Raw genomic sequence first — 132,645 nt, forward strand, 5'->3', positions numbered from 1 at the left:
ATAAAGTGATGAAGGGACCAAAAAGTGTGACTAATTACGGGTGATTTAAGCCACTATTGTTACTGAAGACTGAACACACCTTTAGAACAGGCTCATATTCCTCAAACACCGGCTTATTTCACCCATTACGGTGAATAAATCACTATTTTCCGGGTGGTTGCCATGGCAGCTCGACTCATCTTCGATCCATTGATAATGGCTTTTTATCGCGCGCGTGCACGTAAGTAACCCAAGGTTTACATACTCAGGGTTGATTAACCCTCTTCATACCAGCTGTAATGGAATCCGATACCCAGAGTTTCTCATCGTGGGGTATGTTGACCTAGAGTTTATGGATAGACTCAGAGTTTGTTAACCCTCCTTTATGGAACACCCCTCTGGACTGATGCTGATTCCACATCTCTATGGAACTATTGGATAATTTAATCTATTTTTAACATAAATTCCATTCATAAACAATGATAGTTTTTGATATTTACTGTATTATATTTACTACTTCAGCACTTCAGTTTAACCTTTTTCATTATTAGAATGAAAAAAAAAAAACCCTGCACTATAATAATAATAATAATAATAATAATAATTATTATTATTATTATTATGGAAGCCTATTTCCGGTAGTAAAAAAACAACAACAAAAACCCTCATGGAAAAATTAAAAAAATAATAAATCTTGAGTCATAATGTTATCTGATAGTATCTAACAATTATGACTTAGTATCTCACATTTTTGGCTTAGTATCTCATAATTATGACTTAGTATCTCATATTTATGAGATAGTATCTCACAATTATGACTTAGTATCTCACATTTGTGACTTAGTATCTCACATTTGTGACTTAGTATCTCACATGTATGACTTAGTATCTCGTATTTACGGGATAGTATCTCACAATTGGGCGACCGTGGCTCAGGTGGTAGTGGGGCGTCTTCTGATCGAGAGGTTGGGGGTTCGATCCCAGTACCTGACTATGTGTCGAAGTGTCCTTGGGCAAGACACTGAACCCTAAGTTGCTCCCAGTGGTCGACTAGCGCCTTGCATGGCAGTCCTGTCCCACTGGTGTGTGAATGTCAGAGTGATTGGGTGAATGAGCTGATATGTAAAGCGCTTTGGGACTGCTTCAGTGTGGGGATAAAGCGCTATATAAATCAAGTCCATTTACCATTTTACAATTGTGACTTAGTATCTCACATTTGTGACTTAGTATCTCACAATTATGACTTAGTATCTCAAAATTATGACTTAGTATCTCAAAATTATGACTTCGTATCTCATAGGGATGTAACGATTAATCGTAAGGCAGCTAAAAATCGATTCATAGGTATCACGGTTGATATCGATTTTCTGAAAATTGAATCGCAGTACTTTTTTAACCAGCAGAGTGTACAAGTGTAGGCGGCGGGTGGAGCCAGCTAATACTTTCTTTCTGGCTCCCTTCTAATCTTAAATATGTTAATAAATGATTCATTACCCCTTAAGCACCAAAATAATATCTGTAATATTACTTGAATATCTGTAAAAGTCACGTTTTTCTATTAGCTCTGTCTGCTAACATAGCTTCTCTTCTTCACTGCAAGATATCTGCATGCCAACCGACCACTGTGTTACCAGCGCCCTCTGCTGGTCCAAACAAATATCTGACATAAATCAGTTCAATGACTGTTTTTAAGTCCAATTGTTAAGGCACAAAATACATATTCAGTTGCACTTTTAAAAGAAAAAGAACTATTATGCAGTTTTGCATTGTTTATTATAGAACCAGAATTTAAATTAATAGGCTTCATTTTCATTTGTATTATTCCTTTATTTATTTCATTCAAGATTTATTTTTAGTTAAATTGCATTGTTTTGAATAGTTTATCAAGGGATTCTTTTGACAATGAAAAATAAAAGGAAAACAGTACAGTATGAATTTGTCTACAGTCCCATTTTGTAAAATAAATTGTGAGAGAATCGTATCGTGAACCCAGTATCGTGAATCGAATCGTATCGGGAGTTGAGTGAATCGTTACATCCCTAGTATCTCATATATATAGTGTCTCACAATTATGACTTAATATTTCATATTTATGGGATAGGATCTCACAATTATGACTTAATATTTCATATTTATGGGACAGTGTCTCACAATTATGACTTAGTATCTCCTATTTATGGGATAGTTTCTCACAATTATGACATAGTATCTCATAATTATGACTTAGTATCTCATATTTTTTTGATAGTGTCTCACAATTATGATTCAGTATTACATACTTGTGGCTCAAAATCTCATAAATATGAATTAGAATCTCATAATTATCAAATTATCACTCAATATTTTTTGTTCAAGAAGAAAAAAAACAAACAACAACAAACAAACAAACAAAAAAAAACTCAAAGTTGCTTTATAAAAGCAAAATAAAACCTGTGTTTTTAGGTCAAACCAAATGATTGTAATGATTGATTTAGAATAAAACTGACCCTGAAAGCCCTGTTTGGAGTGAATGGGTAGAAGATAGAGAGCAGAAAGGAGAGAGAGAGGGAGAGAGAGAGAGAGAGAGAGAGAAAGAGAGAGAGAGAGAGAGGAGGGAAGGCTGAGGGGGAGGAGGTGGAGGGAGGAGAGGGAGCAATGGGAGGAGATCCGGATCCAGTACCTGTTAGAGCGGTGTCTGCTCCTCACATTAGATTAAAGGTGTCAGGGATGGTTTATCAGTGACGGAGGGACACACGCACACTCACACGCACACACCGCTCCATTCAGCGGCAGCAGGGAGCGCTGGGGCGGATTGGAGAGAGAGAGACGCCGGGGAGATTCCCTTTAATTTTTTTATGTTAGTATTTTAGTTGTTGTGGTTCTGGTGACCCATGGAGTGGTGCAGGGTTCGGCTCTGGGCGGTTCTGATCCTCCTGTGGCAGAACCACTGCTGGGCATCGCAGTTTCCAACCCAGCTCATGTAAGTAGGTTTTTACTAATCCTCCTCCTCGGGATTAGGATTAGGCTGCAGGTGGTGACTCTTTGTTTGTCTCTGAGCTTTATTAATGAAGCACTCTCTGTGCGTGTGCGTGTGAGTGTGAGTGGGTGGATGCTCTGTTCATTCATAGAACGATCCCCATGGACCCAGTGCATGCATGGACTCAGCAGATCACCACTGGCTTTAATGAACAGACGGGTCCTAGAAGTTTACAGGAGTTGATGCTGTGATGAGAACCCTAAAGCAACAACCTTCATTCATTTGGCTGATGGGACTGAATATGACTTGTTACTGTAATGTAGAATGAAATGATTGAGCTCAGATGGAGTGAGAGCACCATGTTTGGAATAAAGTGACCAATAATTGCATTTAAATCAGACACTGAATATGTTGAAACATGATTTATTTAAACAGCAAAACATTAGCAAACATTTGAAGAATATAAAACCAATTTCTGATTTTCTAATCATTCTTTCATGCACTGTTATATTGTGAGCTGCCCCTGGTAAGGACATCATAACAGGACTAAAATACCATTTATTAAATGTAATGTGGAAAAACAGCAAATGGAAAAAATGATGCAACTCTTCTTCAAAGGAAGATGACCTTAAATGTAGACCTGGGAGGCACTGGATGTCCATCACTGGTATGGTATGGCATTTAGGAAATTAAATATATGTTTATTAACTCTGGGAATGTATATAATCACACTTTCAGTTTGTAAATCATGCATATTCAGACTTTTGTTACTTTTATACTCAAACTTTCACATACACTACCGGTCAAAATTTTTAGTACACCACACTTTTTCAATTTTTTTACTGAAAATTATTCAGTTTATTGTGTCATTGCACTCTGAAATGAAAGCATAGAATAAATAAGCAATTTGAGCTGAAAAAGAAATCATGGAATCAATTTATAGAACAAAATGTATTCTAAACTCTTGAACCACCTTTGGCAGATATAACATCTGAACACACTCGTGGCATTCTTTTTACAATAGAAGTCAAATATTCTTCAGAAAGTTCTTCCCAAGTCTGTTGCAGAAGTTCCCATAAATGTGTGGCACTTGAAGGTTGCTTGGCTTTCACTCTTCTGTCCAGTTCGTCCCAAACCAGCTCGATGGCAGAGCTGCTGGAAGTCATTTTGAACAGGTGGTGCTGTGAAAAAAATGGTTGTTTTTTTGGACAAAAAAACGTATGAGCCTATAGGCCTATTTAAAATACATTTAAAAAATAAATAAATGGATTGAGATTTACTACTTTATTGTCATATACACTTCAGTGCACACAGCCAGGGTCTGTAACGGACAGACATCATCAGTTAGGTAAACTTAACAATAACTCTATAACAATGATTTGGTCAGCTGACATGAACCTTAGTCACTGCACCATCCACGTTTATGTCATGCGACTCTATAGAGGGTTTTCACCGACATCACGTTCTGGGCAGTAACTCGGGTGTGCGGCCATGTTGGAGACAATCAAAGGTAAACAATACATGTTGGCGACAATCGGAGGTAAACACTGCGATGGATAAACTACAGAAAAGCTCCTTTAAATGCGTTATAGATGCAAAGGCACACAGGGAAGGACTTGGTCTGCAGGAAAGTGCACGATATTTGGAAAACATACGCCTTATTGGTGGTGCAGATCCATACGAGTCGGCTCCCTCGTCTTGGATCAATGACATATTTCCTCCTTGTTTTAAACTGTAAATATACTAGTCTGCTGCTGCCATGGCTGTATGTTGCTGCATGGAGCGAGCAGGAAACCTTTTCTCCACAACCACTAGCCTGCCTGACGTTGACAAGTAACTTCTGTGAACGTGAGCCTGTGTTGATTAGTCCTAAAAATAATCAGAAATCAGAACAGATTTTATTGGTCAGGTTCAGTGTCAAAATCATTTCCCAAAATATTAATAAGGAATTTATAAATTGTGCAAAATATGTTTAATTGGCTACATTTTTTTTTTACTTGTTCTTATTATTTATTTTCATTAAAAAAAAATTCAATTTTAATTTGTATATGTACTGTTTGTATGTATGTATGTATGTATGTATATATATATATATATATATATATATAGTTCCTTTCCCCCACATATTTGACTATTATTAAATGGGACATATCATGCCAATCCACTTTTTAGCCCTTAAATGCATTTTGTTGTATATTTAGAGTGTTTAGAAGTACAGAAAAGTTCAAATTAGTCTCTTCAGGTGCTCCGTTGATATCTTTATATTCTGTTTTGCTCATATTTTTCAATCTGTTTCGATTTTTCCATTCTCTGTTATGATTTTTGAACAATAGCGTCACAGTATTTGCTGCGGAACTGCCAAATTAGGACATTGACTCCAGGTCCAACACTTCGAGCAATCCGCCATTTTTATTTCTCGCTGCGATTTTGTAGTCCAAGCTCAAGGATGCCGAAGTTACGAGAGGATAAGTCAAAATGTTTGGTTGTTGGGTGTAGTAACCCACACGCTTCATTACAACGTCTCCCAGCATCAGAACCTTTTCAAAGTGCCTGGTTGAGTTTTATTTTTCACGGAAATGTATCCACATCTGTGGGTAAGGTCATTTTTGTGTGCGTGAAGCACTTCAAGGATGACTGCTTCATCAACCTCCACCAGTATAAAGAAGGATTTGCCAAAAGACTTTGTCTGATTGAGGGTTCAATTCCTTCTATCTTTGGAGACGATGAACAGAGCACTTCGGTAAGCTGTAAATAACGCTAAAAAGTGTGATGATAAGACGTCGCTGTCATTGTTTTGTTAGCATTAGCAGTTGCACCGTTTTCATATGTTTGCGCTGTGTGCTTGTTTTAGATCCTTGATGATATGGCCTACGTGATTTAATTTAAGTCTAAAGTTTTCATTAGTCATTTCATTTTGCCATTTTTGTCTCTGAAAAGATTGTATTAAAATGCATTTCGTGACGCTAGCTTGGCGCTAGCGTTAGCTCGGTGCTTGTGTTAGCTCACTTGTTAGGGTTCTGCAGGTTCAAGAACCAGACTCTGGCTCGAACATGTAAGGCTGGATGGACAAGTCTTCCGTTGTTGACATTTTGTAAATAACGTGTGAATAAACATTTTCTGCGCTGCTAAATAATCGTATCTCTTTTATCAAACTACAAAAATGGCCGAACAGGGTCGAGTTGAACCGAGTGTCACCTCTGCAACCTGGAGAGGGGGCGGGGTATGAAGTGTCTCATTTGCATTTAAAGAGACCGCACCAAAACGAGTTGCTCTCAGAAGCACATCAGAAAAGGGGTAGAAAAGGGGTCTGTGGAGCTATAATAATGAGGAATTCAGACCCAAGCATTGCAGTTCCGCTTTATATAAACCACAACTGTATGATTTATATGTAAAAAGGAAGGATTTAAAACCATGATATGTCCCCTTTAACTTGTTATTGTCTCCTCCCCTCACCCTCTAATTGCACAATACCATTATTATATTACTCTCACGCACACATGCGCACAAAAGATCATGCGTGGTGAAGCTATGATTTGAAATTTCGATTCATCAGTCTATAATACCATCTTCCAGTTTTCAGTAGTCCAATGGCGGTGTTTCAAGCCTCTTTCTCTTATTCTGATGTCTTAGCAATGGCTTTCTTGCTGCAACTCATCCTGTCAAACCTGCAGCTCGAAGTCTTCTCTTCACAGTTGTAACTGAGACTTGCTTACTACGACCACTATTAAGCTGTGCTTGAAGCTGTTGTCCTATCACGCATGCTGTTAACTCACAGAAACTTGTCGTCTGGATGAGTTGTGGCTTTGGGTCTGCCAGACCGCTTCCTGTTTCCCCCAGTTTCTGAGTGCCTTTTGATGGTGAAGAAAACTGTACTCATTGACACCTTGACTTTATTTGCAATTTTCTCAATAGGAAAGACCTACGTTTTTAAGTGTTAGGATAGTCTGTCTCTCTTTCATTGTTAATTGCCTTTTTCTCGCCATTTTTGTAGCAACACACGACTTGAATTGCAATAAATAACTGGAAAAAGTTCTAAAACTTTTGACTGGTAGTGTATATACAGTATATGTATTCAAACTTTCATATATATATTGAGACATCCATTCCGTATATTCACAGAGTCAATCAATATATGTTTAATTTCCTAAAAGGTTCACCATATGCAGTATATACATATGATACGATATATTTACACAATCTACGACACACCAGATTATTATGATTTGTTTAGATTTTTGTTGATGATGATGTATATATTCCTATTGAGTTGAAACGGTCATACCCAGAGTAGATATATCTACGTATATCTACATGCTTTCCAACTACACATACTGTATATACGCCAAATATTCAGTATGTTTGTTAAAATTGTTATTGTCATTTTACATTTGTTCCGGAAACATGGTCAATACAAATGTTGTGAAACTTTATATCACATTTCAATTTAACTGTCATTCGGAGTTCATAAAACAAACACCAACATTACACAAACAAACAATTCATAACTAAATAAATAAATAGCCTTGACGGTCTAGTTTCTGAGTATCATTCTGTTGGAGAAGTGGTAGGTGCAAACTTACTTCTCAGATCAAGATTAATGAGATTTTTGTGTTGTGCGTGTATGTGTGTGTGTGTGTGTGTGTGTGTGTGTGCAAACTTCTATAGGCTTTAAACATAAAAATGTAAAACCCAAAATTACATTAAGCCAAAATGCAAAAATACATCCTCCTCCTCCCCTGTTTAAATAGAGAGGGATAAACTCTGCTCATTAGGGGAATACTGTAGGAAAGCAATGTGTTTCCAGCTGTTTTTTTTATTCTGCAACTTCAATTAGCGTTCTTGTTTTTCCTCCAGAGCCAAAGCATTTTGTACACTTTCTGTAAAACCTGCTTTGAAAGATACTGAAGTGGAGAAAAACACTGGAAACGAAACATTTATCCAGAGTTGAAGTTTTAAACCTGGCTCATAAGAATCTGTTGTTGACCAGTAAATATTTCAATGTTGTTTTCCAACAAGCTGAATTTATGCTCCAACGTATTATCTGACCAGATGTTTTATAGTGTTGGTTTAACATTAACCCAAATAGTCTCACAGTTCTGATGCATGACGTCACCATGCCACGTTCCACAACTCTATAACATTTTTATCAGTGGAAAGCCATAGGATCACTAGAATACAAAATCAACTGTAAACAGTAACAATCTTGGGGTGCACTATATCAAACGGACCTTTTCCACTTAGGACCAGAGACGAGGGCGTGGCTACATGACACTGAGTTGTCCATCTGATGATATACGAAAGGAGAAGAAACTGACCTTTTTGTTTTCCTACCCTAAAAAAACAAATTTTCGATTGTGAAGTCCGTAAAATTCATGTTTCAAGTTATCAAGTCACACAATACTATATTCGAAAGAGACATTCTTCCACAAGAACTTGCCGATATTGCTCAAGTCTCAGACTTGGAAGATGAGTATTTGGAAGCAGATCAGTCTTGGTGTGGAAGATGATGACTACTCTACATACTCTACATACACAACAATGACAATGACAGTGACGATTAGGTTTCGTGTGGATGTGGACAAGATCGGTTGGTCGGTCAAGGTCATGATTTTCTTCAACTGATGTATCGATACGTTACATTATCCAAGAAAAGTTGGATATTTATTTGCTTAGTTGTTTCTTTGTTTGTTTTGAGATGATTTGAAACAATGAAATGTGATTTCAAGTAGCTCAGAGTGTTTTGTCGGGGAAGGATGAGAGCAGGAGAGACGCAACATTTACATGGCTCGGTCAGCGTTGTAGTTACTGGCACCAAAGCTTAGATTCTATTCTTTCCATTAGATCCTAGGTTCCCAAAGTGGGGAAAGGGTACCCCTAGGGGTACACAAATTGTCAAAGAGGGTACATGAATAAAAAAATGAAATTAGAAATATAAACTAGAATATAAATGGACCAGCAGTCAGTAGCTTCCATGCATTTCCACAAATTACACATTAGCCAATTCAACACTACTCATGGTTATACGTGATTATTATTTTTTGTTGTTATATATTATTCCTTAACAGGATAGGTACAATTTATCAACACATTTTACTATAGGGCTACGTACATTGTATGTGACATTATAATATCACACATTTTTGGCATTTCCAAAGACTTCTAGAATTATCTTTTGATAATGTTTGTTGTTGCCAGGATTAATTTAGTACACAAAGTGACAAGATGCAAGTTTTATTTTATCTAGATTTAAAGTATATATTTAACTATATTTGAGAAAGTGAAAGTATAGAATACAGTTGTTTAAGATTGTTTTGTGTGTGTGGTGTAATAATTTGAATATTAATAATTAAAACATTTTGAAAATAAAATTTTAATCAGTGTTTTTATAAATCTAATTTCAGGGCACCCAATTTGAATTCCAGTCAACCCCACATGGGGAAAATCGGGAACCTCCAAGAAAGGTTTTTGCGTTTGCGTATTGACAAAGTTTAGTTTAAGGGGTATCATCATTTAAACCAGTATAACTCTTCACATAATAAATATTGAAAAATATATCTAAATGTGCTCTTAATTTGGTGTTGAATAATCTTTCTTTTGATGTACCATATGTCAGATTATGTCAAATATTGTGTATTCTATGACTTGATATCTTCGACATGAATTTTTATGGACTTTGCAATCGAAAATTTCGTTTTTTCTCGGGTAGGTCAACTAAAAGATGGGCCTATCTGGCTTGTGGCCTACATTACTAGTAAAAATTCAAAGCTTTACTACAAGTGACACAAAATTGTCTCCTAGGAGATGATTTTGCTAGTACTAATAGTACATTTAAAATATCTAACTCGTACTAGTAAAGGCGGAAGATTCATTAGTAGTACTAATAGATCTAATGCAAATGAAATAGGAGGGATTCAAACCGAATCCAGGACCCTGATTGGTTGGAATATTTTCTAAAGCCTATGGCAAACCTGAATTTACTTCCCCTGCCCCCTTATTAGGATACAATGCTAACTAGTGACACTTTTTCCTTCACCAGTAGTAGCACTAGTAGCAGTTTTTGCTTTACTAGTCTTGTGCACTAGTAAACCTAAATTGAGTACTAGTATCAAATTAAAGCTGCTATCCTAAACAGCTCCACTTCCTCCCCCTGCCTCTGCCACTCTACCAGAAGCCACACCTCTACTTTTCTGCACGCGCATCACGGAACATAACAAGGTCGCATCAGGTCACATTGATATAGGTCTATGGGTCAGGTAAGAGCCAAAATCATATTTACCTGTTTGCTGTTGTGACGTGCGGCCTTGTTTCCGTGCACACTTCCTCATTCACTTTGATTGACAGTCTCAAAAACAGGAAGTCGAAGCCTATTGGCTGGGTGCACTCTGCGATCGTTTCCATTTGTATAGGGGTCTGTAGGACGAAGGAGGGACTTGTATACATTGATGTATATGAATGACCACTGGCAGTAGACCATAGTAAAAGACTAGTTATGTATTTTTATGAATTTCAAAAGAGTCATACATAAACATAGATTTATCACAAACTCCAGATATCAGCTTTAAAGCTCAAATGGCTGTCCATGGTAGTTACACACAGTCACCTATAGGGGCACACACTATGCACTCATTATTCATCCCAGTTTCAAAGTGATTTCACATCTGTTTCCCTTTCCTTTCTATTTTTTCTTTTCTTCTTTCACTCTCTTCTCATTTCCTGTGTCTGTTCCACAGTAGATGACTGGCTCTGACCCATGAGTGTGTTAATTATCTCACAGTGTAACACAGGCTGCCATCATCAAAGCCTAAACCCAGCAGCCTGAGCGGGAAACGACTGCAACCCAAGCTTACACCCAAAAAAAAAAAAAAAACTACTTAGCAACCTCACAGTCTGATTCCAGTCCTTACATTAGAACATACATGTGCAGTTCATTAGTATGTGGAATGATTAAACATTAACACACAAAGGTGTGTGAATGTAATTGTAAAGAAAAGACTTGAAATTGAGTGGGTTAAACCTCATCACGTTAATGAGGAGATGCTATAAGATATGCATTAGTAGAACATTTTTAGATGATAAATGAATATGAATAAATCAGGCATAAATATTCCACATCTGCATATATAGATGTGAGGCCAAATACAGTCTTATTCACAATAATAATAATAATAATAATAATAATAATAATAATAATAATAGTAATAATAATATTAGCAATCTACCTTCAAAACAGAAATCAAACATGATTTGTGTGTGTGTGTGTGTGTGTGTGTGTGTGTGTCTGTGTGTGTGTGTGTGTGTGTGTGTGTGTGTGTGTGTGTGTGTGTGTGTGTGTGTGCGTGTGTGTGTGTGTGTTTGTGTGTGTGTGTGTGTGCGTACGTGTCTGCTGTGTTGAGATTATCTGAGCTCGCACACACTGTTTAAAACTATGTCTGACTTTTTTATTTCCATGTATGAGTCTTTAAATAACAATCTTTTAGTGCACTGTCCATAGCAGATGACATTGTAAAAAATCACCTGAGTGACTTTGATCACAAAAGGTTGAATCACAGAGATGTGTGTGACAGAATGACAATCAGAACATCTGTATTCTCTGCTAACCTGTTGTCACTCTCATGTAATATTAATGTCACTCCCTTATTATGTGCGTGCACTCACACACAGAGAGCACACGGTTCAGAATAGTAGGAATTCATGCATTCATTAAAGCTGAAGTATTTCACCGCTGGAACAGAGTCAGATATGCACAACTTGTGGCCTGATTTTTACATGGCCCCCAAAGTTAACACAAAAAATGACTTCAAAAACACACATTTTCTCCAAAAACACACAACAATAGACAAAGGATTGCATTGATGTCTAAATATTCTCTCTCCTGTCAGCGTCACATCAGATCCACACAGCGACGTGTTCACACATCACCTTTTATTGGACAGCTCGCTTTCTAGGAGAACTGATTGGTCAGGTGGCGGGACTTTAGCACTCGCTCAGATCCTAACCAGAGCGCAACCTGGTCCCGACCAGGCTAGTCGTTCAGCATCAAGTTACCATGGTGATTGAGCTCTGTAAGACGTTAGCGAGCTTCGTAGTCAAGCACACACTGATTAAATCCTGGAAGTTAGCCCGATAAGGTAATCTCGCTTTGTGACATAGACCTGAAAAACAGACAACTAAAATATACAATATATCAAAAGCACACAATACACAAACAAAAATACACTTAAATGACTCCTAAAACACAAGACAACAGAAGCACACAATACGCTAACAAAAATACACATAATTGACTCCTAAAACAGAAAAAGAAATATTAAAAAACAACAAAAAAAACCCTTTGTTGTTTCCTGTGTTGTGTGTGTTAACTGTTGTTATGAAAGTTTGATGATTCCAATAGATTATTTATCCTTGCTGGGTGTATTGGAATGAATTTAGTACAACATAAGGTGTAGAATTGTTTCCTATAATATAATACAGTATATGTTATATTCAGAGTATGTTCTACAGTAAATAAGATTAGAAACTCTTTGATGAACAGAAAAGCCTTGAAGTCTCTCACCTGTCCAATCACATCACTGTCACTGTCCTCTCATTGGCTGACAACGATCAAAGTGCTGGACTGGATGTTTGAACTGAGGAAGTAATGCTATTGGTTGACATGCAGTGACACGTGTATTATTAGATGACATTGTATTTGTTCCTGGTGATTTGGCTTTGATTGGTTGACATTTTGATTGACCCCCCGACAGGCCAATGTTTGCCAGTGTTTGTTTTTGCTGCTGAGTGTCCGGACAGAGTCAGAGAATGATTGACGTGAGGTGGCACGGTCGGCAGTTTAATTACTCTGTGAAATGTTTGTGTAACGTCTTTTCCAAAGTGTTTGCATCTCAGTTACAAGATCGCTCATGTGTGTGTGTGTGTGTGTGTGTGTGTGTGTGTTTTTCCTGAAGGATTAAAGAATGGGTGGATCAGATGCAGAAAGAGCTTGTCACTCTGGCAGACACAGCCACAGCGGGGAAAAGCCTTACTCAGGTAACACCCAACCTTATACATTTAGAATTTAGAATGTACAAGTCCAGAGAAAATCCAGAAAAAAAAGATAAAATAAGTACATGATCAGATTTAGGAAAGCAACTTAAATTCCACATTTTTTTCCCACCAATACAAGCAAACTTCAACCCTTCTATTAGACAGGTGTGGGTTTATCATGTAGCTATGGCGTTAGTTAGTTTTCTTAACTATGCAAGATTTTAAGGAAGCTGCACAGAGCAGAAACTGAAATCGAGGGCATAAAAACAGTACATATAAACAGTAATAAACAGTATTGTGACTTATATAACTGCTCTCCATGTTCTCACTTTCAATCTGAGTGCGCTCGCTTGTGATTTTCAGCGCTCTTACTGTGTTTTCTCAGAGGGTGATACGTCATGGGCCAAGGTTAGACTACGCGATCGCCGAGTGTGTTTCATCAATAGACCGACCAATAGGGTCATTCCATGTCATTGAATTTTCAGGAAATCCCACACACTTCTGTCTCAAAAAAATAAGAAAATTTTACCAACTAGTACAGTGCCCGTCGGAGGTATGTATTCATATTGACATTAACAGGAGTTCCACAGTGTGGATGGGGAAATGAATGAGATATAGTCTATATATTTTGTTTTGGTAGCCAGAACATCACCAAAATTTAATCACCTGTTCCTTGACCCATTATCAACATTTCCTGAAAATTTCATCAAAATCCGTTCATAACTTTTCAAGGTATTGTGTACAAACAGACAGCGTCGCACAGCATTAGCATAAAATAGAACATCCGATGATATCAGTTTGAACATTCTTGGAACACCAATGGCATTACTGTTGATGTCATCGGGGATGTCAGAACATCATTTAGAACATTTGGAATTCTGATCTGTTGATGACATCACCAGTGTTCTAAAACAATGTTTGAAAGGAGTTCCAAAGTGCAGATTGGTCTTTTCAAATTGGTTTTAAATTGGTTTTGGAATGACCAAATTACTCCAAAATTATGGATGCATGCACTCGGGGTATGTGCAAGCCGTTGACAAAGTTTCAGGTTGATCAGACACTGCGTCTGGGAGATAATTGGTCCACAAACACACACGCACACAGACGTTCCTTGCTTTTATAAATAGATAGATTGTACTATGAATATTCAATAGTCACACTGTTAATTTTTAGTTTGATTGGATGAGTACTTTTTGAGATATAACCAATTTAGTGAGATAAGTATGGGTAGATTTTTGCACGACCTTATTTTTCTTCCATTTTCAGCTTAAAATATCTCTTTGGAAACTGAAATTTGGCAAAGTAATACAGCTACACTTACTCTTTAATATACAAAATAATCTGCTATACATCCTATCTGGTGGACATGCCAGATCCTCAGAATTAAAAAAAAGGTTAGTGTGGGTTTGGAATATGTTTGGTCCTTCAGTAAACAACTTAGCATATGCCTCAGCTCCCTGTAATTTGATCAGCTTTGAGATATGTACATAGACTCTTCACGTCCCTAATAATTAGTCACATGTATGCATTGATTCTTTTTTTTAAACTATTTTCATTGGCCCATAACTGCATGTTGGAATGTAAGAAAAAAATCAGATCTCTGTTTTCATTTATAGTATAAAAGTTACTCTTTCTTGGGATATAAAACAATTTTTCTTTATGCGACTTGCGTGGAATGTCCTGAAAATTTGTTGAATTAACATGGAGTGACCCAATAAGAAATATTGTTGGTAAATAAAGGCAAAATTAAAAATTTGGCCTCCAGTTTTAACTTTTTTTTTTTAATATTTTATTTATACATTTTCAATTTTATAGACATACAGTACATTGACCAGAAAAAAACCCCTAAGACAAAGAGGAAATAGAGAAATAACAAACATAGGGCAGGGCAAAAATAAAACAAAACAACAACAAAGACATGCTCTTATAGAATGTCTTACAATACAGTAAGTCACTGTTAAAAGATCACGTTCTGTCTCATTAGCCTAGTACAGTACAAGTACAAGGTTTCTGCAGTATACATAAAAGAAAGGTGGACAACTATATGCACAAAGTTATTTAGGCAAAATAAAACTTTAGGTTGTCTTTGATAAGTAAGACAAGAATGGTTGCCACATTTTGTCAAAGGTTGAAGAGCTGAGAGAGACACTATATCGGACCCTCTCCAACAAGTTGGTCATTTCCTGTAGCCAGGTCCTGAAGGAGGGTACATCTCCAGTCTTCCAGATAGACAGAATGTTCCTCTTCACCACAACCATGCCGTATTGTAATGTTTTTTGTTGTAAATAAGACAAGTTCAATAAGTGTTGAGTTCAACAAAGATGAGCTGTAGAAGGATCTGGTGTAATGACAAAGTCATGCATAACAGAGAAGCAATTAAAAATGTCTGACCAGAACTTGTTTAGTTTGGGACAAGACCAGAATAGGTGACCCAGAGTGTCGTCGGCTGATTTACACTTTGGACAGGTTGGAGAAACAGACGGGAAAATGGTGTGTAATTTGGTGCAGGAGTAATGAAGCCTGTGAAGTATTTTAAATTGAATAAGTTGGTGTCTGGAGTTTATTGAACAACTATAAATGTTTTTACGGTAGGTCTCCCAGGTCTCGTGACCAACTGACATGTAAAGATTTTTTTCCCATGCTTCCTTTAGATGCTGTGTGGAAACAGGGTTATGTTCTATGAAAAGATTTACAAATCTGGAGACCAATCGTTTGTTAGGGGATGACATCGACTGAAAGTTAGAAATATTTGTGCGGATATAGTCTCTAATCTGGAGAAAACGGAAGAAATGTGTATCTGGCAGTGTATATTTTTCTTTCTTTTGTAAAAAGGTGGCAAAAGTGTTATTAATATTCAGGTCTGCGATGGTGGTGATAACTTTATTCCTCCACATTCTGAAAGTGTTACCTGTGAGGGATGGAGGGAAGGCATGGTTGATACCAAATTCGCAAAGAATTTGTGATTATGAAGTTATTGTCTATAAAAGTTGCAGGGGATCTGGTTTGTAAGAAGAGGAGAGCGGGAGGGAGGTTTTCAAAAGATCCTGTTCGATTGCCAGCCATGAAGGGGTTGAGGGGGTGACATTACCTGGATAAGCATCACTCCAATACATCAGAGCTCTACAGTTTGTAGCCCAATAATAGTACCGAAAATCAGGTAGACCAGGTAGAAATATGGTGTAGAAATCTAGGGAGTGCCATCATTTTGAATGCGTTAACTCAACCTAACATAGACAGTGGTAGCAGTCTCCAGGCCTCAATGTTGGATTTGAGACTCTCCACCATGTTCAAATAATTCAGTTTATAAATTAGTTTAGGGTCTTTATGGACAACAACTCCTAAGTACTTGATTTTTTCTGTGACAATGCGAAAGAGCAGGTCTTTAAGAAAGTCTGGGTTCAAGTCTCCTGTAAGTGGCATAAATTCACTCTTATCCCAGTGTATAGTGTAGCCAGATAACGTACCAAAAGTATGAATAATTTCAAGTGGCGGAGGGAGGGATTTTATACTTGCAATGCATTCATTAAGTCTGTTTGCAAGTATTTTAGTGAACACCTTAACATCACAACCGAGGAGAGCGATAGGCTGGATCGGTGTGATCTTTATTCTTTTTCAGTATCAGGGAAATATTAGCAGAATATAAAGATTTAGGAAGTCGACGGGTTGAGATAGAGTGATTAAACATGTTTAACATGATAGGTGCTATCTTCTACGAGTATGCCTTGTAAAACTTTATACCAAACCCATCAGGGCCTGGAGCTTTTCCATTAGGGAAAGAGTGTATTGCGTTAACAATTTCTTCCAGAGTTATTTTTGCATTTAGCACTGATTGTGCTGAGGAGCTAAGTTTGGGTAAGTGAAGGGCGCGCAGAAAATCAAAAATCTGTGCCGTATCAGTTGTGGCTGTAGACGTACAGAGGTTCTCATAAAACTTCCGGAAACATTCATTAATTTCTTTCGGATCTGTAGAACTATGACCTGAACTTGTTCTAATCCTATGAATTGTTCTGTTAGCCTGTATGCTTCTCAGCTGACGGGCCAATCATTTATCTGGCTTGTCAGCAAATTCAAAATGTTTTTGTTTTACCTTTAAAAGCATAACACTCACTCCATTGGAAAGAATTGAGTTGTATTTGAATTTCAGCTTCACTATATCATTCAGTTTAGGGGGTGAGGGATTCGCTCTATATCTGGTTTCAAGCACTGACAGACAAGCAGAAATATCCAATAATTATTTTTGTCTATTCTTTTTTAGCTTAGACTCATAAGCGATGATGTGTCCTCGCATAACAGTCTTGAAGGCTTCCCATAAAGTTGAGTCTGTGACATCTGGGGTGTTATTGTAAATTAAATAATCTGTAATACAGGTAGATAATTGTTGATGAAATTATTTGTCAATAAGTAATAGGGAATTAAACCGCCAGTTAAAAGCAGGTTTTTCTCTTCCAAAATCTATTTTTAATTCAATAGGGCTGTGATCCACAATTAAAATGTTATGATATTTAGTAGAAATTATATTAGAAGTCAGTTTAGCATCAGTTAAAAAATAGTCAATTCTTGTGTATGAGTTGTGTACCTGGAAAAAAAAAAGAATAGTCTATATCAGTCGGATGCTGCAGCCTCCAGATATCGACAAGATTCATCGATTTAATTAAGTCATTTACTGTAGCGGCAGAGTTTGACGGAACGGTGGGGCGTGTGGAGAGCCTATCTGTAAAACAGTCTAATATAGTATTGTAGTCTCCCCCTGCTATTAAGTGAGTGGTTGATAAATCCGAAATAAGGCTAAAAACTCTTCTAAAAAAACCAGGATTGTCAAAATTGGGTGCATATATGTTCAATAACGTTACATGCCGAGACAGAATGCGACCAGTGGATCTGAAATGGTTGAAATGTGTTCAAATGGGATATTTCGATGGATCAATATGGCTACACCTCTGGCTTTAGAGAAAAAGGTTGACTGATATGTCCGTGATATCCACCTGCATTTTAACCTCCATTGTTCTGTGTGTTTAATATGAGTTTCTTGGATAAAAATAATGTCTCCAGATAAAGATTTTAAAGGGGAAAAAACCTTGCCGCTTTTTAAGTTAGTTCCATCGTCTCTAACATTCAAGGTCAATAAGGTCAGACTGCCACTTTGTGGCGAAGCAAATGAATTACTGATTACCATGAAAGCATTGTTTATATTGAGACAGCCGTGTTATATATTCAAAACAGTGACAGTTCTGCTGGCACAGTGTAAAAAGAGCGAACAAAACAAGACAGAGTGAAAAAAAAAACACGATATATAGCAATGCAAACATACAAAGAACCCTCATCCCCCCCATCCACTTCCCCAAACGAAGTGACACATAACTCATAAACACTGAGAAACAACTAAACACTGCAGGAATGTATCTTAATAGACAGTCTACGTGAACCAGTAATAACATGGGATACATTACCGGTGGAGATCCTGAAATGCTCCGTCAGCCCTCATACAATTATGTCCGTAACACTCATTAATAAAGGCGAAGTAGAACAAAACTCGGAAGTTTTTTTTGTTTATTTTGGAACCAGAAAAATGCAGAGGCAAATCCCTTTCCGAGGGAAGCACCGCAGAGAGCCGGGACGGCGGTTCCGACACATCACGGGGGAGCAGCAGGTGTAATAAACCTGTCGATGAACGCCTCAGCATTTGCAGGCTTCTGGAATAGTTTCTGCTCACCGTTGAAAGTGAAGATCTGCCTCTCTCAACTTCTTTTTAACTTCCGTGAAGGCACGGCATTGCTCAGAAATCTCAGGTGAGAAGTCGGGAAATACACTGATCCGGGCTCCATTAAAAGACAATGGAGCTTGAAGACAGGCAAGCTTTAGGATCTTCCTTCACCAGAACGTGATGGATTTTGGACGTGAAGGTGAGGGCTGTGTGCCAATACGGTGTGCCCGGTCCACTTTAAGACCGTTGGGGAAAGAATTTTTGAAGAAACTCCGCGATGAACTGCGTCGGGTTGCCTTTCTCCACCTTTTCTGGTAAACCAGTGATTTTAACATTGAAGTGTCTGGATCTGTTCTCGAGGTCGGTCAACTTGTGCTTCATGGCGTTGTTGTTCTCCATCAACTCCTCACACCGCTTCTCGAGGTCTGCTATGCGGGACTCGTGGTCGGTTGCAGACTCATCCAGGTCAGCAATGCGAGTTGCATGGTCGTTGAGAGACGTTTGGACTAAATGCAGTTTTGAGTCCAAGGTGTTGAATCTGGAATTAATGTCTCCTTCCAACTTTCCAATGGCAGCCAGGACATCAGTCAATGTGGGTTGCGAGGTTGGCATGTCACTGGAGCTAGCATTAAAGTAGCTAGCTATGTCCGCCCTGCTAGCATCGTGGTCCTCCTCGGTGACGAGAGCAGCTTTACCATCATTCTTGGAGGCAGATTTTGGTGACATTTCTTCCAGAGTTGCTCATTTTTGAGAAATATGAATGGAAGTGTGTATTATAAGCAGAATTTTAGCGAGGGTGTGACAAAGCTCCACAGAAAGCGACTAATCCATGCAGTGCTCACTAGCGCCCCCAGTTTTAACTTATTTAATTTGTTATTTACCCTTTTATTCTGAATATTCATGCATTTTAAGCACATTGTTTTCAATCCTTTGCACAATATTTATTGAACGTGAGAGTGCAGAGAGCAGTTTTAAAAGCCACGATACCGTTTATTGCTGTTTATATGTACTGTTTTTATGCCCTCGATTTCAGTTTCTGAGCTGGTTCCTGCTCTTTGCGCTCTGATGTAATTAAGGAAGTTAAGTAACGCCATATGTAGCTTCATTATTTCTGCAGGGGAGGAAATTTAAATGCATTTATTTCATTTTTTTATTTGTTAAAAATGGAGTAAACTATTTTTGGATCACTCTTAGAGACTCCAAATATTCGTTTCAGAATTTCCTGTGTTCTATTTCAGAGTTTACTGATTTCTACATTACGTTCTTTGAAACTTCCTGAAATTGTATTAAACATTCTAAAAAAGATGAATCGAGGTTAATTAAGTCACCTGCTGTTTCCTATTGATTTCCTATTTATAATATGCTGCAGTTGACTTCCTGAAGCTTGGAGGGTTACGTTCAAATAAAAAAAATCTCATGGAAGTATGTGACATGATCTCAAAACATGTAAGAGAGGGTTTAGTCTGTGTCATAGAGATTTCCATTTATTTTTCTGCTAAAATTTATCACAAAAATTCATATTTGAAGATTGGACATGCTACTTTAAACGTCAAATCACAGGTGGCGCTAATGGACTAAAACACAGGATGCCAACCACTGTTAAATAAAGTGGAATAGCTAGAACAGAATGTTTTTTTTTGTCTTTATACAAATGCATTTTACAACAAAATCAAACAAGAAGAAGAATTTTGTTCATTTGAAAGAGATTATGAGCATAACTTGAAATATTTGTTTGATTGCTTCACTTGCTGGACATTCATTTACCTGTTTTCTGGTAGCGTGTAAACGCATGTATTGAACAAAAACATGCATGTGAAGTATTTCCGTGTCATATTTGAGCCCTATTTCAAATAAATTAAAAACAAACTCTTCTTTTTTCAGCAAATTTGGGAAATCTGTGTCCCTAAATTGCTATTACTTTTAAAACCATTGATAGAAAATCTAACCTAAAGAATGATTGAATTCTTGGAATCATAATAATTTCTTCTTTTTGATCTGTTCAGATTTTTCTGAGACATAATCACCTTTACACTGTGGAACCAAACGATGCAGAGGAGCTGGTGGCCAGAGCGTCCAGGAACATAGAACAGCTGCTGAGGAAGAGATCGGCTGCTTTAAAGGCGAGGCTTTAGCAGCTTTGTGCCACTTTTCACCACATCTTTGAATGAGCACAATGCACATTTATGTCAGCATTTAGAATAATCACCTGATAATATTCTGAGCATTAATACAGGTAGCAGTATTTTGTGGTTTTTCTGTCATTCTGTGTGTGTTTATTTATAAGTCATTTGTGCATTCCTCTTGTCCTTTTGTGTATTTTTGTAGTAGTTTCGTGTGATTTGGAGTAATTGTTTGTTTTTCTTGTCTTTTCGGTAATTTTTTTCTTTCAAATCATTTTATGTTTTTGTTTTTAGAGTCATTTCTGTTGTGGTTTTGTAAATATTTTTTTTTAATTTGTGTTTTTGTTGTTGTTTTGGAGTCGCTTTTGTTTATTTTTGTTGCTGTTATGTACGTATATAACAGTGAGTCAATTTCTTTGTTTTTTTGTGATTTTTGTATTAAGAGTAATTTTTGTGTGTTAATGTAGGTTTTTTATGTTTTTCTGTACAATTTTCGTTATTATGTTTTTTGGAGTAGATTTTGTGTATCTTCTACCATATTTAGTCCATACTGTATGTGGCACAAGTTAATTATAAAAACTGCTAAAGCTTATTAAAATATGAACAGTGTGTGTGCAGTAAAGCGTACAGTAAGGTATAGAAGTGAAACTCAGATATTTTTTCTGCAGGAATGAACTGAACGTGTTAATGAGAGCTTTGACCCTGAGGACATCCATACTTTCCCCTCTCCCCACCTTTTTTTTTTTAGCAGAAGTGGGTCAGGCTCATCTATATCAGCAGTTCACTGCACTGATGCTTTTAAAAGCATGTGCATTGCTGCCTATCAGTCATTAAAGAAAAAGTATTTATGAAAGTTCATAAACAGAAGAGTTTGTTTCGCCTGTAAAGTGAGGATCCTGCATGGTGTTTACTTTCCTGATGCCGTCACTCAATTCCACTGCAACGCATCGATCATTTCCCACTTTTTAATGCCTCTGTTTTTTATTCTCTCTTAGTAACCTCCAGGCACACTTATATTAAATCTCTATTCTGAGACGGAGAGACAGAGAGAGAGAGAGAGAGAGAGAAAGAAAGAGAAATTGCTGAATGAATGTTTGCAGGAATCACAAGTGAGCTCTGTGTGTGTGGGTGTGTGTGTGTGCGCGTGTGTTTGTGTGTGTGTGTGTGTGTGTGTGTTTGCGTGCGTGCGTGTATGATGTAGTGAATCCATCACTGAATTGGATAAAGAGGCAAATGTTTATGTGTCTGTAAACATTTGGGTGGGAGTCCTATCCTTAGAGTTTGTTCATTTTTTAACTGTTTAAGCCCCTTAGGAGAGCTCTTCTTCTCTGCTTCATTGTCTAATGGTCTTTCCCTTGAAGTTTTATTCTTTAATCTGATGCATATGACCATATGGGACAAACCTAATTCTGTGGGCATTCTTTTAATTTTTTATTGAAGAAATTCAAGATGGCCTCCATCCAAAAATACGAATGACTATAACTTGGTAAATAATGGACTTAGAAACAAGTTTTTGCTGTCAAAATATATATTTTTGAAGGTAAGAAATCCCATAAAGCCACAAGTACTAGTCTTCAGTACTCAAGTAAAAGTATAGATACAGTACTTGAATAAAAAATGACTCTGGTAAAAGAAAAAGTATTGAAGTCACTCCCGTACTTGAGTAAAAGTATAAATACATGCTACTAAATGTACTTAAATAAAAAAGTAAAACAAATGTACCTTTAATATATATATATATATATATATATATATATATATATATATATATATATATATATATATATATATATATATATATATATATATTTTTTTTTTTTAAGAATGTGTAGAATACTAGTTCAGCACTCATAATAAATAAAATGTGTAAAATAATGTATCAAGGAAAAAATGTAAATGCTTAATTAAATCCAGAGCAGCTTTGAGTTTAACGTTTTTGTTGGTTTGGTCTTTTTTTGTCGTGACGTCATCTTCGAGGGTCTTAAAAGTAACAAGCTCATTTTTTTTTTTAAATGTAAGGAGTATAAAATACAGATATGTGTTTAAAAAAGTAAGGAGTAATAGTAAAAAGTCGCCAAAAAAAATACTAAGTAAAGTACAGATACCACAAAAAACTACTTAAGTACAGTAACAAAAGTATTTGTACATCGTTGTTCGTCACCTCTGCATAAAGGAAACAGAATGATCATTAAACCATTGGAATATGTTTTTTTATGGAAAAACACCTAGATTAGCTATTGGTGTTAATCTATCCCATTTAAGGCCCAATAGTTAATAAAGATACATTTCATGCCACAAATTGAAATGACTTCCTGGTTCAAATTGCTGAAAAAAAGTCCCAACAATCTAACTGAAAACTGTCTCTGTGAACCAAACAATAAGGGCATCATCAACATCATCAAATCAACTATCCATATTAACCAATTTAATATAATTTCTAACTTTCAAAGGCCATCATTTAGAATTTTGCCTGTGAAAAATTTGGCCAAGGTTGTTGCTTGTGCAACAAAGCTGAAATTTCTGTCTGGACACATACTAACTTAAATCAGGAAAATAACTTCAAGGGAAAGCTAATGGTAAACTCTACTATCAACTGCAGTTGGAACTGTTGCCCCCTGCGGTGACAACTTGTTTTATCCTCTTTCTGTAAACAAAATAGGGTTACATCAACATTTTTAACTTTTCCTGATTATTTAGAGCAACTAAAAGCAGCACAAATTGTCATTTTGACTGAAAAAGTTGCTAAATTATCTATAAAGCAGGCTGAATGCTTCACTCCAATAGAAAACAATAGGATGTTTACAGGCAGTGGGGCCGTGTGACATCATCAATCACGTGATTTCAAGATGGAGGAACACAGGCCCTAAAACTGTAAAGTAGTCCCATTTTTAAAAGGCCATTAAATTAATATAAGGGTATAATAATGTGTTGTTCGACATAGATCTTCTAATAATTTGTGCTAATGATGATATGATATCATATGATGTTCACTGTAGAATTAATGAATGATTTATTTTAGGTAGATGTGAAATTACACTGTAAAGAGTAAATAGCTGTTTTGAAGGACTGCATTGGACAGCCTATAAAAGCCTCTCTTGCACATATTTTAAACCCGTCTTTTGGGAAAAATGAATTAATTTGTCTCCTATAAGCCACTATTATTGATTTCCCGTCCACTCAGTGTTTGATATTTCCGATAATTGAATTTCTGCAGCTCGTCCTTGGTGGTGAGTGAGTCTGTGCAACGAGCCGGAGCCAAAGAGGCCAGTAGCTCGACTGGCACTGTCACCCTCTCGCTGTGTTTGCAGTGCACACCATGCACTATATCACGGTCGTCATGGTGAGCAGAGATGTGACAGAAACGATGAAACATGGGAGATACTATGTATTTAAGTATATTAGAAGCAATAAATGCAGTAAGGTTTTATCCGTGAACAACTTTACAAACAGAGTTGGAGGTTCCAACTGATCAAAATTGTGTTAATAAATCAATGTTTTATTCATTATACCACCACTTTCTTATAAAATATGCAGCACAACTTTTGATTGTAGATTTTTTTTGTCAGAATATCAAAAAAAATCAATCACTTCCGCTTATTTGAATGCCTTTTTAAATTGTTTTGTTCTTACTAACTGTGTGATGGATTTTCCATAGGCTAACAGTTTAGCAGGTTAGCATGGCGTAGAGTGTGAAACGTATATCTGTGCCTCCAATTAGGTGTGACAGAGCTTAACATACATATTTAATGTGTTACATGGCTGCATGCTGTTAGGAAGGATTGTTCTATCAAAGCTTATTATTATTATTACACCATATTTCATGTCTTTATCTCAGCAGGGAGAACATGCTCTGTACATGGGACGTAGCTTACACATGTTAGCTGCTAACGGCTGCCATACCTAATCGAACGTTTTAGCTAATGGTCTGTAATGATACAGTAGACAAATAATTAACATTTACCATATTTCTTTACATTTTAAGTTTTAGTTTATCATATTATTATGTTTGAAATCTTAGGGCAGAGGTGGGCAACTAATATGACAGCAGGGCCACAAAAATGTGACTGTGTGACTTGAGGGTCGCGTTATTGACATTAATGTCAGTATTTAGAAGAATGATAAATCTGAGCATTAAGACAGGAAAGAACAAAGGGTTTTGTCAGATTTTCTGATTGTTTTGTAGATTTTTCCTCAGTTTTGTGTGCTCTTGTTTTGTGTTTCTTGGTTCATTTAGTGATTTTTTCCTTCTTATTGTGTTTGTTTTTGTAGTCATTTTCTCGTTGCCCACCTCTGCTAAAATTTAAAATTATTTTAATATCTGTCATAAGGGTAACTCAAACATACAGCAGCTCTACTCAGTGAATGTGTGTGATGTGCTTCAGGCAATCCAATTACTACAGCAATCCCCCCACCCCCATTCACCACCCCTTTAACACTTCCACCTAATGCTCTCTTTGTCTTGTTGTCTGTGTAAGTTGTGATTAAAACTTTAATTATTTATGCTGCAGAAGCGTTGATAAGAAATTGTGAAAAAAAAAAAACCTTGTGCACATAGAATTCGTTTATTGTAGTTTTTTTTGCATAATGATGTAATGCTTTCCATCTATTTGTTCATCAATGTGGGGCGGGGTTATTTTATTCCACCTCCCTGCACTGATCAATAAAAGCGAATAAATCTTCAACCACAGTCATTTGATTAAATAAACTCGCACGCTATTGCTCGTTAAACACAGTTATAAGAACATTATCTGCTCCTAATGTGAATTATGAACCAACATAATAGTAATGGTTGGAACTCCCTTTGCTGATGTTTACCCGCACGTTATTTTGGAGAGTTTCTTTCTAACCTCACTGAGGTTTATCTCACCCTGTTGAATACACTATTACAAACACACACCAAAAAAACACTATCAACATTTCACAGAATGGTCTAAAACAGGTAAAGTAGAAACATTTTATTTTGGAAAAGGCTTTTCTGGTACTAATATTCCGTTAAAATGTAGCTTTTAAATAAATAGTTCAGATTAAATATTTATTTAAAGACATTACAAAGTATCTTAACAAGGCTCCATTTTGTGCAATAATTTCCCATATATTCTATTAAAGAAAAAATATTGGAGTTTCAAAAAACTAATAAAAAAATAATTTAAACACTGATGTTTTTTTGTTTTTTTTTGTTTTTTGTGGATCTTCAATGCAGACATGTTAAGGATCAAATAGAAGACATTTTCATACAATAAAATTCAGCAAAACTCATATCTCGATATTGTTTCTCCAAATGATGATAAACGATATAAATCTTGCTATTTTTAACTTTTTTCTCTTCTTTGCCTTTTTCTTTTTCTTTTCTTTTTCTTTTCTTTTTCTTTTCTTTTGTTCTTTAAAAACCAAAACAAAACTCAATAAAGTCTTTTTTTCTCTATTTTCTTTTCTTTGTTTTCTCTCCTCTTTTTTTTTTTTCTCTCTCATTTGCCACTTTTTTCTTTTTTCTTTCATCCCTCCCTGCTGTCTCTGGTCAGAAAACAGCACTTGCAACTTTCCTGCCTTTGACCCTGTGGCAAGACGTACTGCTTCACGGCAGCCCAATACAAACTAATGCTAGATTATGCACACGGTTATCTACAAATGAACTTTTCTCAAACTTATATCATGTGTGTGATTGCGCAACAGGCACGCACACACACTCGCAACCCAGCACTCCATCAGGCAACACACACACAAATATCTATCTATCTATTTTCAGAACCGCTTTGTCAGCACACAAACAAACACATCACACACATTTCCACACTCCCTTCCATATTAATCCCACATCATTCTTTTATTTTACTTGTCTCTCTTCCTCAAACTGTTCACATGGTCACATGGGACTATATGTCATGTGACTGTTGTATTAAGATTTTTCAGTGACAAGTTGTTACTGTCTTGGGAGAGCAAAGGTGCGCATGTAGCTGTGGGGTGGGGACCTTTAATTCAGTGCTAAGTGCAAGTTACTTAGTTCTGCTTTAATTCCAAGCAAATGAATAAAGTTTTAAGGTCACAACCCAATAATTTAATCTTTCCAACTTCTTTATCATCTCACCTTCATCACAGTCATGGAGCATCGGATCAGGAACTATCCAAAGAGGTTGTCTATTCTGCCCACACACTTGTGTATTCTCTGCATGGATTGGATGCAACACGATCACACAGGGGGAAGCACACTGTTGGCAGTTTGTGGCAACCATAAAAAAAAGAAAGATGGCATTTGTTTAGGAACTAGAGTTAATGCAGCTTTAGGGAAATCATGGAGTTGGGTGAAGTTCATGTGTCTGAGAAAAAGTCTTATTACTAATAGTTTGCTCCCTTTGTGTCTTCATCTGAACGCTTTATGAATAATCCAACACACGTGACTAAATTTGTCATTGTTTCTTCAAAGTAATTTAGCAGCTACTGTGCATGTATGTGTTGGAGGGTTAATTATGCTGTGATAACGCTTCTTCCCCCCTTTAGGTGTAGTTATATTATTCTATATAGAATATGAATAATTCAGTACATTATAAATGTTCTCCAATTATCGTGCTCGCCAGTAAAGGATAAAAGCACAACTTCAGGTGAAGTTTTCATTATAATTTAATCACATCCATCTCATAGTCAGATTAAAAAGTTAAACCTCAAACAAAAGGAAGGAAGTGGCATTAACAATCTATAGGTTGTAAAAAATGAAAATATAAAATATAATTTTACCACTGAAGCAACGAAATGTCTCCAAGCCTTTTTTTCGTCTTTTTTTTTTTTAACTTCAATGTAGTTCCAAATACAGATAGTAACTTTAAAGAGTAACTAAACTCTGAGGTTTTGGCTGGAAATTTAAAAAAAATGCCTTGATTATGGGCGTGGCACCTGGAGCAGTTAGGACATGGGCAGTCTATACTACGGACTCTACAGAGAACAATCTATGCTATGCTAACTAGCTACTCAATACTCACCATCTCTAGTCACAATTCTCTGTTCATTCTACTCACCACAGATTGTAGAGTCCACGGGTGATTTTTGGAGGAGGCGGAGCTAACAGTGCTTGTTTGTGATGGTCCAATGGTGTCACAGAATTTCGTTTTCAGCCTATAGCAAAATTCAATTGTAATAGCCTGATTTCAACCCATAGAGGACAGTCACTGACAACTTTATTTTACAACTAATACGACAAATTGAAATAGTTTGACTATCAATCAACAGCGCTACTTCATACACAACACATTTGTTTTCTGCAGAAAAAAAAGTGGTTTTGCGGTTTAATTACTCTTTACAAGTAAATCATGGAACAAGAAGGGCAGAAAAATTAATAGAAATCCACAGAATACATGCACTAATGCATAGATCTGAAAATCAACATTTGAACACATGGAGTGAACAAGTTTAAAAAACACGAGCAAACGTATGTCATACAATATGAATTTAAACAATCATCATGATCTGGATGTTAAATTCACCAAGTTTTCCTTCTATCAGATTTGCCTTGTTAATTATGTTAAATTTGTATATGTTTCATAATGAGTCTTCTTTTTGTTCTTTAATTGTTGAACATAAATTTGATATAAATGATATCAACCATTATTAAGCTCTACTAGTTCTCAGCTTATGTTTACTAGTGAAACATAAAGTCTCACTACTGTTACTAGTTAACCTTATAGTTAATAAGGGGAGGGGGAAAAGTAAAATCAGGCTTGCCATTGGCTTTCAAAAAAATGTTAACCAATCAGGGAGCTGGATTTGGTTCCTATCACTCCTACTGGATTTAAATTAGATCTACTAGTACTACTAGTGAATCTTTGGCTTTAGTAGTATTATTACTGCACTAAAAACAGTCTACTAGTACTACAAGGAATATATTATGTGTATTAGTAGTACTAGTAGACATTTTACAGCTAAATACAACTAATTGAAATAGTTTGACTAAAATTTTGAGAGTTGCACAAGGATCCATCAACAGCACGAGTTCATATGTGGTTTTGTGGTTTTGTTACTCTTAAAGTAAATCATATTTTCACGTATTGTATTTTATCTACTTTTGAAACTGTAGACAGACAAAATGTTTTTGCTTCAAACATTGTGGAATTGCGTGTGCTAATGTGTGATGCACAGGTCAATTTCTCTGTAAGAGCTTTTTCACGATGACAGTAAAACCTGAAAGTAGTAGTTTGACCACATAAATGCCAAACTATGAACATCTCTACAAACTCAATCCAATTCATGCATTTCTACAAGATAATGAGGATAAAATTGAAACTAAAAGTATCTGTAATCTGAAGCATGTTGACGTGTTAGTTTAGCCTATGCTATGTACTGTATATGTAGTCTCTGTGGTCCAGGTGTTGGCCTATAATTATTGTATAATTAGTGTGTGTGTGTGTGTGTGTGTGTGTGTGTGTGTGTGGGGGGGGTAATGAACTGCGACGATGATAGCAGAAATATTCCAGAGCAGATGTTTCTCAACCTCTTACTGATGTTAATCAGTAGATGAGACTTCTGAGGGTGTCACTGTTCATGACTTTACATTCATATCATATCTGTCTGAGTGGACACTGGGTCTGAGTGGACGCAATTTATAACTGGACTTATTGGCCATGGTTACGTGACGTTTTTATTTATTCAGAATGAATTATTCCGAATTAAATTATTCAGAATGAAAGTGTTCTGCTTCGTGTTAATTCCTGAACTGAGGTTTACATGGAAATCCGGTTTATTTGGCCTTATTTAACTCCGCTTTAGGTCCGGGGGTTGGGAAGGCTGTGATTGGACAGGGGGCGAACATGACGTATCACGTCTATTGGGAAAAACACACAACAAACCTTTTATTGTCAACTGTAACACAGAACACCACACATGAGAACAGTTTTCACCTTTATTTTGATTGTAGTTTTGAAGCAGCATCTCAACAATAACACACTTTGGTCCACGGAGCGGAAGAGAGATATGAACTAATCACCAGTAAAAACCCAGAAAACAATAACCAGGAATAAATATTTGCTCCCTGGTAAAGATAGTAGCTCTAACAACCGTTAGAATGATAAACTTGGTGATATTACAGCCTGTGCAGCACTATGGGGATGCATTTCCTCTGTCTCCGGGTGAACATTCTTCACCCGTCTGATGAAGCCTGTTCCGTTTGCTGATCTCCATGTGTGTGATAAGTGTCCGTGTTAATGTCCGCATGTTTATGCCTCCGTCCATTCCATTTTTTCAATATTTCCATGTCTTTTAAGACTCTCATTAAATAGTGTCATCTCTATTCCGAGCCGCCATGTTGGATTATGTCGTCACCCAGCGCGTCATCGCCACAAGTCGCACATGCACAAAACGACTGGAATAAACTTAAAGTTGAATTAAGTGTTATTAACTGTTTACAAGAAAGAGGAATTATTTAATTCAGAATTAAAAATGGAATAAAAAAATTCAGAATTAAGTTTAATTTGGAATTAAATTAACATTCGGAATTAAGTGTTTACAAGGTCAGGTTAAAGAGGAAATAAAACTCCCATGTAAACGTGGTCATTGTAAAACAGGGACAAGTGTCTAATCAATTCACAGAGAATAAACCCATATTAGTAACTAACAAAAATAATAATTATCATTAATAATTGGCTCCATGAAGTGTTTTGACATATGTGTAAGTGATTTTAGTTGAGGAGTGATTGGTTCATCAGCACTGATATATATATATATATATATATAACTATTATTGGGTACCGAAAGTGAAAACTCGATCACTGTTTCATAGCCGACATATTTTGAACATTTAACTCACTTTTCACACATTTTGCTAATTTTTCTTTCATTTAAGACAAATTCATGCAAAACAACATGTTCTATATCATGACCTTACATTCAGATCTCGATTTAACATTTAAATTTAGATTTAACATTTATGTTTTACTTTGACATTTAGATTTAACATTTAAATTTAGATTTAACATTTAAATTTAGATTTATTTTTAATGTTTACATATTTTTAACAGTGATATAGAACATGCTGATCAGGATAAAAATGCAGGATAATTAGTAAAATGCTATGTTGTTATGTGGAGTAAAGTATTTCTCTTTGTTGACAAAAAAAAAAAAAAATTATAAATAAATAAAAAATCACTCATTTTCTATAGCAGAAAACTTCAAACATTTATAGTCAGACTTGTGTTTACTGTTGAAGCTCTACAGCTGACAGAGGAAACGCTACAGCACAAAATTGGATGAGGGACAGCTGGTAGAAATTAGGGGGAGGGCTCGGTCACACAGCAGGGGGAGAGATAGAAATACTGGAACAAGAAGAGCAGAAAAACTCGTACAAAACCACAGAATGCATGCACATTGCACATAGATCTGAAAATCAACATTCAAACACATGGAGTGAACATGTTTAAAAAACGCTTCACAGCAAACACGTAAAGATCAAGAGAACTAACAAACATATGTCATACAATACGACTGTAAACAAAGGTTTCATCACATTCTGAATGTGAAATTTACTGACATTTCCTTTTCACAGATTTGCCTTGTTAATTATGTTAAATTTATGTGTGTTTCATAATGACTCTTCTTCTTCTTCTTTAATTGTTGAGCATACATTTGATACATCAACCATTATTAAGCTCTACTAGTTCTCGACTTATGTTTACTAGTGAAGCATAAAGTCTCACTACTGATACTAGTTAACCTTATAGTAAATAAGGGGAGGGGGAAAAGTAAAATTAGGGTTGCCATCAGCTTTCAAAGAAATGACAATCAATCAGGGAGCTGGATTTGGTTCCAATCCCTCCTACTTAGTTTAAATTAGGTCTACTAGTACTACTAGTGAATCTTTGGCTTTAGTAGTATTATTACTGGACTGAAAACAGTCTACTAGTACTACTAGTGAAATATTATGTGTATTAGTAGTACTAGTAAACCAAAAAATGTTTTACCAGCGAAGGTTACAAAGTTTCAAGAACACGCAATGACATTTTACCCTTCTGCTCTCGTAGCATCTTACACGCTACAGTTTTTCAAGATGGAGGACTACTGTAAGTTGTTTGTATGTAATGATGCACCAAAAAAACAACCCTGTTGAAACAACGGTTAGCACGCACTTGTCTGTAAACAGACCAATGTGTCTAATGGCACGTTCACACCAAACGCGTGCAAAGCGTCAACAGCATCAGGTTTACATAGACAATATACGGTGGATGCTCTTCTAGGGAGCGTCGAGAGGTTCCGCTGCGCGTCCCGCGCCTCCTGTGCTGTGTTTTGAAGCTTTTTACGTGGCAGATGCTGAAGTTGGTATTTTTGAACTTTTGGGGCATATTGCGGTGCGTCGACCAACCTTGAGCGTTCCCCAACCGTGATTAATTCAGAATACTGAGAAGAAAAAAGAACACTAACCAAAGACAGATGGACAGGCGCTCTTCCGATGCGGGTCAGCAGGTTGTCACCTGTGCAAGGGAGAGATGGAAGTAGCACTGAAAGTGACTCTCGTCCGAGCGCTGCTCTGGTGAATACAGAAACGGCGCCGAGGCACAAATAGAGCCAATCCACTCTCTGGATAATGTAGAGCCGATGAACTGGGGTCGGAGGCGGCATGTGCAGCAAGGAACTCCAAACTTTATTCTCCATTCACCTCACTTCTCTATAGCCCTCTGACTCACAGTACTGGAAACACAATGTTCCCACCACTTCACGGTCGCTGAGTGAATTCTGAACGTAACTAATCGCCACAATATCATTTATTGTATGAACACCACCGGCAACAGAGAAGCCCCTCCCCTCGACGCACTACCTTCCCAACTTGTTTGTACCTGCGTCCCGAGCATCTTCGATGCTGGTGACAAGCTCACTGATTCAATGAGCACAAGCGTCCAACTAGGGGCGTGACGCACGATTTAGACACCCGAAACGCGTTTGGTGCGAATGTACCATAAAGACTCTTCTAAGCAGAGTTTGAGACAGAGCATGGAGTGAAATCAGTGATGTGTTCACTCTCAGACTGTGCTTATCAAATACTACATTTGAATAACACACAGACCCAAACATTGGTGCTGCACTGAAAGAGAAGCTAATGAATGGAAAGTCCAAAGTTTAAAGGACCTCAAATTAATGATTTACCAACTTTTATGTTACACAAATGAGAAATAATAATAATAATAATAATAATAATAATAATAATAATAATAATAAAGTTGGATTGGTACATTCTTTATTTGTGAAGCAAAACACTCCCACACAGTCTCAACAAAGACTTGTTACATATTTGTTATTCTATTAAAATTTTTTAAATATTTTTTGTACCGTATCATGAGTATTTCGTATCTTGAGTCCGATGTCGTTTTTCATTTTGTATGGTGAGTTGACTATTTCATGATTGATATCAAACAGACTATAGAAACAGAGAATGGTAATGACAGATTTTGTTTTTTTTACACAACACTGAAACACATTGAAAGCAAACACTCACATACAATTTATTTTTTCACTGACCTCGCTTCACATTTTCCATGAACCTATTTTTATTTTTCTTATAAGACAGAATTAAATGAGCTAACTTTGCTGAGTGAACACGCTTAATCAGCATTTTGTTTCTTTCTCTCTGTAGGCCGTTTCTTTTTATTAATGCATGTGCTCATAAAATCCCTCTTTTTTTCCTGCACACTTCTTTGAATTACAAATTTAACTTTGTTCCCTTTCATCCTGACCCATCACAGCGCCCTCATTAATTTTTCTTTACACCCCTTTGAGCTGAGTGTTGTTTTCGGTGAAATGCGTGTTGGTGAGTGTGAGCATGTCGGACGAGAGGAAAAGATAAAGACGGTGCACGTGGGTGTGAATGATCTTTTGGGATCTTTTTTACTACTCTTATGAGTATTGCTTTGTTGTCTGTGGGAGTGAGGTTGTTTAAGCTCATTGATTTCATGTGTCTGGAGCCACACACACACACACACACACACAAAAGCAGAGTGGTTTAGCAGAGCCTGTCTCATCTTCTTTGTCTATCCTTTAAGCTGTGCTCTGCTTTCTCACTAAATGCATGGTGGGCTGCAGATCTGCCCTGAATGATAACGACGGCTGCTTAAAGCAAGGCGGGAACACCATTTGTTATGATCTCATACATCAGTGTGTGTGAATAGTAAAATTTGGCACTCCTTGTTGTGCACGTGATTTTGTTCGTGAAGTGTTAGTTAATTGTTTACTTAACAGTCATATCATGGCCCTCATTATGTTAATAATAAAGTCATGTATAAATGGAAAAAAAAGCATCTGTGATGAGCGAGAGGAAATTATCTCTTTTAACAGGAAAAACAAACAAACCAAGAAGAAAACACTATCAGAACCAGACTGTCTGCTGAGGCAGAACAGAAAGAAAACACCAGAGAATCAAACCAATCGAACCCCAAACCACAACGTCAGGAAACAGGAGAAAGAAGAGAGAGAAAGCTAGTGTTGTACTAAAGACCACACTATCAGAGACCAAGACTTGCCTGAGACCAAGACTAAGGCCGTGTTGTAAATGTAACACTAACGTACTCATATTTAGTTTGACGTCTAAATGAGTATGTAGTGCGTTCACATTAAATAGCATGGAAAGATTGAGAAATATGTGAGAAATACACAAATGTATTCTATATGGGGACAAGTGTACACGGTTTGCACATTAATGATACTCAACTGTCCCATGATGCATTGCAAGCAGAATGTGAAGTGGTCCTTCAAGCTAAAAGTCAAACATTTCCCTTTCAAAATAAAAGCATCTATTTTGTCTTCCATTAGTTTTTTTTTTAACCCTTTTGTAAATAGAGCTTTTATTTTGAAGTTAACTGGAACTTTCATCAGTAGCACAATGGAGGGTCTCTGAAAATGTGTGAAATGTTGGGTGTGGGATACATATGTATGTGTATATACGTATATATGCATATGTGTGTATCCATAAAATGAAGAGTCCGTCCTTAAGACTGCTCTACTGTAAAGTGCCTTGAGATACCATTGGTTATGATTTGGCGCTATACAAATAAAGATTGATTGATTGATTGATTGAAATGTGTCTGCATGAGTTTTATGGATCAAGTGGTCTATTCTCTATACTTCAGTGCTTTTTTGCACTCCTGCAGTTACGCGCTTCTTTCCTACGCGTATTCTCCGGTCTAGGCTCCTGACACGTCCACTGCGCGTAAGAAGCCAAAAATGTGTATGTGTGAATGAAGGTGGGCTGAAGGAAAGGAGGTGGTGATATCATTTTTTGGGCTGTCTAGAAAACATGGAACATGGAATTTTCCCTTGTAAACTAGTACAGTGCCCGTCGGAAGTATGCATTCATGTGGGAGCATAAGGGGTATAGTTGCGTATTTTTGTATCTTTCTGTTGTGTTTTTGTGCATCTTTTGTCTAATTATTGTTTTTGTTATTCTTTTTTTATATTTTTTTGTTTGATGTATTTTTCTGTAATGTATGTTTTTGGAGTCATTATGTGTAATTTTGTATCTTTCTGTTGTCTTTTTGTGCATTTTTTGTTTAATAATTGTTTTTTGTTGCCATTGCAGTGTGATACTGGAATATTTTTGTGTATTTTTGTATCTTTTTTAGTGTTGTTTTGTGCATTTCTGTTGTAATTTTGTGTATTTTTATATAAATATTTAGTTTTGTGTAAATGGTAAATGGTCTTGATTTATATAGCGCTTTATCACCACACTGAAGCAGTCTCAAAGCGCTTTACATATCAGCGCATTCACCCAATCACTCTCACATTCACACACCAGTGGGACAGGACTGCCATGCAAGGCGCTAGTCGACCATTGGGACCAATTTAGGGTTCAGTGTCTTGCCCAAGGACACTTCGACACATAGTCAGGTACTGGGATCGAACCCCTAACCTCTCGATCAGAAGACGACCCGCTACTACCTGAGCCACGGTCAACTGTGATCAAAATGGATGCCGGAAGTTGTCTCTCAACAGAGACCCTGAGGTCAAAAGCTGAATAGGTTTCATTTCGGGGCCGTCCAGAAGTGAAATAAAATTAAAATAAACATTTTGAAATGACAAAATTACTCCAAAATAACAGATACACGCACTCAGGGTATTTGGAACCCGTCAACCGAGTTTCAGGTCGAACTCGCACCGCGTCCGGGAGATATTTGCTCCACACACACACATCCAGATACACAGACCTTCCTTGAATTATAGTATAGATGTCATTGAAATCCGTGAAAATGATGAAGTTCACTTTTAATTTGAAACGCCTTCATTGATGTAACAGGTTGATTTGAACAGATCATTGATCAGATTGTTGCACTGTGAAGATCGGCCGCATTCTGTCCGAGAATCTCTCTCCTTGATCATCATCATCATCATCATCATCATCATCATCATCATCATCATCATCATCATCATCATCATCATCATCATTAATGTTTCACTTGTTATTTACTCTTGTAGTGGATCAAACTGTGGTTCTAGGTTTTACACAGTGTTAAAATAGTTTAATCAGTCTGACATCTGTCATAGTTTGTAACGAGCTGCCGCAGCACACGCTCACATACACACACACACACACACGCACACACACACACACACACACACACAACGCACAGATAAAATATAATGAAATGTAACACATTTTGTCTCGTCTAGAACTGGTAAATGTGAACATATTAGTAACGCTGATGGTAAATCCTTTGGTGTGCTTGTGTGACTCCTCCCACCCCTGTGACAGCCTGCCAGTGTTGCTTTGGATCAGTTCTTTCCGGTAGTCTCTTCTGCAATATTATAAGTCTGTGTGGCTTCAAATATAATTAAGTCCATATTTCTAGTGCAATATAAGGGTTCATCTTATCGGGGCGCTGCATTTATTCCAAGGTCAGAAGCGTGTAAGAGGAAAAGGACTTACGCACACTGGAGAATGCGCGTAAGGCATGATTTGAATGGGAACACCCACATTTCAGGGCTGCTCCACCCACAGTGCGTAACTGGGATGAAGGCGCACATCGACTGACTTAAGTACAGGTGGAGAATAGCACACAGCCAGAAATGGGAGAATAGAGCCCTTTATGAGCGCATGTTGATGTTCTACTTGGTCACTTTCTTACTTAAAATGTTTTCAGAACTTTCAAAGGTGGAGAATCAACGGAGATATTTAACCTCAGTGTGCTTCAGGTTTTTGTCCTTGTAGGTTCCAAATGCATCTTGGGAAACTGAAGTTACTTCAGTGGGAATGCTCATTATCCTAATCATACTAATAGTATATAATAGACAGTATGTACTCAATTAATTTGTAAAGTATAGTACAGTGTGACATTTCGAACACAGCCCAACACTTTTGGGAGTGGAGACCAAGTCAAGACCAAAGTGATAAAAATAACAATACATTTGAAAACCAATGACAAGAGTGAACAGCTAAAGAGCATTCTCTTTTTTTTCTATAGTAGAATAGCAAATCAGTGCTTGTCTCATCCGGTCATGCCGAACAAGACAAGACCAAAACCTATACCTGACCTTTACCATAATGAACATGTACAATCAATAATCATATATTTATCAAAACGACTAATGCAGGATGAATAGATTGCTTCTGATCTTCTCACAATTTCTAAACTATAGTTATTTATTTCTCTTTAAATTCATTTCCAAGTAAAACAAAGACTTGGTGTAAAACAACAATACTTCTCTAGTGTTTTTTTGTACTTTTGTAGTTCACGCTTTGAAAATAAGGATGGATTTCCTATTATTAGGTTTAAAACACATTGATTGATTAATCTCATGCTTTTACAAATGTATTTGTAAATGTGTCCTTAATCTATGACATTGAAAAAAGATTAAATCCAAGCTGGTGAAAACGAAGCTCCAGAGGGAAGAAGTCCAGCGTCTCTCCCCTGCATGATAAAAAGGCCACGCGCAAGATCTCTTATGGTGAAGACAAAAGGCAAGGCTGGAATTGTTTAAAGTAGGGGTTGCATGAGGTGACTCCATTACAAGATGCCCATGGTGGGAAACACATACACAAAAAAAAAAACAGAGCAATGCAATCACTGCTGTTGAAACATCAAGGAGTTCTTACTTTAAACGTCAGCAGTTTTTCTGCTGGATGCTAAAAATAATGTGATTTATTAGTTTTCGTGTCATCATTCGCTCACAATGATAATGTATTGAGTGAGTTTCTACTGCTGTTGTTGTGACACCAAAATAAAACATAACAGCATAAAGTTTTCTGTTCAAGATAAAAGCAAACAAAAGACTTCTGCGCTACATATAAGTTGTAATTTGTAATTTCTACTACATTAAAAATGCTTCAAGCAACAAAAAAATTGTAAAATGTTGAGAATATTCTGAGCGTTGAGTGATATTTAAGGTCGACTCTTCTTAGCCGTCAGCGTCTGCTTTGAACACTTGTCTCCCATCTCTTCATCTCATGCAGGGTGTACATTGACTATTGATAAGAACCTCACATAACCTCATAATTTTAAAATTATGATTTTCTTTTTATTTCCCTAATGTCAGATGTTAATGCATTGGTGTCATGTAAAGGTAACGTGATTATTTCATCAATAGAAGCATTGATTGCCTGTCTGTGTCTGCTGGTGCAGTGGAGTGTGAGCTTCAGCTGTGAGCTGTTGGATGGATGGATGAATGTACATCCTCATGTTCTACCCAGACCATTTGTGTGACATTGGATGATATACGTCCACAACATTTTTGCAGGATAACACGCTTTTCTGTCATTCTGACTGTATATGCAAGCAGCAAAAAGAAAAAAAAAAAATGTGCACACACAGACTTACACCAAGAGGGTTGTTAAAAATTCATGACAGGGCTTTGACGAGACTCCTCTGCCTTCTGGGAGTTCTGTGGGAGGGAAGAGGAGGAGGAGGAGGAACGATACCTAATTACCCTTCTATTTTTCTCCGTATCGCTCTCTCGGTGTCAAACGCATTCTCTCACAGATGCTATCAGGCTAGCCAAAGAAAGGAATCTGCCTCAGGTATAGAGTCCAGATGGGAGCGACAGCTAACCTCTGTGAACGGCTTCATTAAAGTTTATTAAAGACCTTCTCAGAGTTACCAATTGATTCCAAGTCAATGTTGTTTTTTTTCAAACACATAAATTCGGCGCTACAGTCGTTTACTTAATGGGAAGCGCACAGCGCTCTGTAGCTAGCTTAATTAAACTGGTTTGTCTTTCTGTAATTGTGTTGAAGCTCTACTCGTCTCAGGCATGAGGACAAGAAACAAAATGCATCCTGTGTTTCACAGCTTGTTTCAAATTAATCTTTAAAGGTAGGCTAGCTGCACAGCACTAATTAGGAGGAAATAGAAGTTAGCATAACCACTATGCTAACTTATATTTCACCAGCCAATCAGGATTGGCTGGTGAAATATGACGCAGAGGCGTATATCCCATAGTGAGACATCGAAACAAATGTTATGAAAGAGAACTAATTCATGCATTTGTTACGTGAAGATGAGTTAAAGGAGTAATCAGACTCCATAGTGACACTACGGTGGTTAGTGTAACTGCAGCCATCAGGGAACCTCTGCGGGAACTTACATCCAATGTTTGTTGATCACTGGAGCACAGCTGAGACTGGATGATGGATACCTGACAAGACCTGACGGCACTGGATGTGTCGGGTTCAGACAGATATTTAGAACTGGTGTTCAGGTTCGGTCACATAGTGTCGATTGCGCTACAGCATTTTTCTTTTCCTGCTGTAGCAGCCACGCAGTGATCCGCGGTGGAGGGAGAATGGAGCAGAGAACAATTATAAAGGAATACACCGTTGAAACATTATTTTTACTACACAATAATAAGGAGAATCCTTATCTTTGATACATGGATTATGTAAATAGATCCAATGGGTTTCTTGTGTTTCACTTTCGTTTGTTACCCGTGCGCTGATCTGATGTTGACATTAACAGTTGTTTGGTAATAAAATCAGTGCTTATCACTAAAACAAACGTACAAATGTCATTTATTTGAGAAAAAAAATGTCTCAGTAACTAGATGTTCTTTTTAATTATCTAAGGGTGACCATATGTCCGGTGTTACCCAGACATGTCCTATTTTCACTTCTTGTCCAAGCCGTCCGGCCAGACAAGAAGAAAATCTCATAAAAATGTCCAGGTTTCTCAGGGACCCTGAACAAATCTCAGGAACAGTTCATTTAAATGACCGTAACTCCACTAATAGTTGCTGTATCTGAGAAATTCCACCAGTTTCTGAAAGCTAAGGAGTTGCTCTTTACAGCGAGATGCGAGATTGTTTTCAAGACATTGTCAGATACGCAGCAGAGAAATGAGAAAAACTGAAAGAGACCATATACCGGTGGATTTAATTAAAAGCAGGAAAACCCTCCTGGATGATCAAACCTCCATGAAGGTCCAGAGAAACTTATCCTACAGAAAGTTATGGTCAAAGTTATTTATTGAAGTGTATATTTAATGATTATTTAATGTTCTGTAAGCCTTGAGTTCTTTTTTTTGTTATAGTTTTACTTCCTAGGAGGAGAGCTTTCTCATTGTTTGAATAATAGAGAGATTTCAAGAATGTTTACATGACAGATAGTTGTAATCATAATAAATGTGATTGATTTGATTGTTTATATATTATAAAGAAAGAATTTGATTTTTAAACCTTATGGATAAGAATGACCTATTGATCTACTATATTGTATTTTGCCGTTACAAGGTAGAGTCAAAAAAATAGCTAATACTGCCAGGTTCGGCCCAGGCGTCGTATTTTTTTGGAAATCAAAGTATGGTCACCCTTGTGTTAAGTCAAGACTCGTTCATTGTAATTCTTTAGAATCAGGATGTGTCAGTAACTCTTTAAAAATTCTGTTGGTTTACTGGATGTTCTAGGAGTATCTAAAAGTAGAATGTTGGACACTTGTTCACATAATCCTGAGCCTTTTTCTAGTTATTCTGCCTTAGGTTTAGACAGTCTGTGACATGTTAAATCATTTTACCATGTTTCTCCCTATTGCTTTCTCTCTTGTTGCACTCAAGACCACATTTTGAGTGTTTTCGCCTCAAACTGGCCAGACTCAGGATTGTCCATCCAGACCAGTAGAGCCAATAGTGCATCTTTCTGCTCACTGTATTCAGCATGAATGGCTACGTTTTGTAAATCATCTCACTCTGAGTGTATTATTGTGTAAAACAGATAAAGGGCAAAGCACAGGTCTGCCATTTCCATTTCCATTTTTTTTGTTTCCTTTGAGATTGACGGCCTGAAATGAAATATTGGACATTACACAAAGACTTTTCTTCACAGTGTTTTCTCTGTATCTTTTGCACACCCACACATGCATGTACAGTATGCTTTTTTATCACCTCTCTTTTTTAATGTGTTACATTATACCTATTATTTCATTTCTTTTAGAAACTGGCCTCTGCTGCTGAGCACTTCCAAATGGAGCATTCGTGGCAGGAAGAGTTCGAGGTAACAAAGAGTGAACAGTTGCACACATTTTACGCACAGAGGAGAGCCGTCCCTTATGGAAGCGAATCAAGGCCTATTTTGATGGAGAAAATACATTTTGGCAAATCAAGAATAACATCAAAAAGTTGAGAATAATAATGTCAAGATTAAAGTAAAAAAGATGAGATTGAATTCAAAATTTTGAAAATGAACTCAAAATACGATATTGTGATAAAAGTCAAAGATTTGCTAATAAAGTCAAATCTATGGAAGCTGACTAGGGCCAATTCACCATATGACAAACGGCAGATCGTGGCCGTCTACAAAATACTGTGTATCGATGAATGGTTTAATGACAAAGAGATTATTTCTTTTTTAGCTCATAAACAGTGTTGTAATCTCTTTAACGACTTTGAAGAGATATTGCCAAAAACGAAATGTGCTCAGAAGGAAAAACCAGTAAAGTTTGGAAGAGGTGGAACATTCAGTCCGTCTGTGGCTATTGAGGAGCTATTGAAACAGATTAGGGCCAGTTTGGATGGAGACTTTTGTCATATATGGTGAATTGGCCCTCGTCAGCTTCGGTAGATTTGACTTTATTAGCAAACCTTTGACTTTTATCACAATATTGTATTTTAAAATTTTGACTTTAATCTAGTCTTTTCAACTTCAATCTCAACATTATATTTCACTTTTATTCTTGAAATTTGAACTTTTTTTTTGACATTTCAACTTTATTCTTGATTTTACCAAAATTATTTTCTCCATCAAAATGAGCCCTAATCCATCACAGCTCTGCTCTTTGATGGAACAATATATATATATATATATATATATATATATATATATATATATATATATATATATATATATATATACATATGCATGCAGTGGATTTAATGAGCAGCTTCTTTATTTAGAATAAAAAAAACAAAACACTGGGCACATTTTTGCATTTTAAGTGGATGCTTTTCTAAATTGCTCTTTCTATGACGTCCCCAGAGCGCTGATAGTAACACATTGGCACATGTGCAGAAAACAACACACCACATTTTCCACAGATCAGCATCTTCACACATTTAGAATTGGAGAGACTGTTTTTTTGTGTTGCCATCTTTAAAAAAGATCAGTTTTCTTATTATGTGTGAGCCCAAAGCCTATATCTGTGGTTGTGTGTTGCCTGTTTACAGGGGGATGGAGTTGCCTACTACAATGCAAAGGACAATGTGAGTGTGTGCACTATTTTTCTATTTGTTCTGCTCACATCTGATCCCTGACAAACACACGGGTCAGCCTCAGTGAAATGGTTTTGTTACTCAGCAGCCTCAGCTTTCTGCTGCAGTCCCTCCTCATCCTCTTCTCTCCTCTCTTTGTCATCCCTCCTCCCATCCTCACGCAGGTGAAGAGGTCTCCGCCGTGTTTCTTGTCTAATTGACAGATGAGATGTATGAGCTGGCTACACTGTTGCTTTATTAGGAAGCGAGTGTTCACACCGTCTCTTCCCGCCGCCTGTTCGGTTGCCCCCCTTATTTTGGCTCTTTTTTGCTTCTCCCGCCTGCTTTTCATCCGTCTCCCCATGTTGCTTTTCCTCACATTCCTCTGTGTTTCTGATGCTCTCGTTGATGCAAATTGGTGATTGCACAGCAGCAGTTTCAAATGTCCACCAGACCAGACCAAACCAGACTAAAAATCACCGTCTAACTGCTAAAATTGCCAGTGTTTTATAAAAATGTGACTTTCCTATGTGTGTGTGAACCTTTAATAAAACACAACCCCATGGTTTGACCCCCCGTGACTATGATTATTCTTCCTCTCCCACAGCTGGATGTAAATCAAACCGAAGGGAGAAAATTCAGGATTCGACCCGACTTTAAGGAAGACCAGTTATTTAAACGCTTGACAGATCACAACAACACGGCAGTCCATATTCCAACTGACATCTATGATGGCTGTAAGTACACACACATACACACACACACACGCACACACTACCCACTAGTAACCATGGATACGTTGACACACCGACCCGTTACCAACAGTTTATGCCTCGAGCAAACTTGCCCAGAGCTACACGATGCTGGAAGTTAGTCACACAATGTGTTAGGATGTTTTATGGCTATACACATGAATTTTCATGGATGCAATTTCAAAAGGTACCAGGACATTAAATGTATAATCCTGATAATTAAGACTACACTAAACAAAATGACTCCAAAGACACTCAAAATGTCAACAAAATGACAGAAAATACAGAAAAAAGAAGAACTACAAACAAAATGATAAAAAACACACAATGACTCCAAATTAACTCAAAACGACAAAAACAGTACACATATAATGACAGAACAATACACAAACCAACAGCAAAAATTTCACAACATGACAGAAAAATACAAAAAACAGCAAGAACAAACAAAGGATAAAAAAAAAAAAAACATACTAACTCCAAAGACACTCAAAATTACAGCAAAAGTACACGTGACAGAAAAATACACAAAATGACAAGACCCCCCAACCCAGCAAAAATAAAAAAATTTTAAAAAAGTGAAAAAAGTTTTGGACTATTCTTCAAATCTGATAATATCTGATTCTTCAAATCACATATTTTACAACAGTAATAATAAAGCTCTTTAATAATAATCTGCCATTAAAACAACATTTTGTGTTTTTCATGCTCAAGGATTCACCCCAACGCCTTGCACCTCCCCATAAGGGGCGTGCCCTCGGGTTTGGGAACCACTGGTCTAGCTTTTTCTTTTTTTTTTTTTGTGCGTTTGAAATGTGTTTTTGAGTTGGATTGGTTTTCTGTGCAATTATGTTCAATAATTAGTGAGTCAGCAGGATGACGATGTGATCTCAGCCTGCTGCGGCACCGTCTGGTCCCAAGGTTGCACGTTTCACCTTTTCCTCGACCCGACCCACAGACATAGAGGTTGGAATCGGCCGATGTGTTGGTTTGAGATCAGAAAAGTGTCAGGACAAGTCGATTAGCATCTTTTTGAACACTGACGTAGTTCATTTTCATTTTCTTCTGAAAGATTTACATTCAGCCTTCATGCTCTCTCTCTCTGTCTCTCTTTCTCTGTCTTTCTCAAGGATGTTGTTCATTGCTTTTCTGACATGAGTACGCTTGGATACATTGTAGTTGTGTTGTCCAACTTGAGCAAGATGAAAGGAACCACAAGTGTTTGTCATGTCTCTCTCTCTCTGTGTGTGTGTGTGTGTGTGTGTGTGTGTGTGTGTGTGTGTGTGTGTGTGTGTGTGTGTGAAGGCGAGTGCAGAAAAGAGGATGTGGGAAACAATCTGAGTAATGGAAATGAAGAGCAAGCTAGTTTATTTTAAGGTTCGAGTACTCAAGATCACACAATGTTAAGAGGGAGGAAAAAATATGAAGTAAATCCCCTGAAAACACAGAAAAAATACATCTTGGAACCATACTCGGAGTTTAATCCAGGTGTGTGGGGTAGGTGGCGGGGTATTGAGCATTGCCCCCCTAGTGGTCAAAAGTTTTCATTAAAGTTTTCCAAAATGAATTCGAAAAAATTCAATTATTAATAAAATGTACATTAAATATGAATATTTCAAGTGCAATAAAACACAGTGACTGTACAAAAATATCTATGAATTAATTTGGTGTAGATTGTGTAATGTATTTGTTGTAGTATAAGTTTTCAGTGAAATGACCCCAAAATTTTGAGACTTTAGGTTGGTTCTTCTTCTGTTGCACAATTGTTCTTCACAATGTAATTGGTGACGCGACACTGCACCCAGCAGGTCATGTATGGTACTGCAGCAAAAATGAAGCAGAATACGGCAGCTGGTGAATTTACAACATTGAAGCGACGCATCCAAACAGATTTTAGTTATCAACATTATTCGTTATGTTACTAATCATTTTTGCATTATTATATATGTTACACACATTGTGGTTGGTGCAAATCTGCAGAGGGTCTAAATATTGAATTCTATTTCTTCCCCCTGGCAGGAATATCAAACTCCACCTATGGTTCGAACAATGTCACACATATAGACACACAAAAACTGTTTAGTATGTCAGGTGAAAAAAAAAGAAGAAAAAAAAAAAAAGGTTTATATGTTATTGAGCTTTCAACTCTTCAATTTGATCTCCACCCAATAAAAGCTCCAGGAATAGCCTTTGCCCAGAGCGAGAAGATTGGATTTTCTGGGTGAGCTGGGTGTCGATTTTATGAAATCAGCATCAGTCACGTGTGTGTGTGTGTGTGTGTGTGTGATGAGCATTGGACACAATGCAGAGATTCAAGTGACAGAGGGAAAAAATTGGCAAACCCATCTGTCGGCTCCTCGATCACGTTTATACACAGTGAGAGACGGATCATCTGGAAAAATCTGTAGATTTAGAGGCACAAAAATTGGTTGAAAAAAACAGAACAAAAAAAAAAAAAAAAACACATTATCGACTGTATTTATATTGTCAAATTTCCTGACTGATCCAAATCCTGTTGTGTAGCATTGCATCCTACATACTGTATGTATTTATGCACCTGAAGTATAGCAACACTTCCAAGTATTAATCCTTTCACCTCATTTTTTATTCATGAAATTGTTTCCACTTTGGATGCTTGTAGAACCGAAGCAGAGCGAGATGGGATATGTGTTGAATTCCTTGTATTTATTTACATTTTTTTTTAAAAAAAATTTTATTTTCATAAATCTGTGTAATGCTTGTTTAGGATAACCTCTAAGTCCTAGCTGTCACAAGGATCTTTACAATGGAAGTATGTAACTTTTACTGTATGTTACTAGTAATCTGCTTTTTAATTAAAAACAAAGACTTTACAACTTCTACCTTTTAATAATTAACAATGATTTTCTACAGTAGTGTGAGATTAAACAGAATACGAAAAGTTTGAAAAGTATGTGTTACTTTACACTGAAAAAAAAAGTAAGTGAAATTAGGAAACATAAGGAACTTTCTTTTGATTGGAAGAGTTTATCAATCCCATTAGGAAAGAAACATGTTTTCTAATTATGGAAGCAGACATAGTGGAGGATTCACTGAAGGCTTAGGGGTATTAAAACATGTGCAAACATCACTCCACGTGCTAATGAGGGGTACAAACCCCAGGGAATCAGGACTGCGTGTCTTCAGCACGTCACAATGCACTTACAATCCACTTAGCACGTTTCGCTGTGATGAGTATGTAGGCGGATCTTATAAGGGGCGCAAAAAATTGGGAGGGGAAATACAAATAAATTAATGCAGTGGACGCAATGCAATTCATCAAACCTGGAACTGCATGCGATGACTGTTTTTACGCCGAAAAATACATTCATCTGCAAACTCACACACAGATCATATCTACAGTAAATGTTGACACAATACACAGCAGAGATGGAAAAAAAAGGCTCCAGTTAACCTTTCTAGTATACAAAAATAAGTCAAATAAAACAATAGTCAATATTAAGAGCTGCTGAAACAAAATGCAGAGTAAAGTGTGTGTGTGTGTGTGTGTGTGTGTGTGTGTGTGTGCGCGCGTGTGTGTGTGTGTGTGTGTGTGTGTGTGTGTGTGTGTGTGTGTGTGTGTGTGTGTGTGTGTGAGAGGGAGAAAAACAGCTGTGGCTCGAGCGCCAGGCTGTCGTTCCAGTGGAGCTTCTGTGTCTTCCTCTCCATGTTTTGACTCAAACTCTCGTGTTGAAGGCAGGAGCGTCAGGCCAGAATCAGCTGATCAGCTGTGTAATTTATGCAGCAATGGCACAATGTTCACATCTGAGCGTGTGGTGACGGCGCTTAAATTACGGTAACATCCTGTCACTTAAACTGAAGTTGTTTGTTGGACAAATAGAATGTGAATATAATTGCCATTAAATGTTGTTCACTTATTTGTTTATGTCCATAATTAATTTATAGATGATTCCCTTCCCAGAAACATCTGGAATCTAATGAAAGCTCACATACACTGTCCAGTATCCAGGGATTTATTTCACTCATACATTTTTATTTTGGCTAAAAAGTCACTGAATCGTTTCGGATTGAATCATTCTAAATTAACCAATATCACCCATGAATTAAATTGTTGTTAAAATGAAACGTCACACCCATACATCAGACGATGATATGAACAAATCTAAAGTTAAATGCAGATGAGTTTCGATTTTGTTCATGTAAAGTGACATTTTCTATTTTGTAGTTCTTCTGTAGATTCCGTTGCACATAACATTCTTTTGCTGCTGTGGTATACATTTTTGATACTTGCTTGTATATAACTTGTGCTTTTCTATTTCATTTATTTAACAAAATAAGGGCTTAAAAGGGGACTCAGCTGCAGAATTCAATTTTAAAAAAATAGTTTAAACAGTGTCTTAATAACTTGTCCATGTTCAGATGTCTGTATCATTCCATGTTGTAGTGAATATTATTACTGAGATTAAGTCATCTGAAGGTATGGACGTGGCGTTGCCATCAAAGCAACTCTGAGGGAAATTCATGAGCACCGTGAGAGGACAAAGAGTGTATCTATCGCTCATGAAGTAGAAGCGGAGTTTAGCTTATTAAATGTCACGGCTAAACTCCAGAGTCCTCACAGCCAATAAAGACATTAAAGAGCAGCACATCTATCATGTATCATGGCCGCTCTGTGGGGCGGTGAGTGTGGCATCGCTGCATCAAAACAACAACAGAAAAACCTTTATTACGTTTCATTTCATCCCCTGTGGCTAAAAGCTTCCTGCGTTTTCTCTGGAGGACAAAACGAGATTGTCATGAACTACTGACCTCTTCAAATCCTTTCTTTCCCTCTCAATAACAGTTTAGCATGTTAGCGATTTCTCTCTATTTAAAAAGACGCCAAATGACTCATAATTTTTTAGGTGCTAATAGTAAAAAGTCGGTCACTGTTTCATAACTGTAAACATTTAGCTCACGTTCCTCAAATCTAGCAAATTTTTCTTTCATTTGAGACAAATTCATATTAAACCGCATGTTTTATATCTTTGTTAAAAATGTGTAAACATGAAAAATATATCTAAATGTTAAATTTAAATCCAAATGTTAAATCTAAATGTTATATGTTAAATCTAAATGTTATATGTTAAATCTAAATGTAAATGTTAAATTTAAATGTAAATGTTAAATTTAAATGTAAATGTTAAATTTAAATGTAAATGTCAACATATAAATATAAATGTAAAATTTTAATCTAAATGTAATAGTTAAATTTAAATGTTGAATCAAAATCTAAATGTTAAATCAAAATCTAAATGTTAAATCTAATCTAAGTGTTGAATCGGTCTCCAAGTGTAAAGCTAAATGTTTAGAAATTATACAAAGTGGGCTGGTCAGCACCTGTCGGTCACCCCACTCTCGAAAGTCTTCTGCATCCTCGGTGCCTCCGTCACTGGTCAAGTGAGTTGACATACAGCATGTCGGTACTTTTAGCAAATCTACGTCTGTTAAACTGTCTGAGGGCAGTTGTCCACACATTCCCTGGGCTGATGTGTAGCACACACACCAGTCATTACCGCTCTTTAGAGTTGGTCAGTTTGGAACGATGCAGCTCTGTCTTGCTCTTCCCTTCACCTCACTCACTGAGCCCCAGTCGGTGATGTGGGAGGGGCCTCGTGATCGACAATCGCTGACCAGTCCACTTTATATAATTTCAAAACATTTAGCTTTACACTTGGCGACCAATTCAATATTTAGATTTAGCATTTAGATTTAGATTTAACATTTAGATTTAGATTTAACATTTAAATTTACATTGACCATGTAGATTTACAGTAAACATTTAAATTTACTTTTTATGTGTACACATTTTTAACAATGATTTAGAACATGCTGTTTGACATTAATTTCTGACTCAAATGAAAGGAAAATGAGCTAAATGTTCAAAAGATGTCAGCTATGAAACAGTGACCAAGTTTTTACATTCGACACGCCGTAGTAATTAGGCATATTTATTACATGGATAATAATGACCCTCATTAGGGTAACTAAGACTCTACTCGATTCTTTCAGAAATAACAATTTGACTTATGATGTTTGAGTGAAGCTGCCTCATTAATTATTTACTGATGATTAAGGTTGGCTGTAGCCATTGTGCACATCGTTACGCTAAGTGTGCACTAATGAGCTCTGTGTGAAAAAGCTGAGCTAATATTCTAAAGTATAAGATGCTTTTTGAATGGTGTTTTTAAACAAATTTGCAGTAAATCACTCTTAGATTTTAAATCTTAACGAGAGGAAAAAAAAAAAATTCTGACATGTCAACACAGTCTCTCTCTTCATTTCCTAAAAATAAGAATGTTTTTCTCCTGGAAGCCAAAGCTTCATTAACTCTCTCCTCTCCGGAGGCCGACATGCAAATGAACAGTGTTTGCTTTGCACAACAACGACTCCGTCACGTCACACTGGAAGCTAGAAACCAATTTTTGCTTACATGTGCAAGAGCTCACTTTTACAGCGAGGAGTCCGAGGTGAGACAAATCAATCACACTGATACATACGCAGGCGAGCACGTCAGTAGAAGAAGAAGAAGCAGCAGAGAGAGAGGAAGAGGAAGAGTGGTGTGCTGTCTCATCCATCACGTGCTGTGTCGTTACATCCATGATGTCTGATGCCTCCTAAAACAGACACTATCAATCAAACGTACACACACACGAAACAAACCTGAACGCAAACACATGGGCATTGTTGTAAATGTCACACTAACTTACCACTCATACTAAGAGTGACGTCTAAATTAGTATATTTTCACATTAGATAGTATGAAAAAGTACGCAAGAAATACCCAGATGTATACTTTATGGGGACATCTTTTAGGTATGTACGGTGGGCACACTAGTCATACTCAACCATCCCATGATGTATTGTGAGCGAAAAGTAAAATGGTCTTAGAACTGGCTTCAAGCTAAGAGTCAAAGATCCCTTTTCAAAATAAAAGCATAATTTCTTTCATTCATTTTTTTTTGTTTACCCTTTTGTAAGGGCTTTTGTTTTGAAGTTAACAGTAAGTTTAGACAGTAGAACAATGGAGGGTCTCTGAAAATGCGTGAAATGTGTGAATGAAATGTTTTTTAGTGAGTTTTATGGATCAAATGAGCACATGTTGATATTGTACTTTCAAAGATGGAGAATCAACAGAGATATTTAGTCTCAGTGTGCTTGATGTTTTCGTCCTTGTAGGTTCCCAATGCATCTTGGGATACTTGGAAGTATGCTTCAGTGGGAATGCTCATTATCCCTATCATACTATAAGTATATAGTAGACAGTATATACTCAATGAGTTTGTAGTGTATAGTACGTTAGTGTGACATCCATGATTGTTTACATTAAGCACTGAAGTTCAGTGATTTAATTCAATTCAATTCAACTTTATTTGTATAGCGCAAATTACAACAGTCATCTCAATGCGCTTATCAAAATATGAAATTCATAAATAGAAAGAAAAAAACAAACAAGATCCACATGAACAAGCATTTTGCGACAGTGGGAAGAAACAACTCCCTTTTGACAGGAAGAAATCTCCAGCAGAACCAGGTTCAGAGGTGGCAGCCATCTGCCTCGACTGGTTGGGGTTAGTGGACAGAAGGACCAACAGAACAGGATAGAGAGGTAGAACATCAGTGTCTCAGACTAGTTGAGCTGTGAACCACAGATCAGGAACTGCCATTTCCAAGAGAGAGAAGGGCGAGGAGAAGGCACTGACTGCAGTAAAACATGATACAGTATTATCAAGTCAGCCTGTCTTGGCCTTGGGCCTCACTCCCAGTGGCCTAGTCAACAGTTATTATAAGGTGACAAAAATTCCTGTTTCTTGGTAAGCTAACAGCGACTTCAAGGTCTGTAAATGCGACTGTTACAGACGAGCCCATGTCCGCTCTAGCGGTAGGTTATGTTATGATTTAGTCCTGTTTATGCGGACTGTACAGTATATCATAACCAGCTACATCAGAATTTGAATCTCTTCCTGTTTATTTGTAACCTAACAGCAATGCCAAGGACTGTAAATGTGACTGTTTACGGACGAACCCATGTCCGCTCTAGCGGTTGGGTTAATGCTTTTATATACAGCATACGCTTTGGGATTTGAGTTTAGCCTTAAAGGTGGAGAGAGTCGCAGCCTCCGGTACTGAGACTGGAAGCTGATTCCAAAAGCGAGGAGCCTGGTAGTTGAATGCTCCTTCTCCTGTTCTACTTCTGGTCACATTCCAGTAGACCAGCAAACTGCGAGTGGAGTGATCTGCCTGAATGATAGATCACTAACAGGTCTCTGAGATATACAGGAGCTTGATCACGTAGAGCTTTGTAGGCTAACAGGAGGATTTTAAACTCTATTCTAGATTTTATAGGAAGCCAATGAAGGGAAGCCAATACTGGAGAAATATTCTCTCTCCTGTTAGTACCTGTTAGTATTCTAGCTGCAGTATTCTGAATTAAGTGGAGACTTTTTAGTGAGTTACTAGGACATCCTGACAGTAGGGAGTTACAATAATCTAATCTAGATGTAACAAATGCATGGATTAGTTTTTCAGCATCTGGGCCAATATATTCCTGATTTTAGAGATATTATGGAAATGGAAGAGGACTGTCATTGAGATTTGTTTAATATGTGAATCAAAGGATAAGTCAGTATCAAAAATAACACAAGTCTTTTTTTTACTGTGGTGCTGGGTGACAGAGTAATGCCATCAAAAGACACTTTTTATTCTGATCATTTATCTCTGAGGTGTTTTGGACAAAATAAAATCACTTTGGTTTTATCCTGGTTAAGAAGGAGAAAGTTACGGTTCATCCAGGATGTGATGTCTGTAAGACAAGTCTGGAGTTTTAATAACTGATGAATTTCATCTGATGTAATTGACAAATAAAGCTGTGTATTATCATAGCAATGGAAATTTATGTTATGTTCTCTGATAATGTTACCTAGTGGAAGCATACTGTATATAATGGAAAGAGTATTGCTCCCAAAACTGAACCTTGTGGAACTCCATGATTAACTCTGGCGTGCACTGAGGACAGATTATTAACATGAACAAAGTGGGTTCTGTCTGATAGGTAGGATTTAAACCAACCCAGTGCTGTTTCTTTAATCCCAAAGACACTTTCCAGTATCAGCAGTAGATGATGATCCACTGTATCGAAGGCTGCACTGAGACCAACCCTCTGTCTGAGGCTAAGAGGAGATCATTGGTTACTTTTACTAAGGCAGTCTCTGTGCTGTGATGGGCTCTAAAGTCAGACTGAAAGCTTTTGTATAAATTGTTCCTTTGTAGATAATCAGATAGTTGACCTGTGATGACTTTTTAAGAATTTTGGGAACAAAAGATTGGATATTGGTCTATAATTGGACAAGTCACTTGGATCGAGGGTTGGTTTTTTTAAGGAGAGGTTTGATTACAGCGGTTTTAAAGGCCTGTGGTACATAACCTGTTACTAGAGATGTGTTAATCCAGTTCATCATATTAGTGCTAATTAGTGGAAGAACATCTTTAAATAGTGGAGTTGGGATTGGATCTAAAAGACAGGTTGTTGGTTTAGAAGCACTAGCTATTGAGGTCAGTTCAGATAAACCAATTGGAGTGAAACTATGTAAATAAAAGCTAAATGTTGGGGTAATTTCAGGAGCTGCTTTGTTTAAGAAATTATTGATTTCTCCTCCAGGGGGGACATGAGCTTTGTTTATAATTGTCAGAATTTTATCTGTAAAGAAGTTGATAAAATCATCACTGCTCAGGTTGACAGGAATAGAGGGTTCAACAGACCTGTAGCTTTTGGTGAGCCTGGCTACAGTGTTGAATGGAAATCGAGGATTATTCTTGTTTTCCTCTATTAAAGTTGGTTCTAGACACAAGTCGGAAACAAAAATTGAAAAAAGTGTAATGAAGGAAGAAAAATGTATGTTTTAGAAGTCAAAGAAACTTTACTCTGAGGTTCAGAATCAGGAATATTCCCTTATTTCATGGTTGTGTAAGATTTTATTCCTGAATTTTGGCTGGACAGCACTTTTTCTATGGTTATCAGGCCAAGATTCAAACCAAAAATAACCAGCTGTACTTAGAACAAACAACTAATAGCTGAATTAAAATGGGGACTACATACACAATATTATCAAAGAGCTTTTCTCTAATAAGGGGTGGCAGAGGTGCCCTTGAGCAAGTCACCAAATCCCAACACTGCTGTGGTGCGCTCCCTTCATAGTTAAAGCAGCCCTACTCTGACATCTCTCCATCAATGCACGTCCACAGCTCATGTTTGTGCATGTGTGTGATTTGGGCCTATGTGTGTGAGAAGCATGTCCCTAAAAAAATCCCTTCAGGGATTAATAAAGTTTTTCAAACTTTCAATTTTTAGAAGTTCTGTACGTGAATTAGGATCGCAAGGGGGTAGAACATTTCAGGGAAATTTCAACAAGAATTCAAAGTGTAAGTACACTCCCAGGTTTTTACTGACCTAGGTAAGGGGAATTTCTTGATTATGGGTTTAGCTCTATAAGTAGTTAAGACACGCCCAGTCACAGCAGCTTAGGAAACCCAGTCCCTCCTACCATCTTTTGGAGGAGGGGTGGGGCCAACAGTGACAGTTAGTCTCAGCCAATAGAAAAACCAAATAGTAAATAGCAGTGTTCAACCCATACAGGGCAGTCACTCTAACATTTTGCAACTAAAAACACTCAATTTAAATACTTAGACTACAATGTGAAGAAGGGGACTAGGATAATATATTTATTCAGCAGAAAAAAAGTAGCTTTAGGGTGTACTTACACTTCAAGGTTGGGAATTTGGGGAATTTTCGAAAATATAAACTTTTAATGGGAATTATTCAATGGTGTTAACTGGAAATTGAGAGTAATTTTAAATTAATGATGTTGATATTTTGGATGTTGCTAAATTATATTTAACATTCAGAACAAGCAGGGAGACGTGAAAAAACGTTTTTTTTTTTTTTTTTTTCCCCATTGGTCGAAGTTATTACAGATTTTTCTTTGTTCCTTTTTCAGAGCACATTAGGTCTTTATTTCTGTCAGGACATAAAGACAATTTCAACCAAAACTTAAAAAGTGTATTTGGAAGAAAATCGCCGACCCTCCTACTTTAAGGACTAGCCTAGAATCCATCCTAATGTCCTTGTATTATTCAATGTTTAATACAGGCGATTAGTCTGGAAGCGCTCATCGGGCATTTAAGTTCTGAGGGGCTGAGTGGGGCGGGACAAACACACGCAGAGTAACCAATCAATCGATGAGTAGACGTGACAATCGTAGTGTGACAAGCTAAGCCAGCTCCCTAAACGGAGCCGGCAGAGGAAAATTGCATTAAATACGCTACAGACTTTTAAAGTCTCTTCTTGTTGTGGTTTCAATAACATATCCAGGTCTTTTAAGACTAAATTAACGTCTTCTTCGTGGTGGGCGCCATGTTTGTTTGTTTTAACACTGCTTGGTGCAGGAGATATGACGTTCTTTCTGTACGGCTGCGATTGGCTCGGTCTCTTTAAAACCAAGGAAGTGAGCAGAAACGGGCACATTGCCACACCCACTTTCTTACAAAAAGTAAGGTAGTGGGTTCGGCTTATCATCAGGCTAATTAAAGGTTGCAAAGAGGCTGGAAATTTAGGGAATTATTAAAAACATGTACTTATTTATTAAATGTAACCAAAAATTTGAGGTAATTTTAAACAACTACCTTTTCCACAATATCATGCATGCAAAAATATTGATAAAAAAAGTTTTGAGTAAAACAAAGATATCTACTTGTTGTCTGTGTGTGTTTAATATAATGATCTACTTGTTTATTTGCAGCTAACATTGTGCTGAATGAACTGAGCTGGACGGAGGATTTGGAGGAAGTCTTTAAAAAGAACCGAGAGGACGACCCAACGCTCCTCTGGCAGGTGTTTGGCAGCGCTACCGGCCTGGCTCGCTACTATCCAGGTAAAAATGATACTTTCAGCTTATTATTCATCTATATAAAATTAGTTTTATATCATTACCACATGCAGGAGTATTCCCACGATAATACAGACACAAACATTGGTAAAATGACTCCAGTTTTGGAGTATGTCTGTTTATCTGTGAACTTTTTTTAAGAAAAATCCAGAAAAGAAGTGCACAGAAGAGCAGAAATATTATCAAATAAGATTTTTGCTTATCTATTTAAGAAAAAAATCAGAAGAAAAGTGCACTAAAGGGAAGTAATTGTTGTATTGTTTTCCTGAACACACAATTTTCACTTTAAGAAAAAAGTTAGTTTGAAAAAGCTTTTTAACATTTGTTGTCATGTGATTTATTTGTGCACTTTTTTTATCAAAGAAAAATCGAGAAAAGTAGTGTACGGAAGGGGATACATTCACTATTTACACTTAGACAATTTGGGGAAAATGAGTTTGTTAGTTGTTATTTTTTTCTGAACAAAAAGGTTTATCATGATATTAAAGTATTTTTAGTCACCTAGAAACTTTGCACCATATTCTGTGTAAGGTTTTAACAAAATAATCTAATGGAAAAAGAAGAAAAACAAAAACCTAAAGTTTAGCAATGACACATCAAATGATGATAATAAAAAGTATTGCCTTCAGAAATACTGGTTCCTTATTTACTTGGTATCTGATCAAGACCAAATCTTTCTCCCAATAATAATAATAATAATAATAATAATAATAATAATAATAATAATAATAATAATAATAATAACAAAAATGTATCATGTTTTCTTATGTTTTCTTAGTCTTAATAAATCCAAGCATAGATTCTAAATGAGAGTGTTGCTTTAATTCAGTTTGAACTGCTGTGTTATTTTTGATCATTAAATTCCCTGTCATTATCTTTATTGTGCTTTATTATACTAAATTAGTCACTTCAGTCATTAAATATGCCTTGACAACAGAAATTTTCTTTTACTTCTAGCATTTCAATCCGTAACAAACAGAAACAAGTTTGTTCTAATGGTGCCAAACAGAAAGTAAAAGTTAAATAATGATAAATGTGAGTTATTATGTTAATGATAATGTAGATGCTGGTGGTTGGTTGACATACAGTAAATGTGTTTTTCTTTCCCACACAATGACTGGCAATGAGTGGCAGTGAGTGTGTGAGAAACAACGCCTCATACAGCCAGAGCAACACCTCCCTCTCAGCACTAAATGTGTTATAAACTCAACCAAAAATAGAAAAACATGTTTGTTTTTTCCACAACGATGTCAAAAATTTATCAAATCATGAGTTGTTTTTTTTTTTCTTTAACCAGCTTCACCGTGGATGGACGCCCGGAAAACCCCGAGTAAAATTGATCTGTATGACGTTCGCAGGAGGCCATGGTGAGGAAAATAGTTTATTATAGTTGTATTATGTATTATTATGAATGCTGAGTGGCAATGTCATATGTCTATGTGCATAAATTATTGAAATATAGCGCAGTCTTAGTAAGGTAGTGGATTTTTTTAGTTGAATGAATTAAAAAGCCTTATTTACTTCTAGTCTTTTAGTTTAAATGAAGTTACTGATTGTCTGACTGTGTTTATCTGTGTTTTCTTCGTCCCTTTCTTTTACAGGGAACAATATTTAATTAGACGAAACTAACAAATGATAAACAATACGCACCATAAACCATTAAACCATTGCATGCACAATTGTATCTGATGCGACTGTGTGGATCAGAAGAAATTGTTCACTGAAATTCACCCAAAACTAAAATCTGAGAAACTAAAACAACAGCAAAAATACACAAAACAACTATCTAACACACAAAAACAACAAAATGTACAAAAAAAGTAATGTGGCTTGAAATAACAATTAAACAAATTGAATCAAAAGTACACAACACTACGACAAAATGATTTAAAAAATAAATAAATAAATTAACAACAAAAATACACAAAATGTCTTCACAAACAAACAAGTTGCTGTAAAAGTAAAATGGAAGATTACCAAAAACAACAAAATTAAAAGAAAATTATACAAAATAACAACAAAACCCATTAAAAAAGTGAAAAATGTACTGACCAACAAAAAACATACAAAATTACTGACAAATTCTCAAAACTACTACCAAAATAAACAATAAGAGAAGAAAATATACAAACTGTCAACAAAAACACATGAAAGGAGCAAAAAACTTACAATATGACTCCAAAAAACATATAAACTGAACAAAAAGGACTGCAAAAATAAACAAAAAAATATATACAAAACAACACAAACACATTAAATAATGAAAAATAGACAAAATGACTACAAAAAAAACATAACAGAGTAAAACATGAAATGAGCAAAAAATATATAAAATGACTCCAAAATACACACAAAACAACTGAGAAATTCAAAAAAACGACTACCAAAAAAAAGACAAAATAAATAAATAATGAAAAAGCTTTTCGAGACACTCAAAGACACTTTACAGCATAAAAACAAGAAAATGTGACTCAGAGGAAAGAAATGAGTGAGTGGGAGGTTAAATGTTAAAAGCTGAGTGAAACAAGTGAGTTTTGAGAGTGATTTTAAAGATGGGAGGTTGGTGGAGGTGTGCATGTGGCTTGGGAGGGAGTTCCAGAGGGTGGGGGCAGCAATAGAGAAAGCTCTGTCCCCCCAGGTTCTGTGCTTGGTCCTGGGGACACTGAGGAGATTTTCATCTGAGGAATGGAGGCTGCGGGAGGGAGTATAGGGGTGGCGCAGGTCTGTGAGGTAGGAGGGGCCCTGATTATTAAGGGCTTTATGGGTGAGAAGAAGGAGTTTGATGCACGGGGAGCCAGTGGAGGTTCCATTTCAGTCAATTCACTGTACAACACATATAGTATGGGATATCACGCCTCCACGTGGCCTACTGAAGAAAACCTCTAATCACGCCTTTTAATGCAGATGATCTTTGATGACATAAGTGAGGCTCCGCCTGCCTCAACGAGTGGAGCTAACAAGCTGCTGCTAGTTAGCTCTGTCTCTGCCTTGGCTACTACCTACTTAGAATTAGTTTAACTGCCCCTGTTGGTGTTAGCAGCTACTGCTGCTGCTCGCTGAGCGCTAATTCTATTAACAAGCTTCAGTGTTTCAAAATGAGCACGAAGGCTAAAGCAAAGAAGAAGTCTTCTGTTTGCCCCTGTCCTCAGGGGTGCGGCTTCTCCTTGCATGATAAGGACCAGCACAAAGCATGTCCCGTCTGCCTGGGAATAGTCCACGCCAGGATAGCATTGACACAGCCCGAGTCCTGTGCGTTTTTCGCCAGCTTCGGCAATCAACCCTGGAAAGGCGGGTCACTTTTGTGGAGAAGGTTCTGGGAAAAGCTGCGGTCGCACGGCACGACCCTCTCCTATCCGAGTCTAGGGACCTGGCTTCGTCCAAGTCTGATGATGAGGAACTTGTGGTCGAAGTCCCCGCTACTAGCTGGGCTGACCACATGGAGTACGTGCACGGGTTGGCCGAGGTCGAGCCGGAGTTCTCCGAGGGCTTTAACCTGCCTCTGGTAGGACTAGATGCCGACCGTGAAGACGATCACATACTGGACATCGGTCTGAGCGTTCATGGTTTGTCGGAGGATGAGCTAGATGCATTGTCGCCTGGGGAATGTGCTGCCGCTACTGCGTCGGTTAACCAGGATGACACATCTTTCTACTCTCTGTGCCGCCGTGCAGCTGAGAGACTGGAGGTGGAGTGGCCCTCTCCTCCCCCGGTTCAAAAACCGTCACGGTTTGCGGGATTTTTTCTTCCTCCCGAGCCTAGGGCAGTTAAGAATAGCCTGCCCATGTTCCCGGATTTTATCTCAGAGTTAACTTCAACACAGAACAAACCACTGTCTACCTGCGTGACAGGGCCCGGCTATGAACAGTTTTTAGATTTAGATGGAGCGGAAAAGGCTGGCTTAGTCAACCCTCCACGCATGGAGCCTTCTCTGGCTGCATATCTGGCGCCTTATCACAACCATGCCGTGAGTGACTCCACATCGCACTGTAGATTTTCCTCCTCGCAGCTGGATAAAATCTAAAGAGCGCAGGCAGGCACCACACGTGCACTGAGCTCTGTCACCATGCTGCAGACTTATCAGGCTATGCGTCTGGCTGAGCTCAGTTCGCTGCTTCCCCCGACAGCTCTCTGGCTCCTCTCCTTAACGAGGTGAGGATCGCCACAGATTATTTTCTCCGGGTGTCCCGCTTTGCAGCGCTCTCCCTCGGCAGAGGAATGGCGTCTACCGTGGTGTCACAGAGACACCTGTGGCTGACGCTATCGGATGCTCCAGAGAGAGACCGGGCCGTTTATTTGGACGAGTCTGTATCTCCCATGGGTTTGTTCGGGCAATCTCTTGATGCCATTCAGGCACGTGGAAGGTGCAGCCTCCTGCGACGCAGGTTTCTCATCATGCTCCTCACCACTCGGCTTGGAGCAAAGGTCCGCCGCAGGGCTTCCAAAAGGGCCCAGCGTATAGGCGGAAGAAGCCACACCTCCTAGCAGTGGGACTGAGTGGAGAGGGACTTCAGCGGCAGGGAGACGCTGCTGTCCCTATTTTGTTGCCGCCAAAAAGGCACCGGCCAAATTCTGTTCAGGGGTCCCAAAAGGCATTGTTCTCTCCAAACACAGTCTCCCAAGCACAAACCCCCCATGCACACAAATGCTCATCTGTTACCTGTGTTTATAAACCCCAGTTTGGGTGTGTTGAATGTTTCTCAGGTAACTGTAAAGTTTTGCAATGTTCGTCACTTTCTCGGTGCCCCATTAAAGGTTAACTCTGTGCCTACTGCAAATGTGCCCATGTGGTACTCAATAAAAAGTGAATTTTCTATAAAAAACAAAGAAAAACAAAACAAGCTCAAACTCATATGAACCTGGTCGGTCAGGTGAGGCCGCTACACCCCAACACGCTAGAGGGCAGCAGCACCCACCTTCCCAGGTGGCGCGCTTGCGCACTCACCCCTTGGGTAGAAAGGACCGTTGCTATGGGCTACCAGTTACATTTCCGGGTCAAACCTCCATGCTTCACTTCTGTGATAAACACAGTGGTAAAGAAAGAGGCTGCAGCTGTAATGAGGGAGGAAATACACACACTTTTGACCAAGAAAGCAGTGAGAGTGGTGCCTACTTCTGAGATGAAAGGAGGTTGGTACAGCAGTTATTTCATTATTCCGAAGAAAGGGGGGGGACTCCGTCCTATATTAGACCTGCAAGTGTTGAACAGGTATCTGCGGACGTACAGGTGGCAATACACGCGGACCACAGGCAGTTTCTAAGGTTTGCATTCGAAGGTGTAGCCTACGAATACCTTGTGTTTCCGTTCGGTTTGTCGCTCGCCCCTCGCACCTTTACCAAATGTGTCGAGGCGGCGTCAGCTCCTCTACCGGAGAAAGGCGTGCGTGTCTTAGTCTAACTGGACGACTGGGCTCTGATAACGAGTTCGAGAGAGCAGTCAGCAGCAGATCTGTCTCTTGTTCTGTCCCATATCCAAGCTCTGGGCTTTTCAGTCAACATGAAAAAGAGCTTGCTGACCCCGAGTCAGTAGTTTTCTTTCCTCGGTCTGGAGATATGTTCTTTAACCGGCCGAGCACGTCTGTCGGAGGGCAGGGTGGCCGCGCTTCACCTCTGCCTTGCTCATTTTCAATTGGGACGCAAACTGCGTTTTCGATTGGTCCTGCAGCTTTTGGGCATGATGGCATCTATGATTGCTGTAGTGCCGCTCGGACTGTTAAAGATGCGCGCTTTTCAGCGCTGGTGTCGCTCACACCGGCTGTGTCCACAGCGTCACCTCCAGCAGATGTGATCCTTGGAGGGATCCCAGGTTCCCAAGCCAGGGCTCCCCGGTAGGAAAGTGGTTACCTCAGATGCCTCCCTGATGGGATGGGGGGCTCTGTGCAACAGAGCAGCAGTGAGAGAACTCTGGACCTCAGTACAGAGCAGGTTTCACTTCAATTATCTGGAGCTGCTGGCAGCTTTCTTGGCCCTGAAGTATTTTCGCTCTGTGCTAACAGACCAACATGTTCTGATCAGGACAGACAACACTACAGTGGTCTCTTACATAAACAGGCAAGGGGGTACACAATCAATTCCCCTGCTAAAACTGACTCACTCTCTGTTGATATGGGGCAGTGTTCATTTTCTGTCTCTGAGAGCTACTCATGTTCCAGGATGCCTGAACCTGGGGGCAGACCTTCTTTCCAGAGGGGGTCCCCTTGTGAGGGAGTGGCTCAGATATGGGTTTGATTTGGCAGGGCGGAGGTGGACCTCTTTGCTTCCAGGGCAAACGCCCACTGCGCCCTGTTCTTTTTCATAACTGACCACAATGCACCTCTGGGGATGGATGCGCTAGCACACCCATGGCCCAACACGCTCCTGTATGCGTTTCCCCCAGTGGAAATTATACTGCCTGTGTTGGAGAGAGTGCATCGTCGGGGTCTGTCCCTGATTCTGTTGGCCCCTCGGTGGCCTGGAAAATCATGGTAGCCACAATAATCAATCTGCGAGGTGCTTCATCCACGTCCGGAATTGTGGCAGCTACATGCCTACCTGTTGAAAGGTCAACTTTAATGGCTTAGGGTCTGCCCCCAAGTGTGGTGGCAATGATTCAGAGTGCTAGGGCATCATCTACTCGTGGCTTATATGCTTATAAATGGCGAGCATTCGAGCAATGGTGTCAGGGCCGAGATGTACTCCCATTTCAGTGTTCAATTGTGGAGGTTTTGACTTTTCTTCAGGAACTGTTGGATTAAGGTCTGTCCTTTTCCACTATTAAGGTTTATTTGGCTGCCATTTTGGTTTCAATGGGGTGACGCCAGGTGCGCATCCACTGGCCATGCGTTTTTTAAAGGGAATTTGCCGGCTGAGGCCTGTGGTGAAATCCATCATCCCCTCATGTTATTTAACTCTAGTGCTGGATGCTCTCTGTGGCCTATGGAGTCAGCAGATATGAAATTTATTTCTTGTAAGACTGCACTACTTCTCGCTTTGACCTCCGCTAAGTGAGTGGGCGATCTTCATGCTTTATCAGTGCATCCTTCTTGTACCCAGTTCACTTCAGATGGTTCCAAGGTCACATTACGCTCAAACATGGCATATGTGCCTAAGATCATCCCTTCAGCTCATAGCTCCATGATTTTTGAGCTAATGAGTTTTTGCCCTCCTCCTTTTGCATCTGAGGAGCAAAGGAGGTTACAGTCCTTGTGTCCTGTACGTGCTCTACGTGAATACATAGACCACACTGTGTGCGTTTATGTGACCAGCTGTTTTTGTGTTTTGCTAATCCAGCTAAGGGTAAAGCCCAGTCTAAACAGCGGCTTTCTCACTGGATTGTGGAGGCTATCTCCCTGGCCTACAACAGCAGGGGTCTTCAGTTACCTCAGGGTGTGAGAGCACATTCGACCAGGGGAGTATGTACATTGTGGGCTTTGTTTAGGGGGGTATCTTTAAGTGACATCTGTCGTGCTGCCAGTTGGTCATCACCACACACTTTTGTTTCTGTTTTACCGTCTGGTAGTAACGTCCCCTTTGGTGGCCCATTCGGTTCTTTCCACTGGGTCTAGCATGCACTAGAGGTGCTGGAGATTGGTTTCCGGTTCATAGCTGCTCTGCGGGTCGTGTATACATGTCCCATGCTATATGTTTTATACCGAGTGAATCTACTGAGAAGGAACGAAATGTTATGTCTATAACTTCTGTTCCCTGAAGGAGAGGAACGAGGTCCAACACTTCTTTGCCCCGCTACACAGCTGGGCTTGGTGAAGAGCGGCTACTGAACTGAAGGATGACTGTGATGACAGGCGTAGCCTCACTTATGTCATCACAGATCATCTGCCTTGAAAGGCCCGATTAGAGGTTTTCTTCAGTGATGGCGTGATATCCCATACTATATGTGTTGTACCTCGTTCCTCTCCTTCAGGGAACAGAAGTTATAGACAACATTTCGTTTTGAAGGACTGGGGAGATGTGGTCGCGACAGCGGGTGTCCACATTACAAACACATTAAATTAATGACAAAATGACTACAAAAAAAAATAAAATAAAAAGTAAACCATAACAGAGTAAAACATGAAATGATATATAAAATGACTCCAAAATACACACAACACCACTGAGAAATTCAAAAAACGACAATAAATAAATAAATAAATTAAAAGAAAACAAAAACACATGCAATGAGCAAAACATATACAGTATGAATCCAAAAACTTACAAAATTACTGAAAAATAAAAATATTACTGCAAAAATAAACAAAAATGTACAAAAGTACGTACAAAACAAAGAAAAACTCACGAAATGAATGAAAAATTGACAAAATGACCCAAAACACCCTGCACTAAGTTTACTCATCGCTGGTTTGAATAAGTGATGTCATACATATTTCTTTTCAGAGTATTTTTACAATGTTAGCCACTTAGAAAAAACCATATGGTTATTAGTTGAAAAGAGGAAAAGTACCATCTACGATCCACACGAAGCTTCCCATGGTTATTCAGTTTTATTTATGATAAATTATCTCATTTCAATAATATATTCTGCCCCCGATTGGTTTATTTGTATGGTAATAAGTACTGGGTCTAATATTTGACAAAAAAAACATCCCCATCTTGTTCATTTATTGCTTTCAAGCAAATTGTCAATACTTCCATTTTTACTTGTTAAACGATGTTCTCATACATCTCATTCCTAAATAATCCTATTTAATGTTGTTGGTTTTAAATCAGGTGAAACAATGTTATTTAAATGTCCAATGTCCCTGCAGGTACATCCAAGGAGCAGCGTCGCCTAAAGATATGCTAATCCTGGTGGACGCGTGAGTTGTTTGATGTCACTGATCCACATCTTTTCATCACTCATGATTTCCCATGGTTTTTCTCACATCTCTCGCATAGCATCGTATTGTATTTCCCAGTGCAGACGCAGTTTTAATTACATGCACTAAAGGCTGCTTCGGAGGAAAATGAGCTGAACAGATTGCAGCGTGAACTCGTGCTTTTTCTCTTTTTCTTCTTCAGGAGTGGAAGTGTTTCTGGTTTGACGCTGAAACTGATCAGGACTTCAGTCAGTGAGATGTTGGAGACTCTGTCTGATGACGATTACGTCAACGTAGTTTATGTAAGTAATAAATAATTCCATTTCAATGATGAGTGATCTGGAATAATCCAAACAATAGAAAGTTGCATGCGGTGAAATATCAGACGTTATATATTATTATATCAGAAAAATCAACAAAAAGCAAAAATTACTCCAAAAACTTCCAGAATGACCAGAAGAAGGCACATATTGGCTCCAGTAACACACATAATTAACACAAAAACACACTCAATTATCCAAAATGACAACAAAAATACACAAAATAACTCTAATAACACACAAAGCAAACACAAAAAAATATCCACGAAGACAACAAAAACTTACAAAACCACCACAAAACCCTATCCCTAACCCTAACACATAACGATACAAAAACACACAAATTGAGAGAAAAATATCTGAATTGACAACAAATTGACAACTAAAATACACAAAATGACTAAAGAGCACTCAAAACGACCAGAAAAATTCACATAATGGCTCCAATAACACAAAAACACACCAAATGAGAGAAAATTAAAGATAATGTCAACAAAAACAGACTAAACTCTTTATTGCTCCCCCGTAATAGTCTTCAGATTGGTCATTACAGATATTTTGTTCTTAGATTATTTGATTTGTGACATAAAGACGATGTCAGAAAGATGAATGGACTGTCATGAAGTATGGATTTCTGTCCAATCTGACCACCATGAAACAAAGCATTCATACAATACCTGCAGCTCACCATTAAAGCACATGTTTCTGCCTCTCTCACACACATAGGTTCTTACTGTGTGTGTGTGTGTGTCCATTCCCTTTCACTGCTCTCCAAATGAAAGCTGCAGCGACTGCAGAGAACATGAGGAAGCACTCATTCATCATCATCACTTTTGTTCATTTCATCAGTGAGCTCAGCTTTTCACCCACTCATCTCTCTGTGTGTACATAAATCTCCTTGTATTGCCAACTTTTCCCTTCACAGTTTTGGTTATTTTAAATTTTTTTTCAGTATGTGTGATTATACTAAGAAACACACAATGAGAACCATGTGTGACAGACACACAAGGGTGTGTTTTGTGTTTACTGAGATTATTCTTTGTACACAAACATTGGACACTCTTTCCTCTGTGCTGTTCGTTTATCATCCCGTGGATTGATATTGTATAACCTCACTAATTTAAGCATTATCCCTAATAATTTCCTGCATTCATTCCTTCCTGCTTTTTCTGCAGCAACAGTGTTGTTTTTGGTTTGAATTATTGATTTTAATTCTTCATATTTTTAAAGAATTATTCCTCAGTTGTGATGTAAGTTGTAATCTTAACCCCTGTCACAAGAGGGCACACATATTCTGAAATCAACTCGATTAAATTAACATGTTTTTATCCTGCTTTGTAGGACAGCAGAGGGGTATTCCATAAAGCGGGTTATGTTCAAACTCTGAGTATGTTCAGGGTCAAATGAGGGAAACTCTGAGTATCCCATTCCTGAAGGCGAGTATGTTTCCATGGTAATATTCTCTGTGAACTGAACCTGCTTGCTGCAAGGTTTTGTCTAAGAAAACCTGGGTTTCTAACTGGCTCCGCCCACCTGAACACACTTCTCGAGGAAAACTTAATTAGCCTTGACACTCTTATCTGACACACATTAGTAACATCGCACACCACAGACGTGCTCACATCATTACAAATGTTGTGGCGCTTTACTTTTTTTTTTTACATACTAGTTTTCTTTATATCAGGGGTGCCATGGAGCATCATAAGGGGGAGTCAATAGCTGTTTAATAGTTATGAAGAGGTCTACGCAGTTGACATAGCACTCTTCTTCTCTACTGCAGAGAGCTCGCAGCAGTCGCAAGTTTTTTCGGGTCACAGACTTTGGCACAACACCTGCTTTGGTGAAGGAAGCCGAAGCTACCGTAAAAACATCCCAAACAAAGTCTAAACACCGAAAAGCCTCTGGGCTTAACAGTTACCGTAGACTCACAGTAGGCGAAGCAGCAGTGTTCCTGGGTGAAGTAACTGCAGACTGGAGAATAATTACAAACGTGTTTAAGGGGGAGTAAATGTCCGCCAAGAATCCCCAGGGGTTGGAACTGTTGCTGTTGGTCACAGATTTTTTGGAGTCACAGATTTTGGCACAACATCGGCACTCGGCTGCGGCTTGGCTCTTGGTGACGTCATCAACTAGTCGATGTTGACTCGACGAGTATGCACATAAAGTTGATTTTTAAAATTATGAAGTCGTTCAACCCCTAGTGTCCACCAGCACACAAAATGTGAAATAAACCCATCCAGTCGTTTGTTTGTGGTCTGTGTAAGTCTTGAACCTCCCATCTCCAACCTCCCCTTCCTGTCAAAAGTTCTGGAACGTGTCGTTGCCTCACAAATCACATCCCATCTCAACAATAATCACTTTTTCAAACAATTTCAATCTGGATTCTACAACAAACACAGCACTGAAACCGCCCTCCCAAAAGTCACCAACGACCTCCTTCTCTCATCTGACTCCGGCCTACTCTCAACTCTCGTTCTTCTTGATCTCCTTGCTGCTTTTGACACCATCAACCACTCCATCCTACTTTCACGCTTACATCCCTCCTCAATATCACTGGTAATGCCCTCACCTGGTTACAGTCTTATCTCACTGACAGAAAACAATTTATATTCATAAACAACTGCTCCTCCTCCACAGCCCCCTGTCTCGAGGAGTCCCCCAGGGCTCTGTGCTTGGTCCTCTCCTCTTCACCGTCTACCTCCTCCCTCTCGGTCAAATCATTTGTCATTCGTTTTGTCAATCATTCGTTTTCACTGTTACGCCGATGACTTTTTGAAATTTTCTACATTTGTGACTTCACACAAGAAAATCGGGAATTAGTGTTGCCAGATCAGATGGACAATTTCCAGCCCAATAACAGCCCAAACATGAAACACAAATTTGGCATCACTGTTTGTGACACAATGCGATGCAGCGGTTCAGACAAAACAGTCAACTATCACCTTGAATGGACTATTCCTGAAATCTCTACAAGAGATGATGACAATAAAGCAGCTCCAGTAAGTGTTTGAAGCAGCTGAAACAGCTACTCACTATTACAATATCCACTTAAATAGCCATGTGTTTTACTGTAATGTGCAGTTTTTTTGGCTGAAAACAACAACAAGAGTGTGTGAATAGCAAAAGAAAGTTGCTAGTGATCAATTGTTGTGTGAAGTCATAGGTGGAGTCTGCGTCTTTAGACACACCCACTCACACAGCCCAGTTTTAGAATTGGTCAGAAAGTCACTTTTCAGGGGCTAAAACTCCAGAAAACAGGTGGGTTTGGGAAAATAAACCTCAAATACTGTGTTGTTGGTGTTCTTAGAACAAATGGAGATGGGTGAAAAATAGCATAATATGGGACCTTTCATTTTGGTGGAATCCGTCAGTTGTTCTGTTGCTGCTGCCCGCCTCAGCTGCAGCTGCGCTAAGCTGGTGAAAATTAAAAGTTATCTGGCTTCAACAAGTAAAATGTAGCTGAAGAAGGCTTGTCTCCCCATTTAACATAATCATGTGTGATATGGGTGGGAGGGAATAAAAGGGGTTGGGGTTGACTGCTGTAGGCTGTACAATAGGCTAGTGCCATAGGCATGGGTGTGTGGAAATGTGTTTTGGAGTTTACTGGTGATGACTGGCAAAGTTAATGTGCATCTGTTATTGAGCCAATGTAATGTTTTAAGATAGGGTCATATTTCCGTATTTTTTCAAGAACCTTTTTGTTTTACTAATTCCTACTGGATATTCAGTCACTTGGCCTATTGTTGGATTACTTTATTCTGGCACTTACCTACTGGGCCTGGCCTTCTTTTAATTGGCTTAATTATGCATTGGCATGTTTTCATGTGCAAGCCTTCAATAAATATGATCAATGTAATTTACAGTTTACACTTACATTATAGGAAATGTGTTTTGTCTATTTTGTTGCATTTCTAATTTATAAATGTAGGCTACTTGCGTGGATTGAACAATGACCACGGTTACATGATTTTTTTAAAATTTGGAATTAGTTATTCCGAATTAAATCATTCGGAATTAAAGTGTTCTGCTTCGTGTTTACATAGTAATAGTAATTCCCGAATTGAGGTTTGCTTAGAAAACCAGTTTATTTGGCTTTAGTTAATTCCGCTTTAGGGCTGGGGGCTGGGAAGGCTCTGCTTGGACAGGTGGAGAACATGACGTATCAGAACAGATGAATAAGACATCTTCCTCCAACTCTAATGCATCACTCCACAATTGGCCCGTTTGTAGTTATGTCAACCATATTCTGTTTGTCTCACATTGATCTCTAGGTTCTTGTGCTTTCTTTGAGGTTTCCTTGTTCCTGAGCGACACCACATGTCAATAAATCTCTCTTTTTAACAGTTGCTGCAGGGATGGAGGTGACATTTGTTCCTGGACACACGGTTACTGATACCTGCCTTAAAGACATCCTTTCCCTCGCGTCTCATTTTTTACACTTCCTCTCTAACTTCCTGTCACCTCATACACATGGTGCAGCCCGTGTTAGCGAGTTAGCGTGTTAGCGAGCATCAACAGGTGTTAGCTATCAGAATTGCTGAGAGTCTTGAGGGATTAGGAGCTTCAGGATTGGCGTGTCTTTCCCTGTCATCACTAATCCGTTCCCAAGGACTGGACACACACACACACACACACACACACACACACACACACACACACACACACACACACACACACACACACACACACACACACACACAAGGGGATCACAGAAGAACAATGGAACTTCACATTTGCATCAAAGGCTGTGAACAACGTCTCATAAGAGCAGCTTGTGGGGTTTTTTTCTCATTCAGTAATAATTATGTTTTTGACACAGCGGTGTTATGCAGTGCACCATCCCTTCTTCCCACAATGTGAGGGATGTGTCCTGTACATTCTGTGAGCTCTTTATTCTACACACAATGAGACACACCTTTTCATGCCCCCGTCTTTTAGATTCTCATCCGAGTCTTTTTTCACTATCCGCTCCCAAACCATCACACATTTTATTCTCACTTCTCCTGTGAATAGATTACATGATAAAAGGCCTCTTGCTGCTGCTGTGTAGGCTGTGATAGAGAGAGTGTGTGTGTGTGTGTGTGTGTGTGTGTGTGTGTAGCCTCTGTTCTTGTCATATTCCCCAAAGTAAACACAAAAAAATGACCTCAAAAAACACCAAATTATAGAAAAGTACACTGTAAAACTAAAATACACACACAAATGTGCAAAATGACAAAGAAATGAACAAAACAATGACAAAAACTCACAAAACCACAAACACACCTGTATACACAAATGAATCAAAAACACACAAAAAAATAAACATAATAACCCAAAATAACACAAATGATTTCTTGAACAACAGCAAAAACACACAAAGCAACAACAAAATGAAACCGAAAACACACAAAATGGCATCAATGACGTAAAACAACAAAACATACTCAAAAAGACAACATAAATACAGAAAAGACAAGGAAAACACCAACAATTACTCCAAAAACAAACAAAACTACTCTAAAAACACTCAAAAGGACTACAGAAATGTACAAAATGAGATAAAACCTGCAACGCAACCACAAAATGAAACCGAAAACACACAAAAGGAACAAAATGACAACAGAGTTATGCAAAAATGATTCGAAAACAAAAACAAAAAACATTAAAAAATGTACTTTATTCTGAAAAATACAAAAAAATAAAATAAATAAGAAAAACACCAAGAATTACTACAAAACTATGCAAAAGGACAACAGAATTGCACAAAATTACTCATAACACACACTATAACAAAAAACACAAATTACTCTAAAACACAAATCCTTTGTTATTTCCTGCATTACTGTAATGCTAGAATTGGTGGTTATTGTAAATGCTGACATCATGAATATTGATTATTATGATCACATTATTCTGTCCTCGCTGTCATAACAGTTGCCAGTTCTGCTTTAGAAAATGTCAAGGATGTTGGACTCCTTTACATATGATACTTGCTCTCAGAGCCTCCAAAACACACAAAATAACTACAAATATACTTACTTAACACAAAATGTAAAACAAAAATGTGAGAAAAATACACAAAAACAACCACAAAATGAAACTGTAAACACACAAAATGGCAATAATAACCAAAACAAGAAAGACAATAAAAAAGAAAAAAAAAACACAAAAATAAACGAAATGACAACACAATAGTGCAAAAATCAATGTGAAAACAAGAACACAAAATTGTAAAAAAAATATGAGAAAAACACAAACAATAACTCCAAAAACACACTAAACTACAACAAAAATACAACAGAAATGCACAAAATAAGACACAAATATGCAAAACAACCACGAAATACTACAAAAACAAAAACACAACACAAACACAACAAAAATACACAAAAGACAAGAAAACTACTACCGGTACAAATATACACAAAAGGACAACCGAATCATGCAAAATGACTCATAAAACATAAAAAACACACACAGAGAACGACAGAACAACACACTAATTTCTCTAAAAACAGAAAAGGCTGCTATTTTAAATGCTGATGTCATGAACATTGATCATGTGACCCTCTCATCAGATATAATCACATTTTTCTGGCCTCGCTGTCATAACAGTTGCTCAGCTCTGCTTTAGAGCATTTCAAGGATGTTGGGCTCCTTGACAACACGTGTACGTATGATACACAGACTGTTTCTCTATGTGTGTGTACATTAGTGCTGTGAGCCTTTGAGCCCATATACTGGCGATCACCCAGAGACTCATTGATTAGTTCAGATCAATGAGGTGCAGCATTGTTTCAGAAGTGTTCAGTAACACAATAGATGTGTTGCTTTCCCACTCCACTGACCTGATGTGATCCACTTATTCATACGACATAGTGCAGCGTGTTATATGATGTTGTTCAAAGGTTCACTTCACGTTCAGCAGAGGAAATTTAAGTTTGGAGCTCCAAATAGTATTGTGTGTGTGCGTGTGTGCGTGTGTGATGCGTGCGTGATGGAAATGAGGAGATCTCACCTTTATAAAACATGCTGGTGTTACTGCCTAACCTGGTTACTTAATATAAAGTAGAATCTTGTTTCCATGGGTACCGACTGTAGAGCTCCAAGGATGTGAAGCAATTAGTGAGCTCTGATGAATGTGTCTGTTTACCACTGGCTGATAGCAGCCAAGGCCAGGTGGGAATTTTTGGTGTGTGTGTGCATGTTGTTGGAGTGTGTAATAATAATAATGTAGATTGTAACTCTCTCAGTTTAACACCAGAGTGAAGAAAACAGCCTGTTTCGAGCATCTGGTTCAGGCCAACGTGAGGAATAAAAAGCTGTTAAAAGACGCCGTACAGAACATCACAGCCAAAGGAATCACAAACTACACCAAAGGGTTCGAGTTTGCATTTGAGCAGCTTTCTGTGGTGAGAACAGAAGTGTTTAACATTAGTGAAGTCACATGTTTATGTTGTATGTCTATGTTTGAAAAAAAAAAGTGAGTTCATGTTACCTTCCATAACTCCTCCTCCTCCTCTTCTTCTTCCTTCTCCTCTTCTTCCTCTTCTTCCTCTTCTTCCTCCTCTTCTTCCTTCTCCTCCAGTAGTGATTGTTGTGTCCTACTGACATCTGGTGGTAACATAGAGTACTGCAATAACACAGATCATAAATACACAAATAGATTTGATATTGGGCAAATGTTTTTTTTCTTACACAGCAAGACAGTATGAGCAACATAGGCTACAATCTCACATATTTACTTAAATGTTCATTAATATGTATTGTCTTTTTAAAAAGTAAATCAATAAATAAAAAAAATAAATATAATATTTGAGAGGAAAAAAAGAAAATATTTTATCGAGAAGAAATATTTCTTTTTTTAAAACTTTTTCTTTCTTGCAAAAAAAATGCAAAAAGTAATAAGAAAGTTCTTACCTGTAATATATATATATAAGAAAGAAAAAGTGGTAAAAATGAATTAAATAAATAATGAAAAAATAAAGAACATTTTAAGAAAGAAAGGATCGTTAAAATTTAAATGTTTTTTTTTTTTTTTAGAAATAATTATTTAAAAAAATTCAAATAAATGAAGAAGTAATTGAAAGAGTATTTAAAAAAAGGAAAATGTTTTTAAAGAATGAAAAGGGAAAGAAATAAAAGTCAATCACTTAGAAAGAGTTGTAAAAATGTAATTTTGAAAAAGTTCATAAAAGAAATGACAATATAATGGAAAGGAAAGTAATTTCATTACATTAAGTTAATATTTAATTAACAAGGAAATAAAGACAAAAGAAAGTATTGAATAGTATTGAAGAAAATGTATGTAAGAAAAGAAAGAAAAAGTAAAGAAAGGAAAAAGAAAGATAGAAAAACTGAACGAGAGCTACTTTTTGAGGAATAATTGTATAAAAATAAGTGGCATACACAATAACACCTTTCTATAAAAAACAGCCATTGTTATTTCTTATTTTATTTTGGAAACAACGCCTGTGTTCCTTTATGCTCCATAAATACGTTTATTATTGTGGAAATGTTCTAAATCAATTATCTATGGATTTATCTTTATTATAATTCTATTTTCCTTGGATATCTTTCCACTATAGACTAATGTGAGTCGAGCAAACTGCAATAAGATCATCATGTTGTTCACTGATGGAGGAGAGGAACGGGCCAGGGCCATTCTGGAGAAGTACAACGCTGACAAAAAGGTATTTCTATGAAACACAAAGACGATAGAGATGTTAAAGTTTTTCATTCTACACATATAGGTTGTGTATGGACACAACAATGGGGAATTGTTATTGAAAAACATGAAATTAATACAGTTTTTACATGAAGTGTAAACAACTGTCATACAAAATGTGATTTCACATTATCCACAATAACTCAGGGTTTGTTTGTTTTTCTGTCATTCTGAGGATGTGTGTTGCTGTTTTGCATGGTATGAGCCATTTTGTGCATTTCTGTTGTCATTTTTTTTTTTTTTCTCATCTTTTTGTATATCTTTGTTGTCGTTGTGTATTTTTCTTTGATTTTTGGAATAATTTTGTGTATTTGATTCTTACATTTTTTTTTTTGGTCATCATTATAGGTTTTTATTTTTTGAGTAATTTATCATTGTGTTTTTTTGTAGTTTTTTTCTGTGTTTTTTTGTAGTTTTTTTCTGTGTTTTTGAAATATATTTTCTTGTATTTTTGTATATTTTTGTTGTCCTTCTGTGTATTCTTCTGTACAATGTTTGTCATTATTGTTTTGACCTTTTCATGCTTTGATCACTGTCCTTTTGTGTATTTTTGTTTAATTATTATTATTTTTTAAACATTTTGTGTATGTTGTATTTTTGTTTTCATGTTTTTTGACGTCATTTTTGTGTTTTTTTCTTTTTGTTTTTTTGTAGTTTTGTGTGTTTACTTTCCTTTTGTGTATTCTTCTGTAATTTCATATGTTTTTTGGGGTCATTTTGTGTATTTTTTTTTAATTTACTTTAGGGCAGTGGTTCCCAAACAGGTCCATTGCAGGGAGTAATCGGATAGATTTAACAATTAATTTAAAAATAATCGGAAAATGTTCCAAGTTTCTTTTCAGACTATTTATTTATTTATTTATTTTTTGACAAATTCACCACAAACTATACTATACTATCCTATAGCTCAATAAAATAATGCATTTTCTTGTAATTTATTGAAACAGGATTATTTTATGAGGCCATTTTTTTTCATCACACTTATGACATTAGGAGACAATAATTAGCTACATTTTACAAAGGAGACTGTATTTACTTACTAATGAAAAAATCCCTTAAAAGTTGTAGTTTAACTTAATTCCACTTATTGTTTTGAATTTGTCGATTAAACCTTAGGGAACCAATATTTGAGACACATTTAGGGGTTTAGGAGAGCCCGCTGTTCCACAAATTAAAAATGCATATGAAATTATTGAGAGGGTACTAATGATATGAAGAGGGGGTACACATGATTTGACAAAAATGCGAAGGGGATACACGGGACAAAAAAGATTGGGAACCACTGCTTTAGGGGATACACAAACTCAGATATAGTATCTGACGTAAACGTTTCCTGATCATTGTGCGTCTGTGTTTTTGTGCTCCAGGTGAGGATCTTCACTTTCTCTGTGGGACAACACAACTATGATAAAGGACCAATTCAGTGGATGGCGTGCTCTAACAAAGGTACGACCCACGATAGAACTGATCAGGGTTTCCTTTCATCACAACCTTTCTTAGTAAATCATTATCTGCAAAGTTAGGCTTAAAATGACACGTAATCTCTGGTCTGTGGATCAATGTGAGAGGAAACGAAAAATAACTTTAGTTAGAGCTACTTTATGATTTTTTCTGCTGAAATGTATCAATATTCAGTAGACAAGCCCTTTCTCTGGTATTGTGCAGTCTGTTGTGCGACCCCCAAAGAAAACATAAAACGACTTATGGAAAACATACAAAGCTACAGAAAAAATAAAGTAGACAACAGAAATACAGAAAGTCACTCCAAAAACATGCAAAATGACAAAAAAAAAATAAATATATATATATATACTTAAAATGAGAGAAAAACATAATGGCATATCCAAAATTTACAAAATGACAACAAAAGCACAAAAAAATCACTCATAACACACAGATCTTTCTTCTTCTTCCACATCTATTTCTGTTATATTATGTATTGTTTTTTTATTTTGCAAAATAAAAAAAATTAAAAAATTATGAATAGAAATAAAAAAAATTAAAAAATTATGAATAGAAATAAAAAAAAAAAACCTAATAAGGAAACAAATACACAAAACTACAGAAATACACTATCGACAACAACAAAAAGGCAGAAAACAACAGTAAAAACACACAAAATTAGCCAACAGTTTTCTACGATTGTATAGTAGTTTTGAGATGTCTGATTATTTTTGCAAATATTCTTCCATATGCATTAATATTTATCATTATTTTTTTAATAGTTTCATTAGTCATGTACATATCCTTTGTTCGTGTTTCTTTCTTTTCACCTTGTTATAGTTTCTTCATGGAGCCGCTGTCAGACAAAAAAATTCCCTCCAGTAAAATGAAGTAGTAATAAAGTAATTCTGATTCTGAAAAAACACACAAATCATTTTCTTCTTTCACATATTTATGTCCCGTGCTGTGATTAGTGTTTATGGAGTTATAGATTTAGCTTTTAGTGTGTAGTATGCAATTTTTAGAGGTGACAAGTAACAAAGTACAAATACTTATGTACTATCCTATATCTATCTATACTATCCTGCTATACTATAATACTTTACTTATACTTACATATCTGTACTACTTATCTACTGGTATCTATACTTTACTTGAGTTTTTTTCTACTGGTATCTATACTTTACTTATGTATTTTTTTTTCTGGCGACTTTTTACTTTTATTCCTTACTTTTTAGGCCGAGATACCGGACTCAAAACGCCTCTGACTTTGTTCTTGTTCTTCTTTTTCTTCTTCTTCTTCTTCTTCTTGTTGTGTACACTAGTTAAAATCGCTACTCCTCTGTTATTTGCGAATGGATCGGGCTGAAATTTGGTAGTTATAAGCAATGGATCAATGCTTGGAGTCCGATTTTTGAAGGGGTCCCAAAAGAGAAAGAAAAAAACAAAAAAACAAATGTTGATTTCTCATTTATTTGAAAGTCAAATATTATGACAGTTGGTGGTTCTGAATTATTGGTACTTACCAAGCTATAAATGTGGCCCATTACCTCGTACATGTCACAGATTGGAATGCAGTTTGGTATGAATGAATATGATGAGACGCTCCGAGCTCTTTTTGAAAAAAAAAAAAAAAAAAAAAATATATATATATATATATATATATATATATATATATATATATATATATATGGAATTTGCTGGTTTAAAAACCCTGTCTGATTATAGAAGAGACATATGTTTTACTTAATTACATTTAGTAGCATGTACTTTTTTTAATTTTACTCAAGTATAGCAACAACTTCAGTACTTTGACTTTTACCAGAGTCATTTTTATTCAAGTATCTACACTTTTTCTTGAGTACTGAAGACTCGTACTTTTGCCACCTCTGGTAATGTTGTCTCTCATCCTCTCAGGTTACTTCTATGAGATTCCTTCGATCGGAGCTATTCGAATAAACACTCAGGTGATGCTGCTGTTTCACCTTCACTCTGCTTTTAAAGCGTTGCTATGTTAGCATTCAGGCTAATGTTGATTGTTTAATGTAGGAATACCTGGATGTGTTGGGGAGGCCAATGGTTCTGGCAGATAAACAAGCTAAACAAGTGCAGTGGACCAACGTTTACCTCGATGCGCTGGTAATGCACTCATGTTTCATTCAAGCTTTAGTGGAAAAGCAAACACTAACTGATGGTGTGTTTTTTCCATTAGGAACTGGGTCTAGTCATCACTGGGACTTTACCAGTGTTCAACAGGACAATGACGTACGATGAAAGAAAGGGAGAGGTATAACGTTAGAACTCACACTGATGTTCCATTGTCTCCTGATGGCTGTGAATAATAAGTTCTTCTTCTTTTGTTTTAATCCGAGTAGCATCAGAATCAGCTCATTCTAGGTGTGATGGGCATCGACGTTTCCCTGGATGACATCAAGAAGTTAACGCCACGTTTCACAGTAAGTCTGAGAAGCATCTCCACTGATGGTTGGTAAGAAATCAAATCAAGAGAAACACTCTTCAAAGGAGCATTTGACTGTTTTGTTGCTTTTCCAACACAAATCACCATAGAATTAGTCTCGTAGCATCACTATCATACAAACCATGATATTCATTGTTTCAGATTGGTCCAAATGGATATTATTTTGCTATTGATCCCAATGGATATGTCCTGCTGCACCCAAATCTTCAGCCAAAGGTAAAACAACTTACATTTGAGAGGCTTCATAACTCAGCCATTTGTATTCATTTAATTCTTTGGTGATAAATGTTATGGTAATGATAATTTAGACTGCTGCTAACTGCCTTTTTATGTTCTATTTTATTATTGATCATAATAGAAATTGTGATTTAAAAAATAAATGAATAGAATAAATGAAAAGCATTCATGAAGAGGGGAACACTTTAATTTGTTCATAGATGTTTTTTTAATTAAAAATGTACAGTATATTTCTTTTCTAAATGTATATATTCTTAAATGAAGTTGAAATTGGTTTAACCTGTTTTTTTATTTTTTTATTTTTATTGTTGTTAGTGGATTTACACAGTATGGGTCATAACGACCTGCAACATAATCAATGTAATTTTTGTTCCAACATAATGCAAGGGTTAAAACATTTCTCAGTTTTATGGGTGTCCAATTTTTTTTCTTTACATTCTTAAAAAGCCACTGCCATAAGCCAGTGCTTTCCAATTTTTTTCTGTTGCACCCCCCTTTTAAAAACTCCAAAATTTTCAGGGCCTCTATCTCAACAAAATTGGTAAAAAAAAAAAAAAAAAAAGTGGATCATTTATCAAAAAAGCTAAAAAATTGTGACTAATCTATACATTTTTTTTTTTTATTGACTTTGCAAATCTGACTTTCTAGAAAATAGATTTTTCTGCCATTTTATCATCTTTTAAAATAAAATGCATCTTCATCAATAAAAAAAGTCCTTACTGTTTTAATGTATTTTTCATAGAAAAAGATTGAAAACAGGAAACTCAGACTCAGTAATAAGTATGCTGTCACATTTCATGAGGTGAGAGGAAGTAGTTTGGACTCTAGGTGTTGGTTAACTAGTTAAATAGTTAACTAGTCTAGTTGTGTAGGTTTCCCTGCTTTATACTGTAGCTCTCTGAAGATAGGGTTAAAAAGTCATGTGATTTAAATACTAATGTCATACAGCAATGGATGGATGGATGGATGTACAACTATTAAGTATGTGTCCCACATACTTAATAGTTGTACATTTACAGAAGCGGATCAGAACCAATTTTGATGACAAAAATAATTTGTGGAATGAAGAATAAAGTTGAAATTTTGAGCCCTAATTTTTTGGCTCTAGTCAGTTTTCGTTCATTTTCAATATTTTAACTTTAATCTCAACATATTGACTTTATTCTCGACATATTTCAACTTTATTTTGGAATTATCAACTTTAATCTCAACATTTCAACTTTATTTTCAAATTATCAACTTTAATCTCAACTTTTCAACTTAAATATCAACATTACATTTCAATTTTATTCTCAAAATTTCAACTTTAATCTTGACATTTTGACTTTAATCTAGATACTCCAACTTTAATCATGACATTTCATTTCAACTTTAATTTTGAAATTTCAACTTTAATCTTGACCTTTTGACTTTAATCTCAAAATTTTAACTTTAATCTCAACAATTCAACTTTAATCTTGACATTTCAACTTTATTCTTGAAATGTCAACTTTAATCTCAACATTACATTTCAACTTCATTCTTGAAGTTTCTACTTCAATCACGTGTTTTAAACTTTATTCTTGATTTGCCTGTAATAATTGTCCCTTCCGTACACTTTAAATATCCAAACATCAGAGCTCACATTACATCTCTTGTTTCCATTTTTCTCATCACCTGACCTCATTTCCTGGTTACATCTGGGTTCTGATCCCACTTTGATTCAGTCAGTCTTCTGTTCCTTTTTGCTCTGACTTCTTGTTTTTCATTTGATGCTTTTTGTTTCTTTGCCGTGTTCTACTTCTCTGCTGTTTTTAGCTCATGTTTGATGTCTCATTCTCTGTCATGCAGTGTTGTTCCTTTTTAATCTTTCATTCTTTTTGTTGTTTTCATGTGGAGAGGCATTCTTTTTGTCATCCTTTCATTTCATCTCACTAATCATTGAATGTAAGCAACTCCACTCGTGTTTTGTGCTGAAAACATCCATCTAAATGGAAGCTTTTCTTCTGTATTTTGTGCTGTCATTCTTGTTCTGTTGCCCGCTCTTTAAAGTTGATGAAAACGTTATGCCATCATGCAGAAACACAATATATCAGCCTGCTTTTAGCCACATTTTAGTTTGAATCATAGCTTTGATGAATAGACTGGGGTCAGATTCTATCCACTGCTGTTTTATAGAGTCCAGCTACTCTTTTATTCTTCCATAAAGCCACTCAGACGTATTGGGTTTTTTAAGAGGACGTTAATGGAGTTCAGCGTCACTTTGTATCAGATCGGACTCACAAATATCAAATGTCAGAAATGTTGACATACGAGCCCTTCATTTTTAATAAAGTTCATGTGGTTTTTTTTTTTTTGTCACTACACCTGGAAAACCTGCAGGATTATTCACAATGATCTGTGTGATTACATGTAGCACTTTTCTCACTTTTTATCTAGAAATTGTGACTTATGTTGTACGTCATTAAGCTAATATATGTATAGTGTATAATGCAATTTTTTTGGGTATACTTTAAGATCAAATGTAGCCACTTCATCACACAATTGTATTTATAGATTGTAACTAAAACATCAGAGAATTCAAATAACTAAATTAGCAAATGTGATCCTTTTTTAAAATGGTATTAAATGAAGTCTTTGTATGTATTTTTTAAAGGGATCCTCCACTAAAATCTTTGAAACATACTTATTAGAATATCTATACCTAAAAAAACACATTATTTTGCACCATATTAATTTAATTGTCTTTTAAAAATGGGACTGCTTTACAGTTTAAGATCCTTTTGCTTTTGGTTGCTCTAAAAAAAAAAAATCAGGAAAAGTTAAACGTAGATGTAAACCTCTTGTTTACCAAAAGAGAATAAAACGTAGTTGTGACTCGAAAAAAATCCTCTGACCACAGGGGGCGATAGTTTTAACTCTGTGGTTTGGTAGTAGACAATGATTATTAGGCTAAAGTTAGCGAGTAAATCAAGGGCTGTTTTTTTTGTACTTTTTCTAACTTTCCCTGATTATTTAGAGCAACCAAAAGCACAAGTTATCATTTTGACTGCTAAATAATCTAAATAGCAGGCTGAACGTTTCACTCTAATAAAAAACAATGAGCTGTTTACAGGCAGTGGGGTCGTGTGACATCATCAATCACATGATTTCATGATGGAGGAACACAGGCTTTAAAACTGTAAAGTAGTCCCATTTTTAAAAGTTAATAAGAAATGATTATGGTGCATAATAATGTTTTGTTTGGCATAGATCTAATAAGTACATTTCAAAGATTTTAGACCAATTTAAAAACAGTGGAGGATCTAGAGTAAATCCAGACTCAAATTCAAAATTTAAACTACATCTCATGATCCAAATGTTGTGCCATCAGTGTACACATGGTAGGAAACACTAAAGTAAAAATGTATAGTTTTTAACTAGAGTTGCCTTCTCTATTTGTCCAGAAACGTTGTAAAAAAAAAAAAAATAAAAATCACGTTTTCAATGAAATAGTTATAAATCCAGAAATAACAAGAATGATGAGGTAATGATATGTATTGACCAATAATGACATTTACTTTTTTAATGTATTTGTAGACGGCAACATAATTTCCTCATCTGGGGATGGCAAAGGTATATGTTTTAATGGGACTCATAACTCCCAAACCATGAATGAAGGTTTTGTAATACTAAATGAAATAAATTGCAATGAAACAAAGTTGTTTTTGTGCGTCACAAAAAAAAAAATTGTGAAAATAGTAAGCATGTAAAACTATTAATTTTGTGACTGAGTCACATTTCTCTGTGAAAATATTTGTAGTAGAAACCATTAAAAGTTGGTGTGTGTGTTTAAAAATCATTTGTAAATTGCTCTGCAGGCTGTAGGATGACATCACATCAACATCATGGAATATGTTTTTTCTGACTGAAACAACTCTTTCTACAGAATCCTAAATTCCAGGAACCAGTAACCCTTGACTTCCTGGATGCTGAGCTGGAGAATGACATTAAAGTGGAGGTAAAGCTTTGCTGACAATAAAATCCTCCCCCATAAAACCTGCAAACAGTCAAACGTATTACCCTTACATTCATGTGGCCAAACTGACATCATGTGTCAGATGTTGTATTTCTCGTCATAAAACTCAATCATGTGATTTTTCTGATGATTCTGAGACGTTTCCGTTTACTTACACTTTCTTGAATTGTCTGCAGATCAGGACGATGATGATCGATGGTGAAATCGGGGAGAAAACTATTCACACTCTGGTCAAAACTCAAGATGAGGTAGGAGAGAAACACAAGAACAAGTAGTAGCAAAGGAAATGTTTAATCCAACGCTGTTGGCAATTAAAAAGAAATAAAAACAGACATAAATCATAGATCAATAAAACACATTAATTTCTTGCAAAAAAACAAATTTACTCCATTACGGAAACGTTTTGTGCATTGCATTGTGGGATTGGCAATTTGACAGGGGTCACCGCTGTTGACCTATAGGAGGCACCGATGAGTTTCTAATAACAGCAATGACACCATGGAGCTCCTTCTTTAAATTTTAGTTGTTTTGGAATCAAAACACTTCCTTTAATAGAGATTTTATTTTGGAAGTAATTTGATATATTTATGTATTCTAAATTTAAAAATGTTTACGTATTTCTGAACTCTGACGTTTTCCAATGTCAAAGTTCAAGGTCTTGGAGGGTGCAAGTGTGAAAATTCAATTAAAAAATTTGGAAACTGAAAAACGAATAAAATAAAATTCTTAAAAAAATAAATAAAACATTTACTAATACTTAATTGATTTGTGTTTTCACTAAACTAGAGAAGGACAGTGATTCGCTTGAAGTCATTTTTTGTTTACGTTGTTGCCCATAACATGTGTTACGACCCCCTCTATGATGTCATATCGAGGCTTGAGGGGCTGCAACATAAATAGGACGCCACACAGAAAGCAACGACTATCAAAAATATTTATTAATAAAATCCTAAAAGTAGAAAAATAAACTAAAGGGGCTGGAGACCCTGGCCAAACACTGGGCCAACCCAGCGTCCACCCTCTAAACTACAAAACATACAAATGACTAAAACTACCTAAAGAAGAAAACAGGACTACCAGAAATCTCCAGTCCAAACTAAAACTACAAACTTACAAGATGTCCAGTGGGGAACAGAAGAACTCTCCCCAGAAGTCTGCTGCTGGTCTGTTGTTGTGCCTTTCTCCTTCTGGTCTTCTCAGCCCTTTATACAGCTCCTCCTCCCACTACACCTGATTACTGATGTGAATCAGGTGTGTTAGGAGACAGGAGGAAGGGCAGGCTGAGAGGCCATGAGGCACCAGCCGTAACAACATGACAAAAAAATGGCTTTGATAGCTTCAGTTAAGTGTACTATCCTAAAATAGATAATAAATGTTGTTGCCCCATGTTATAATATGTGGTTGAATGAGCTGTTGTCTTATGTTACCACCAGATCAAATATTGTACAACTTAAAGACAAATTGTGAGTTTTTGATGTGGTATGGGGCGATTTCCTTGTCCTTTTGCGAATGAATGAGGCGGACTGAAACGATTTGATGAACTTTGGATTACTTGTGTATTTTTTTGTTGTTGCTATTTTTTTTTAATGCATATGCAAATGCTTCTGTGTGCATTATCTATGTATCTATTTGTTTGTTTGTTTGTTTTTTTGTTTGGTTTATTAATTGTAACATTCCTGTTGGATTATGACCTTTTCAGAATATTATCTTTTTTTTAATACCCCTACAAACATTAATAAATAATATAACGAATATGACGTCACTCCATGAGACATTAAATCCTGACGTTTTTTGGTGTTTTTATGGAAAGATAGAATATCAACATCTGTCGTGATTTTAGCTTATCTTTCAATCTGTGAAAACAGCAAAAATGTCACTTTACCAAATTTTTTTGGTAATTTTCAGATTAAATATATGCTATAGTTTAAAAAAATGTTAGCTATCGTCCCCAGTAGCTTATATTGCCTGTTGCATGACAGTAAGTGCAATAATTTTTTGGTGATTTCAGCAAAAGACCAATGATGAATATGATGTTTTTTTAATGCTCGCAGAGATACATTGATAGAGGAGTGAGAACGTACACGTGGGCGCCCGTTAACGGAACAGACTACAGGTGAGAAACTTTGAACTTTCTGTTCACATGAAGGATGGTTCTCATTCCAACACGGGGTGCTCTCAACTGTTTCTGAGATCATGTTGTTTTATTTAAATAGATGTTTTGTGGAGTGATTGTTGCTGTGTTTCTCTGCAGCTTGGCGCTGGTCTTACCTAAATACAGTGAACACTTCATTCAAGCCAAACTGGGAGATGATATGAAACAAATTATCAGTAAGTGCTGTATGATGGTCTGATGATCAGAGAAAGTTCTCACGCACACCTTCTTTAGGTTCACTCCATGTCGGCCACTCCTTTGTGTTTGTTCCAGAGATCAGCCAATCCCTGCTGGGCTTTCCTTTTATACTGTGACCTACGGGTCAATCGTCTCATTCCCAACAACAGACAGACAGTTTTGTTTAACTCTTCCACACTCAGCTTTTTCACAAAGTCTTTGAACTGACATTTTTCTCACTTGTTTCTGTCTCTTTTATTTTGAGCTTCTAACTGCAGGAGAGCATCAAATATTCCTTGTCTCATTTTACTTTATTACTTTTATATTAAACAATTACAATTACATTTGAGCTTGCGGTTCTCAATATAAACTGCAATGCTATTGGCTGAATCATCCAACGCCTTAGAATTTGCTGCTTATGGAATAAACAACACGTAATCCAAGGGTGGGATCACACCGACACCCTAGAGCGTTTAAAACTAGAGTCAGTTTGCTTGGATAGTCTGCCTTGTTTGTTGGTGTGAACACGCAAACAAAGTCTAGAGTGGATCAAACAGGCAAAATTCTAGAGTGATTGTTTCTCAGGATTATTTCACACTGGTTTAGGCAGAAAAACAGAAACCTGAAGAAGAGGCTCTCATCTATGGGTCAAACGCCTGCATTCAGAGTGAACCTAATCGCTCTAGACTTTGTTTGGAATCACTCAGAGACTGACAGAAATAATCTAGAATGCTCCTGTTTGATCCGCTCTAGACTTCTTTGCGTGTTCACATCGGCCAAACGAGGTGGAATATCAGAGCAACTGAATCCTACAGCATTGTAAATGTTCTAAGGTCTGTAGGTGTGAATGTACCCTGACGTTCTTGGAGCGTTTTTAATCAAAGTCTAGAGAGATTACGTGCGCAGTGAACACAGTGCGCTCGGAAGTGTTTGTGGGTGGTCAGGAAGAACTGCCGGAGATGCAAAACAGGGCTTTAAAACCACCAAAAGCACTTGCTTTGACACAAAAATGAGAGAAGAATATAAAACATGACAATGTTAGTAGACATACATAAAATGACACTAAAAACACACAAAATGCTGGAAAACTACACAAAATGACAACAAACACACACAATATGAGAGAAAAATACGCAAAATGACAACAAAATCACGCACAAAACGCTGAAGAGATTATACTTAATCCAAAAACACAATTTTATAATAAAAATACACTAAATGTTAAAAAAAATACACAAAATGAAGCAAAAAACACAAAACAACAAACACACACAAAATGAGAGTTTGACCAACAAAATGAACATTTGAAAACATTTGTGTGTGAATTTAAATGGCAATAAGAGTATGGAATTTTTCTCCTCACTATAGTAGTGAGGATGCATGGACAACTGGCTTTTTTGCTCAAATCTAGCTCAAACACTTGTCCTGTTGTCCGCAGTAATAAGTAAAAATGTGAGTAAAAAAATGTGGGGAAGAGCACTAAGATCTGAGATAAAGGCTCTGATGCAGCTCTATTACGTCACGTCCGGTCAGAAATAGTTGCTTTACGTTGATACTTTTGAGGTTTTTTTGTTTGAAATAAATAAAACACAAAGTAAAGGTACATTTTCAATTCTAATTCTTCTGTTTCCATCTTTCTACAGCTTCTTCCTGGGGTGAGTATAGTTCATATTCTCTGTTGCTGCTTTGTCTTTCATGTTGTTTCTTTGTTTTTTGGCATCCTTGCATGTCATACCATTTGCATTTTATGGAATAAACTATGATATGCATGCTGATAATGACTCATCAAAAGACATAAAGAGATTATTATCAGTATTAAAACCATCTGGCTTCACTTTGATGCAATGCCATGGATCCTAAACAGCTAATGGTGCAGTTTGGACCCCGTCTGCTAATGACTGTTAGTGCAGCACGAAGGCCTAGTAAAGATGCTAACACAACATGCCCTATTGCCACAGATGTCTTTGATGGAAAGGGTGGGACTGTAAATCTTTTCCTACAGTCATGCAGACATTTACACTTGAAATGAAACCACCTGAAATACCTCTCGCTGGTTTCTGAAAGCTCAAGTTTAGCAGCCACCTGTAATCCTAATGCACAAGTGAAATGAAAAGGATCAATTTCCTCATCCACTGTATGTTAGAGCAGTGGTTCTCAACCTTTACAGCCCACGACCCCCAAAATAAAGGTTCCAGAGACCGGGGACCCCCACTGTACCTTGGTGGTTGAACACAGACATGAACTTTGAAGAACAGTCATGTGGAGACAGGGCCATCTATAAAGGGGAATAAAGGGGAGAGATTTTTGGGGCCCATCCATAAAGAGAGTAAAATTATGGTCCATTGTTCTATGAATATGACATAAATGTGACCAAAAATGGTGGGAAACGATGGTGAAATAGGATTTTAAAAACCACAGAAATTGGTTAGAAGTTGCATAGTGGTCAAAGACAGACGGAAAAAGTGATAAAAAGGGTTCAAAGTGTCAATATTGGAACAATTAGTTTAAAGGTTCCATGTCATGCTATTTTCCACCCATCTTCATTTGTTCTAAGAACTCTAAAAATATAGTATTTGAGGTTTATTTCCCCAAATGGGGCCCTATTAAAACCATGTTAACGGAATCGCGGACGGAATCACGGAATCGACCAATAAAAACGTTTAAACGCAGAAATGGACAAAATCGGCATGAAATACCGTCACCGTGGGTCAAAGAACATTTTTATGGGGCAATGTTTGCAGGTACCGCTTATTAAACTAATCTTAAATCACCACAAAAACCCTCTTAAACAACGCAAATCATCACTGACTCCTAACTACAGAACCTCTAGTGCCAGTTTAACTTTGCTGTGCCTGTGAAGCTCCGTCTGTGTTTCGTGTAGCGCAGCAGCGCTCCGTGAGAACGTGATCAGCTTTAAACATCTTCACCTGCTCAGTGTAGAACCGTTGTTCCTGGCGAACAGAGAATTCTCAGTTCGTGTTGTCGTTTAGTTCTTTTTATTCCAGCTTTTTGTCCATGCCTCGTAAGTACACATTCACAGTCAGCAAGCTACCTCAAGTACACCCGTTTCAGTGGGAACTTTCGGTTTACAAAATAAAAGTCCGTTGGAGCAACGTTATTGGAATGTTACATTCTAGCATCTCATCAGAGCTACAGTAAAATGCATGTTGAAATAATGAATTAATAAAAAAAATAACTAATGAAACACAATAATGAAAACAATCAAAGTTTATACTTAATTGATTTTTTTTTTTTTAAATTAATTTTTTTCTATTTAGAGAGTATTAGCCAGAACATTGTTTTGTTTTGTTGTTTTCCTAAAAGAAAATGTTTTCTTTTCTTTTGTTTTTTTAACTTCAGTGTATTGCATGGTGTTACTTTCGTCCTGACTATGGGGGACAAAAGTAACAAAGTGCAACATCTAGTCAACATCAAATTCCACATTACACAGAAGATAGGATAATTTAAATTAGGTTTATTTAAACTAAGTTGATCTGAACTTAATTAATAAACCTGATCAGATTCAGTAAACCATTGATCCCTGAGAGGAAAACAGGTGAAATTTATGCTGTTCTCATACATCTTCATATGACATATAAATAATTAAAAAGGAGCAGTCAGAATAATCTATGTCGCGCCCCACGGGGGTTTGGCCCGGGGGCTCGCCCTTGGGGGTTCCCTGTCCTTCAGTGGTGCCCATGGGGTCCGGCGGGCCTGGCCGGGCTGGTCTTGGCGGGGGTCGTCTGGGGCGGGTGGTGCGAACCGTGCCCTACAATGCCTGTGGGTCCGGCGCCGGGTGGCCCCGGCTTGGGCGGCGCCCTGCGAGCCGGGCTCTGCCGTGTGGCTCAGCCCTTTGGTGGGGGGGATGGGGGGGCTTTCTAGGGCTCATCGCGCGGGCAGCATCAAGGAAAGGCGATCTGGCGCGCTCTGGGTGCCTGGTCGGTGTGCCTGGGGGCCGGCGGGGCACCTTGCAGCATCTCCTTGGTGCCCTCGGCGACTATGAGCGTGGTCGCTGTCTCTGGGGGCGCTGCTCTTGGTGCTGCTTCCATTCCGGGTCCTTCTGGCCTGGGGTCTGATCCCTGCTGGCTCTGGGCCCGCCGGCGAGTGCCCACTGGCTACCCGTTCGGCGCGGCTCTGGCCGTCTGCTGGGGGTGGGCCTTGGCTCCGCTGCTGGGGTCTTGGGCGGGGGGCTCTCTGGGCCCTCCCCTCGGGGGTTGGGTGCTTGGGTGTGGGTGGGTCGGGGGGGCGGGATGATGGCGGGGGCCTGGGGGTTGGGGTCGGTGGCGGGATGCGCTGGGTGCTCGGCTGCTTGGGGCTTCCTCGAATGTGTGTGTGGGGGGGCGGTGGCTGCCTCTCAGCCTGGGATCTTGGGGGCATCTGGGGGGTTGCTCGGCCGTGGGGGGGTGGCCTGGGGCTCCCTGGCCCCCACTCTTTCTGCTGGCCTGGCTGCATCTGCGGGCCCGGGGCAGTTCCTGGGTTTGCGGTAGCGGTTTTTTTTGCACATATACTGGTATACAATGCACTGGCACGCCTTGGGATGTGGGATAAAACTCATACTGGGCTTAACTTTAGACACGTTAATCCCAAATACCTGCTTTAGGTACTACCACTCACTCATTCCCCCTGTCCAGAGCCACCACCATTCTAGCTAAGCTTCACACTTGTCACTATGCTGGCTTGTTTACACAACATAATAAGCACAATATATTCTACAACTTCACATCTCACCCTCACTGTAAAACAACCTATTCTTCCCCACCCTTTCTATTTCCTACCTTGAGTCTCTCTTCCCTGCTCCCTTTCCCCTCCCCCTCCCCCTCCCTCTCCACTTAGGTGTAACACTGCTCTCCCTTTTTTATATCCTCCCTATAAAAAAAAAATTCTTACCCTTCCTTAGGGAGGGCTGGTGATGGTCACAATTAACATGCATTGCTGTCTCATAATGATTGCAATTCTTGTAGTGTTGACCTTTGACAGCATGTGCAGACAAGAGAAAGAGAGAAAAAAAAAAAAAAAGAATAATCCATGTCATTACAACTTATATCTACTTTTTATTATATGTTACTTTTTTTTTTACATACATTTTCTCCTCCAGCCGCGGCGCGAGCCCAGCCCCGCTTCGCACTCTAGCCCAACCGACCCAGCCCTGAGAGCCAATCCTTATCCACAAGTTACTGATCTGACTTGCCGATTTCCCTTACTAAAGAATCCACGTTTAACTGAACTATCACAGCGATTAGTGCACCATTAACCTAACACAAAACTACCATATTGTGCTCTTTTGGCTGTAAACAGAGGCTAAACACATTTCACCTGCCCGCAACAATGGTGCCGGGTCGAGAATTGCCCGTATGTTGTGATGTCATATGGGAACTAAATATCCGAGCCTGTGGTCACGTGACTGCCGTAAAGTGAAACGTTCTCCAGGCATTCTCCAGGTCACATGACCTGGCCAAAGACGGTCCATCTCTCCAAACTTACATGGTCGGTATTTCAAGAGGGAAGCCCCGCTAGGAGCATTGATACTGTCAAGCGCTGGGGGGTTGGAGTAATGTAATCTAAAAAGTAGGAACAAATACTTTAAACTGGCAAATAATGGCATGACAAATCATGTATGTGGTTTAATTGGCCAAAATACTTACGTATAATGTGGTAAAAGGGGGTTTTAAGTGATAATAATGGGTCAACATATGCAATATTAGGTGGGAAAAGTGGTGACAAGGGTTTATAAAGGCTGAAAATGTCTTGAAAGTGAAAAAAAAATGCGCAGAAAAGACATTGAAATGGGAGTATAGTAGCAAAAATGCATTAAAAGATGCAAAAATATGGCAAGAAAAAGTGTTGAAAATAGGTTAAAAATATTGCAAGTTTGATGTAATTGCAGAAAAAGGGTAAAAATCAGCAAAAATGGGCTTTGTTTCTTGACCCCAAGGTTGAGAACCCCTGTATTAGAGTAACACTGCGGCTCGTGCATGAACGACTCATTACTGATGTTGAAAAGTCGATGACAGTCCAGTAAAGAGCAATAACAAAGTAAAGTGCTCCGTCCACAGAGACTCAGAGTCTATGAAATACATCTGTGATGTTCTTTTATGTGAAGGACAGCGTTTCATCTCCTCGACCCAGAGGAATTACTGCACACACAGCTCAGTAATGGTTTCTGCAGACTGCTCCACACCAGTCAATGTGTTTCATAGCCATCGTCCTGAATGTCTTCATCTTTAGAGACTATGCAGAGAGATGATGGACGCTGATGTCTGTCATGTCGTTTATGAGATAAGAGTTACCAGACTTAGAGGAGTTCATGCAAACATGTTTCCTTTGTTTCAATAGATGTCTGTCTCATGATTTCAGCGTATTGAGATAATGATTTACACACAGTGGAAAGTGTTCACTGCATGTTTTCTCCAAGTATGACGTCCTGTGTTCGATGATGAATGCATCCTGATCGCTCTTTGTCTTTTTCTGCTGTTGCTGCATTATTCCCCGTGCATTTCTCTTTCTGGGGTCACCACAGGCCAACAAGGCAAGTATTTCCCACACAATTATCTTCTCATTCTCTTCTATGTGCACACTCTATGCCCAGAGCTGTAAAGTGTACTGATATATCCTACTCAAGTAGAAGTACTGTTACTTGATTAAAGATTAAAGTTGTCCTCAAGTACAAGTACAAGTAAATCTTTCATAAAATACTCAAGTGCTAGTAAAACGTAGCTACTAGTTACTTTCACCCCCCATGTTTTGTTTTGGTAATAAATCTAGCCACGATTCCCTTGCATACAGTAAACATCTTATGTAGAAACTTAAAAAAGAAGAGACCAGATTGTGCATTGTTGTAACTTAATTTATTTTCCACAAAGTCATTTGTATAAATGTATAATTATTATTTTTTTTAAAAGATAAAACAACACCAATGAATTCAATACAAAATGAAAGAATTAAGTATAGCTACATTTATGGGCTCTAAAACAGTGCCATGCCAAATGTGCCATGAGGGTAACAACATAACAGGTAGAAACCACAACCTAAACCAAAGAAAGTGACTGGACTTTGATCAGAAATGGCACGTCGAAGAACATATGGATTTTGTTCAATGTGCCTTGAAAAGGCAATTAAAAAATAATCACAAAAAAGTGAAGTCACTCAAGTCACGGTTGGGTTTAGAAATATAACAAATTACATTACATCTTTTAAAATGTACTTAAATACAAGTAAAATGACTCATTTAGAAATATATTCCAAAAGGTACAAGTACCCGTAAAAGCAACTCAATTACAATAACATGAGCACTTGTAATCCATTAGTTTCACATCTGTCCACACTGTGATCCATCACCTCAATTCTACTGTACGTGCGCTGTCAGGGCGTGCATGTGAAGGAGGGCTTCGTTGGCCATATGTAACCTAACGTTTTACACGTGAAGCTGATGCATCATGTCATCACTCAAAGTATTATGAAATGTGTTTGGATGCTGTGAAATGATTTGTTGAACCCAGGCTTCTGGTTTTTTTTTTGAAAAGCTTTGGAGACAATGAAGCAGGAGAACTTTCAAGAGTTTGGTTACACCTACGTGGCTCCAAGGTAAGTTTTGTTGAAGTTGGAAAAAACACATAATGTTAAACGGCAGACATGTGACCTTCAAAGTAAAAACAAAACATGACTATAAAATACAAAAGAATGACAGAAAAACAAACAGAACATCAAAAAATGCACAAAATATGACTGTACAAAACGCAACATTCCTAAACATACACAATGACCCTATGCTACTAATCTAGATAATTATATCCTGGAATAATCTCTAACCAAACATTCACTGTCAGAGAGAAGCTGTTTTACGACAGTCGAACACAACATGTTAATTTAAGCCAAGTGTTTTCAGCCTCGGTACATGTGTGTTCACATAAAAGGGGTGGAGATTGCAGCGGCTGACCAATCAATGGAGAACCTGGCAGAGCAATGGAGGAACAGCTTATGATCTTCAATAAATATCATGAATTTAAATCCATGATGACAGTAAAGAGCAACAGTAGTGCTGCGCACCAGGAGGCGGAGCTTTTATACTTGCTCAGATCTGATTCAGTTCATAACTTGGTCCCGACCAGGTTTCTGAAGTTTAAATTGATCAATATTTAAAATCCATAATTCAGACCAAAAACAACCCTGTTGTTACAGAAAAGGCAAGAATGAAATAACCCAGACAGGAAGCTGCTGACACTGTTAAAGCATGAGATTATTTACGATTTTAATATCACAAACAATCTCACGCTTTTACGCATTCACAGAGTCAGGTGATGAAGCTTGTGTCTCGATCTGTATGCGTGAACGTGTGAAGTCATATGTTAATTTATTGAATTATTATGACTCACCAGAGGCAGCTGGCCAATAAGTGTAAAGTGTAGTGTAAGTACTAAAGTCCCGCCTCCTAACAAATCAGTTATCTTGGAAAATGAGCTGCCCATTGTTATAAGATCCTGGTTGGTGCAGATCTGACACCTGTGTTTAGGAAAGAAAGATGATTAATGTAATAAATGTAATCCTTTCATTAAGCGATTACATCCTTTAGGAAAGATATAGATTTATATCTGATGGACTGATCAACAGCTGTTTATCATCCCATGGATTAATATTGTATAATCTCACACTTTTACGCATTAACAGTGTTAGCAGCTTCCTGTCTGTGTTCTTTTTTTTCTGCAACAACACTGTTGTTTTTGGTCGGAAACATTTTTTTTTAAGAATTATTCCTCAATTGTGACGTAAATCACTCTACACAGTTTCTCTGTGATTGTGATTGGTCTGATGCTGCATTCTTCCCCTGTCACAAGAGCGTGCACGTATTCTGAATGAAATCACCTTAAGTGAACGTGTTTATTTCCTGCTTCGTAGGACAGCTGAGGGGTGTTCCATAAAGGAGAGTCAATAAACTCTGAGTCTATCCATAAACTCTGAGTCAACATACCCAGCGATGGGAAACTGATTCCATTACAGCTGGTATGAAGTGGGTCAATCAACCCTCAGTATGTAAACCTTGGGTTACTTACATGCACGCGCACGATAAAAATCTATCATCAATAGATCGACGATTACATAAACTACCAGTTCTAAAACTACCGTTTGCACAAAAAAAAGAAAACGTAAAGCAACACATTAGTAATGATGTGAACACGTCTGTGGTGTGTGATGTTACTAATGTGTTTCAGAGAAAAGTGTGAAGGTACATTAAAGTGTTCAGAAACAGTGTTCAGGTGGGCGGAGCCAGGTAGAAACCCAGGGTTTCTTTGATAAAACCTGCCAGCGACCAGGTTTAGTTCACGGACAATGTTGCCATGGTAACATACTCAGAGAAGAACATACCTCGCATTTAGGAATGTGATACTCAGAGTTTCCCTCATTTGAGCCTGAACATACTCAGAGTTTGAACATAACCCGCTTTATGGAATACCCCTCTGCTCTCTGAGAGAGAATGTTTGGTTATGTGAAGCCTGCTAACGGAGAGATGTCCCATAGATACTTATCCAGTTTCATAGTACAGGCCCTAAAAGAACATTAAACAACAACAAAAACACAAAAATTGAGCGAAACATGTACAAAATGACAACATCACTAGAAATAGACAAAATGACTCCAAAAACACAAAATGCTGAAAAACAAGACACAAAATGTGAAAAAAAAATAATACACAAAACAATAAAAAACAAAAATGACAAAGATGCACAAAAGACAACAAAACCAAAGTGATGAAAAAATACACAAAACCATTAAAAACTACGCAAAAAGAGAAACGCACACAAAATTAGAGCAAATTATACAAATTGACAACAAAAACACATCCCTGCTGCAATAAAAGTTGTCCATCTGTGTTCCTCAGCAACGAGTAATGAGCAGCTCCTTCTAACTACCATTGTTTCTACAGAGAATTCTGCAAAGAGATGAAGTTGTCCGTCAACAACACACAGGTTCTACTTGACTTCCTTCAGTTCATCGATGGAGACGTCCTTGATGCATGTGAGTCACGCATCAGCCTCCTATACGTAATGAAACACTAGCAGTGTAGAGTATGGTGAGTCACTCTGAAGGTTAGAGTTACTACTACGGTCATCATCATGTTGAGCTAACGATGACATCACTCTGATCAGATCAGCTTTCCTAGAAACCTGATGCCATCCTGCTGACTCATCGTGTTGGATTTATCATCATCATCATCATCTTTATCTAATGCATTCCGCTCACACTATCATCACGCTAATGGATCGACTTACCTTCGGTTCATTTTAACAAATAGCTTTGAGCATTAAAATAGTGTTTAATGCAGAGGTTTTTTTAACCCATTTGTCCCCAATGTCTCGTAATTGATAAAAAAAAAATACTGATTAAAATATTTTTTAATTATTAAATTATTTTTAAATTAGAATACAACACCTTAAACAACTGTATTCTATACTTTTACTTTCTAAAATATGAATCCAGCTTAAATAAAATGCAGTGTAAAAATATCTGAGGCATTGCATTTTGTCACCAATTCTGTATTTGTAAAGCTGTAACAAACTAAAAAAGTTGGGTCCGAAAATTGTGATGATCCAAAAAACGTTGGGAACCAATGGTTTAATGCGTTTGTGCTGCTGTTTCGGCACTTTGTTAAATATATTTATTAAAAAAGAAAACAAAGCATCGATCTATATTTTCATGATGTGGCGCAAACAATAAAAAAAATCTCCAGTTTGAAAAAATAAAACAAATAAATACAGTTAAAGCTAAGGTAAGCGATTTTCTCCAGATACACTTTTTAAGTTTTTGGTTGAAATTGTCTTTTTGTCCTGACAGAAAAAATCTGTCATCTGTAGCAGCTGTAAATCTGTAATATCTTCGACCAATGAAAAAAAAAACAATCACATCTCTCTGTCTCCCTGCTCGTTCTCGATCTCTCGCATGCACGAGCTCACGCTGAAAGCGCATCACCGCTGACAGAGTTAAAACAGAGTTTTTGGTCATGTTTTTAACATATGTAATGGTAAAGTTTATTGTTTACTTACTGCTGAATGAGACATGAGACAATGAAGTTTCTACACAATACACGCAAAGAGCTGAGCTCCTCTTCAGCAGCAGCTGTGCGCATGCACGTGAGTGAGACGGAGGGGGTAAATGCGGGGCCATCGGGGAGGCTATACATTCAAAATCATGCTAGCTTTTGAAAATCACCCACCTTTAATTCATAATTTCATAGGAACCAGAAGTTATGTCTATTTTTTAAGTTTTATTCAACAAAGTAATATTTGTGCTTGCAAAGATACTCTTTCTGGTGTTTCAGAGATATTCTCTCAGACTTTACCAATCCATTCAGTACCTCGGGGTTCATACCTCACATAACCAATAATGAAGAATGAACTATAATGTTTTATTCCTCCTCTGTGTACGTAGGTAACGTGTCGCTGGTGAGCCGGCTGATCCTGGATGCTGGTCTGACAGCTGAACTGGTTCAACTCTGGAAGGATCAGTCGGTGTGAGTGCCAAAGTTCTCCTCAGAACTGTGATTTTCTTTGCCTTGAATTGAACACGGACTGCTCCTAAATACAAAATAATTTCTCTCATATGGACGTCCGGGGTGTAACGATACTGAAGGGAAAATTAGAGCTGATTTTATTTCAGATTTACTTCTTTTATCATAACTTTGGAAGATTTAATCACTTCTTAGCACTGACCCAGCTATGAAGCCAAATATACGATATACATTGTGTTTTTTTAATTGTCATTTGAAATCATCTAAACACCCATAAGACAGCATGCTTACATTAAAGCACAGGAACTAATTTATTTTCAGTTTGATTCACTGTTTGTTTCCTTTGTTTTTTAGAGCTGGAATAACAGCAAGGTTTGTTGCCACAGATGGAGGAATTACAAGAGTCTATCCAAGAAGGTAATCTTTATCACTCCCAGTCAAAAACTAATGAAATTATACACACTCTAATACACAGTCAAGTTAAAGCTGCTGGAGATTATCATTTATTTATTTTTTATCAGATAACGACAGTGTAGGCCTCATAGATCAATAAATCCAAGATCATTTATGTCATACGTGTCAACTCAAATCTGGCCCTTTAGAACATCCAATTTGGCCCGCAGCAGAAAGTAAAAATGAAACCATGAAATTACCAACTAATTCAGTTGTAAATATTTCAGCTAGATATCTATAAAATAAAACACAAATTCAATTAAATTCCACAAAACTTAGCAGGGCTAACATTATTCCCACATTTATCCCTACATTTATATCATATGATGGCAGTCATTTTTTTATTTCAAATTGTAAAATGAACTCTTAATTTTTCCCAAATTCCTGCAATTTTCCTCAAGTTATTCCACAAAATTGGCCACAAATTGAAAATGAGTTTGACACCCCTGATTTACGTAAAAAACCCAAAAAGATGTAAAAGTTTGAAATTACCACTAAAAATCTTGTTTGGTTCTCCACCGTAAACATGCTCGAAATTTCTTGCATTGCATTGTGGAATGTGGAGTCCCAAAGTTTTTTTTTTTTACTTCATTCTTACAGCAATTTCTTGTGTTTGTTTCTCAAGAACTGTGCCAAAGTGACTTTGCATTTCTGGTGTTTTCACTTAAAGTTGTGGCAAAAAAAAAATGGCCAATGTTTACCGTACTTATTTATTACACAGAAAGATCTGAATCCAGTCCAAATTCAATGTCTGGCGTAGTGAGGTGCTGTCACTGGGAATACTGAAAATAAACAAGAACAAAAATGGTTTGTTTGGTGAAACAAGAAATCACAGTAAGAATGAAGGAAAAACGCTAACTCATCCCACAATGCAATGCACCAAACTTTTCCAACAATATTCATACAGTAATGCTGCGTTCGATTTCACTCGTAACCCGGAAAGGTCCAGGTGGTTAATTTTCACCTCCGAGGTAAATGTGTTTCATTTTGTGAGAAGTTCCAGTTATAAAGGTCGTGTCATACAGCTTCAGGTGGTCACGCACAGCTTCTACTCCATGGTTGAATGGGTGAACAGACCGGTGTCCGTGTTGACGGCCTGATGTCATTGTCAACAAAGATTTCGTTGACAAACTCCCGCCGCGAAACAGCGGCGGGAGTTCAATATTTTCAACTCTTGCAAATGTCCAGATATGCGTAAAATTATGAGCGCGCTCGCACGGCCAACGCACTCGACATGTGGATCGCACCGCACAGCCACACTGGAAAGATTTTGCATCTGGGACGCATCTATTCATTGACTTTGTATGTAATATGGACATTTCGTGAAGCATCCGGTGTGAACGCAGCATTAAGCAGAGTATGCGTTCAAATGAACAGAGTGGGAATAGAAATGCTACTACAAAGTAAAAGTAAAAGTTGAGGAGAAAGTGACTGTTTACATCTCACGGTGTGCACCGCCATTTTGCTAAAACGTCATTCCGATCGACTTCTGCTGCTACGATCTTGCCCATACATTGTCCAGGGTTGGAGTCCAGAGCTCAAGTGCCAGTTCATTGCACTTCTTCGATTCGTTGGGTCAGATTTATGCGGGTTCTGAGTGTAATCGAATGCAGCATAACTTTAAAGGTCCTTGTACTTGATGCAGTTTCTCTTTCCTGTGTTCCCTCTGCAATGTATTCTGGGTTTCCCCTTTTTCATCAAACTGAAAATTCTTTCTGATGATTAAATCACAAAATTACAATTGTTGCGTTTATGAGATCGTGTCTTGTCATAAATCAACTCCATGGCTACATATCAACTTCTAAGTTATGTGATTGACCTTTTCTGACATGAACATTCTGAATTGTTTAAAATATATTTATGTGAGATGAGAGGAAGGCTGTTGGGTTTTTTTCCAGTGCTGGTGATGACTGGTCGGAGAGTCGTGAAACATACGAGTCCAGCTTCTACAAACGGACCCTGGACAATGAAATCTATATATTCACGGCTCCATCTTTCAGCGGTACGTTCACTCAAATGCATTAGTGTGTGTGTGCGTGAGGATCTTCAGTGTGGTCTGGCACCGGGCCTGGTCTAGTCTCTGCCTCTGGACGTCATCCCAGCTCTGCTGGCACAGATCGGACTCCTGGGCCTCCGACGTTCCTCTCTACTTCTCCTTTCCTGCTGCGATTGTCAGGGCCGCTCCCTCCCAGCCGTTACACATCCTGTCATCTTCACTAATCTCTCTAACAGACGTCAGGAAAGACCCTATTGTATGTGTTAGAGTTATCTTCAAAGATGCTGTTCTAGCGGCTTTAACGAATTATGTTTATTATGTCAAAGAGAATAGAGCGGTCTGAGATTCAGAAGTAAACCAGCCTTCAATGTGTGTGCCTCAGTGAATCTGCTGCTGCTCAGTGCCCTCAGTGTTATGCTATGTTGCTGATAGCGGTAGTCATAAAATAGAGAATCTCCTCAAGCACACACCTTGGTGTGTGCTATCAGTGTACGATGGTATCTGGCCTGCAATCTGATCAAAACGTATCAGGAGAGAGTTCTGTGATTACCTATCAATCCCCTCCATTTGTTAAAACAACCAATAATTTTTTTTTTTTAACACAAATGTATGAATCATAGAATGACTAGAGAGAGACTAACACCAGACACCAAACACCCACACTTACTGTACCAACACAAACCTACTCCCAGTATCTGCGGTCTGTTCCGTTTCCTTTTTTATTCTATATTTCTAACGACGCTTTACAGCCAATCACATATGCCAGAAAAATAGTAAAAACCTGCAAAGACCCTGAAACCAAAACAACCCCCGGACACTAAGCAGGGGGCTAAAAATACTTCCTGTAGTCGCGATTTGTCCAATCAAGCTAAACTAAACCAGTACCGTGAAACAGTACATTAAATTACAGGCAATAAATGGAATTACAAGTTACAGTTTACCGTTCCCACTAGTTTATCATTCTATAACCAGACAAAACCATTAAAATGACCTTTTCTTGGATTCAGAGGTAAACCAGCCTTCAGTGTGTGTGCCTCAGTACATCTGCTGCTGTTCAGTGTTCTCATTGTTATGTATGTTGCTGATAGCAGTTGTCATTACATAGCGGTGCCTCCTCAGGCAGAGACTTTGGTGTGTGCTATCAGGTAAACGTAACAGATTACAAGTACTCACATTACTGTAATTGAGTTGCTTTAATGGGTACTTTTGAGTATATTTCTAAATCTGTAATTTTACTTGTACCAAAGTACATTTTAAGTACGCTCTTTGCCTTTCTAATTCATTACATTTTGAGACTACACCTAACAATTACTTAATAAATTACAATTGTTTGTGATAATTTTTTTGTTTGTTTCAGTTTCCAGGCACATAATGAAAATAATCCGTGAGTTCAGGTTGTGGTTTTTACCTATGATGTTGTTACCCACATGGCACTTTTGACAAGGCACCGCTTCAGCGTTCATAAATGTAACTATACTTAGAGCCTGAGCATAGTTTTTCTTTTTTTTAACTGAATATTGGTGTTATTTTATTTAAAAAAGAATAATTGCCCATTTTGACAAACCTTTTATTTTATACAGATGCCTCTGTGGAAAATATATTAAGTTCCAAATATGCAAGATTTGGTCACTTCATTTTTAAGTTGATACATGAGATGTTTACTGTATGTAAAGGAACCGTGGCAAGATTTAATACCAAAAATAAACATGGAGGGTGAAAGTAACTAACTTACTTTGAATGCTATTTAATTCAGCTACTTTTTAGTTGTACGTGAGTACTTTATGTATGACTTACTTGTACTTGAGTTGAATTTTAATCAAGTACTAGTTCTTCTTTTTTATGTGTTTTCAAAAAAAACCCTCAGTATTTCTAAATGTAACATAAAGGTTTAATTTTCAGCAGAGAGCAGGGAAGCAGCTTCGGACTCGGGAATCCTCGTGAGCAAAGCTGTGGACCTCGTTGTGGATGAAGTGACTCTAAAACCAGCAGGTCAGGTGTTTACACATACTGACGCTGATTGGTTCACGTTCAGAGAAAACCCCTGTGCGTGTTCATATGTTGTGATTTAATCTTCAGTGGTCGGCGTGAAACTCAACGTCTCGTTCTGGATGAACACGTTCATAAACGCCACGCTGAAAATGAACGTGAGTTGCGACTGTAGCCTTATTTATCGTGTCTTTAACTCATGCATCAGTCAACAAAACATGGTTTCTTTCTCTGTTTGCGTTTTCATCTTTTAGTGCAAGGATGAGATTTGTGGATGTCTGAAGAACGACAAGGTATTTATTCATCGGGTTTCTTATGGTATACCATTATCATTTACACTTAAAAGTTTTTTAAGACATTTATATCCCCATGAATAACCCTACAGTTGGTTAGAGGTTCCCAAACTGGGGGGAATGTCCCTCATGGCAGGTATTCTCAACCTCGGGTTCAGGACCTCATTTGGGATCTTGAGACACTGAGAGGGGTCGCCAGATGCCTTCAAGAAACAATTAATTTTGAGACAATTTGAGATCATTGCTGTTTTTTTTTACCACTGCAGTAGCTCCCATTGTATGAACACCCGCTTTTTGCTTGAAAAATTGCGATGAAAGGTACAATCTGGATGAAACTCTATGAGATCATTGATGAACCAACCCAACATAACTCAGTCAATTTTCATAAGGAGCCGTCAATAACAAACTAAGTTTTTTTTTTTAAAATTTTGCCAATGTTAAGAGATGACGTAATCCTGCTAAAAGACAAACAAAAACATAAACATGAACTATTTCCATAAAAATTACAAAAACCTCATGTGATAGATAAGGAAGTTCACATTTAAACATGCACACTAGTAAGTGGTGCCTCTAATAAAGCATGTAAATACAGCTAGTTTGTTTTAATCATTTTGTTTTTTGTAAAAATATGTTTTGTAGCTAGTCAATGGGAACCGTCTGATCCAATGGTCACATTATTAATGTTCATGTCAGCATTTAGAATAATGACCAATCTGAGCTTTAAAACAAGAAATAGTGTGTTTTTGTTTTTGTTTTTTGTGTTTTTGGAGTCACCGTGTATTTGTGTTCTTGTTTTGTGATTTTTGTGTATTTCTATCATCGTTCTGTGTATTTTTCCTGTATTTTTCTAATGGTCATGTATGTTTTTGGAGTCATTTTGTGTATTGTTGTTGTCATTTTATTTTGGCAGTATTTTTGGTATTTTTGTTATTTTTTGTTATCAGTGGCGGCTGGTGCATTTTTTTCCTGGGGGGGCTATAACTCCAAAATAGAAATATTAGTAAGGAATTACAGGAAAATTCAAACTAACCAAATGTTTTTTTCCCACAGAACCCATAAATATGCAAGAAGAAATGTAGTTTATACAATGAAGTGAATGAGTGTGTGTCAGGGCTATTATACTTTTTGAAATTTAATTTGTATTTTTAATTTATTTTGTTTTTCAAATATTTTTTTTAGTTAGTAACCCCCACGACCCTGAAAAACATGAACAATCAGGTCTGAAAATGGATGGATGGATGGATAGTTTAACAAGTAATTAAATAAAAATGGGGGTGAAAAAGAAAAGAAGAATGAACATGCATTATTTAAGACCTGACAAATTATAATTTAAGACGTAGTTTTCAAAATATTCAAGATTTGAAATCAACAAATTGAGTTTGTTTATAGTTTGTTCATTTTTCTTTGCCTTTTTTGAAAAGTGCTTTAAATGTGTCCTACCTGTCTTTATCCATGTTGGATCTGATCCTGACGTTTAAAGGAGGCAGGACAAGCAGAATTATTCAATTTCTCTTTCTTAATTTTGCTTCACTTTCTGTCGTCTCCGACAACTACGGCCTGTCAATCAGTCACTTTATGACGGACTACTGTGATGTAGGGACGTCAGCTCCTCCCATAGCGGGAGGTGGTGTTGTGAAACTGATCTGCTGCATTCAACTCTGCGCAGTCGTAGACAGTCTTTGGCTGCAGGTAAGCTGCGCCCAGAGACCGTCCATTGATTTCTATTGAAGAGAAGTTACTGCGTATGTACAACGTTTAACGAGAGTGAATTGTAAAGATTAGTGCGCCCCAAAGCGGAAACACGTCACCAATCAAACACAGATAAAAGAAACTCATCATCATTATCAATATAATATTTATTCTGATTATAGAAATACAGATAAACATTTGTTTTGTAGTATTTATGATTCATGATTCATTTTTATTATTGCCCTAGCGCCCGATTTTGGCCAGCCGCCACTGCTTTTTATGTATTTTGTTATCCTTTTGTGTGTTTTTCTTTTTTTCAGTAATCTTGTATGGTTTTTGTAATAATTTTTCTGTAATTTTAGTTTAGTTTTTTGTTTTTGAATTTTCTGTAATGATCACCTTTAATTTACATTAAATACTGCTAGTCTGTGATAGTCCTGTATTTAAAAAGTTGTTTTTTCCTTATAACTAACCAAAAACCACTACAGATTTGTATCATCTTACATCCCAACCCAATAACCTACAGTATGTAGTCAGTTTATTAATAATGTGACAGACCCGCTTTTATTTTTTTTCTCACAGCATGACTTAGGAAGTGCTTTTACATACAGTATCTGACGGCTGAATTGCAACATGTTTTTAACACTTTGCTTTATTGCCTTTGCTCCTATCTATTTCTCTCATCATCTTACAGCATGTTGACTGTGTGATACTGGACGATGGAGGATTCCTTCTCATGTCAAATCAAGATGAATACATTACCCTGGTGAGTTATCTCAATGTGTTCATGTACTCATCGCTCAGTGGGGGCCAATATTTCTTCTGCACTACAGGTAGTCACAGAAAGGGTAAATGATTGTCCAATAAATCCTCCACAAGGACGAAAATCTGTTACAGTCACTGTATCCTAGCTTTAGTCACTGCGATTCATCAGCGTGGAGGAGGAAGAGGTCAAACACTGGACTTATCTCTCAACGAGCCATTTGATTGGCCCGTTTCCTTTGATCTGCATGGCTGTAAAACAGCAGGACGAGCTGGTCTGTGAAGGAGGATCAAAGGAAAGGCTGTGATGGGTTGGAGTCTGAAGTCTGTCTCTGGTGTCCATTTTGCTGTGTTGGCTACCTATGCTAACTCTGCTAGCTCCCCAGGCCGTTAGCAGCCCTTGACCCCCAAAATAAAGATTCCAGAGACCAGGGACCCCCACTGCTGAAGGTGGTTGAACACAGACATGAACATTGAAGAACAGTCATGTGGAGACAGGGTCATCTATGAGGGGGAATAAAGGGGAGAGATTTTTGGGGTCCATCCATAAAGTCAGCAAAATTATGGTCCATTTTTCTATGAATCTGTGATAACCATATTTATTAATTGATCTGCATAATATCCACTGTTATCCAGGAAGTTTAGTATTATTTTAGCCATAATATATAGTCATCTTAAAGATGTAAATTCTTGTTTTAATCAAAAATAAAATGGGTTAAAAGTGACCAACATTGATGTAAAAGGTGGTAAAATTGGAGAAAAGTTGCAAATTGTGGGTAATGGAATCTAAAGATGTAGGGAAAATGTGTTTGAACTGGCAAATAATGGGCATTACAAATCATGAATGTAGTTTAATCTGCAAAATTAAGCATGAAATATGGTGATAAAAGGTTAAAAGTGACAATAACAGGTCAACATAAGTGACATTAGGGTGGGAAAAGTGGTGGAAAGGGTTTAGAAGAGCCAAAAATGTCTTGAAAGTGGAACAAATGTGCAGAAAAGGCATTGACATTTGATGAAGTGGCAGAAAGATCCTTTATTCATCTCTCAATGGATACATTTACAGTGTTACAGCAGCAAGGCAGAAGAACAGAAGAAACTCACTCAGTGCAAAACCTAAGAGTTGCTTATCCAAGGTGGAGAGAACATGAGCAAATCATTTACAGTCTGGATGTGGAGTGATGTGGGTCTGCTCTGACCTGCAGCTGGGATCACTGCGACCACCTTTAAACAAACCTGTCAAGTATCCCGTTTTGGCCGTGAAACTCCCGTATTTTAGCCCTCTTTCCCGCCATCTTCCCGTATTAGTATTTTCCCGTAAATATCCTGTATTTTACTGTAATAATAATTAAAAGATGCCTTACTAAACTGAACGCCGTCACTAGCCTCGTGAGAGATTCCACCTGAAATGGCCTGGTGGCAGTTCTCGCAAGATTAGTGCTGACAGCGGCAACAAACCTGGAAACAACTCAGAACAGAGATGATGAATGAAGATGTTCTGGTGAAAAAACAAAGAACTGGTGAAAATATGTTATGAAATGTGACAGAGAGTTTATCTTCCTAAAGAGCATCAGGATGTGACACAGTTACACGTTCTGTTAGATTAATAACTGAGATTTTAACATTTACCACAGCGGAAAGAACCACGTTAGTCACCATGAAAAATCAGCCAATCACAAGCTCCACAAATATACACTGCTTTAAAAAAGTGTTAAAGAATGTAAAGTCTGTAATAAATGTGTTTAATAAGTCACTAGTGAATACCAGAGAACCACATGAGTGAGCATGAAAAATTATAATCAAATACATAATAAAAATAAAATGGTAATGTCTAATTTACAGACAAGCAACGTGAAATTAACAGTAAATATGCAACGTGTTGACTTGTATATAAACTGTAAGTATATTAAATAAACACATGTGCTTCATATACACATTTATGTTTTTATTTAGACTGTTTTATAATTTAGGAATTAGGGCTGGGCGATATATCGAGATTGAAGATGTATCGAGTTTTCTATTTTGGCGATATAGAAAACTATAATATTTTATATATACAGTATGTATATATTATAGCTTATTATGTATTAAAATACTAGTTTTAGGAGTCGCTGCTTTTACTCCTCAGAACATCATGTAAAGCTCAGTTAGATTAATTTCTGAGTGCACATATTGTGATAGTGACATAAATGTCTCTGTGTGGCATTTTGCATCAGCAAATTTAACCCAGAATTGTCTTTCTGGTCAGACTTTATTTGACAAAATTATCTAGACTGATATTGTATATCACCATTTTGACAAAACATATTGAGTTTTGGTCCATATCATCCAGCCCTAGTAGGAATGTTCACAGCATTTCAATGTTAATAAAGGTCGACCTACCAGAAAAAATTTCCCTTATTTTCAAATCCAAAACTTGACAGGTATGCCTTTAAGACAGGGGGAGGGGCTCACGTTGAGGACAGTCACTACAAGGGTGTCAAACTGATTTTAGTTCAGGGGCCAAATATGCCAGTTTGATCTCAAGTGAGCCACAGATTTTAGGCAGGGAAAATTAAAAAAAATGATATGCCCTACTTTGAAGTTCCACCTGTAAAAAATAAGAAGTCTGTAAAGTACCGACAATATCCAAGCAATAAATGATGGATATCAGTTCCTGCAAGATTTTCACCTACATTTACTTGATTTTATTAATTTTTTTTTAATTTAATTTGGGGAAATTTTGCAGTTTAGCTTTGAAAAATGTCTGCCATCACGTGATATAAGTGTGGGAAAACTGTGAGTGTCGGCAAATATTGTAAAGTTTCATTGAGTTTGTGTATTTTGAGGGACTGCAATATCTACAATAGAATTAGTTGGTGATTTACACTTTGATTCATATTTTTTCTGTCATTTTTTTTAAAACTAATTAGATGCTCTAAAGCAGTGTTTCTCAAATGGGGGTACACGATGGCACTACAGGGGGTTCTTGAGAGAGATACAAAATAAAGCAATTACAAAATGTAAGCATTACAAAAATAATTTTAAAAAAAAATAGGGGAAAAAAAATACATAAATAATTAATGAAAGTATCAAAATATTGGGTTTAATAATGTTTATTTTAACTAAAAATGATAATTATCATCAATGATCAAAATGATGATAGAAATGATCTTGATCAGAACATGAACTGAAAATACAAGGGTCAGTCTTGGTCCCACAGATGACTGTAAATGATAAAAAAAAAAAACATTAAAAAAAAACAGAAATAATTGTATTCAGGAGGCACTAAATGCTGTTTCATGCTACTTATTTACAAAGCTAGATTCTTTAAAATGTGAGTTGTCACTCATTCATTCCATTGTTGTGCACTATAGTTGTTTTTGTCATAGTATTCTGAGGAAAATGTTGTAGTTGAACAAAGAAGGTACTTGATTCAGAAATAAGAGAAAGAGGTACTTCAGCCAAAAAGGTTTGAGAACCACTGATCTTAAGGGCCAGAATTGGCCCCCGGGCCTTGAATTTGACACATGCTCTAAAACATCAGGAAACTCTATAATACAATAACACAAGATAAAGTCCAGAGATTTGTCACTATTGAGTAGGGATGTAACGGTACCTAAATCTCACTGTTTGGTATAATTATGGTTTTAACCTCAGAATATGACAATAATTGCGGCATTGTCGGAAAGCTCACAGTTTTACAGGAACAGTTTACAGAAAGCAAACAATTACAGGAATGATGACCATTAAAAAATTGTCTGTTCACCATTTTGACAGTATTTATTGTCATACTTTTACATTAATGACATTAAAAACCGAATTCTGCCTACTAACAGATATAGATTCTTTAGATAAAGTGGAAAAATTAAAATCGAGTCAGGAACTAACAGCAACACAGGTATAGAAACAGCCTATTAACAATGAATGAAATAATAATAATAATTACAACAAAAAAACCTGCCAAAGATATCAAAGTAGTGTATATTTCCTTATTCTGTGTTTAGTTTAATTTGAGTTTTTTTCTAGTGAAAGATGAACAAGTCAACATTTGAGGTTAAGACAACAGCAACAGCAGCAGCAGCAGCAACAACAACAACAGATATACGGATGTTACTAACTTAATTTTCAGTGCAACGGCTCATTATTTTATACCGTGACATAACCACGATGATATTGAGGCAGTATCGCAATTTTGTCAATACCGTGACATCACTATTGAGAAAAAAGTTGCTCAGAGCTCCACAGTTGTGCACGTTCACAAGGATACTGGTAAAATAGAAACAGGGAGTGGAAAGGGGAGCTGTATTGACTCCATTCCAGTCTCATTACTCGACATACTGCAGCTTTAAGTCATGTTAAACAATAAGTTAGGATAATGATTGGATGAATCGGTTTGTTGGTGGATGTGTGTGTTTCTATGAACACAGATTGGTCAGTTCTTTGGGGAAGTGGATCCTACGCTGATGATAAACCTGGTGAACACCTCCCTGTTCTCCTTTAATAAGACGTATGACTACCAGTCAGTGTGTGACCCAGAGAAGGACAGCAAGGCAGCAGCAGCACCACGCGCTGTTTATGTGGTGAGATTTCTTCAAAACACATTGGTTTTCTACATTTGTTTCTTTAACTTTACACCCTGTATATTAGTCTGAGACATAGAACCTCTATCACAGTGACAGTTGTCTGATCCAAGGGTCACTTCATGGTCATTTTCTATATTTTTTTGTATACTTATAATCGACATGTTTTTGTTGTCATTTTGTGTATTTTTGTTGTCCTTTTATGATTTCTTTGTTTGTCTTTTTTGTGTATTTCTGTTGTTTTGTTGTTTTGTGTATTTTGCTGTATATTTGTAATTGTCATTTGTGTTTTTGGAGTCATTTTGTGATTTTTATTTTAGTCATTTTTTGATATTTCTGTCCATGGTTTGTATATTTTTTCTGTATATTTATAATTTTTTGTGTTTTTGGAGTAATTATGTGCATTTTATTGTGATTTTTGATTCTCATTTTTGTGTATTTATGTTGTTGTCATGTATATTTTTCCGTATATTGCTGACCGTCATATGTGTTTTTGGAGTCGTGTGTATTTCTGTTTTCATTTTGTAATCGTTTTTCTGTAATTTTTTATGGTTTTTTTGTAATAGTTTTTTCTGTAGTTACGTATTTTTTTGGTAATTTTTCTGTATTTTTGCTTTTTTGCTTTTATTTATTTATTTATTTTTTTCTGTAATTTTGTATTTTTTTTTGTTGTAATTTTTCTGTATTTTTGCTGTTTGACTTGATTTCTTATTTTTTTTTTTTACTTGTTAACTTCTGAATTAAAAATGATACAGAGGGGGCTGTGTGTTTTAGTATTTTATTTGAATTCCATGAGCTATTTTGTCCTTATTTTGACATGAATCCTTCTCCCTTTCTTCCCAGCCAACCATTGCAGAGTTGCTCAGTATTGGTTGGTGGGCCTCCAGTGCTGCTTGGTGAGAGAACACTCAACACGTTGTGTATTGTTGTGTGTTAATTCATTATTTCTTCATCACAGGTCAATACTTCAGCAGCTTCTCTTCGGCCTGTTGTTTCCCAGCCTTTTAGAGGCAGGTCGGTAACGCCACACTCTGATATCAAACCTGAGTTTGTGTTCCATGGTTTTTTGTTTGTTTTTCCAGCTGACTCGTCAGATGATGACATTCCAGACGCTATGTTTAAGGAAAGCTGCATCACAGAGCAGACTCAGTACTTCTTTGACAATGATGAGAGATCCTACTCAGGTGTGCTGGACTGTGGAAACTGTTCTAGGTATTTATGTCTCATTTCCTTCTCAGTTCACTATTGTTATCAAAAAACATTATTATTGTTATTCTTATTAGATATCACAACTGGCAGATCATTTCTGTACGTTGTGCTATGTATTGGATTTGTACAACTTTTTCAGTTATTCCACCTTTTCATTTTCATTTTCCATCCACTTCATCACACAGTAATGGCATCTCAGTCCTTTGTTGTCTGTCACCAGCCAATCAGGAGCTAGCAAAGGGAAATGCTCGCATTTGATGTTTGTCTTTGTCACTTACTCAGTAACATAGTTACAGTTACAGAGTTACAGTTACATAGTTACATAGTTACATAGTTACATAGTAATATAATTAGCTATATATACTGTAATAGTTACATTTACATAGTTACATTGTTACAGTTACACAGTTAAGGTTAGATAGTTATTTAATCACAGTTATATACCATATTTTCCAGGCTATTGAACGCACCGCTGTATTGGCCTGTTACAAGGCAAAAGGTTGTGTCATGGCAAGCTTAGGACAAAGTCACTGGGAGCAATTCAGGTTTAAAAAAAATAAGTCCATTTATTTTCTGCTTTCAGTCCAGACAGCATATCTTCTTTAAACAACAGGAAAAACAAGGAGAGAATCATCAAAAACAAATACTCCATCAAGGGGTTCAATTCAGACCTGCTCAGACATTTCCCTCTTCATGTGTGCTGCAGGAGCCATCTTGGCTTGTTCTTCCCTCCTCACCTTCACTTCCTGCTTTTATAGGCCCGAGGCTCCGCCTCCTCAATCAATGCCTCTCATTTCTTTAACCAAAACTGAACCCTTCATAACTGTAATAAAACAAGAATTTTACAAAATATATTAAACACAATTTCTCACTTGCAAAACAAATTAAATACATGTTTGAAATCTACATTTAACAAATATTCAACATTTTAGTTGTGAGGGAGTTTTTGCTTCCTAACATGGCCGCATTCCAATAATTTTGCAATTTTCCAAGAAAATCCACCTAATGGCTACCATGACAAATGACTCGGCCAATCAGAACGGGCAGGTAAGCGGGCTGCTAGACGGGCTTCAATGGACAAGTTCCCATCTCCACGTGAAGTCTCCTCTTCACTGCCCTGCGTCTGCATATTAGTCCATTTACAGCCTTTCATGGTCACTTTTTACTGAAATGTTTTATGTTCTATCCGGACAGAGTCAGAATACGGACACGATATATATATATATATATATATATATATATATATATATATATATATATACACTTATATGTATATGTACAGTATGTAAATGAAAACAAATATTCAGCAGATGTATGACTTCTTCTGAAACTCGCTCCCATGCATTTTCCCACCACGATCAGACACCGTCCTGCACACGGACCATGACGCCTCTCCGTCCTGTTATTAAAAAGTTGTGAGAGTTTTCACTTTCTCCCCATTATCCAAAGCTCGTTTCTAAACATCCAGTTCCCCGTGATGTTCAGTGGTTCTTACAGTTCAGTCATTCCGCTTTAGGAGTGACTGTCACTAATATTCTGCCTCCCGACGCCTGCTTTCACTGGACACATATGTGTAACTGATGGAAAATTCCACACATTGCCACATTGGCCGCACCCTCAAAAGAAAAGACTTTAAAAGAAAAAAAAAAAAATGTCCTGTACGCCCCAAAATACTGTAGTTACATAGTTGCAAATACATAGTCTCATAGTTACAGTCATAGTTTCATAGTCACAAAGTTACAGCTACATAGTTACAACTACATAATTACATCGTTACAGTTGCTTAGTAACATACACTGAACAAAACTATAAATGCAACACTCAAAGATCTAAAACATTTTCTATAAACACGAAAGATTTATTTCTCACAAATATTGTTGAACAAATGTGTCTAAATGTGTGTTAGTGAGCACTTCTCCTTTGCAGAGATAATCCATCCCACCTCACAGGTGTGGCATATCAAGATGCTGATTAAACGCCATGATTATTGCACAGGTGTGCCTCAGGGTGGCCACAATAAAAGGCCACTCTAAAATGTTCTGTGAGGTGGGATGGATTACAGATATGTGAACAATATTTGTGAGAAATAGGTCTTTTGTGTTTATAGAAAATGTTTTAAATATTTGAGTTCAGCTCATGAAAGATGGGACCAAAAACAAAAGTGTTGCACTTATATCTTTCTTCAGTGTAGTTACAGTTACTTAGTTGCATAGTTACAGTTATTTAGTTACAGTTACAGTTTTATGGTCAGCAGAGGGAAATGCCTGCCCCTGATTGGGTTTTTTTTTGTTATTTTTAACAGCCAAATAGGGTTGTGATTCAGCTATGCATCCTCAATCCTCTATTGTATTTGCAATTTTGATGATTATGGCTTACAGATAATGAAAACCCAAAATCCAGTGTCTTGGAAAATTTGAATAGTACATTGGATCAATGAAAAAATAATATTTTCAACAAAAATCTAAGGCTTCTGAAAAGTATGTTCATTTCTATGCACTCAATACTTGTTTTGGCTTTTGATGTGCGTCCGGCGCCTCCAACGCGGCCAACTCTAGAGTTGGGATTGTTGAACTTTTGGGGCATATCGCGGCACGTCAACCAATCAGGAGCGTTCCCCAACCGTGACGAATTCAAAATAATTAAAAAAAAAAACACTAACCGGAGACAGATGGACAGGTGCTCTTTTGCTGGAACAGAGCACCTGTGGTGTCCGAGTAGGAGATGCGAGCGCTAATGCGGGTCAGCAGGTCATTAAACTGGGCCCAGGAGAGACGGAAGTAGCGCTGAAAGCAACTCTCGTCCAAGCACAGCTCTGGTGAATCCAGAAATGGGCCGAGGTTGTCTGGCTTTATTTATCAAATAAAGCCAAGTCACTCTCCGGATAATGTAGAACCGATGAACGGGGGTCGGAGGCGGCATGTTCAGCAAGGAACTCCAAACTTTATTCTCCATTCAACTACACTTTCTCTATAGCTCTCTAACATCACACGGCACACACTGAGTCACACCAAAATACATCAAACCGGAAACACGACCTTCTCATCACAATGTTCCCACCACTTCACAGTCACTGGGTGAATTATGAACGTAAATGATCACCACAATATCATTCATTGTATGAACACCACCGGCAACAGATAAGCTCCTCCCCAAAATGAGCTCAACGTGCTCTCCTTCCAACTTGTCTGTGGGTGAGGCAGGATTTTGACGCCCGAAACGCGTTTGGTGTGAGCCTGAGCAGTGCCACAGGTTGATCGCCTCCATGCCACACCGCATTGATGCAGTAATTAATGCAAAAGGAGGCCCAACCAAGTATTGAGTGCATAGAAATAAACATACTTTTCTGAAGCCTTATACATTTTTTGATGTTATAAGTCCCGCAGGTCTGAGACCTGTTCCTAAAAGTTAACAACTGTACTTGCAGAACCTTTAACTGACATAAAATGCCAATCTTAGGAAGAGGTCTATTATATAGAATTCAGTTTACTCTTGTGTGTATGAATTATTACTGCATTATATTTCATTTCATGTGAGCATTTAAAATAATTACCAATCTGTGCATTAACACAGGAAAGAACAAAGGGTTTTTCAGTGTTTCTGGGCTCACTTTGTGTATTTTTGCTTTCTTTTTCTATTATTTTGTTGTTGTCGTGTGTTTTGGGGGTATTTTTTTTATTTGTTTTTGTTGTCATTTCCTATATTTTTCTGTCATTTTGTGTATTTTTGTTGTTGTCGTGCATATTTTGGGAGTATTTTTGCACATTTTTGTGTAATTCTTCAGATTTTTCTGTCATTTTGTGTATATTCGCTGTTGTCGTCTTGTGCTTTTGGAGTCACTGTATTTTTGCTGTCATTTTGTGTGATTTGGAAGTCTTTTTTTTGCGTTTACCAAATTTGACTGAAGGTTGTCATTGCCCATGTCTGCCATAGATGCTAATCACAGTTGGTGTTCTCATGTTGAGTCGAGGCTGTATCAATGCAGACTCTGTGTGTGCGTGTGCGTGTGTGTGTGTGTGTGTGTGTGTGTGTGTGTGTGTGTTTTTCAGGATGTACCGAGCTGAGAAACTGCCAAACACCAACCTGGTGTTCCTGATCACTGATGCCAAGGCGACGTGTTTGTCATGTGACCCTCGACCGCTGCGACAGGCTGAACAACCCTGTATCCTTTCACTGAGCTCGTAATATTTGGACATGTTTCAGAGCGTCAATAGATGGACACACACACACACACACACACACACACACGCCCTGAGTGTTTTGGCAGGTTAACAGTAAACCAGATGCACAGCACGTATCGCGTTACTCTGAGGTTAGATTTCTTCCTTTAGCTTCGTTCAGGCTGCAGGCGGTCATCACATTTAATCAGTGTTAAATGATGGGGGAATGTTTTAAACATGAAGCTTCCTGCTGATGTAACAGTAAAAGTGTCATCATCACAGGTCGCTGTGGGGTCAGGCCTGGGCCTCCAGTTTAATATTATTATCATTTATTAACCGTTCGTACGTTCAGATCTGAGCGTACAAAGTGCGTACGACCAAATTCACGCAAGCTTCGGTATATATGAATTATGACGTGAGCATAAGCTGCGATCATATGTCACGTCAGGTCTGACCTCGTGTAGATAATCTGATTTTGTGGATTTGTGCTGTAGAAGAGGAAAATGTGAGACTCAAAATAACGTATTAAACACCCATTTTCACCGCAAGGTTGATAAATGACGGCCATTGTTCCCCAATGATTAGAGCTATACAGCCATGTTGGAGGTGTGTGTTTTAAATCTTTTTAGCTCTGTTATAATTAGGTGATTTTTTCCTGAGCATCTCTTCAGCTGAAGGTCCAGATCCATGTGAACTGGCACAGAACCCCAGGTATCGCAAAGGACCAGATGTGTGTTTTGACAATAATGAAAATGTAAGTCTTTCCACCACAGGCTTTTTGTCTTTGTTTTGAAAAATATGTTAAAGGTTTTATTTATTCAGACAATCTGTTTTTCAGGAAAATTACTTTGATCTCCTGAAATGTTTTGACTGTCGACTGCCAGTCTTCTTCTGAGGCGTCTGCTAATCGCTTTGATGTTTCCTTGATTTTTGTGTAATAAATCCAGAAAGTTATTTTTTTCTAAAAAACTGTTGTCTGAATAAAATAAACCTTAACATATTAAAATGTAAGTCTACACTGTTGATCTTTATAGTTTGATTAGACCAGTGTTTTTCAACCTTGGGGTTGTGGCCTGGGGTTGCCTTGAATTAAAATGGGGCTACCTGAAATGTTTCGTATTTGATAAAAAGTAAAATTATATATTTTTAATTGTTTTGATTATTTAATTATTATTCTTTACCACACACAATCTCAAACATAAGTAATCTATACTTTCTCAAATATTGATTATTTGAGAAATAATTAATATTTATCATGAATTCATTTGAATTATTTTACTGCATTTTAATTGAATGCAGTAACAAAAAAACAAAAAAATAATAATAAAAAATAAAAAATGTCTAAGCTGGCTCATCTTGTCACTTTGTGCACTAATACTATATAACAAACATGATCAAACTCTGATTCTAGAGTAAAAAATTATTTGGGGTCACCAGAAATTTGTGATGGGGTCACTAACCAAAAAAGGTTAGGAACCACTGCACTAGATGTTTGTTTTCAGTGCTTTCTCTCATCACATAAGCTCATCCTACAATTTTGTTTAATTCATTTCCTATTTGTTTTTTGTTTACTGTGTTTTAACTCATCTTCTGTTTTTTTTTTTTTTTGTTTCTTTGATTTTGCATCCTCTCATTGGCTGCTGCCCTCGTCTGGTAGGATGAACCTCTTTGTCCAATCAGCAGAGGTTTTTCTCTGAGCTCAACAACTTTCTTGTTGTTTCTGATGATGTCAGGGTTAGTGTCGATACACAACATTTTAGATTCAGTCATTCCTGGTTCTGTTTGTCAGGGAAAATGTAATCCATTTGCCTTGAATCTCAAATTTCAATAGCTGATTTTTCCATATTAAATATTTCCTTCAGGAAATTACGCTGGGATTTATTTTTAGTCTGCACTGTAGTTAATTAACATGTTTATGCAGATAACAAATGTAACAGTGCTCTTTTATTGTAGGCCTGTAGCTTAAAATTATTTTAGTTGCTGTCGTGTGTAGAGTTGGGAATCGAATTTATCTAGTGCTTTTGTATATATTATTATACAGTACAATAGTCTATACTTGGTGGATTAAAAGAGAGCGGACAATATATTAAAGAGTTAAAGCAAACAAATCAATTTGTATTATTTAATTCCCTCACCCAATGAGAATCGATAAGCAGTATCAATAATGGAATCGGAATTGCTAAGTTCTTATCATTTCCATCCCTAGTGTGTGTTTATGAAGTATTTTTGTGCATTTCTGTTGTCATACTGTGTTTTTGGAGTCACTTTGTATATTTTTGTTGTCATTGTCTCTATTTTTCTGGCGTTTTGTGTATTTTTGTTTTTGTCTTGTGTGTTTTGGGAGTAATTTTGTCTTTCTGAAACTTCCTCTCTGGATGTTAGCAGCAGCTCAAACTAGTACCAACACAAAACAGTAAAATCAGGGGATTTTTAATTTTTTTTAATGCATTATTGACTAAAAATCACATAATAAAAAAATGATCTGACTGTAATTTTGACAAAACACAGAACCTTATGTGGTAAAATATGTTTTCATCACTGTATAAAAAAAGATTAGAGAGCAGTCATTTAAACAAAGGCTCATCCAGGATTAATCACACGGTCACTACACCAACACCAACTTTAAACAATAATTTACAAAGCCATCTAAATATTTATAGAAAAAAAAATGTTTCTCATTTCTTTGTGAACTTTACCTTTCATTGTGTTGTCACAACATAAATGATAGACACGTCAGGCCTGCGGTTCATGAGCCCGTGTGTTTATATTAGTGAGGGGCTTATCTGGGAGGAGGAGGAAGTAGACGCACTGAAGTGGGATGTCGTTCCTTTCTTTAAGGCTCAGCTTTTGAAAGGAAGACAGTTTGTGATCTCACCAATTCATTCTGATGAGTTTCCTGTCCTTTGATTACGTTGCACTGCTACCATCTCATCTCATTCTCCCAGAGCCGCTGCATTGACTGTAAATCATTGTAAACACAACTTTCACTGTAACTGTGATGCAACCAAAGTAAATGCACAATATGACTGAAGAAACACACAAGACGGCTACAAAAAGACAGAATGATGATGATCCGAGATGGGCAACTTTTATCACAGAGGGAACTCAAATAAAGTGTCTGTATTTAATCTGAGGGTCACATGATCAACGTTCATGTCAATGTTTAGAATAATGACCAATCTGAGCAGCAATACAGGAAACAACAAAGGGTTTGTGTGTTTTCAGAGTCACTTTGTGCAGTTTTGTTGTCATTTTTATATTTTTTTGTGATTTTGTGTTTTTTTGTTTTTGACTTGTGTATTTTTTACAAATTTTTTACACATTTTCTATCATTTTCTGTCATTTTGTTTGTTTTGGTGTTCTTCTACTGTGTTTTGAGAGGATTTTTGTGGATTTTTCATATTTTCCTGTCATTTTATGTATTTTTGTTGTTGTCTTGTGTATTTTTATGCATTTTGTTGTACTTTTTACATATTTGTCTGTAATTTTGTATGTTTTTGTGTATTTTTGTTGTCATTTTCTGTAGTTTTCTATCATTTTGTGTATTCTTGTTGCTGTCTTGTGTGTTTTGGGAGTATTTCTCACTTTTTGTGATTTTGGAGTCATTTTTTGCATTTATCTTGAGGGATGTAAAAAATCTGTCATAGATGCTATCAAGGGTTTTGCGTGTTTTGTTTGCGTGTTTTTTTTTTTTTTTTTTTAAAGACGTTTAACCAATAAAATGCTCTTCATTAATGTGAAAAGGTAAATATGATGTTCAATAAACAATGCATTTTTTTCTATCCATGTCATACAGCAATGCTAATATTTTTTGGATAGTTATAGTGATGGTTTGATTCTTTATCACAGAGAGATTAGGAGTGATTTTAGTCATTCTGGTTGATTCATGATATGGAGTGAGTTGGTGAAGGATTTTGGTCAGTATTAGAAACAGAAACAGAAATGCTTGTGGTAGATGAAGAAGACTCCAAAGACTTCCTGTAATTTATTGAAACTCATTTTGTTTCACAGGAGGATGATTCTGAATGTGGAGGAGGGTCCACCTTAAACCAGAGTCTCTTTTTGTTACTCGGTTTCCAGCTGCTGTGGCTCATCGCATTTTTACAACACTCATGACCCCCCCCCCCCCCACACACACACACACACTACTGCACTAATCACCATAAATTCACATTTTTATTGACAACCAATGTCAGTATTTTCATTGTTTCCGATGCCAAAGGAACCTCCTGAGAAACATCGATCTCACTTCACTCCTCCTCGATACTCCCAAACGGTGCAAGAGTAAGAGCTAACGAAACCCTTTAATCCTGCCTCATTCGTTTGTTTGTCTGCGGTGTTAAACGAGGGTGGACGAGCTTTCCTACTATGCCAACCAAGACATCACTCAAAGGATGTTACTGTATGTTCACTGACAGCGTTGATTCGTGAAGTTGTTGGAAATGTTTGTTGCTTATCATGTCGGAATGGTTTTTATTTCATCAAACAGTGGAACTATATCCTCTCACTTCAAGTGTTGTAGATGTATCTATTTATCTTTTCATTTCATTTATTTTTTGGTTTGTATCAAGTAGTATTTCGTGAATTTTGAGGTGTTGTATTTTCAGCAGCATGTGTTCAGTACGTCATCGAAGGCAACACCAATACTTTGACACCAAAGCTCCACAGGAAACCAACAACAGGATAGTTTACTTAAAGGGATCCTGCACTGTTTTCATACGTTTAGCCTTAAATATTTGAAATGTACTTATTAGAAGATCTATGTCTAACAAAACACATTATTATGCACCATATTCAGTATATTGCCTTTTAAAAATGTGACTACAGTTTTAGAGCCCGTGTTCCAACATTTTAAAATCATGTGATTAATGATGTCACACGGCCTCACTGCCTGTAAACATCCATTTGTTTTCTATTGGAGTGAAGCATTCAGTCTGGTTTTTAGATCATTTAGCTGCTTTTTCAGTCAAAATGACAACTTGTGCTATTTATGGTTGCTCTAAAAAAACAGGAAAAGTTAAAGATGAAGCAAGCTGAATGCTTCACTCCAATAGAAGACAATGGGCTGTTTACAGGCAGTGGGGCCTTGTGACATCATCAATCACGTGAATTCAAGATGGAGGAACACAGGCTCTTCAGGTGCACTCACAACGACGAATCCTAGAGAAGAATTCTAGAGTAATTGTTTCTGCCAGTTTCAGAGCATTTCCAATCAAAGTCTAAAGCGATTAGGAACGCCGTGATCACATTTGTTCTTGGAGCAGATCATACACATTAAGTATTGTGATGATGTAGAGGGCACGGCATTGTGGGGGATCAGGAGAACCGGTGACAATGCAAAACACTTTAACAACACTAAAAGCACAACAACTTGTTGCTGCTCCATTGTTGATTGCTGTGAAACGGAGATGGAAAGAAGTCTCTGACCATTCTTAAGTGCTGGCTTTGACCCATAGATATGAACCTCTTTTTCAGGTTTCTGTTTCTCTCTCTAGAAAAGTCTCTGCTCCAGTAACAGTGCCCTGAACTGGTTAGCTCATGTAACTGCACCAGAGGTTCTTTTGAGTGGATCAATTAAATTCAATTGCTCCTCAGGGGTGGGTAAATGCAAAAATTCAACTTTATTTGTATAGCGCAAATTACAACAAAGTCATCTCAATGCGCTTATCAAATCAAAGGAAGAAAAAACCCAACAAGATCAGAAGTTGTTCTCTGAACACAATCCAAGCCAAACAAAGGTGATAAAATTATCAGCTGTCCTCTGCCCATTCATACCCAGTCCAGGACTAAACCGGTGTGAAAGCACCCTTAAACTGCAAAGCAATCCCATTTTTAAAAGGCCAATAAACAGTAGAGGATCCTTTTGACAAGATTCCTCAGATGTGAATGTGCATCAGTATTTAAGAAGATGGTCGGTGAACCAAATGTGAAGATAGAAAATTGTACTTAATGCATCCAAATTAATTCCCAGTGCCTACACGGTAGCTACAGCAGTGCAGTCTCTAAATTAAGCGTTGTTTGAAAGGGGAGCCATTGTAGTTTTTTGTCTGGATGTTATTGGTCCGACCCGGCTGTTACGTGGCCCTGCTCGCGACTCTTCAATAATCTGTTCCTGCTCCTGTATCTGGATCACTGGACTCAGCAGCCTCTTGGGATTAACTTCAGCAGAAAAAAAGACTGTTTCTCCGTCTCCCTTTCTGAGCGGCTCTCTTCCTCATGCTTGGTTTCTTTCTTTCTTTGCGTTGCTCTCTAAGTGCTGTAAAGGGGACGCCGAGGGGGGGACGTTTATGGGTTCAAACACTCTCCATCAACATCAGGGCCTGCTGGAGAGAACTTTGAAAACTTTACATTGCCTTACTTTGTCATATCTCATAACAGAGCACACACACACGTGTTGCGTCTTTGTTGTGTTCTCTCCACCTTGCCTTCATGGTGACCTTCTGATGACGATGAGTGGTCGGGATGTGCCGTCTTTAAAGAAAAGTATGTGTTGACTTGTGTTTTGCGCCCCCTGGGAGGGGGCAGGGTCTGGTGTCCATGTGCAGGCATGTATATGTCCCTCCAATATCTGATTGTGCTTTAATACCGTTACATGGAATAATCTTTTGTGGAACTTCAAATACAATTTTGTATAAGTTTGTACTCTGTTATTTACTGTAAAAGAAAAAAGGGAAATGTTTATATAATATGGTGTTGATTAATGTGCAAATATGATATATTCACAATAAAAATGTTGTATTGTTATGGCCTGAAATCTGCCTCTTGGATGGTTGGAATCTGCACTCAGAGCGGAACAATGAAATCTTCCTTCACACATATGGTATATACTATAGGCCTCTATATTAGGGAATAGTGATCAACTCAAAAACGTCAATGTTTTTATCTTTATCTAAAAGCTACTCACACCAAGCCCAACAATGAACTCATGAACATGTTAATGCTAATAAAAAAAAGCCTCATTATTGGTGAACTTTAAATTGAGTTGAAGTGACACCAGAATTGCTGTGACTTTGGAAGAATGAGAAGAACCTTCACATAAATAAAGATAAAGTATTTATAATTCTCTGTAACTCATCTGAAAAAAAGTAATCTGATAACTGATTACTTCTTTAAGAAGAAACATAGTTACTTTACTGATTACTTGATTATAAAAGTAACTAAGTAAGATTACAAGGCGGAGTTATAACCAAATCCAGCTCCCTCATTGGTTGGAATGTTTGAAAAAAAAATTGATTTTCCCACCCCCTTATTAACATAATACTTACTAGTAATATTAGTAATTAGACTTATTACGTGACTTGTAAAATCTACTCTTACACTAGTACACCCTAACTGAATGCATGTACTCCAAATGTAAGCACTGTAGAGCTAAACTATTATTGCTACTGATACTAATCACATTTATGCTCAAACTCCAACTGTTTGTGGATATGTTCAGAGGGTAATTGCATGTTCTCATGATTTGTTTGTTAACTTTGGGTTCTTTAATTTGTTTGGTTATTCGGTTTTTTTGAATTAACTGAAGAGATTATATTATGCATTGGCCGTAACTCAAAATGGTTTATACAGATAGATGATATCACAAATAACAGTACATCATAAATATACATTTATTAAGTAAATGTTCATTTTATCACTAGGTTTTTGTGGCCACGTTTTAGAAATCTGATATGAAAACAGTTTTTAAGATACAAAAAGACAAGTCGCAAAGACAACAATATACCGCTACCATGATGGAGCATGAATGACAGGAAGCTGATGTATTAAAGCCAAACGCAGCAGAAATAAAAGAGTTCTCAAGCGGTTCTAGCCCACAATGCATTTACGTTTTGGAACAACATGGCTGTGGTCAGAGGGAAGCAGTGGGAAAGATGAATCAGGTCTTCTATAGGAGAGTCACTGCAGTTCTTATAATACAGCCTTTGATTAGACTTTGTAGTCTATTTATAGTTCTTATGTAAACTAACCCATAGCCTATTGGTAAAAAGAGAAAAACTACAATAAATCTACATTCTATTTACAGAAATTGCTGTAAAAGTACATTTACTATGTGCTTTTAATTGTGGCTCAAAGGAAAAATTACCAATTATTATGATACCATGATTTCCAAAAAAGAGGACACTTGGCCCTTCCTCGGCATACTCAAAGTGCTCAACGTTTTTTTTTAATCTACCTTGTAATGGCATAAAAAAGTAGATACATAAATTGTTAAAAATATCTCAAAATCTCTCAATCAGAAACTTTCCTCCTAGAAATAAAAAGAAAAAAATGAAAAAAGAAAAACCCAAGGCATACAGAGGATTAAATAATCATTAATATACACTTCAAAAAATAACTAAAAGTTTGCATCCCGTGGTCCCATACTGACTGTGAGCTAAATTCTGTCTGTTGTCTGTGGAGATGGGAGGTGATGAGGTCTAGACCAGATTAAGGAAACTTTTCATAACTTCCTACATTTTAAGTTTCTCCCTGTGGCTCCTTGTTTTTCAAATCCCTCTCTCAACCTCCATGGAGGTTCTTTTTCAGTCCATCTTGAACTTTAGTCTCTCTTCTCTTTTCCTCGTGTCTGACAATTTTGTCATAACAAAGTGACAACTTTAATGATTCCATCACGTGTGAGTAAAATTACCGTAATTACATGATTTTGGCTGTAGAGAGCAACTCCTTAGCTTTCAGAATCTGCAAAATTTCTCCAATAGAGCAAATATTAGCATAGTTATGATCATTTAAATCAGCTAGCCAAAATGTATTCACGGTCCCCGAACATTTTGATGAGTTTTTAAAATCCGGCCGGGCAAACCTGGACAAGACATGAAAAGAGGACATGTTTGGGTAAAACCTGATGTATGGTCACCCTATAAAAGCATTGATAAAAAACATTCAGACCGTTTAGGACAACTAGGAGAGAATTAAGGAAAGGAATATTTCCCCCCAAATCCACAAAAATATATTTTATATTTCATTTGAAGCAAAATCTGCTGTGGTCAGGATCAACATGACTCATCAACACAACAAACTAACACGTTTTCTACGTTTTCTCTGTTTCTTCTCCTTTCATATCTATTAAAAGCATCAGTTACACACTAGAGTCCCTCACAGTGACAACATTGACTCTGACAGCTTTGCTATCTCTGCTCTGGAGCAGCCAACAACAGAGCTGTTCATGATGTACTATGCAGAGCTTGTGTTTATCTGATTGTAATCTAAGAATTCCAACTTTAACTGCTGCATATAAACGTGTTTGTTTTTCTTTTAGAAATGTCCGGCTGGGAAGTGAAACGTGTGCTTTTCTGCAGTAGTCCAGAAGAAACAGGTGAAACTGGATATCCTTGTAAAGAGGGACAAGGTTATAGCCATTAAAATGCCTGACTTAAAACGTTACAGACGCAGGAAAATAAAAAAAACAAAAACAAAAAACACACACGCACACAAACAAGAGCAGAGTTTGAATATCTTCTCATTGTGTAATGTGGAGTTTTCTCCATGAGTCACTAATCTTATGACAAACTACTGACTAAACAAAAAAACATATTCATACACAAAGCATTAAATGTAAACCAGCAACAGGCAACTTTTATCACAGTGGGGGCCACAGAAATGTGATTGTATCTGATCACATGATCAACATTCATGCTAGCATTTAAAATAATAACCAATCAGAGCATTAACACAGGAAATAAACAATGGGTTTGTGTAGTTTCCTTACGTTATCATGCACGTGTATATTTTTTTCTCTCATTTTGTGTATTTTTATTGTCATTTTTGAATACATTTTTTTAAAAAAAGCTCTCATCTTGTGTGTTGTTGAAGTTGTGTGTGTTTTTTGGTCATTTTATGTGTTTTTCTGTTATTTTTGTTTATTTTATTTTTTCATCGTTTTGTGTATTTTTAGCATCATTTTGTTTATTTTTATTATCCTTTTGTGTATTTTTATTATCCTTTTTTTGTATTTGTATTATCCTTCTGTGTATTATTTCTCATTTTTGCTTATTTTAGCATCCTTTTTTGTGATTTTTGTGTATTTTTAGCTTTCCTTCAAATATTTTAGGCATCCTTTTCTGTATTTTGCTGTTATTTTTGTGTGTTTTGTTTGTTTTTATATTTTTTGTGTATGTTTTTGTAAGAGTGTGTATTTGAAGTAATTTGTGTATTTTTGTTGTTGTTCATTTTGTACATTTACTTTCGGGGAAAAAATAAATTAGAGTGCAGGACACATGAGGTTCTGTCTGATCCACACACCCAGTGAAACATGTTTACAGCCATAACTAAAGCTCAACGTTTGGGATTTTCCAACTTTTCCTGAAATATCTCAGTTTGGACTATTGTCATCATATCATTTTTTGATGATCTGTATAGGCTTCTGGCTGCAGATAAATTGAATTAAATCAAATATTCACTTTAAAAGATGCACCATAACTTCTAAGAAAAGAAACTGCTTGAGAGGCCAGCTTCTCATGTTGAATAATTTAAGAAATTATTAGTTCTTCTTTTCTCATAAATATTAGATCCCGCCACTTTCTTAAACATATGCTTTGTAAACACAATGCTATTTATCTCCTGATTAGCTCCATATGTTACTTAACATCATGTTTGCTTAGATTAGAAGCAGTTTCACTGACACTGAAATTCAAAGCTGGAGCTGTGTGAGTAATTTGTGTCTAAAATTAAAAACTGAGGCAGGCGTTTTTTGGGGCTTGTTCCACTAATTGCGGGAAGTGACACACGAGATTGATGCTGCATCAACACCCTGACCCCGTGACTGGATGTGCACATCATTAGCAAAACTCCTCCAGAGTTCACTCACATTGTTGTGATGCTAATACATTGTCCATTGACGCAGACTTTTACGAGCCAGCGCTATTTTTAGAGTGAAATCGGCGCTTCTGAGGGCAATCAACCCAAGTCTGAATAACTTCCCTGGATCTGGAAACTCTAATGTGCTTCTTTCCACTGGATCTTTTAATTGGCATCATTTGTTTTGATATATATATACGTATATATATTTTTTTAAATGAACGTTTCCTCCGTCATCAAACAGAGCAGTGCTATCAGGGTCACAGAGGTTGTACAGGGGTGGGGTGTTAAAATGTTGTCTGACATTTTCTCAGGCTTAAATTAAAATTTGGATTAGTGCACTGCTCATATTCATGCAAACCATTACATAGATCCAATGGGTTTTGCATGCTGAAAGAAGAAAATACAGATGGCATCGTATAAGCTGCTAATCACAGGAAATAGGCTTCAAATATTTTTCTGTAATTGTTCAAGGTTTTTTGGCACCTGATGAACAAACGCCTCAACCCAATCTGGCAACAAGTGGAGCCAGAAAGAGCCCAGGAATATATCTGTGAAATACTGAGAGATGGTGTTAATCAAGTCGAGCTTTGGAAAGAAAACCAAACTCACTCTTGGCATGAATTACCAGGAAATGCCACGATGTAAGCCAAAGCCATAAACATGACCACACACACTTGTCTGTTTCCACTAACTTTGTTGTTGTGTGTGTGTGTGTGTGTGTGCTCAAGGATGATTGGCAGGCGGAACACTTGGAAAATGTGTCCAGGTGAACAATCTCAATGTGACACGTTCCGTCTTGGACTGGATTGATGTCTTGATGTTAGATGTATTTGGACTCGAGCCCACTGAATTAACTGGTAACATGAGGTGAACCGACTGGCCTTCTTTACTTCACACTGACTGGTCACATGACTGTTTTAGTTATTAACATTAAAATAGATAAAGGGTTGGATGCCTATTCATCCATCTGTCGGTATATCCCCATGATATTGTTACAAACAAAAACCAAAACTGCCTAAAGAGAACAACTGAAACGCTGTCCTCATTTCCTAACAAGAAACAGAAGCTGTGTTTCCATTACCCTTGGAAATGAGCAAAATCTAAATGGTTCAATAAAAACTGGTAATGGAAACATCTGAACTTAGAAAAAAAACACTGACATATTGCTAAAAAGGAGGAGGAGGTTTTTCAGACTTTTTCATATTGAAATGTATCTCAAAAGTGCAATAGAAATACTTTTTCTCTAATTACACGTCCTGTCTTGTAAGAAGTTCTTCCACAAAACAACCTTCAATGGAAACACATTGAAAGTGCAATTATAATTTGTCAAAACTTTGGAAAAATTACGTTTATTTTGCAAAAAACTGTAATGAATCATAACATAACCTAACCACGAGAGTGCACATGGGGTCGTCTGTAAACAGTCGCATTTATAAACCCTCGGAGTCGCTGTTTGCTTACCAGTAAATGGAAAGAGATTTGTCACTTTTATAATAAGTGTTGACTAGGCCACTGGGAGTCAGGCCCAAGGCCAAGGCAGCCTGACTTGATAATACTGTATCATGTTTTTCTGCAGTCAGTGTCTTCTCCGCGTCCTTCTCTCTCTGCTCTATTTCAGGTGTCGTGAAGCTGATGATGACAGTTACTGATCTGTGGTTTACGGCTCAACTAGTGTGAGACACTCTGATGTTCTATCTCTCTATCCTGTTCTGTTGGTCCTTCTGTCCACTAACCCCAACCTGTCGACGCAGATGGCTGCCACCTCTGAACCTGGTTCTGCTGGAGATTTCTTCCTGTTAAAAGGGAGTTGTTTCTTCCCACTGTCACTAAAACTTCATGTGGATCTTGTTGGGTTTTTCTTTCTAATTATGAATTTTATATTTTGATAAGCGCATTGAGATGACTTTGTGTAAATTGCGCTATACAAATAAAGTTGAATTTAATTTAATTGAATTAATGAAAACACAACTATTGTTACCAACAAAAATCAAAACTGCCTGAAGCAATAAACTGGAACGTTGTTCTTTTTTACTTAAAGGAGAAAGCAGCTGTTTCCATTACCCTTGGAAATGTGAAAAATCGAAATAGCACACGAGAAACACTTGAATTTTGAAAAAACACTCAAATAGAGAAAAAGAGGAGGTTTTTCAGACTTTTCGATATTCAAATAAATTGCAAAAGCTCAATGGAAATGCTTTTTTATGATAATGCATACCAGTGACGTGCCGTGACCACTAAGGTTGGGTAGGCACGTTGCAAATCGAGACCACCAATGACAATTTCATATGTTTCTGCTGGCAAGTGTTAATTCAATTCAAATCAATTTTATTTGTATTAAGCAATTTCCAACAAAGTCATCTCAATGCGCTTATCAAAATATAAAATTCATAATAAGAAAGAAAAAAACCCAACAAGATCCACATGAACAAGCATTTAGCCATTTAACAAAATCAACATCATAAACACAATTAAAGAAACATAAGCAATTTTTTTTATAGCCTCCATATTCTCCCAACAAGATATATCTCATGACACGGCAGCACATCTGTTGTTTGTGTTGGAAACACAGAAACACAGAGAAAATGACAACAACAACAAGTCAGAACAGCCTCAGTGAGGAGCATCCACAAAGCCAATCCTTCCTTTTGTTCCATTCACTGTAGAAAGTATGAAACATTTTCTGAACTTACCTTTGCTGAAGGTCTGGTAGCTCAGGTGTTGGTCTCCATCTTTTAAAAGCTGTCGTTTTTCCTCAAAAAAAAAGTTTCTCTATCATCTCTGGCGCTGTCATCCTGCCTGTAGTGTAATCCCGCCCACTAGAACATAGCAGCAGCGGTCACATGGCATCAATTCACTAATGCACTGTGAACTTACGTACAGCATTTAGCATAGCGCGATTACGTCCAAAGGCAGCGTAGAGAGCTGCCTTTGGACATAACCGCGCTATGTAAATGGTTGTCATCTTGGGCACCTGACTGCGCATGCGCAAACACGTAAAAGCACGCAATGGGAACGGAGGCAGAAGAGCCACATGCCTTTGGGAAGGGGCATGGAAATAGTGCTGTTTAGTAATTTGGGCTATGAAACTCACAAAATGCAGAGACTTTCAAACTTATAGGTATTGTAGGCTATTGGAAATGGAAAAATAAACAATTTATAATTAAATTATAAGTAAAACAAATAATCAAAATATCAATTCACCCTTGGGTAGGCACTGCCTACCTTGCCTACCCTGACGGCACATCACTGATGTATACTGTATTAATCACCGTAGTGAAATCACTGCATTTTCCCCATTTTCCCCGAGGAATTGCAGTGGGCTGCCAATTGCAGGCACCCGGGGAGCAGTTGGATAAGGGACTTGCTCTACATCCCACAGTGATGGCCCGACTGAGATTTGAGCCAGTGATCCTCCGAGGAATGTAGAGTGTTCAATGGAAACACGTTCAAAGCGCAATAACACTTTGTTGATACTTTACGAATGTATTTTGTGAAAAACTGTAAAGGAAACACAGCTATGAGTGGGCTATACACCCAGGCTGCCTAGCGCCATGCACATTGTGCATGTTACTTCCATGTAGGCCAGGGGTTTCGAACTCATTTTAGTGTAGGGCCCAATTACGGACCAGTTTTTCTCAATTGGGTCACATAATTTAGATGAGGAAAAAGAAGAGTTTTAACATAATTTGTGCCCTACTTTTTATTATCATTTCCTGCCGGATCTTCAGTTAATTTTTTTTTGATTTTGTTACCAATTTTTGTGCAATTTAGATACATTTTGTGGAATTGTTGGTGAGAAATTGCAAGATGTATGGCAAAATTTTGAGTTCTTTCCACAATTTGCAATTCAAAATGACTGCATTCATGTGATATAAGCATGGGAGAACTGCAAGCCCCTAAAAACATTGCAGAGTTTCATGAAATTAGTTAATTTGAGATATTTACAACTGGATTATTTGGCAATTTACACACAATTCCTCTTTTTTGGATGCTCTAAAGGGCCGGATTTGGCCCCTGGGCCTTGAGTTTGACACGTGATGTAGGCTATGAGGCCTGGCAGAGACTTGTGTGGGATGAAATGCAGCAGCTTATTTTTCTCCTCTCTGTTGTGTATAATTGAACTAAAGCCCTTTTCCTCCCATGTGCTTCTCGCTTCTGACTCAAGCAGGAGTAAATTAGCAGTGAACAGCAGAGAAGACACGCTGACTGTTAGCAGATGTCCAAGAAATGAGGAAACAAAGACTTAGGAACTATTTTAAGAATCTGATTTCCTTCTGTCTACAGCCAGTGTTTGGTTTCCAAACTTGGCCCAGGTCTTTCTCATGTTGTTATCTTCCCTTCGGTGGTTGTTCAGTTGTGATTTAATGTTTTTGTGCAAATTTAACAGAAGAAACGGAACTGCTTCAGAGTGAACATTTTTTTTTTCTTCTAATTAACAAAGCTCACAGTGGGTGGAGTCACAGGAAGGCATTGTGATATAAATATCTGAAAGCAGGACATAATAGTCATTCTTTACAATAAATACATCAATATGACCTATTTAAGAGTTCTTTCCTATTTTAATTATCTTTGACTGACACACGCTGCTAAAGGGTCGGCACAATGGAGTGCATGGGCAGGATGTTGATGTGTTTGTTGGACATATTTTTTCATGTAACACGCTGAAGGATGTGTACAGTTAAACAGTTATGGCTTGAATGGATATACAAGCTATGTTGGTCATTTTGTTCATGAATTTTCTCATGAACACCCGAAGAAGGACAAACAAAAGACAAAATTAGGCCTGAAAGCAGAGAGCTAAACAAGCTTTATTTGAGTGTAATGTAATGGGAATGTAAAAATTATCTTAGTTCTGAATTTCTAAAGTTTTTTTATATATGAATATGGCCACTTTATTTTTCATAGAAATAAGCTAACAAAGCTTTGTACTTCATTTTGTTTTATTTATTTTTGTTCTCTTTGTCTGCACATGCTGTCAAAAGTCAACACTACAAGAAGTGCGATATTTTAAACACAGCAATGTATGTTTTGTTGCAATTAACTCACTCAGTGCCATTGACGAGATATTTCGTCATTTAAAATCCAAACGCTCAGTGCCATTATCGAGAAAACTCGTCAATTGCGTTTTATCACGAGATTACTAGAATACACCCTCGCGGAGGTCCCTCGTCAATATCTAAGCTGTAGTGTGATGTAGTGACCAACTGTGCCCTGAAGGTGGCAACAGCGGACCTTTGGATGACAGATCAGCCACTGATGGTACCTTTAGCTAAGGAGGAAGAAGCAGCGACGTGGGAGATTATGGCGCTCCGAAGTGATATTGTGAAGTATCCAGCAGCTCAAAGCTCCACATACTAACAGAGAACATGTGTGGACCTGAGTGGATTATTATAATGTTGCGATCGTGAGATAAAACCATCAACTAACCGAGCCAAATGGGTCATCTCTGCGTGTTGGGAGGATGAGGAAGTTACGGGTATGATGGGAGAAGAAAAGGAGTTTACGAGACAGAAATCGGCGCTACGAGGGTTGATGCTTAAGTTCCCACCAGCGTACAGCAGAGCATACTCGACCAGAGCATGTGTGGAACAAAGTGGACTATTGAGAGTGTGGCGATGGTGAGAGAAAACGATCAACTAACCGGGCTAAAAGGGTCATCTCTGCGTGTCGGGAGGAAGAGGAAGTTACGTCTGTGTGACTGACAACGGGAGCAGATACAGAATATAGTAAGCAAAACATTCAAATGTGAGCCAGATAGCTAAATAATAATCATTTTGCCATCAAAAGTCTTGTCTCAGTGTTGTTATATATATATATTTTAGAAGGAAACCAATGTTCAGATGTTATAGTTTTCAATAGAGCAAAAATAAAAATAAAAAATTGCTTCAAAGTCACTGACAGATTTTTTTTTTTTTTTTTTTTTTTTAAAAGTCTGTTTTCTCAACTGGCCATTTGTGTAAAACTTGCTCTATTCAACGGCTGATTACCGAAGAACGAAACAAGCTACAAACTATTTTTTTTTTTTTTTTGATGAAAGTATAGACTAATTCTTTCAATCAATCTCGTGTCAGATTTCAGATTGTACAAAGTATTCTGTGGGTTTTTAATATTCAAAATGCTCAAAAACGGCTGGCACTGAGGGGGTAGAAATTCTGAAAATGGATGGCAATTGTGACCATCATCAGTCCTCCCTAAGGAAGGGTAAGAAACACTTTATTATAGGGAGGATATAAAAAGAGAGGGCAGAGTTATTTGTAAAATTTTAGATTTTCTTTTAAAAAATGTTTTATAAAATGATTAAAACTTAACAACCTGGCTCCTTAAACTAAATTGTAAGTTTGCTTTATATGATTAAATTATTTCAGAAAAATATCAATTGGGTAATTTAATGTAATTTCAACAAATGGCCCAAGCACTTCAGTCTCCAAAAATTCTGGATTTTTTTTATTTTTTTTTTACCATTGTTAATTATCCAATAAGCACACATCAAATTTTTAGTTGGATCGGGTGAACGCTTTTTGAGATATGGCTAATTTAGTGAGGGGGTTTGTGTCGATTTTTGCTTGTCCTTATTTTTCTTTCATTTTCAGCTTCCAATATCTCAGGAACTACACCACATAGGAAATTTAAATTTGGTATAGTAATACAGCTCCACCTGCTCTCTCAGAATATACAAAAAGATCTGCTATACATCCTATCTGGTGGACATGCCAGTTCCTCAAAACTGGAAAAAAGTTAGTGTGTGTTTGGGTCTGGAACATGTTTGGTCCTATAGTAAACAACTTTGCATATGCCTCAGCTCCCTGTAATTTATTGTTTTGAGTTATGTACATAGAGGGTTCACATCATTAATGATTAGTCACATAAATGCATTGGTTCTTGGGGGACACGCTCTGGAAATCCGCAAAATTACTTTTCTTTACTATTTTCGTTGCCCGAATGTACATTGCCTGTATGTGGGAATGTAGGAAAAAATCTGATCCCTCTTTTAATTTATAATATAAAGTTTACTCTTTATTGGGTTTTTAAACAATTTTTCTTCATGTGACTTATTCATTTTTAATTTGGACTCCAGCTTTAAGTTTTGTCACCACTCACTGACATTGAAAATCCTTTACACGAGGTAACTGTAGCTAAACCCCTTCACTAAATTGGCCATACCTCAAAAAGTGTTAATTGGTTCAAACAAAGACCCAAGTGCGTGGGATGTCCTGAAAATGTGTTGAACAGACATGGAATGGCCCAATAGCTAGTGCTGTGTGACTTCTTAGATGCTATTTTTAGGGCTGTTGCTGTAACTATGTTGTCAGAAAGATAAAGAGCAATTTCATGTGAAAACAGACCGCATGCTCACCATTAGATAGTCTGCTAATGCATCCATCATCACTGAAAGCAATCCAAAGCCTTGTTTGTGAACTGTTTGTCCCGATATGCACGCGCTCCGTTTATTTGTGCTGCTCGTAACTGTCGGCAGAACTCAATTACGAGCAGTGACTACAATCGCAGGCCCCTGACAACAGGAAGTGTGTGTTTGTTTAACAGGGGGATCCCTTGACTTCCTATCTGTGTTTACACTGTGTCAGCTAACCCCAATGATCTCAAACACACACACACACCAACACCTCTCTATCTGTACCGATTTTAATTGTCGTCAACTACATCTTTCTTAAATGTCAATAGCTGTGTATTTATTTCTCTTGGAAATAAGCAAAATCTAAACAGTTGACCACTTCTCTCTGAGAAAACCCTTCACACTGACTGGTCACATGTCTGTTTTATGGTTGTTTTAGTTAAGAACAATTAAATAGATAAAATGATGGATACCTATCCATCCACACATCCATCCATCCATCCATCCATCCATCCATCCATTCTTTCATCCATCCATCCATCAATATTATCTATCTGTCAGAACATTGGTAAATTCCCATGACATTGTAACCAACACAAACCAAATCTGCTTAAAGATAATAACTGAAAAGTTGTTCTTATTTCCTAAAAGCAGACAGGAGCTGCATTTCCATTACCCTAAAATATATGCAAAATCTAAATAGCACAATATGAACATCTGAATTTAGAAAAAAAAAAAAGTAGTAGTAAACTAGTAGAAATAGAAAGCTAGGATTTTTCTGCTTTATTAAGCAATACACACTTGATATTTCAGTAAGAATTTTTATTTATTTATTTATTTATTTTTACTGAAAACAATATATTAAAATGTATCAGGTCCCGACATATTTTTTCTTAAATGGACCCCTAACAAACATTTTGGTTTATTTACAAACAATAATATACCATCCAATATCAGGTTGATCAATGCTAATTGAATCTTTAAAAAATACTCTTATGCTTTTATATTTAGTCAAATCTGTAATCAATTTAGTCGACTAGAATCTTAATGTCATTTATTTCACTAAAACTACACTTTTACTGAAACAGTCCTGATGAATATATTTGAACTAAAACTGCATTAGTCAAATTTAGTCAAAAGAATATGACTAAAACCAAATAAAATGTTCATGTCAAATTAACACTGATCTTTACTTCTCATTACTTACAATATTTTGCTCTGTCAGCATAACTTTCCACTTCTGTTTCACTTTCACAACCCTGGCATTAAATCACATCTTTCCTTTTCTAGTCCCACTTTCTCTGCATTGGTTGAAGCTGGACATGTGAGAAATAATAGTTGAAAAAACCACATAGACAACATTTACAAACACATCTTTGGTCTGTTATTCCTATACACACAAAATCAAAGGACATCAGCAGCTCTCTGCCTAAGATCAGTGCGTGTTTTGGTCATTGAATTCTCCAGTCAGAAAAGGATATGAAAAAACAAAAAAAACAAAAAAAAATAGTAAATTTTTATTTTAAAATTAAAAAAATAATCAAATGTTAATAGACAGAAACAATATTGTGCAACCATATGTTGTTAATTTCAAAATAAGAATTATGCACTCTTACTTTGTTTGGTTTGGTAGCACAATTTTGGAAAAACTGATGTGTTTTTTTTGGGGGGGGAGGGTTTGACTTTTTTGAAACAGAAATTGAAAATCAATCAGTTTTTACTTTTAAAATGAAAATCAACTCTTATTTATTTATTTTTTTTTACTGGGACATCCAATGACCAAAACATGCACCGACCCCTCTTTTTGTTCTTACCTCTACTTTCTTCCAATGCTCCTTATCTACTGTATATTCTTTCTACTAACTTTTTTAACTCCCCATGGCCCATGCATGTCATCTTTATCCTCCTTATTTTCATTATCAGCTGCATTAGGAGATACATTTTCTTGAAATAACCAGCCACAGATGTGAGGAGTCTTGAATGGTGACTGCGCTCATACAGCTACAGAGTCTCTGGCAGAAGTAATGAAAACACCCACTGGATTCTTACTAAGAGAGTCAGAAATGGCTCCATTGGTGGAGATTATTGAGTCATCTTCACATCGTTACAAATAAGTATGTGTTTTTGTGTAGATTTAGCCTAAAAACTGAAAAGGTTTGAAAGCAAAAGTGTTCTACTGGAAGTATATGACTCATGTCTATTATTTAGGCATGAGTTGACTTTCAGCCAAAAAAAAAAAAAAAAAAACATTGAGGTCATCCTTTCTGATCTGCTCCCATTTGGACCTTCACCAAAGGTTGGAACTGATACTGGACAGAAAATATTTGGCTTTACCTAAGTGCTGCCCATGCTGTCATCACTGTATATAGAGAGGACACTCAGGAGATGGAGAGGGATGTTGTGTCCTCTGTAATGTCACCTCTTATCTAAGGAGAGAGGAAGCAGTAAAGCAGCATAAACAGCTTTTCTAAT

At 37.2% G+C, this 132,645-nt stretch overlaps 1 protein-coding gene across 2 annotated transcripts; it reads left to right on the forward strand.

Annotated features, from left to right (window-relative positions):
• Positions 1-2,620: 2,620 nt before the first annotated feature.
• LOC114465004 (voltage-dependent calcium channel subunit alpha-2/delta-1) lies at positions 2,621-116,857 on the forward strand. 2 transcript variants are annotated; one of them, XM_028449711.1, is made up of 40 exons: positions 2,621-2,938; positions 12,880-12,961; positions 20,663-20,779; positions 41,150-41,209; positions 42,379-42,414; positions 43,010-43,139; positions 54,968-55,099; positions 56,412-56,481; positions 63,856-63,906; positions 64,109-64,208; positions 71,462-71,620; positions 72,797-72,901; positions 74,304-74,382; positions 76,297-76,346; positions 76,429-76,518; positions 76,592-76,666; positions 76,755-76,835; positions 77,000-77,074; positions 81,003-81,074; positions 81,269-81,340; positions 83,144-83,205; positions 83,344-83,420; positions 85,065-85,076; positions 89,939-89,947; positions 90,942-91,002; positions 93,338-93,429; positions 94,840-94,921; positions 95,273-95,335; positions 97,270-97,373; positions 99,267-99,356; positions 99,444-99,511; positions 99,608-99,646; positions 102,030-102,101; positions 106,507-106,659; positions 107,503-107,555; positions 107,618-107,673; positions 107,742-107,871; positions 111,915-112,027; positions 112,697-112,779; positions 116,037-116,857. In XM_028449711.1, the coding sequence occupies exons 1-40, from the start codon at positions 2,850-2,852 to the stop codon at positions 116,139-116,141; spliced, it is 3,249 nt and encodes a 1,082-aa protein (XP_028305512.1). In that variant the 5' UTR covers positions 2,621-2,849; the 3' UTR covers positions 116,142-116,857. The 2 variants fall into 2 exon arrangements, with proteins under 2 accessions (XP_028305512.1, XP_028305513.1); XM_028449712.1 differs by having other exon boundaries at positions 99,270-99,356.
• Positions 116,858-132,645: the final 15,788 nt, after the last annotated feature.

The sequence above is a fragment of the Gouania willdenowi genome, chromosome 6, assembly GCF_900634775.1.
Source record: "Gouania willdenowi chromosome 6, fGouWil2.1, whole genome shotgun sequence".
Lineage (NCBI taxonomy): Eukaryota > Metazoa > Chordata > Actinopteri > Blenniiformes > Gobiesocidae > Gouania > Gouania willdenowi.

Bases quoted from the DNA above. Each gene is read 5' to 3' on its own strand.
- LOC114465004 (XM_028449711.1), top strand. From the start codon at position 2,850: ATGGAGTGGTGCAGGGTTCGGCTCTGGGCGGTTCTGATCCTCCTGTGG. The intron at 76,667-76,754 runs GTATAACGTTAG...TAATCCGAGTAG, and splicing joins ACGATGAAAGAAAGGGAGAG to CATCAGAATCAGCTCATTCT. The intron at 91,003-93,337 runs GTAAGTTTTGTT...TTGTTTCTACAG, and splicing joins TACACCTACGTGGCTCCAAG to AGAATTCTGCAAAGAGATGA.